We start from the raw sequence: 135,753 nt of genomic DNA on the forward strand, positions 1-135,753 counted from the left end.
ATGGCCTCAGAGCTGCTAGGGCTGGGAGGGAGCATTCCCCGCACAGGGAATCTTCCGGAAGAGGGTGGGGGATGCCCTGTGTGAAGGTCGGATGCTCTGTGGAGCTGGCCCAATGCTTCCTAAAGCTGCTGAGCCACCAGAGCTCCCCAGGTCACCCAGCCCTGGCAAAGAGACGCTGGGCTCCCCCCTCCCGCAGAGGGGAGAGCGGTCCTGGGGGTCCGTTAGCACAGGTGAGCATCCCCTTCCACCAGCATGATCTCCTTGTCAACCCATCCTCGCTTTTGAGCTCATTGGAGACTGGTTATGGTGTGGTCCACGGAGACTCTTGTCAGCAACCACCAACCCACTTTCTGGGTCCCCGCCCGCCCGTTGTGGACCCTGCGTATGAATGAGAACCTGCACTACGTGGGCCTCTGATCCGGTCTCTTTACTTGCGAGGAGTTTCCAAGACTCACATCGTGGGCGCACCAGGGCTTCAGCTCCTTTTGCACATGGCGTTTATGGCTTTGGGATGCCCCGTTTTATTTTTCTGCTTGGGTTGGTCACAGGGCGTCCCCCACAGGGCGTCGAGAACGTGAGCTCCTGAATTGCTCTGGTCAATTCCCCGGCTCTGGAAGGAGACTGGTCTGTGCCCGCCCGGGCGCCTCCTGCCGCCGCCCAAGCCCTCCCGCAAGGTCTTCCCCAGGGCAGCGGCCCCCGGCTGTGAGCCGTGAGCAGACGCTCGGCCACCGCGGATCCGGGAGACGCAGAGTCCGGGGAGGCGCTGGTGTGCTCGCCTCCCGGGCAGGGCCTCACGCCCGCCCCTGGGGTCCTCCTCAGGAACGCGGCGCCCGCTGCACTCGTCCTGCGGAGCACCTGTTCGCACCTGCTCGCTCCCGGGAGCCGCGCGCGCTCGGGCGGCGCGGCCCTGCCCCGCCCCTCGCCCGGCTCCGTAGGCCTTTAGTCCGCGCCCGGCCGCCGTCGGGCGCGCGTTCCACTTCCGCCTTCGCCCACGTGGTCCGGCTCCGGCTCAGTCCGCGGCGCCGTGAGTGGGGTCGGGTGGGAGCGCGTCGCTCTAGTTCCGGGAGAGTGGCCGGAGGCTCCCGGACCCCCGAGGGGGAAGCCGGCCGGGCGGGGCGGGAGGGCCGGGAAGGACAGGCGCCGCCGGGGAGGTCGGCCGCCGGCCGCGGGAGCGCCCCGGGGGGAGGGGGCCGGGCCCGTGCCACCCCCGCCCCCGCCCCCCAGCTCCCCGCCGCGCATGGCGGCGCCCAGTCTGCGGGCGGCGGCCGGGGCCCTGCGGAGAGCCTGCGGAGCGTGGAGTCCGCGCCTGGGACGGCGTCTGCTCTGGTAACCGCGGCGCGGCGCCCGGGCCCCCGCTGTCCAGGCCGCGCGCCCCGGCCGCACGCTCACTCGGGCCGTGTCCTTGCAGCTCGCCCCCCATGGCCGGGAACGTGCAGGCCCCCGCCCCCGTGGGCGCCGCGCGGGAGCAGGACCGGAAGGCCCGGAGCAGCTGGCAGGGCGGGGCGCGGGTCTGGGAGGACGCGGAGCAGCAGGCCAAGAAGCTCAGGAGCAGTCCGGACGGGGAGCTGCAGAGGAAGCTGCCCAAGCGGAAGATCGTGCTGCTCATGGCCTATTCCGGGAAGGGCTACCACGGCATGCAGGTGAGGGCGCGCGCGGGGCTCCCTTCTCCGACCGGCCTCAGGCTGGGACCTCGCGGTGACAGCTGTTCAGCTAGGGCAGCGCAGGACACGGGGGCCTCGCTCTTCAGCGTCGTGGTGAGTCTCCTGGGCGGGGTTTCTGCTGGAGCCCTAGCGGCCGAGCCCTGCTGTGGCCCCGGGAGGTGCCCCGCTGGGACTGTGGCCCAACAGCCTGTGGCTCCAGGCCCTGATGGAGGCTCTCCCTGCTCCTCTCTCCTGGAGGCCGAGGCTGCTGGTGTCGGTCAGAGGCTGTGCGGAGGTAGAATTCTCAGAATTCCTGGAAGTCGGGGTGCGGGTACTGCACACGTGCATGATGGCTCTCCTTGGTCCCGCAGCGTGGGTCCCGTGTTCCGTAAGCTTGCTGAAGCTTGACTCGGGCATGGAGTTGAGTGCCGTGCCCAGAGCATCCAACACAACCGTCCTGGGCCCTCCAGGTGTTGTAATGGTTCTCACCACGCACAGTGGGAGACCTGGGGTTCTTCGGGTCTTGTTTTAGGTAAAAGCGTGGGTGGCACCGGGGACACTGACGTGGCATGAGGTCACCTGTGCCAGCGGGTCGGTGACTGCCTCAGGAACAGAGGCACCACCCCTGCTGCTCCGTGTGGGCCGTGAAATGCTTTTGCGACTGTGATTTTGACGTGCATTTTTGCCGTAGGCACCGTCTTGAGAGCTTTGTTGAGGCTCACTGGCTTCTGCTTGCCTCAGTTTCCCCGTTAGGGAAATGCGGGGGGTTGGAGAGCGACAGTGGCTCGCCGTGCTGATGGAAGGACATTCTGAGAGCCTGGCACTTGGCCGCCTTCCCCACCGCGGCATCTCCGTCCCCCACGTGGGTGTTTGAGCACCATTTGTGACTTGATTGTCTCAGGGAGGGCTGTAAGGTAGACCTTGGGAAGAACTTCGCCTGTGGTGATCGTGGCAGACTGCTCGTAGACCCTCGTGTGCCTGGTGTGCGGGAGGCTTTCTCTGAGGGGCATCCTCGTGGTGGTGTGACCTCATGGATGTGCAGGGACCTGCAGGCACTGGATTGTGGCTGGGGCACGCTGAGAGGGTAGCGTTAGGGGGTTCTAGAAGCAGTGGCTGTCCTCTTTCCCTTGCATACAGTCGTTCCAAGAAGTTGTATAGGCTGGTTATGTGAGCTGAAGGGGTGTCAGGATGCCAAGGCTGGGTTTCTTGCTTTGAGTCAAGGGGTCTGCCTCCCTGTGGTCATAAGGGGGCAGTGTTCCTCTGTGGCCTGCTGCTGCTGCTGACCAGTGGGTCTCGGGTAGGAGGGGTGCTGGTTTCAGATCCGACCAGTGGGAGGCAGCGGTGTCTCGGGTGACACCCTCTTGGGCTGTTTGACCCGGCTGCCCAGGGTGGGAAGTTTCTAGAGACTGGGTATGCTTAGGTAACTCTCTCACTCACTATGGAACAAGGAGGTGCCGCGGTGTGTCCCCAGGGCCACAGGTGTGGGCCCAGCACCCAGGCGCCCTACAGGGAGCAGCGTAGGCTCAGGGTTCCCATCTGTGGGCAGTGACTGAATGAAGAAAACTCGTTTTCTCCTCTTTCCTTCAGAGGAATGTTGGGTCGTCACAGTTCAAGACCATCGAAGATGACTTGGTATCTGCTCTGGTCCGGTCGGGTTGTATTCCTGAAAATCACGGCGAAGACATGAGGAAGATGTCCTTCCAGCGGTGTGCCCGGACAGATAAGGTAGGCACTCCCTGCCCCTCCCCTGCAGGTTTGAGCAGCAGCACCTGAAGGGGCCACTCTGTGCAACACACCACAGGTCAGTGTCTGTTCGTCAAGACTGTTGTCTGTGAACGATAGACGCATAGACCAAACTGGCCAACGTGGAAAGAAAGCCCTCGCCGGGACGCCTGGGTGGCTCAGTGGGTTAAGCAGCTGCCTTCGGCTCAGGTCATGATCCCAGGGTCCTGGGATCGAGTCCCACATCGGGCTCCTTGCTTGGCAGGGAGCCTGCTTCTCCCTCTGCCTCTGCCTGCCTCTCTGTCTGCCTGTGCTTGCTCTCTCTCTCTCCGTCTCTGACAAATAAATAAATAAAATCTTAAAAAAAAAAAAAAAAAGAAAGAAAGCTCTCGCTTTGTGTCACTAAGTTCTCTAAGCATTTCCAGGCTGTGTGTGGCAGGATCTGGAGGCTCAGTGCTGCCCAGACTTCGTGTCTGTGTGGTTCTTTGTGGCTCCCGCAGGTGGCCACATGGTGGTCACAGTGTCCCCGTGACTCAGGCTTGATGGTACGCATAGGATCGAGTGTCCTGTTTTCCAAGAGGGGAAAGGAAACAGATGACCCTGGTGTGAGTAATCTGTTTTATTTAACTTAGTTTATCCGAGATAGTCTTTTTTTCCCTGTGTAATCAGCAGGAATACAATTGGCAGATCACAGTTCCCATTCTATGTGGGTGCGAGTGTGCGTGCGTGTCATGGCTTTGTAGCCCACTACGTACTCCACGCTCATGGTGCGTCACTGCTGCTCTGGCCACGTCTTGGGGACTGGGGGGCTTCAGTGGCTGTGGCCCTGTGCTGTCCATTCGGCCCTAAGATTGGGCCCCACTGCAGGGACTCACTGCCTCACACATCTGTCCTGGGCTCAGTCCTGGGCGGCATGGCAGCCATGCTGAGTGGTCTCGTGTTCCTGGATGTGGGTCTGGCGTGGGCAGGAGGTCCCCAAGGGAGAGTGGAGGGGAGCCAGGCAGGCGGGTGGGGCAGAGGCTCTAACCTCACGCTCCTCTCCAGTAGACAGGAAGTGCAGAGTGCACCGCATGCCCTCTGTCCTGCTCTGCATCCCACCTCTGAGCGGCTTCTGTGGTCACCTGAGGTCCCTCGGGGGTGTGACCCAGACATGGGTAGGTCAGAGTCCTGAGCAGCCGAACCACGGCCACGTCTGCAGGTACGAGATCCCCTGGGTCCAGATGCCGGGCGGAGACCGCAGAAGAGGCGGGGGACAAACACGGGGCTGCCGGTTTGCATCTTGTAGATGATGCAGTAATGTTTCTCACGGCTCAGGCTAGGGTGCTGTGGTTCCTTACAGTCTCCCTTTTCTCTTTAATTGTTCCAGTGACAGCTTTCTGGGAGTTTTCTAGGCCAGAGAAAAGCAGATGTTTGCCTGAGCTAACGGTGGGGCTTAATCTGCTGTTGTTAGGATTGCGTTTGGATGCGTTTTCCTCTCCTTGTCCGGGGAACCTGAAGAAACCTGAAACTACCCATACCCGCGTCCTAGCTTGTCTCTCCACTTAATGCATCTGGCCCGATGGAGGAAGAAATGATAGCACTTTCTTATTTATTTATTTATTTTAAAAAGATTTTATTTATCTGACAGACCGAGATCACAAGGAGGCAGAGAGGCAGGTAGAGATGGGGCAGGGGGGGGGTGGGAAGCAGGCTCCCTGCCAAGCGGAGAACCCAATGCAGGACTCGATTCCAGGACCTTGGGATCATGACCTGAGCTGAAAGCAGAAGCTTTGACCCGTTGAGCCTCCCAGGCGCCCCTATTTTTTTAGTTTTTATTTCAGGTTTTTTAAGAAGTAGCTTTGTTGAGATACAGTCCGCTCCTTAGAGTTTGCCCACCCAGAACATGTGGGTCAGTGGGTTCAGGCGTGTTCAGAGCTCTGCGACCATGCCTGCGGCTGTTCTGGGGACACTTCCAGCTCCCCGGGAAGGACCCCAGATCCATTAGCTGTCTCCTGCGCCAGCAGCACGTCCAGAATGTTCTCATTTACACACGCGATTGATAAAGAAATAGCCATGCTATCTTCGTTCCCTTTTTTTTTTTTAAAAGATTTTTTTTTTTTTTTTAAAGATTTTATTTATGTATTTGTCAGCGAGAGTGAGCACAGGCAGACAGAGAGGGAGGCAGAGGCAGAGGGAGAAGCAGGCTTCCTGCTGAGCAAGGAGCCCGACGTGGGACTCGATCCCAGGATGCTGGGATCATGACCTGAGCCTAAGGCAGAGGCTTAACCAACTGAGCCACCCAGGTGTCCCAGATTTTTTTTTTTTTTTTTAAATTTATTTGACAGAGAGAGAGAGATCACAAGTAGGCAGAGAGGCAGGCAGAGAGAGAGGGAGAAGCAGGCTCCCCATTGAGCAGAGAGCCCGATGTGGGGCTCGATCCCAGGACCCTGAGATCACGACCTGAGCCGAAGGCAGAGGCTTAACCCACTGAGCCACCCAGGCGCCCTCAGATTTTGTTTTTTTTTTTAAGTCATCTCTACATCCAACATGGGACTTGAACCCACAACCCCGAGATCAAGACTTGCACGCTTCACTGAGCCAGCCAGGCGCCCCTTCTCGTTCCTTTTTTTGATCTAAGTGTTTGAAATCCATTGTGTATTTTTAGCTACTGGAATGGCTGGGATGCTCTGTATTGCAGGACGTGGATCTGGGGGCAGTAGATTTAGTCTGGGTAACATTGTCAGTGTTCATTTTTTGTTTCTTTTCTTAAATTTCCAGTTGTTTTTTAGAGAGGGAGAGGGAGAAGCAGACTCCCTGCTGGGTGTGGAGCCCAGTGCGGGGCTCGATCCCAGGGCCCTGGGACCATGACCTGAGCCGAAGCCAGATGCTTCACTGGCTGAGCCTCCCAGACGCCTCCCCCGTCTGTCTCGCCAGGTTTTTATTGGGCAGAATGCAGCCCTGCAGGCACGTGGCGGTGCCGCGGTGGTTGCCGGACTGGCTCGCTCCTCAATTCTGCCATGATGCCATTTTGTCACGTTTCTCTTTCCGTCCTTTCTTCCCCTGAAACTGTTTGACAGTTTGAGAGTCTGTCGTGGACCTCATTACCTCCGGAAAGCCGCAGGCCTGAACGTGCAGGGACGGTGGCGCCCCGGGAAGCCTCCCCTTGGACAGTCCAGCGCTGATGGATGGACCACCACTGCTCGTGCGCCCCGGCTCGTTACTGACCCGGTCTCTTAGCCGCAGTCCATGTGTGCACACACGCTCCTGTCCTTTTAGCTCCCTTTAATCTAGACGAAGGTTCGGCATTGGGTTGGGAAGCGTGCTCACCCTGATGGGCATTGCCTGTGTAACCAGCCCCCTTTCCCTGTCCACGTCGTGCCCCGTTCCTGTTCACAGGATAATTGCTCTCCTGACTTAGGTGGCACAGTGGTCCTCCCCCCAGTTTGCGGGGATGCGTTGCAGGCCCCCTGGTGGGTGCCTGGCCTGTTGATGGAGCTGAAGTCCCGTTAAGCAGTGTGCTCATAGAGGTGCCCAGGGACAGGCGAGCAGCGGTCCCTCAGGGCAAGCCGGGGTGATTATAGCTGTGTGCTGGCCTGGAGGTCATACGAGGAGGGGCTCTCGGAAGGCCTCTGGGTCGTACCTGCTGTCCCTGTGACGAGGGCAGACAAGATGAGCCTCCGCGATGAGATGGGGGGTGCAGATGGCACGGACTTGTGCTGGAGCTGGAGGCTCATCCTGGAGGTGCCTGGAGAGGGGATGGCGGTGCCGTGGGCGGGGCTGGGCGAGCTCTTCCTTGCTGGGCCTCCCATTCTCCTGACCAAATCGCTTGCTCTTCTTCCCCGTCGTGCAGCATTCGGTCCAAAGGGGCCTTCGTTTTCTGCCTGCATGATGTGTGTTTTGCTGGGCTCTGAAGCCGTCCGTGATCCTCTCCTGGGTGTGCTCGCCTGGCTTCTTGCGGGGCCGAGCGCTGTCCTCAGGTCTCCCCAGCCTCTCAGATGCGTTTCTAAAGCTGAACTTGTACTGGAAAGGGCCTAGTGTTGGCGTGGTCCTTCTTCTAGGAACCACCTTATGGAGGGGTGTGTCTGACCCTTCTGCTTCCTTTGCAGGGTGTGTCGGCGGCTGGCCAGGTCGTGTCCCTGAAGGTGTGGCTGATAGACGACATTTTAGAAAAGATCAACAGCCACCTTCCGCCTCACATCCGGATCCTGGGTAAGCGCAGCAGGGCATGGCCCTGTGCCCCGTGGCGGCGGGTCTTGCTGGGATGTGAGGCCGCACCAGATTTCTCTGGTGTGGAATTAGGATTCTGAGCGGTTGCTTAGCGGTTGGTAAGAGCGGTTGTGAGTCATTTCAGAGGTCGTCATCCCCTCCTCCTGAAGGATGTGCCCTTCATGGCAGTGCCTTGTTTCAACCAAACCCCGGACACAGGAGTCCAGATTTGGTTGAGTTAAAACGGGTGACGACTCTCCTTTGTAACAAGGCTGGTAAGCGGGGTTTTTAGGTCTTTGTTAAACCAACCCCATCTGGCCCTGCTTTTGAGTGGCGCTTCTGGGCGGTTTACGTTTCCAGGCTGTTGGGCTCGTCGCTGTAGACCTCGTGTCTGTCGCTCTTCGCCTCTGGCGCTCTGTGCTCTCCTTTTGTTCTGTTTCCTCTTTTGGATGAATGAATTTTTTCATAGTTCCATTTCATTATCACGTGGTTGCCTTCTTAGGTAACTTCTTAGGTAACTCACTGTGGTTTTTTAGCGATTGCTTTGGGGACTAAAACAGGGGGTTGAAGACCCTCTCTAGCGGGCCAGGCTGTGTGGCCGCCATGTGTCCCTTGACTGTCACTGCCCCCGCTGTCCGCGTCTTTATACACGGGCTGTTTGGTGGCCTTGGTGGCCGTCTCTGTTAGAGCGTTCTTCTCACCTTGCTTTTTGTAACGTCTGAGGACGACAGCCACATCCCTGCCTCCGTCCCCCAGCCTCGCAGCTGATGGGTATGGTACGACCCTGTGTGGTGCCCACCCACACTGCCTCGTTTTCCTTCTAAGCTGCGAATTCGAGCCATGAGTGACGTATAACGAAGCCTGTATTTAAGCGCACAGTTCTGACATGCGTGAGTCCCTGCGCCCACACCTGCGGAGCATCCTGGCTACTACCGTGAGCCCTCCGCCCCCACCCCTCCTCACCGGTCACCACCGACCGGCGGTCCAGCGCCGCGGGTTAGTTCGTGCTCTTGGCGTTTTACGTGAACAAAGTCAGGCCCCGGGTGTGGCTCCTTCCACGGTACCAGGTGCTATGTGGACCTGACACGTGGGTGTGCTGCACGTGGTTTCTCCATGGGCCGCCCGAGGGTGCTGGGCTTGCGTGCCGCCGCGGACACAGCTCCCACAGGCACTGGGTGCCGGCGAACGGAGGCCTCGTGTGAGGTCAGCGATGCTTCCTGTGACTCTGTCCGCACCGGATGTCTGTGTTTGCTCTGTTGCAGAGTTTCTCTGCCTCTAGGGGGGGGGTCCCCCCCCAGGACACTCCTCATCGAGTAAACCCTCGTGAAGGCCAGTTGACGTGCTTGCATGGGAAGGTCTTCTGTGTGGTCCGTAGATAGGGCCCTGGTTTTGCTAAAGCAGCAGCGAATCCTGTACAGTTACCGCCGTTGTCAGCGCTCCTTGTGCAGTGTGACACGCAGCGTAGTTTTCCTGATTGTGGCCCCGGAGCGTGGCCGTCCGGCAGCCCGGGGACAGATCCTGGCAGGCAGTCGCCGGCACGACGCGTCTAGTTGATGCTTGGTGCGGGTGAAAGCGTTTAATGCCGGGCAAAGAAGAAAACCTGAAATTACCCCCAATTGAGGCCTGATAGTAGAGCGAGAGTGGGCCTGGGCCGGCTGGAGGTGTAGGTAGGAGCCCTGGGGCTGGGCCGGCTGGAGGTGCAGGCCCAGACCCACCCCTGTAGGCCCGTGGGGCCCTGGTGCAGCTCAGGCCGCGCGCACAGTCCTCGCCAGAACTTTCGTGTCCTTGGGGGAAATTCTTTATGCACACAGACATGTCTGCTTCACACAAGTGGTGCCCTGTGTGCTTTGTCCTGTCTTCGTTCTTTCCCTTCCTGGTTAGCGCGTCTGTCGGGCACCTGCTGGGCTGTCAGCGCTCAGAGTGCAGGTCTCTGCAGGCCTGCTTCCTGGTGCTCGGGGGCTGCCTGCTGCTTTGTTCTGCGGACGTGCTAGAATGTGTGTGATCGCTTCTCTTGCCGGTCTTCTAAGTTGTCTTGAGTTCTTTCGGTTGTCGCTGAGCCGGTGGTTGTTGCTGCCTGGTGGCCTCGCGGAGGACAGTTTGTAGAGTGTGGTTTCAGGTCCGCAGCACATGCCGTGGAGAGCTGCACAGAGCTAGAGCACGTGCTGCCCTGCCCCTCCGTGAACCTGGATTTGATGCGTGTAGTTTTGATGAGTTGGTTTGTGTAGCTCTGCCGTGGAGCGTCTGGCGTGGGCGGGTTCGGGGCGCGGAGGCTGGGCCCACGTCTGGTCCAGGGGCGCACGTTGGCCCAGAAGCATTGTCTTCACTTGTCTCCTCTCCCCCCAAGGACTGAAGAGGGTCACGGGTGGCTTCAATTCCAAGAACAAGTGTGACGCCAGGACCTACTTCTACATGTTGCCCACATTTGCCTTTGCCCACAAGGACTACGACGTGCAGGATGAGAGCTACCGGCTGAGCGCGGAGACGCTGCTGCGTGTGAACAGGCTCCTCGCCTGCTACAAGGGCACACACAACTTTCACAATTTCACCTCGCAGAAGGGGCCCCGTGAGGCCAGCGCTCGGCGCTACGTCTTGGACATGTTCTGTGAGGAGCCTTTCTTGCGGGACGGCATGGAGTTCGCGGTGATCAAGGTGAAGGGGCAGAGCTTCATGACGCATCAGATCAGGAAAATGGTCGGCCTGGTGGTGGCCATCGTCAAGGGCTATGCCCCCGAGAGCGTGCTGGAGCGCAGCTGGGGGGAGGCGAAGGTGGACGTGCCCAAGGCGCCAGGGCTCGGCCTCGTCCTGGAGCGCGTGCACTTCGAGAAGTACAACCAGCGTTTTGGCAATGATGGGCTCCACGAGCCGCTGGACTGGTCGCGGGAGGAGGCGGGGGTCACGGCGTTCAAGGAACAGCACATCTACCCCACCATCATCAGCACTGAGCGCCACGAGCGGTCCATGGCCCAGTGGCTGAGCACCCTGCCCGTGCATGACTTCAACGCCACCGCCCACGCCGCAGCCTGCCCAGATGCCAAGGTGGGGGCTGGGGCCATGGGGCTGGAGGCTGGGGCTCCGGGGAGGCCGCAGGGCCTCTCTTCCAGGCGCTCGGGTGAGCTTGTTACCTGCTGCACTCGGGCGTCCTCGTGTCTGTTGTGCAGACGAGCAGGCTGAGGCGCAGGGAGGTGTGTCAGCCTTTCGGGGTCACACAGCCGGGGGTGAGCAGGGGCAGGGCATGGGACCAAGTGGCTGGTGGCCCCATGGTGCTGCTTTGTGTGTGCTTCCTGCTCTGTGCCTCGTGACCTTGGACAGAGGCTGGGCTGGGTGGTCTGCATTTCTGTTTGTGGGACGGTGCTGTGAGGATGAACACTGGGGTCCTCGTGTGTCTGTTGTCACACTTGCTCTGGAATGTGGGCGCCCTTAAGAGAGGCATGCGGGATGCTTGGCGGCCACCCCAGGAGGCTGCTCTCTGACGCGCCCTCCTGCTGGGGCTGCGGCTCCGGGTGGGTCGTCCCTGCCGGTGGTAGTGTTAGGAGGAGGGCATGTTTGCGAGGCGCTGGAGCTCAGCGTAGTCTGCGGCGGGAGGTCTTTCCCGGGGCCGGGGTTCTCTGCTGGCCCAGCAGCTCTCCACGGGCGCAGTCCCACCTGGAGTGCTGGGACGGTGCTTCCTGTCGTCTACATGCCCGGAAACGTGTGCTTCCTCCTGCACGCCTGGGTTGTAAACTCACGCACGCAGGTGAGGCGAGCCAGCCAGATGGGCCAGGTGTGGAAGAGCAGGTGTGCAGGCGGGATGATGGGCAGCGGTATGGGGGCGTTGGGGATCGGACAGTGGAGACGGGAGTGCTCCTGCTCTTTCTCAGGGCCATGGTGGGGGTGGCGGTGGGGACAGCCGCACTGAGAGAACTGAAGCTCTTCCAGGGGAGATGGGCCTGCCGGGAGCTTGCGTGAGCTCTTCTGCTCTGGGTGTTGGTGGGGACTAGTTCTCCCAGGCACTGAGGCCGGATGGCGTGTGTGTGCAGGTTCGAGCTGGGGGCCCGGCGTGCCTCTACTGGGCTCCCGCCAGGACAGGCTCTTGCTGCCTGCGCTTGTCCAGTTTGGAGGATCCTCGTTTTCCGTCCTCTGGGGGGATCTGACGGAGCCCCGTGAAGACTCCCTTGTCCCCAGCTTTGACTTTCCCTGAGCAGGTCAGGGGTCCGAACTGTTGGTGTGGAGACCAGGTGTTGGGCAGAGACCGGGCGCTTGTGCGTGTCCCTGATGCCAGGCCAGGCGGCCGTGGTGCTGAGCCCCCCGCGGACAGCCCACCTCAGGGAGGAAGCACCCACACTTTTGCTCTTGTCCTGCAGGTCCCCAGCCCCCAAGGAGACAGTGATTGAGGTGGCGGCCGCCCGCTGGAGCGCCTTCAGGTTGGCCCAGTGTATGTCGGGAACCGCTGCCGCCACCGCTGCCGCTGCGGGCCGTCCTCAGCGACACAGGAGAGCCATGCCGCGGCCCCGCAACCTCAGGGTCTTGAGACCTGCATCACGTTGGGCTTCATCCCAGGGAGGACCTGCTGTGAGTCTGTTCTCAGCTCATGCATTAACCGTATACACCTCAGCATGTAAAGGCACTATTTTTTTAAAGAACCAATTTTTCTTATTAAATAAGTACAAACTTTGCTTAAGTCATGCTGTTTTTTATTTTTCATTTGGTCTTTGGGAGGGAGTGGTGTGTGCTGTTAGGAGCAAAGTGGCATCGGTGGGTGGGGGCCGGAGCAGGTGGGCACGAGAGGCTCTAAGGCCCTCAGGACCAGGCGGTGTAGTAGAAGGCGGCACGAGCAGGGCGGGCCCTTCCCCGGTCACCTCCACCCCAGCCCTGCCCACATCTCAGATGGGAAGAGTGGGACAGACAAGGGGACGAATGTGCCCCTCGGTGAGGCACATTCTTTCCCAACAGAAGATCCACCAGTAGCTTCTTCCTCTCGTGGTCAAGGGCACGTCACGCCATCTAGTCCAGCTGCAAGGGACGCTGGGAGATTCCCTTTATCAAGTGGCAGGAGCTGCTGCACAGCCCAGGAGTGACCTGTCAGTGAGGGAAGGGGCGTCAGGTGACGGGCAGGCTGCGGGCAAGTCTGCGGAAGGCACAGGCAGTCTCCGGTGGGGAAGCACCACACCGGAGTGTGTTGTGCGTGTGTGTGCTGGTGTCCGTGCATGGGTACGCAAGTACACATGTGATAATGCGTGCACGCATGAGATGTGTGGTGTCTGTCCCGTGGGTATGCATGTGTGCTCATGTGTCTCTGTGGGTGCCTCTGTGCGAACGTGTGTGCATGCATGTGGGGGCACGACCCTGTGTGCACAGAGCTGGGCAGATCTCTTTGAGAGCTTCTGGGTGCACAGACAGGCTGGCGTGAGTATCCTCAGGATACCAGCGCCAGGGACGCTGGTTGGCCAGGGTGGGGGTGTGAGGGCAGAAAAGCAGTTGGGCTTCCTGCTGCCACGGGGACGGGGGTGAGCACAGGAGAGAGGACCGAAGGCTGAGGCGGGCTTCGGGCTTGAGGGACTGATGAGCTGGGGCCATTCGCAGATGGGGCCATTGGGGAAGGGTGGTTTGGAGGAGGTAAGGAGGAGGTGGGCATTAGGTGTCTTAATGGGCTCGTGATAACAAAGTCTCTTTGCGAAGACATTTCCAAGTGTAGAATAAGCCTAGTAACTGCTGGACGACAGCTTCACCATGAAAGGCTACAAAGTCTCAATCTCTAGAGTAGGTATCTCCCAACTGTGACTCCAGGTAGCGAACAGAACGGAGGACCTGTTAGTCACCTCTGAGGATCCCTGGGTATGCGGTGTTTTAAAGTAACGAACGTGCTTGAAACAGTACAGAAGAGAGCAGCTCTCACCCCTCGTTCCAGGGCTGCTCCCAGAGAGCTCTGTGCGGGGACGAGCCCATCTGATCGCCCTCTTCACACAGATGGCGATGCACAGTACACTTGACTCTTGCCTGGCTCAACGTAGCGTGGCTTTGTGGTCACGAAAGGCTGCACTGTTCTTGCTGGTGGCTCACTGTGTCCACGCCACCCAGCCTGCTGCCAGGCGTTTGTCCAGACCGTCCCTATACGTCCTTGTTCACAAGTGTGAGTAGCTGTGGATGCAGAATCAGTGGTCTGTTGGGTTTCACTCGACTTTAACGGCTCCGTCCATCCACAGAGCTCTGCAGATATCACACGATGGTAGCTGTTCCCCACTCTCCCCAGAAACTTAGGACAGCAAGTCTGACCTCGGGGCCAGCCTTTTCCTAGGTTGCATGATCCTTCCCTGAATATGGAAGGCACAGAAAGTTAGGGCCGGGATCTGTGTAGTCAGGGCGTCAGATGCCAGAATGCAGTGTTATCCCGAGGACAGAGGACAGCAAGAACCCGCACCTCCTTTCTTTGCCTGCTGGGTCCCCACATTGGCCGGCATGTAAGCTGGGCACAAGAGTCAGCACCTGGAGCCATGGGAAATCGCGTGAGCTGCTCTCACCTGTGTGTGTTGGGAGCACGAAGGTCTCTGAGAGGAAGACATCACTGGTTCTGTGCGTGGTTGGGAGATGTTTCCTTCAGGACATTTGGGGCCTACAGATGGCTGGGGGTAGGTGGCTCAAGGACTTGGTTTGGGACTGGACCCCAGATCCCCCGGAATGATTCCTGGAATAAGACATAACTGGCCCACTGAGGCACCTGCCTCTGGAGCTGGGGGGACCGGAGGACCCGGAGCCCCCCACACACGGCCACACACCTGGAGCTGCTGACAAGCTGCCCAGTGCTATGGCCCCGGGGGAAGTGTTCTTGTCAAGCCACCACTGTCCACAGCTCCACACTGATGGCCACCCAGCACTGGGCCACCCTTGCAGGAGGAACATGGGTCAGACCTGCTTTCGGGCAGCAGGTGCAGCCAGGAGCAGCAGGGAGTCTGGGGCCACCTCCTTCCACCTCTAGACTTGCACAAATGCGGCAAACAGAAGGGCCTCACTCAGCCAGGACTCTGGCAGACCGAGTTTTTAACTTCCCGGCTTCACCAAGTAGGAGGGTGGCATGAGGGTTCAAAGAGCCAGTCCCTACCCAGGCAGTTCAACAGGACGGAGAATGTTCTTTGACTGTGGTTCTGGAACGACTGGTAAGTGCAACTCCCTTCATAGCCAGGGTTTGTGTTTCTAAAATTTTCAGTTGAACACCAGAGGGCATTTGTACCTGCACTTTGCTGAGGCGTTTTTATCCTATTTGTCTTCTAATTCTTTTCTCAAATTTTTAAGATTTTATTTTTATTTATTTTTTTAAAAAAATTTTATTTATTTGAGAGAGACAGTGAGAAAGAACATTAGAGGGCAGAAGGTCAGAGGAAGAAGCAGACTCCCCATGCTGCTGGGAGCCTGATGTGGGACTCCATCCCAGGATCCTGGGATCATGACCTGAGCTGGAGGCAGTTGCCTAAGCAACTAAGTCACCCAGACGCCCAAGATTTTGTTTTTATTTATTTATTTAAAAGATTTTTAAAAATTTTATTTGACAGATAGAGATCACAAGTAGGCAGAGAGGCAGGCAGAGAGAGAGAGGAAGCAGGCGCCCCCCCCCCCACCACTTCCCCCTTCCGAGCAGAGAGCCAGATGCAGGGCTCCATCCCAGGACCCTGAGATCACGACCTGAGCCACTCAGGCGCCCCTTATTTTTATTTTTTAAGTAACCTTCACACCCAGGGTGGGCCTTGAACCCACAACCCTGAGATCAAGAATTGCACACTCCACTGGATGAGGCTGGCCAGGTGTCCCCAGCTTTCATTTTTTTTAAAATGACTTTTTTTTTTTTAAAAAGATTTTATTTATTTATTTGTCAGAGACAGAGGGAGAGAGAGCGAGTGAGCACAGGCAGACAGAGAGGCAGGCAGAGGCAGAGGGAGAAGCAGGCTCCCTGCCGAGCAAGGAGCCCGATGTGGGACTCGATCCTAGAACCCTGGGATCATGACCTGAGCGGAAGGCAGCGGCTTAACCCACTGAGCCACTCAGGCTTGAGATGTAATTCACATACCATAAACGCATCCTTTCAAAGTGCACAATTCAGTGTTTTTTGGTACATTCACGAACTTGTGCAACCATCGGCGCTACCTAATTTCACAACATTTTCATCAACCGCCCAAGGAAATCCCGGGTCCAGCTGCAGGCAGTCCCCCCCACCCCCCACCCCGGCCAGGGCTAGCTACTGTCCACCGCCCGGACCCGCGCATTCCTCACCCTTCATGGAAATGGACCCCTGCAGCGCGCGGTCTGCTGTCTGGCTTCCCGGGTTCATCTCTGTCGTGGCGGGTGTCCCCTGGGTTCGCCCCATTTCCCGGCCACCAGCCGATGGGGCTGCGTCCGCGGACAGCGCGTGCGAGCGAGCGGAGCCGGGGCGCGCCCACCGCACTTCGCCCCCCCGAAAGCTCCTCCGCACCCGGGAGCCCGGCCGCGGGGTGGACAACAGGCGGCGGAAGCCGGAGAGCTCCCGGGAGCGGAGCCCGAGGCCCCTCATCTGCTCTGCGGCCCGCCCCGGGGTCTGACTGGGTTTTCACCGTTCGGGGGCGTCTTCTCTCGGCCGTGTTCACTGCGCCAGCCCTCTCCAGTCTGCCGCCGTCCGCCGGTCCGCGCCCGCCCCACCGGCCCCCGCCGCCCCAGCCTTGCCCCAACGCACGACTCGGCGAGGCGGGTCGGCCGTCGGCCCGCCCGTCGCCCGGCCGCTCTATCCCGCTGCGCGTCTCGACGTCTCCCGCCGCGGGACGTCACTTCCGGCTCACCGTAGCGGGCGCGCCGCCGCTTCCTCCGCTCGCGGCCCCGGATGCGCCGAGCGAAGCGGCGCCGCCTCGACCCCCGCCCCCAGCCTTCGGCCGGACGCGGCAGGAGTGCGGTCCAGGCCCGGGTACGTGGGGCACGGCGTGGCCGGGAACGGCGGGGGTCAGGGCCCGGAGTCGTGTGGCCCGCGCCTCCAGCTCTTTTGGAGCCTTTCCCCCCGCCCCCGGGCTGTGTAGTTGGGGGCCCGCCGGAGTGGGCGGGCGCTGCCGGGAGTTGGGGGGTGGAGGGCCCGGGGGTGGAGGTGGCGCTGGTTTGGCGCGGAGACGCGGCCCGAGGAGACGGGAGCGCCGGGGTGGGGGGTGGCACGGGCGCCGGGAGGGAGGGTCGGCCGGGGCGGGTGGGGGGCGCTGGCGCGGCGCGGAGACGCGGCCCGCGGTGACAGAGCTCCGGCGCGGTGAGGGGCGGCCCTGCGGAAGCGCTGCCCGCCGGAACGGGGCGCCGGGGGCGGGTGTGCGGCGCCGGCGCGGAGACGCAGCCCGCGGTGACTGGGCGCCGGAGGTGGGTGGGGCGCTCTGGGGGTGCGGAGGCCCGGCGGGACGCGGGTGCCGCGTGGGGGCGGCCCTCCGCACCCCCACTGCGTGCCCGGCTTTTTGGTTTGGTTTGGTTTGGGTCTCGGGTCTGCGTGGCCGGCGCCTTCAGCAGCGCAGGCATCCCCACTGCACTGGTCCTCCGGCGCGCGGCGTGTCGCCTTCACGGGTGTGGGCACAGGTGCCGAGGACAGCGACTTGTCGAGGCCGTTCAGCGGGGGGACAGCGGGCCGAATTTAGGCCCCGCTCACGTTGACGCTGCTGCCGGCTGCGCGGCGGTGTCTTCACATGTCTTCCTGCGGAGCCCCCAGAGAAGGGTCAGCCCCTTACCGCCAGGCCGTTCCGCCCGCGGCTGCCTCTGCACTCAGCTCTGTGGCGCGGAGATCCGTGGCCCTCAGGGCTCTGCTCGGTGTCACCTTATCAGCGCAGAAGGTAGCGCTGCCCGATGCCAGTGGTGCTGCCCCTGCCCCTGTCCATGTTGGAGTCTTCGTGTATTTTCCGATGGGTTGTCGAAGTGGTGTTTGCGGGTGAAGTGGTTTTGGTAACTTTTTTTTCGTGGAACCAATAAAACAAGTAGGGCACCTGAATGGTTTCAAAAAATGGAAAAGTGTATTTTGAAACTGTCATCCTACCATCCAGAGATACGCACAATTGATGTTTTTATGGCCCGTCATTCTAGCCATGTTATTTTTCCTTTATAATTGAGATTGTATGACGGGATTTTATGGGACTTTAAAAAAATAGCGAGACGGCATTAAGCCGTGTTTGTCCACAGACCAGCATTAGGCTCTTGCATTGCATCCACCATTTCTTGCCGTCTGCGCTGTGGCTCTGACTTTCTGGTCTCCTCTTCAGTTTGTCTTCCCTTCAGGATAGTCTTGCCGACATTCAGATCCTCCATCGAACTCTTTCCAGGTCTTAGCTTCCTTTTCCACCACGATAGAAAAAGGATCATGTGTTCCCTGTCTCCATTTTCTCTTCCCATTTCTCTTGAACCGACTTCACTTAAGCTTTGGTTCCTCCTGTCCTACCTTCTCTAGCACCGCTCCTCTTGGGGTCGCCGGTGCTGTTGCATTGCCAAGCCCTCCTGTAGGCAGCCTTTCCCCAGGCTGCCCATGGCTTCCTTGGAACACTGTCTGCTTGTGGCACGGGGACGCCACTCTGTTGGTTCTCCTCTTACCTTGCTGGTTGCTTCTCATCTCCTTCCCCTGTAAATTTTCTAATGCCCCGGGGCAATCCCAGACCTCCTCTCTGGTGTGTGCACCCGGGTGATCTCACCTTGTGTCAGGACTGTAGGTCACGTGTCGTCAGGTCCTGAATGTGTATCTCCTGGCTGGATCTTCCTGCTCCAGGTTCCACACGTGCTTTCATTTGTGTGAGACCTGCCGCTTCCCTGCTGTTGCATTTCTCTTGCAGGCAGCCCCATGTTCGTAGTTGCTCAGATCGGAACTTTCCTGTAATCTCTGCTTCTCCTCCCCATCCTAAATCTGATCTGTCAGCACTTTTACAATCGAATCCAAACCTGGCTGCCCCTCATTGTCTTCCTGGCTACCACCGTTCTTCAGTCCCCTCGCCCCCCATCTCTTACCTAGGTTATTCCAGTGCCTCCTCCCTGCTCTGCCTGCTCCCTTGAGCCGCTCTGCTCTCGAATCTCAACACAGCAGCTGACTGATGTTTTTTTTTTTATTTTTAAGGATTTTATTTATTTATTTGACAGAGATCACAAGTAGGCAGAGAGGCAGGCAGAGAGAGAGGAGGAAGCAGGCTCCCGGCCGAGCAGAGAGCCCGACACGGGACTCGATCCCAGGACCCCGAGATCATGACCCGAGCCGAAGGCAGCGGCTTAACCCACTGAGCCACCCAGGCGCCCCTGAGTGATGTTTTTAAGACAGAAATCAGATTGTGCATGTCTTTTTTTTTTTTTAAGATTATTTACTTATTTATTTGACAGACAGAGATCACAAGTAGACAGAGAGGCAGGCAGGGAGAGAGAGAGAGAGAGGAAGCAGGCTCCCTGCAGAAAGCCTGACATGGTGCTCGATCCCAGGACCCCAAGATCATGATCTGAGCTGAAGGCAGGGGCTTTAACCCACTGCTTGTGATCTCTCTCTCTCTCTCTATCAAATAAATAAATAAATAAAAATCTTAAAAAAAAAAGATTTTATTTATTTATTTGACAGGCAAATCACAGGTAGGCAGAGAGGCAGGCAGAGAGAGAGGAGGAAGTAGGCTCCCCGCTGAGCAGAAAGCCCGATGCAGGGCTTGATCCCAGGACCCTGAGATCATGACTTGAGCCGAAGGCAGAGACTTTAACCCACTGAGCCACCCAGGCGCCCCTCTGCCATTCCTTCTTGTGTGCCACCTACTACTTTGTGTGTTGTTTAACTGTCTCCCTTCTGGGGGCAGGGACTATGCCGCGTTCACTCTCGGATCCCTAGTGTTTCAGAATAATGCCTGATGCAGTCAGCCTTCAGTAAATACTTACTGAGTAAATACAGTAACAGTCAAATTCTTCTCTAGAGCAGGTGGATTTGGTGGGAACCTCGGTGTACGGGGTAGCGAACGATTCTGGGAGATGCTGAGGAATGGAATTCACATGCTTAGAAGAGGGAAGCTGGCTCTTCCAAGAGGGACAGATGCATGCAGGGGGCAAGGTTGATGGGAGATGAATAATCGTCCATAGAGATGGAAGGGAGGTAGCTTGGAGGTGGGAGAGCGTGAGGCCATTCAAGGAAGGGGTCAGTCACCTGATCCCGCATTCAGTAGGAGGTTGGGCGTGGCATCTCCACAGGGACCATCTGTGGGGCCTGCCTTGAGGGCTGGCAGTGAATTCTCTGTCCCCCCGGCCCCCATTTTATGTCTCAGTGCTCCTCCTGCAGAGGACGGAAGCTCCCGTCCGTTTCTGTTAGGCGTTTGTGGCTGCCCAGCTTGGGCTCTGGGGTCCAGCCCTGGAACCAGGTCTTGCTGTCCCTGAGGTTCTCCAGTCCCACTATGGAAGTGTTCTGCATGGCTGATCTGCTCCTTTCCTTGGAGCCTAGGACAAGCTGATGGTTGAGCCTCTTTACAGGTGAAAGACCAGTGTCTTCTCAGGGAGCCTGGCTCTGCTCCTCCGCCGCTGGGAGGGAACCGTGTGCCCATTGCCTTCAGGAGTCGGGCCTGGCCCTCAGTGTTTTCTTCTGGACAGGGCCTCTGTCCTTTGTGCCTATATTCTCAGCCCCCCTGCGGCGCCCCCCTCCCGTTCCTGCTGTATTTGTAGTCATTGGGAATTATTACTTTGTTTTGGTGCATTATTGTAGAAATAAACTTAAAAATGTACTGAGTGAAGGAAAGGACTTTGCATAACCTCACGTTCCTATTTTACTTAGTTTTTTTTTTTTTTTTTAAGTTTTCTGTCTTTTAATTTTTTTTAAAGATTTTATTTATTTGTCAGAGAGAGAGCGCAAGCAGGCGGAGTGGCAGGCAGAGGGAGAAGCAGGCTCCCTGGGAGCCCGGTGTGGGACTCAATCCCAAGACCCTGGTATCATGACCTGAGCTGAAGGCAAACGCTTAACAACTGAGCCACCCAGACGTGCCCTTTACACATCATAGTATTCACTTTTGTTGAAGTAGATTATGAGAATTTTGATAGATGTGTAATTTCCAGGACAGTCATGATTCAGGACAGTTTTGGGGGCACCTGGGTGGCTCAGTAGAGCGTCTGACTCTTGTTTTCAGATCGGGTCATGATCTTAGCATCATGAGATCAAGCCTCGTGTTGGGCTCTGCACGCTGTATGGAATCTGCCTGAGATCCTGTCTCCCCCACTGCCCCTCTTCCTGCTGGTGCCCGCATACGTGTGCTTTCTCTCTCTAAAGTAAATAAATAAATCTAAAAAAACTCAAAAAAGTTTTGTCACCCTAAGAATTCCCTAGCAGTGCTGCTGTCCCGAGCTCCTTTTCCTCAGCAGCCGCTGATCTCTGTCACTGTGTTTTCTGTCCTTTCTGGGATGTCTTTTTTTTTTAAAGATTTTATTTATTTACTTGACAGAGATCACAGATAGGCAGAGAGGCCGGCAGAGAGAGAGAGAGAGGAGGAAGCCAGCTCCCCTCTAAGCAGAGAGCCTGATGCAGGGCTCGATCCCAGGACCCCGGGACCATGACCCGAGCCCAGTGCAGAGGCTTTAACCCACTGAGCCACCCAGGTACCCCTCTGGGATGTCATTTAAAGGAACTCCGGGGTGAGCCTCTTGAGTCTGGCTTCTTTCCTTTTTTTTTTTTTTCCTTTAAAGATTTTGTTTATTTGGTAGAGACACAGTGGGAGAGGGACCACAAGCAAGGGCAGAGGCAGAGGGAGAAGGAGAAGCAGGCTTCCCAGTGAGCAGGGAGCCTGATGCAGGGCTCGATCCCAGGCCCCTGGGATCATGATCTGAGCCCCCCCAGGCACCCCGATCTGGCTTCTCTCATTGAGCATAGCGCATTTGAGGTTTACCAAGGTTACTGCTTGGACCAAGAGCTCGTGTCCTGCCGCTGGGTGGGCTGGACGCGTGGGTGTGCCCCACTTTGTCCAGTCCCCTGCTGTTGCTGGTCCCGTGATGAGAGCGCTGCCCGTGTGGCTCCTGTCTTGTGCTGTTCAGACGATACACAAGGGCCGCAACACGAGGGCCTCAGGAAGACAAGTTCCTCTTCTCTTTCTCCTGGCTCCTGCCCTCCTCCCCAGGGCCTGCTGGTTTGGTTCCACTCCTCCAGGTCGTTGTGCGTTAGAACTGTGTTCTCCATGGCGGTGCTGTTTCTCACACGGGGCTGGAAATTGGTTCTTGGGGGGAGGGTGAAAAAAATCTTAGCTATGACAGTGGTTTGTGGCCTCACAAAGAGTCACAGTGCATCCACAGATCTACGCTAGGGCTATGGCATTAAAATTTCACAGCGTGTCGGGAGGGATTAGGAGAGAAGGGTGGAAGCAGGCCCCTCGAGGGCTGTGGGTAAAACGTTGAGGAGCAGCAGCGAGTGGGACAGTCATTGGGGACTGCCGCTGTGTGGCTCGTGTCTGAGGAAGGACTTCCGTTTCTCTGGCCTCTTCCTCCCAAGCTGAGATCAATCCTGCCTCTGGGGAGCACGGGGCTCTCTGTCCCATCAGGTTAAGGACCTGCCCCTGCCGCCATGATCGTAAGCTCCTGGCATTGTGGCCTGTTAAGTTAGAAGGGGACACGGGGGCCTCAGTCGTGGTAGCACGGTGGCGTTGTGACATGGCATGTGGCACAGGGAAACTTGCAGAGCGGGGGCCTCAGTCGTGGTAGCACGGTGGCGTTGTGACATGGCATGTGGCACAGGGAAACTTGCAGAGCTGTAAGACTCCGTGTGGCCTAGTTTATGTCCCTTGGAGTGAGTGTGGCGCCTTGCTCATCTTCTCTGAGAGGGAGGAGTGATGTTTTGTTAGCATGGGACTTCTGTTACGGCCTTGACTTTGGGAGCACTGTGGGCGTTGCCGTCCCACGAGGAAGTCTCTTTCCTGTGATGCTCACTGCGGCCTTGTTTCTGTTCGTGGGCATTTTGGTGCGTCTGCCTTATCGCCCAGCCATCTCTCTGTCTTTTAAGGTTTTGGGAAGCATTTCAAGGTAAGTGAAAGCAATCCTCTTAACACATTCGAGCTTCACTCCCTCTTTTTTTCCTTCTCCCTCAGGCAGAGGCACTTCTGTGCTTTGGTGTTTGGCAGATTGCCTGGGGGGTGCGGGCCCTCCTAGAAAGCGTTGGGGCACAGGCTGACCAGGGCGGGGCACGTGGAGAGGGCGGAGAGTGGTCCCTGCTGAGGGAAGGTTGGGAGGGTGGCAGTGCTTTCCCAGGAAAGGAGGGAGGTTTCGTGGGGCTCGGCTTGGGTGTTTGGGGTAAGATCCTTGTGTAGCCGGGGTGGGCCTCAGTGTGCATCCCAGCACTGGCACTGCCCAAGCTGCTTCCTCCCAGAACCGAAACATGGTGTGGGCCAGACCTCGCAGGCCTCAGACTCGACCTGGCCGACACCGAACATGTTCTAGCTGCATGCAGGACGCCTCAGCAGCGTCCCTCCCCTGGTCTGGGTGGCCCGCCTGTGGCCATTTCCTGGGTCTGCTGGGCTTACCTATTGGCTGGTTTACTGGAGTGTGAGTTGGATGTGCGGCAGCATGTCTGTAGAGAGCCCGAGCTGAGGGGAGAAGCTTTGCTTTAGTCTTACTGCTTCGACTTTTTTTAGTTTCAACATTAACTTCAGGTTGGAATTCAAAGAACGTTAAGTGACAGTATAAGTGTCTTTTCAGAGATAGATAAGGTTAAAACAGCTGGGAGCCACTGTCCGCAAATCCCGCAGCCGCCTTTCCCTGTGTCCTCTGCTGAGGCAAGGCTGCCTGCTTTGCTGTTTGTCATCGTGCCTTGGCCCCAGTGACCCTAGGGTTCTCCATTCTGCTAGGATGTCACTGCTTGTAGGCCATTTCCGCAGGTAGAACGAGGAGATGTGTTTTTTTCTCCCCCCAAAGATTTTTATTGATTTGACAGAGAGAGAAATCACAAGTAGGCAAAAGTAGGCAGAGAGGCAGGCAGATAGAGAGGGAGAGCAGGCTCCCCGCTGAGCAGAGAGCTCAACGTGGGGCTCTGTCCCAGGACCCCGGGATCATGACCCAAGCGGAAGGCAAAGGCTCAACCCACTGAGCCCCCCAGGCGCCCTGAGGAGATGTGTTTTAAGGGAAGAACCCGAAAGTGCACACTGAGTGCTGGTTCTTCTCTAGCTGCATGGAGTTGTTCCGCTGTCCCTTCCTGCCCTGTCCCACGGGTGACTCTGTTGTCTTGCCTAGAGTTTGAGGATTTGCTTCTGTGCACGTCGGTTTTAGGGAGTTCTTTGTCCTTATTGATGTAGTTGTTTTTCGAATATGTGACTCTCTAACACGGTTCTGAAGCTCAGAGTGTTACAAGATGGTGTGCTCAGGAGTGCCACTGTCTTCCCTGCCCTGTCTGCTCGCACCACCCTGAGGAGGTCATCGGTCTCGTTCGTTTCTAACTCAGTCTTCGCGAGTTCCTTTTCTGCAGAGGAAACCGGTACTTGGGGGATGTCAGTGCTTGTAGACTGTTGCAGTGCATATAACTAGGAAATACATTTTTGAGAAAAAGTTATGTATATGCAGATATGTGGGTATATGCTTTCTTTGGTAGGAAAAAATGCAGGCACGATGTATCTCTGTGTTTATCTGTCTTGTCCTCCTATGTAGGGGTGGTGTCCCACATACAGTCTTCTGCGCTTTATTTGACTTAATGGTGGAGTTCTGGAAGTCACTTCGCACGGAGTTTGCAGAGAGCTTTCTCCCCCGTTTCTGCAGCTCGTGGTGCTCTGCCAAGGGCTGCACCGGATGGAGTCTCCGGTCTCTGAAACCTGCCATGTAGTGTATTTCCAGCGCTGTGTTTGCAGAGAATGCGTAGTGACTGACTTGGTGTTTCCGTGTTTCTTTCCTGGAGGGGGCTGTTGGGGAACTTGGGGGGGCACTAGCAGGTCCAGGGTGGGGAGAAGCACACTTGTGAGGTGCTGCAGGAGCCCTGGAGGGGTAGCGGGGGACAGCTCCCCCTGCAGAGCTGAGCGGAACATGTCCCCACCACCTCACCAGCACTGTGTTGTTGGGCTGCTGAGTTGTTTGGTCTGGGACATGAGAAATGGCATTTCAGATTAGTTTTAATCCAATTCTTTTATTAGGAGAGATGATTTACAAGTTAACATGCTTGAAAAATTCAGCTTCAAGCCTTGGAGTCCGACTTTGTTTTACTGATTTTTGTAACAGGAAATGTCATTTCGTAAGGGCTGGGAGTGAGTGAGTGAGTCAAACATTAGCTCGTGCCTTGTGAGCAGCCTTGTAGAGATACTCAGTGTTTTGATGGATCACGAGGGCCAAGTCTGGGCTCTGACTTATGCGTTTGGAGCCATGGACTGGTCTTTACTTTTATTCATTTTTTAAAAGATTTTATTTATGAATTTGACAGAGCACAAGTAGACAGAATGCCAGAGGGAGACGGAGAGATGGGCTCTCTGCTGAGTCGGGTGTCTGACATGGGGCTCAGTCCCAGGACCCCGAGATCATGACCTGAGCCAAAGGCAGATGCTTCACTGACTGAGCCAACGAGGCACCCCGTCCTTATTTTTAGCAAGCTGGACGTTCTCTGACCCCTCCGTGTCTGCAGCTGGGTGTTTGCTCACAGCTCGCAGCGGGCTCTTTGGTTCATGCTCTGTGTGCTGGACATAGTGGGTGTGTCACGGATGGGCAGAAGTATTTCCTTGCAGTAACAGCAGTGCTGCCTGCGTGATGAGCGGTGCCCGGGCCCTGGCTTTGGCCTAGGGGGTGCACCATGACCATGGTGACAGTATTGCAGAATTGCCTGAAGCAGGGGGGATTGCCTGGTTGCTCTGGGAAAACGTGGGGACAGAGAAAGAGGTGAGTTTGGGAAGGGAGCCAGGCTCATGGCCCGAGTTGCCTACTTGTTCAAGGGGAGGTCCAGCGGCCCGGACTCTGATGGCTCCCACACGGGAAGCTGGGAGTGGCAGATGGGCAGTGGGAGCAGTTCCAGGCTTCAGCAGGGGGCCCGGGAGCAGCTGCTCTAAGTACCCAGTCTCTCGGACTCTGTCATTGGTTCTGGCCTGGGGGCCCCTGCCCTACACTGACAACAGGGCCCAGGCAGTGTTCCTTAGAGTGGCGTTTTCCAGGTGTTTGCTTGTGCCTGTTTATGATGTCGTGGTCATCCTGACAGCAACAGCGGGCAGAGAGGGTGGGCCTGTGGCCAGCATCCTGCCAGCGGCACTGGCGAATGCTGCGTGCAGTGACGGAGGGGGTCGCGCCCTGCTTCTCGCCCGGCTGCGCACCTGCCTTGCCCTTGAGCTGCTGACTTCCGCCTGGTCCAGAGCAGCACCCGTGCGGGGCGGCGAGCTGAACTTGGCTCCACCTCCTCCCAATGGACCTCCAAAGTAGAAACAGCTACTACAAACAGAAGTTGTTTTGCCATTGGTGGTAGCTTTCCCCTCCATTGGGGTAACTGTGGCACATTTTTGGGGAACGCTGCTTTAGATAAGTAGTGTCTTGGGGCACCTGGGTGGCTCAGTGGGTTAAAGCCTCTGTCTTCGTCTCAGGTCATGATCCCAGGGTCCAGCTGGGATCGAGCCCCACATTGGGCTCTCTGCTCAGTAGGGAGCCTGCTTCCTCCTCTCTCTCTCTCTGCCTCTCTGCTGCTTGTGATCTCTGTCACAAGTAAAATCTTAAAAAAAAAAATTAAATGAAGCTTAACTAAAAAAAAAAAAAGATAAGTAGTGTCTTTATATCGTTGTCGAATGCGCTTGTTTTTCTAACTTGGCTATAAGCTTAATGAGGTCAGGATCCATTTTTTTACAAGGTTGAGGTATAGTTTCTATGTAGCAAAGTTCACGCTTTAGTGTGTGGCTCCTTGCCGTTGGACAAACACTTGTAACCATCCTCAGGAACCAGTTGGAGAAGCGAGTGCACACCCTCAGCTTCCCTCCTGCTCCTCTCGAGTCCGCCCCTCGCCCACCTTCAGCCCTGGGATCTGTCTGATCTTTGTCCCTGTCGCCTGTTGCAGAATATCATGTCACGTCCGTGACCGGCGCTGCCTGTCCCTTGGGTCTGTTTCTGCCCCCGGCATCTCAAGACTCGTCGTGGTGTGGGTCTGTCAGTTCCGTCCATCCATCGCTGAGGCTGCTCCAGTGTTGTGTCCCGTCGCCGGGTGAAGGTCAGTATTCACGTTTTCTTATGTTTCACTGGGTAGCTCTTGAATGCACGTCGTTAACGCAGTAGAGGTTATGTCCCATAATTGGTATCCTTCTTTTTCCACTTAATTTGTCTGTACATGTTTCATTTTTATTAGAACCTGGACACTGGATGTTTCTGGTTACTTTTACTTTAACTGTATTCTGCAATGCATGTTTTTATGCACAATTTAAAAAAATACGTGGGTGAATTTCCTCAGGAGAGATTTCCAGAGAGAGTAGGAGTAGGTCAAAGGTCATGGGTGAGATGGGGTCACTTCTGCTTTTCCAGCCCTGTCGCCCACCCTGCCAGGCATGTTCCGGGCTCTGAGCCCTTGGAGATCTCTGCTCCGTGTCCCTGTCTGCCTCCCACACCCCCTTAGCGGGGTTGGCAGGACGCCAGCTGCATGATGCAGTGTCTTGGCAAAGCAGGTCTGGGAGAGTCTCACTTGGTCTGTGTGGCGCTTGTTAGCAGTGAGGTTGGACGCTTTCCTTCACGCTGGTTCAGTAGATGCTTTCTTCCCGGGAAACTGTCTCTCACTTCGCTTTTCTGTGGGCCTGCAGTGATGCTCAGCCTGCGTGAGTGCTTTCTCCGGTGCCCTTGCTCGCCCTGTCCCGACTGCCCCACATGCTCGTGAGCTTGATGAGTTACTATCAAGTCTTAAACGTTGTTAAATTTTTTTTTTTTAATGTTTTAAAAAAAATTTTTTTTTTTAAAATTTATTTATTTGACAGAGAGAGATCACAGGTAGGTAGAGAGGCTGGCAGAGAGAGAGAGAGAGAGAGAGAGAGACGGAAGCAGGCTCCCCGCTAAGCAGAGAGCCCAACGCGGGACTCGATCCCAGGACCCCGAGACCATGACCCGAGCCGAAGGCAGCGGCTTAACCCACTAAGCCACCCAGGCGCCCCAAACGTTGTTAAATTTTGCGTGTCTTCAAATCCATCTGTCTTTTCAGATACAGCTTTACTGTTTTAAGTTTAGGAACTTGAATTCCCTTCAGAGCTTTAGTAAGTATTCATTTTTGTATTCATTACCTGTTTCTGTTTTGACATTTCTATAATTGGTATAAAGCTTGGATGTCACCTTGTAAGATGCTGCTTTATTTTGGTGAATGATTTGTGGTGGGAATTTAAATAGGATTTTCACTCTGTGTCAGTGGTTGTGACATATTTATCCCAAGTCTTACCTTCTGATTTTGTGAATTGTTTTAAATGGGAGAGCTGGTTTCTGGCCTTCGTTCTCTCTCCTTGCTCACCTTTGATGTTCTGGGAATGTATCCAAGGAAATAACCCGAAATGCGCCCTCGCGTATCTGTCATGTGCGTTCTGTTTTTGTGCCAGTTCCACACACGTCTCCTCTTGGCGCTTGTGCACAAGACCCAGGAGCAGAAACGTATTTGAAGGCAGTGGGCAGGCGTGCCTGGGCCTGAGCCACCCACCGCGGGGGGCTGCTGCTCGGGCGTGAGGCCGTGCTGCGCTGGGGGCTGCTCAGGGCGGCTGTTCCTCCCGACTTCCTGCTGTGATGTGTGTGCTATAGCTTCCCTGGGATCTTGGGACTCTGTCTTCAGAGCCAAAAGCCCCTTTCCTGCTGCTTAATTAGGCACCGATTTTTGTGTTTCCCCAGGCTTTACTGGGGAAGCTACGTTCTGTAGCTTCTGGTTCTGTGTATCCATCTAGTTCAGCCAGGGGCCCGGGTGTCTGTCCATGTGTTTATGTATTTTTGCATTGTAATGTTGGGAACTTCTGGTTTCTGATGTTTTTAATCCCTGATTCTGTGAGATAGATGCCCCGAGGATGACAGGGCCGGCCCTCTTGCTTGTTTTGGGGGCAGGGTGGGAGGAACAACAAGACATGGGGAGCTAGGTGTGTCAGAATGGACTTGAGAATTTCCAGTGGTGGATATTTCTGTCCCTTTGATCCTGCCTCAGTGGGGAGCAGACAGCCAGAGGGGACTGTAGGAGACATCGTGTCCCCAGTGGGTCATCTCCTTCACAGACATTGAGATTCTAGCTAGGTCTGACCTGGGAATGTTCTAGGGTCCCACCTCAGAGCTGGCTTCCTCCTGCTTAGCCCTCTTCTCAGGGCTGACCCCCAGTGCATGTCTTCCACTCCCCCAGCACTTGCGTAGTCCTCTGCACAAAGCAGTGTTTGGGCTAGGAGCCTCTGGAAGCTATGGTACCCACTCGGGGAGTTTGCAGACCTCGGAGGGAGCCTCTCCGAGCCCGAGTCCTGGCCGTGTTCCTTCTCTCTCTCTGAAGTCAAGGTGCCTTCCTGTTTGGTTCTGGCTCCTACTGCGGGTTTAGGCGAGGCTTTGGTGCCCAGGCCGGGCCCTCTCCCTCAGGAGCTTTGGGTCTGACATGCACTGGTTTCTCTGTGTGTTTTCAGTTGCTGTAGCCCCAGGCTCGGTGGGGTGTTCTGCCCTGGTGATGGGTGATGGCAGCATGCAGCCTGGGCCTGCGTTGGGCAGCGGTCACTGACTGCCTCCTGGGTGGCGAGCAGGGTGCTGTCCCTTCCCTGGGGCAGACAGGCAGACAGCCCCACTGCCCGTGGGAATGGAGAGGGGCCACTAGGCTGGGAGAAGGCTTCTAGGAAGAAACATGCCAGTCACGAGTGCCAGTGCTGAGTTCAGGTCGTGCTTGGCCTTGAGCTAGCAATGCTGGATACCTTCCACAGTAGCTGGCTGGGATGACCCACCTCTGGGTCCCAGCAGTGACCCGGAAGGACTGTCCCTCATCAGTGTCGAGGGGCATCATCTCCAGTGCTGTCTCTTCCATGGCTCGATGAGAATTCATAGGACTCACTGGCGTCAGGCGCCAGCCGGCACGGACCTTCACGCTCTACCCAGTGCTGCTGAATGGCCCTCGCGCCAAGTGCTGATCGGATGCTTACGTTTGTCTTCCAGTAACTTGATTTTAACTTTCATTTTTCAGGAGAACATTAAATTGGATTAAAAAGAGGGGCGATAATGCACCATGGCAGCGGCCCGCAGAGTGTCCAGCACCAGCTGCAGCGGTCCAGGGCCTTCGCCCCCAGCGAAGGCGAGGAACAGCAGGCCCACCCAAACCCGCCCCAGTCCCCTGCCACGCCCTTCGCGCCTTCGGCCAGCCCTTCCGCACCACAGTCTCCCGGGTACCAAGTTCAGCAGCTGATGAATAGGAGCCCTGTGACGGGACAGAACGTGAACATCGCCCTGCAGAGTGTCGGCCCGGTGGTGGGAGGAAACCCGCAGATCACGCTCGCTCCTCTGCCGCTCCCCAGCCCCGCTTCTCCAGGCTTCCAGTTTGGCACCCAGCAGAGGCGCTTTGAGCATGGGTCTCCGTCGTACATCCAGGTCACCTCACCACTGTCCCAGGGGGTGCAGACTCAGAGTCCCACCCAGCCCAGTGCCGGGCCGGGGCCGGGCCTGCAGAGCGTGCGGGCCGGCACCCCTGGCCCTGGTCTGGGCCTCTGCAGCAGCAGTCCTACTGGGGGCTTCGTGGACGCCAGCGTGTTAGTGAGGCAGATGAGCTTGAGCCCATCTAGTAGCGGGCACTTTGTGTTTCAGGAGAGCCCTGGCCTCGCCCAGATGGCCCCGGGCACCCAGGTGCAGCTGCAGCACGCGGGGGCTCCCATTGCCGTCCGAGAGCGGAGACTGTCGCAGCCCCACGCGCAGTCCGGGGGCACCGTCCACCACCTGGGGCCCCAGAGCCCCGCGGCCGCGGGTGCCGCTGGCCTGCAGCCCCTGGCCAGCCCCGGCCACATCGCCACAGCGAGCTTGCCGCCCCAGATCAGCAGTCTCATCCAGGGCCAGCTGGTCCAGCAGCAGCAGGTGCTGCAGGGGCCGCCGCTGACCAGACCCCTGCTCCCCGGGGTTGGGCTTGGGGGGGCTTCGGCCTTCGGGATGACCTCCCCGCCGCCCCCCACCAGCCCCTCCAGGACTGCAGTGCCCCCGGGCCTCTCCAGCCTTCCTCTCACATCTGCGGGGAGTGCAGGCGTGAGGAAGGCCCCCAAGAAGTTGGAGGAGATTCCCCCGGCCTCTCAGGAGCTGGCCCAGATGAGGAAGCAGTGCCTGGACTACCACTACCGGGAAATGGAGGCGCTGAAGGAGGCCTTCAAGGAGTACCTGATCGAATTGTTCTTCTTGCAACACCTTCAAGGGAACATGATGGACTTCTTGGCTTTCAAGAAGAAGCATTATGCCCCGTTGCAAGCTTATCTTAGGCAGAATGATTTGGACCTGGAGGAGGAGGAGGAGGATGAGGAGGAGGAGGAGGAGGAGGAGGAAGAAAAGTCTGAGGTTATCAACGATGAGGTGAGAAACAGCAGTTTCATAATGAGAGTACCATGCTTTGCAGATTTGATTCTAGGCAACTGTAAATGAGACCTAACCTACGAGGCTGGGGTGTTTCTAGCACGTGGTTTCATAAGGTTTTGATCTAGGAGTGAAACTGAAGACGTGTTTTGCTCTTTTCCGGCCTGGAGGGGAGGAGCTGCTCTGGATGTTGGGAGGAAGATGCAGGACAGCTGTGTGAGCAGTGCTGGGCCAGGCCCGAGCATCCAGAACAAGGTTGTCCGGTGTCCTGAGGCTGGTCCGGCACGACCCGGCCCTGCCCCGTGGTCAGCTGGGGCGGGGGGGTCTCCTCTAGCACTGAGGCTTGAGTTGCGGACCCCTTCTGGCTGCTCGTGTGGATTTCGCATTTCACTGCCACTGGTTCACTGTTAAAAACACCGCAGATGTGGTTTTTAAACAGGCATTTCAGGCCCTAGCTTTTTACCGTGTATCAGTCATGATTCCACATCATGAGGTACGTCTGTGTGGTGTTTTCATGATGAAAATACAGTTGTTGTGGCAAAAACTCTGAGAATTTTTCAATTTTTAGATGTAGTCTCTGGTTTGAGGTATTTTAAACTCACGTGTACAAATACCTACTGAGTGATATTTGACATAGGATCTTTTTTAGATAGTGACATTTTGGGGTGTCTGAAATGGGTGCTTTATACACCCCCGGGTGGGGTTTTTCAGTACCATAGGGATTCCCGAGGTCCTTCCACTTGTATTTCCTGAAAAAGGAGTGAATCAAACCAGGGCAATAGTGAGGGACGCTGTAGCGCACTGTATTTTGTGCCTTTGTGTTGTGTAGTGTACAGTATGTTGGTGCAGCTCATTTTGTTTTATGATACAGCTAAAGTAATTTGACTCTGTCAGCTCTTCTCCTGCAAAGAAATCAGCCTTTGCTGAGCAAAAGCTGGTCTCTTTGCTCTGCCGTCCTCATTGAGATTTATGGACATATCTGTGTGGCTTTGCCATTTTGTGTTTTCTTTAACACCCTTTCCAGAAAGGAACATTTTTATTTTTCAAAAGGTTTATGTTATTTTGAGGGTTACACCTCTGTTGCCATGAAATAGTGAAATTCAGTTTTCTCTCTGTTTGTACACACTGTTTTCTGGAGGCTCAGTCCCCCTCCTCTGTGCTAACGAGGAGACCTGACTCCCCTTTTTTGCACCTTCCTGCTCAGAGAGACCCACACACAGCAGGCAGGGGGGTGGCTGCCACGCCAATGGCGTGTGTGGGCGTGAGAGCCTTGCTCAGAGGCTGCCTGCCGTCGTCTTGATTGTAGTTGGAAGTCGCAGAACCTGAGCTCAAGTTGGAGTTCCCACATGATGTGCCCTGGAGTGAGGTCATTAGGTTGTAAATCCACCGTAAGTCAGTTCGGTGTCCTTTTACAGGATTTCATGCAAAAGCGTTCCATTTTTATACACCAGACATCACTGAGCTATCAGCAGTAAAATTCTGACAAAATTTTGAGCAGTCTTAAAAATTATGTTGCCTTTTTTTCTCAAAATATTTTCTCTCAGGTAAAGGTTGTGACAGGAAAGGATGGGCAGACTGGTACTCCCGTTGCTATAGCAACCCAGCTTCCGCCAAATGTTTCTGCTGCTTTTTCATCCCAGCAGCAACCGCTTCAGGTACTTTTCGATGGTTCTCAAATGTAGCCTCATCCCAAACTTTCCTTCATTCAGATATTTTAACCTTCAATTTTACTATTTGCTCTCCAGCATTTTTTTCCAGAGCCCATTCCTTATTTTTAAAAAATTTAAAAGACTTCCTGCATATGAAATGATAAAGTTAAGTTGCATGAGTAAATGACAACACGGATCTTAATGCATTCTTATTTTTTCTGTGTTGAGTGTGACGCGGTAGTAGCCTTCGCATGCATGTCACCTAATACAGTCCTGTTGAATGTGTGCTCAGGGTTCCTTGTGTGCTGTGTTTTAAATGTTGGTTCTTTCCTGTGTCTTCTATCTGTATCTTTAAGAACAGTGCAAAACAGAACAAGAAAAAAAAGATTTAAGCAGCTGGTAACTTGATGTTTTCTGCAGCTGGAAGAAACGCTGAAGTCAGGACCGTAGGCCCCCGGGGTGTCCACTGAGTACGGACTGAGTTAACATTAATTGTTTGGAAACAGAATTGTTCAGTGTTACGTCAGTGATGCCAAGACCCTGGAAGGACAGGCCACGGTCTCTCAGGAGGGAATGGATGGGTCTTGCTATCATCTCGTGGTGATACCTTTTTTTCCAATGTTTTTATTTTTAATTTTGCTGTAATTTCTAACACATGTGAAAGTTGCAAAAACAGTTTTCCAAAGAACTCCTTTGTGCCCTTTACCCGGGTTACTGGATGTGTCCTTTTTGCCCGCCTCTTTTGTTTTCAGTCTGGTGCATGTGTAGACACACGTGTCTCCACCGAATCGGCGACAGGCCGTTGCAGATCCCACTTCATGCACTTTTAAGCCTGATGCCCCTTAGGTGAGAATGTTCTCTTACCTGACACAGTCCGGGTCACACCAGGACCACGACTAAGCCAAAGCTCATATGTGGCTTTTGTGTCTTGACCTGTTGGTGTCCTTGACAGAGTGGACCCTTACACAGGGCAGGGGCACTGTCCCCGCACAGTGCAATGCCACATACAACTCTTGACTCCCCAAAAACTGAACAGCTGTTAGCCTGCTGTTGACTGGAAGCCTTACAGATAACATAGTTGATTAGCATGTATTTTGTCTGTTAATTTGTTTTATATATTGTATTCTTCTTGTAAAGTAAGCTGGAGAGAAGGAAATCACAAGGAAGAAGAGAAAATACATTTACTGTTCTGTATAGGGAAAAATCTGCGTGTGAGTGGACCTGTGCAGTTCAAACCCGGCTTGTTCAAGGCTTGGCCGTGGTGGTTTTACCCTAGGCTGGGGTCGCCTGTTGGGCGTTGGGTGTAGTTGTCATGCCTCCTTGGTCGTCTTTTTTTTTTTAAGATTTTATTTATTTATGTGACAGGCAGAGATTACAAGTAGGCAGAGAGGCAGGCACGGAGAGAGAGGAGGAAGCAGGCTCTCCACGGAGCAGAGAGCCCAATGCGGGGCTTGATCCCAGAACCCTGGGATCATGACCTGAGCCGAAAGCAGAGGATTAACCCACTGAGCCACCCAGGCGCCCCCTCCTTGGTCTTCTTTAATCTGGCCTGGCTCCTCAGTCTTTCATGACCTTTACATTTTTGAGTTGAGGCTACTTGTTTGGTAGAATGCCCGTTGATACTGGATTGCCTGCTGTTCCCTTGTGTCTGACTTGGGTCATGTATCTTTGAGAGGAATACCCAGAAGTGACGCTGTGTGCAGCTCGTGCTCCCGTGTTAGGAGGCCATGAGGTTGGCAGTCTTAGGACTGGTGACTTGCACTCTGACCACTCAGTGAGGCTGGTGTCCGTCAGGCTTTTGCAATGGAAGGTTCTTAGTTTTTCTTTGGTAAATGATAAATAATCTGGGGAAGATACTTTGAGACTCAGTTAAATATCCTGTATCTCATTAAACTTTCAGCCACTAATTCTGCCATCTGGCCAGAATCCGTTTTCACCTTCAGGATTGCAGAACGGATTTTCTAGCTTCATTGTCCCTAATGCATCGATCAGTTGGCATTCTGCTGTGAACGGTGCACTTTCCTTTTTCTTCCATTTACATATTCATATGTGGGTTTTTATTTCAGTCATTGGGTTATGTCACTAATAGTATTTATTTATTTAGACTTACTGAATTCGGTAAAACTCACTCTTTTTTTGTTTGTGGTTCTGTTGAGTTGTGCCAAACTCACAGAGTTGTGTAGCCACCGTGGTGGTCCAGAAGCAGAGCTCCATCACCCTCCCAGAATCTGTGCCCCTGCCTCTGTGATTTTGCCTTTTCCAGAATGAATGAAACCTGGATGGAGTCAGACTGCCCGTGGCTTCTGTCGCTGAGTGGCCACGCTGTGCCATTTACCAGTCATCTGTGTCTGGGGGCAGGGGTGTCCCTGCTTTGTCTCTTCACTCACCCGTTGAAGGGCAGTTGGATTGTTTACTTAGGAATAAAGCTGCCTCGGTGCTCACAGAGAGAGTTTTGTGTGTGTGAACCTAGGCCTTTGTTTCGTTCGGGTTGCAGCAGATTGCGGGCTTGTATAGGTTCGAGTTTTCTTTTCTTTTCTTATTTATTTATTTATCTATTTGACATGGAGATCACAAGTAGGCGGAGAGGCAGAGAGAGAGGAAGGGAAGCAGGCTCCCTGCTGAGCAGAGAGCCCGATGCAGGACTCGATCCCAGGACCCTGAGATCATGACCTGAGCCGAAGGCAGAGGCTTAACCCGCTGAGCCACCCAGGCACCCCCGAGTTTTCTACAAAACTGGCAAAGACTCCCTGGCTGTGCCCTTCTGCGCTCTGCTGCCCCCAGTGGTGGGGAGGCCCTGGTGCGTCCTGCCTGCTCCTCTCCCGTCGTGGCCACACGCCTGCAGGGTTGTCTGCGAATCGTCTTGGGGAAAGTCGGACTCCTGCGTGTCGCTGTTCGATTTGAGAATTCTTTGTATGATGTGAATGCAGGTTCCCTGTCAGAGATTTGCAGATGTTTTTCTGCCATTCTGAAGCTTATCTTTCTCTTTTATACTGTTTTCCAGAGCAGAAGTTGTAGGTTTTGATGCAGTCTGTTTTATCATTTTGTTGGTTTTATAGATTGCGCTTTTGTCATCCTAAGAACTCCTGGCTCAGCCCGAGGTCACAGAAACCTGTATTTTTTCCTGGAAGTTGTATGGTTCTGAGTTTCACACTTATGTCCACGATCCCCTTTGAGGCAGGTTCTGTATTACATGGCAGACATAAACGTGAAAGTTCGCTCTTCTGCTTGTTGATTTCCACTTGTTCCAGCAATGTGTCTTGAAAAGGCCACTCTGTTTCCGTACACTGACCTTGCCTCGCTGCTGAAAATGAGCGGATTCCTGGCTTGTGGGTCTCTTTCTAGACTCTGGAATTCCCTTCATCTTTGTGTCTTGCTAATGCCACATGGTCTGGGCCATGGTAGCTTTGTAGTAAGTCTTGAAATCAGTGTGAGTTCAACGTTTTTCTTTTCTTCTTCTTCTTAAATGATTTTGGTCACTCTAGTTCCTTTCCATTTTCATAGAGATTTTAGAATCTGCTCTGTGGATAGCTGCAGAATTTGGATTTGGATTATGTTGAATCTGTTGACCACTGTGGGAAGGAGTGATACCTTGACAGTACTGAGTCTTCCCGTCCAGGAATATGCCATATCTCTCCCTTTGTTTTGGTCATTTTTGATTTGTTTCATCAGCGTTATATGTAGTTTTCAGCATGCCCATTCTGTACATATTTTGTTAGATTTATACTCAGGTGTTTCCAGTGTTTCTGTGGTATTGTATGTGGTTGTTAAAAAAAATTGAGATGTTCATTGCAGATGTGTAGGAATGCGGGTGATTATTTGAACCTGTACTGCAGCCTTGCTAAACTTGTCTGTCAGTTTTAGGAGCTTTTTTGTAGATTCCCTGGGATTTTCTACATAGGGAGTAATGTCTGCCAAGAAAAGCAAGATTTATTATTTTTTTTCCTGTTTATATGCCTTTTATGTGTTTTTATTTTTTTGCCTTATTGTCCTGGCGAGGACTTCCAGATTTGCTCAGCAGAGTGGTCCATCAGGCTTTTGCAGTGAATAAGAATACTTATTCTTACCTTCTTCCTGATGTTTTGGGGAAAATATTTAGTGTTTTGCCACCAGGTGTGATAGTAGCTGTAGATTCTGTGGATGTCCATTACCAGGTGAAGGAGATTTCTTTATTTCTAGTATTGATCACGGATGGATATTGAATTTTGTCAAGTGGTATTTTTATATCTATTTGCATGATCATGTGGTTTTTTTTCTTCCTGGGTCTGTAAAGAAGGTGAGTTCGATCACATTGAGGTGTAATTTATTGGCGGGGAAGGCACAGATCTGTGTTTCGGCTTGTGGAATTTGTCAGGTGCTGGTCTAACCACTCCGCTCAGGTCTCTTGTGCCCTCCGTCATCTGCTGCCCAGGGCCCTTCTGTTACCATGTGTTTTGACCTGATGGAGCCCTTCATGCTCGGCCTCCTGCATGGTTGACGTGTCCTGGTCACTCTCTGAGCCCTTCCTTGCTGGCACACACTAAGGTTCATCTTGTGTTTTCCTTCCTCTGGCCTAGAATCAGTCCTTTCTGCAAGGGGCCCATCCACTTTGGTGGGGAGGCGTAATTTGAACCTGATCTTTAGGTGCTTCTCGGGATGAGTTTGACGCGACTGAAGCTAAGACCTGTGGCATTTGAGATTGTGAGAACCTGTATTAGCCAGGCGTCTTTCTTGTTAATGCTTCGTGGAGTGTCACACGTTACTGTGTTTCTAGAGCACATCCGTAAGTATTTGCCTAAGGACAGTGGGACAGCAGAAGGCAAGAAGTACCTGTCAGATTATGAAACGTGTGGCCTCCATGGTGACACAGGTTAAACCACTGTGACTTGACGTCATGCTCACCAGATCACCAGAAATTAAACCGGACAGAATCTGCTGTTGTGGGTCAGTGGGATTCTCATCTACTTTTGACAAGAGGGTAGCACGGATGTTTGGAAACATTTTGCCTGACCTGGAAGAGGTGAGCACAGGGAGACCATTTGTCCTAGAAGCGTGCTGTAAGAAATTCTTGAGGGTATCTGCCAGAATCCAGGTATAATAGTGTTCCTAGTGGCCCTGGTTGTAAGAGTGTCCTGCTGGTAAGAACCGAGTATCCGCTGGCAGGGAGGACAGGTCAGTGCATCGTGCACGTTCGTACAGAGCACAGAGCAACGTCAGTGGGAGCCGTCAGTAGGGAAGGAGGTGGTGCCTCAGTGCTGGCAAGCGTGGCTGCCTGTGGGGCTTGGCCACACCTTGTGGGGCAGAAGGGTGTGGGGGGAGTTGTCTCGGAAGCAGAGGCAGAGGACACGGTGTGAGGAGCTGAGTGTGCAGGTCAGCACAGTGCAGATGCTCACGCGCAGCCTGGGCTCTGTGAGGCACGAGCCTGAGCAGCACAAACTTTGCTCTGATTGTGTTTTTATTGTGTTCAACGATTTGAGAGCGAGAGTACTAGTGGGAGGGCCAGGGGAGAGAGAATCTCCAGCAGACTCCCTGCTGAGCGTGGAGCCTGACTTAGGCTCCATCCCAGGAGAGAGTGCAACCGCGGGGTGGGCGCGGTACAAAGAGAGGGGGAAGCAGGCTCCCGATCCCAGGACCCCAGGGTCATGACCTGAGCCAAAGGCAGCCGCTTAATGACCGAGCCACCCTGGTGTCCCCTTATTATTTAGATTTTAAACAGCCATCCTCATTGGAGATGATTTCTCTGTAGTTATGATGTTAGAGGAAATGGATAATGGTAGCTCTGTGACCTTACCCCACTATTGCTATCTTTTTTTTTTTTTTTTAAGATTTTATTTATTTGAGAGAGAGAGAGAGAGAAGTAGCAGTGGAGAAGGTCAGAGGGAGATGCAGGCTCTCATCTGAGCAGAGAGCCGGACGTGGGCTATGACCCCAGCACCCCGAGATCATGGCCTGAGCCGAAGGCAGAGGCTTCGCCGAGCTACCAGACACCCCTGCTGCTGCTGTCTTGCTCCTACATGTGTGTCCTTGTTTTATGTGTATAGTTGCAAGCTTGAGGGTGTGGACCGGGTGGAGGTCGGCAGCTTGGTTTGTTGTAGTAGGCGTGCTGTCAGGGCAAGTGCTTGTTCTGTTTGTGCTGTCCTCAGTTTCCCTGCCAAGGGGAGCCTAGGGAGACCGCTGGTAGAACCTGGAGCTGAGATGTGGTGAGGCCTACGTGCCAGAGCTCTCCCCACCTGCGAGTCCTGTCCCGCTCCGACCGCACGCCCAGACTTGGGACCACAGGCCCAGTTAGTTCATAGTTGGGTTTATTTAAATTGGGCTGAGATTTACTCCCAGCTGACTGCCCACTGTTGTGACTGTTCTCAATTTCCTCATCCCGAGTAACTTCGGTTTGTTCCTCATTCCGGGCAGACCGTCTGTCTTGTGAGCGGCACCCCCAGTGCCCTCACCCATTCTTTCTCTGGTGGAGCTTCTCCACTCCCCGGAAATGACGCTGTCTTTTATGGATAAGGTCTGTTTTGCTGCTCTCTTAAAATGGGCATTCAGAGTTCAGTTCCCATCAGAGAATCTCTGTTTTCTCTCTCTTTTTTAAGATCTCTAATAGATGATTGCTAATTGAAATCAAGTTCATTTTTTTTTTTAAAGATTTTATTTGTATATTTGACAGACAGAGATCACAAGTAGAGAGGCAGGCAGAGAGAGAGAGGGAAGCAGGCTCCCCGCTGAGCGGAGAGCCCGATGCGGGACTCGATCCCAGGACCCCGAGATCATGACCTGAGCCGAAGGCAGCGGCTTAACCCACTAAGCCACCCAGGCGCCCGTGAAATCAAGTTCATTTTTAAAAGAATTATTTATTTATTTTTGCAATTGAGAGAGCAGGAGCAGGGGGAGTGGGAGAGGGAGTAGCAGGCTCCCCACGGAGCAGGGAGTCTGATGCGGGGCTCGATCCCAGGACTCCGGGATCATGACCTGAGCCGAAGGCAGACATTTGATGACTGAGCCACCCAGGCGCCCTCAGGTTTTATTTTAAACACTGCAGTATCTTTCCCAGTAGAATAGTCAGCCAGACAGTGTAAGAGAAAGCAGAGTCATTCTGACGGCAAGAGTAGGGGCAGCCCGGAAGCCAGGGGGAGGGAGGTTGGCCCTACCTGCCCGTGGCTGTGATGAGCTCAAGTTCTTTATTTCAGTAACGTCCAGTGTTTTAGCCTTTTCCTGTGGATACCTCGTTCCGCAGCACCGTTTTGGAGAAGACTTTGCATCCCCTTTGGGGGCTGTGCAGCCCTGAGGGGGTGACCGGGCCGCGTGGGCGTGCGTCCCCTGGGCTTGGCCTGGCTGTTGTCCTCCCAGCACCCGGCCGGGCCGCACCTGGGCGCACCGGGCCTGCGGCTCCGCTTCTCCCAGCACCTTGCCTGCAGCGCGGGGCCTCCGCTGCCCGCTCCTCCGTCCAGTGATCTTGTCTTCCAGAGAGCTTGTTCAGTTCGGGCACTTCCGTCTGGTTCTCTTTCTTAAGAGTTCCTTCTCTGTGGTCACGGTTTTCCTGTGTTCTTCGTTGCAGTATGTTTTCTTTACGTCCTTGGGCTTCTTGAAGTCGCTGGGGTCCCTGCTGCTGAGCCCGGCGTTCACGTGGCGTGGGGTTTGTGCCTGTGTGCTGTGCTGTGAGCGTGGCTCGGGTTTTCCTGCATCTTTGTGTCTGGGAGAGACTCCAGACGCTGTGAACGAGGCGTTGCAGACACTGGGTTCGGTTATAGTCTTCGAGTAGTATTGCCCGCTTCGGCTTCAGGAGCGAGGCGCTTGAGTTGGAACTCTCCCAAGTGAGGGCACCTGAGAGCTCGGCGTGCTTTCCTTGGCCTGTGATTGGAGTCTGTGTGTGCCTGCTGTAGGAGGCAGCTGGACACGAGGGCAGGAACTCGGGGCCGCCCCGTGTGCAGTCATCTCCCGGGCCGACTCCGCCTTCCCTGCTGCGGTGCTGTGCGCTCCGTCCTTGTGGTCTTCTGGCCAGTGAGGCTGCGTGTGTCTGGTTCTGGGCTGGCCGCATGGCGCGGGCTGGGGCCTGCCCTCAGGCCAAGTGCTAGGGAGCTGTAAACCTCTCCTCGTTCCTGTCCTTCCTCGCAGGCGTCCGGTTCCGTCCTCCAGAGTTCGTGTTCGTCTGATAGGATTCACTTGGCCACTTCTGGACGTAGAACCTTTTGTCAGTTTCTGTTATTTAAAAAAAGGGCTTCTTTTGATATAAAAGTATATGTTCATTGTAGGATGTTTGGAAGATCTAGAAAAGTGCACAAATTAGGAATTACTTCTAATCCTGTCCCCAGAGATCACCGCTGTCACATACCATGTGTTTTTCAAATCCTTCTTTTCTTTCACCCCTCCTTTCCCCTTCCTCTCTTCCTTCCTTCCCATCTTCACTAAACGTAGATAGGAGTGCTCACTTTGCCCTCAGTCGGTCACTGCATCTGTCCCCAGGGGAGGCCCCGACCTGTAGCGTGGCTGGCGCTGGCAGGGTGCCCCCCCACCCCGGGGCAACTGCCTTGTGTAGGCGTGCGTGACTTCGGCATCCAGCGTGCTGGGCTCAGCACGGCGGACCCCGTGGGACTGTGAACACAGTGTTCATGACTAGGGCTCGTCTTTAGCAAGCAGCAGCCCTGCGGGGACAGTATACAGATGTGAAGGCGTGGGGCGCCCCCCGACTTGGCCACTTCCCGTCTGTGCCAGAAGCTCCCCGTGTCAACAGTGGACATCACCTGTACGCGCGTTACCCGGCGTCTCCAGCTGTATAGGGAGCCCGCTGGCCGCAGTGCCATTGAGGAGACCCAAGTTTATCAGAGTGTTGTCTGTCAGGCAGGGTTTTAGTGTCATTTTCCAGGAGGAAGAGAGTTTCAGCTTTTGTGTTTTGGGGGTTAAGTGATGACAGGCAGCGTGGCCGACGGAGGCGCAGGTGTCGGACTGAGGACCTGTGTTTGCTGACACTGGCTTGTCCTTTGCCGTTTCTGTTCATTTCTGAGGGAACGTAGGTCTGCACTGATAGGAAACTCCATTTAAAACCAGAATAAGATCTAACACACATCCTTTTTTTTCCCTTCCAGAGGTAAGTTAGAACTTTAAATTCCATGTTATATAAGAATGTACATTACACGTGCTGCGCAGCTAACATTTCTCTAGTTAGAGAGTAGGGAGGCCAGTGTGTGGTGTAGTCACGATAGTTTAGTTCATACCCATGCTTGTAAGGCACCGACACGATCAGCCTCTCACGTGCTCGTTTTCTCTTTCAGCAGCAAGCTCTGGCGGGGGCCCTTGTGGCGGGGGCTGCAAGTGTGGCAGAGACGGACCCCTTTAAGAGGCAGCAGGCGGGGACCCCAGCAGGTACGTCCCAGAGCACCGGCCCGAGTGGCCCGAGGGGGTGTACACCGTAGTGGCTGCATGAATGATGATGTGCTTAGTTTTTCTTTCTACTTTGAGAGTAATTTGTTTGTGCTGATTGGCTGAAGAGAACATCTGTGTGGCTGCATGGGTGTGTACTGAACTTAGGAGTCTGCCCACTGAGTTCGGTAGGTTCCATTTCGGGTTTTTGTGCGCTGGCGGGCTCTTAGTCCTCATGATAGGATTGAGGGTAAAACTGCCTTCTTTTTCAAGTTGTCAGTCGCTTCTTTGTAAACTAAATTTTTTTTCGAATTATAAAAACACACGTTTTTTGTGAAAGATTTGGGCAGTCAAGGAAGTTGTGAGTCAGGTGTCCCTCTGCTTTGGCGTTCCTTCCCTATGCCTCAGCACAGAGCTCACTGCTGCCAACGTCTGTGTGCATGCGGGACCTGCTGCCCGCACGCTCGCGTTGTCGCCTGTGGTCGTTCTGAGGGGGTGTGGGTGCGCTCGCTGTGCCCTTTTGGTCGCCAGCAGTTACTTCCCAGGCCGCCTCGCCCACCCCGGACCACACTCTTTCTGATGGCCGCGCCTTCCTCCAGCGTGTGGGGCTCCGGCCCTCTTCACGTCCTTGGTAGTGTTCCTCTTGATAGCCTCCTTTCTCTGAACATTGAACCCAGATTTTATTTATTGTTTTACACGTTTGTCACTGTATCTAAGGGAGAAGCTCCTAGGAATGGAAGTGCTTGGTCAGACCACACGGGAATGCACGTGGTCCTCAGAAGGGCCGGCCCTTCTGCAGTCCCGGCTCCAGTGTCTGGTGCTCTCACGTCGTGGCCCGTGGGTGGAGCACGATCACTCCTCTGGTCTTTGTTGCTTTGCGGGGGGAGCACGGCTCGTCTGGTGTGCCGTGGAGCTCTTCAGTTTTGATGCAGCTGCTTGGTCCTTGCCGTGTTGTTAACCTTTTGTGACTCTGCCTCTGCTGAGCCTTTTTTGCTCTTCACCTGTTCTGTGTGTCTGGTCGCTGGCCCCTCTCCCGTGAACGTGGAAGAGCTTTCTGCATGGTGGCCCTGCCAGCCTCTTGCGCACGCGCGTGCCGCACACACCGTGGTCTCCTGGGTGCCATCCGCCCTTGCTTTTGTATGAGGCTGCTTCTTACATTTGTGAAGTTTTAATGGAAAGAACCTATATTCATTGACCTTAGCTGGCTTGTGTATTTTGGTTCACATATGGAAGGGCCAAAGGGCCTCCCTGTTCAAAGATTATTAAAAAAAACACTGACACATGTTTTTTCTACGTCTGTTGTGCTGATTTTACATCGAATCACACCTTTTCTGAAACTTATTCTAGAGCCGTCTAAGCGGCCTCGGCTTGAAGTGGGCCACCAGGGGCCAGTTTTCCAGCACCCGGGGGCGAACGCAGGGGTTCCTCTTCAGCAGCTCATGCCCACGGCTCAAGGTAAGGCCCGGTGGCCGCACTGGCTATTCCCGCTCAGAGTGCGTGCAGCGAAGAGGCCTCGTGGCCCTGCGTCTGGTGGGACTCATGCGGTCGCAGCCGTGCAGAGGACGTGGTTTCTGGGGCTGGGACACGGCTCTGAGCTCTGGTGCGGGCGAGGGCAAGGGCCAGTGCAGGCATGCCATCTCCCTGAGGGAGCCATGCCTCTCTTCCTCCTTGGGATCCTACCCCTCGCACGCCAGCACACTCCTTGGTTGCTTCTGTGGTCGGGGTACTGGTTACTGTGCCTGCTCGGCTTGGGGCTAGCTTGCAGGGCTCAAGCACCTTTCTTTCCTTCTTTGTGTGCTCGTTTATGACACTAGAAGTATGTAACAGACGTTTGTACCAGTGGCATTTCCCGTTGGGAGTGTGCGGTGGCTCCAGCGGGTCTGTGATGAGCACCATGGTGGGAGACCTGCCACGCGCGGAGAGGCTGGGGGCTACAGACTCAGCGCTGCTGGGGCTCTTCCTCTCTTACAGGAGGAATGCCTCCGGCCCCTCAAGCTGCCCAGCTCGCCGGACAGAAGCAAAGCCAGCAGCAGTACGACCCATCCACTGGGCCCCCAGTGCAGAATGCCGCCAGCCTGCACACTCCGCCGCCGCAGCTCCCTGGCAGGCTGCCCCCCGCCGGCCTTCCCGCCGCGCCCCTCCCGCCAGCGCTGCACTTTCCTCAGCAGCCTCCGGCAGTGGAGCCTCACGTGCAGCTCCAGGTCCCTGCGAAGACGCCCCAGTCGAATGCCTCTATCCCCGTGCTCCCACCCAGCCAGCTGCCGGTGCCGCCGCCGCAGCCCGTGCCGCAGTCCCTGCATGCCCCGATGCCTGGGAAGGCTCAGATGCAGGCCGCCCAGCTCCCTTCCCAGCCACAGGTACTCGGTGGGTGCCTGTGCTGTTGCTTAGAAGTGAAAGGTGAACTGAGACATGCGCTGCGTGGGTGTGTGTGCTGTCATGCTCTCCTGGCGGCTTGCTGTTCCGTGGAGCCAGTACGTTGCCCAGCGTCCCTTTATCTGCCTCTGTGGCCCCAGTTACGCTGTGGGAACACCAATGAGCAGTACAGGCTAGTTGGTGCTGGTGGTTTGGTGGCCACGCAGAGGGCGTCCTGGCTATCATCCCGGCTGATGTGTCCAGTGACGCAGGCGGATGGCAGGCGCCCTCCCACCAGTGCACGACAGGGGTGGCGCGAACGCGGGGCTCCTGTAGGCTGCGTGGCTACAGCGAGCTCCTGGTGAGGCCTGTCCACGCCCAGCCGGCTGCTGGGCCCCCCACGGGCACCTCCCTCTTCTGGGTGCTCTGCGCTCTGCGAAGGCACAAAGCCTGCCTTCCCTGGGTTTGTAGCATGATGCGCCTCGTCCCCTACTGATCGTCATTGGCCCAGACCCTTTTTTTGAGACGCGTGCGGGCTTTGCCCCCTTCTGGAGACGGGTGACGGCGGTCCTATCTGCTTCGTGCTCACCACCTGTTCGGCTTTGGGCGCCGTGGAGAGACTTTACTGGCATTACTTTTTCTGCCTGGCAGCTCCAGGATGTAGTCTTTGTTACCCCTGTTTTACCGTAAAAAGACTCGAGAGACTGAAATAACTTGGCATGATCACCCGGTTGGTGACTGGAGTAGCTGTGATCTGTGCCCCAGTGGATTCTGGATCCTTTTGTGCAGGTCTGCGTGGGCGCGCAGTGGCCACGCTCTGCGTGTCTTGGGGACCCAGCACCGTTTTTGTTAGATTTTTGTGGAAACCGGTCTCTCTGGTTCTAGTACTTTGTTTTATTGAGGTACACGGCTAACTTCAGGCCACACTGGGGTTTTGCTTGGATTCCTTTACCTGCCCCTGTTGTTGAGAGGCTCGGCTCCTTAGAAAACCCATGGAAACATGTCCCTTCTAGATTGGGTCGGGCTGATAGACTTCTGTGAAGGGCCACAAAGCGGGGACATGAAAACACGTCAGGACCGTGGGCCACACGGTCTCCGCTATAGTCTCTGAGCCCTGTCGTTGATGGCGAGCAGTCCCCGAGCACAGAGACGAGGGCCGTGGCGGGTGCTGCTAGAGCTTTCTCTCCAAGAGCACGGCCAGCCACAGTCGGAGACTGGGTGAGATGGAGACAGGAGTCGCACACTTCCTGGGTGCAGAGAGTTTCTGTCAGTGTCTTCCCCAGGTTCCAGGCTCTAGACGTGCCTCTTACATTGTGGGGGCCACCTTGCCTTCTCTGCTTTCTGCTTCCCCACAGAATTCCTGTGGGAGCTCAGCTTTTGTCTCAGCCCGGGTGGGAGGGGTTCCTCTGGCTTGACCTGCTCTGATGGACAGAGATGGAATCTTTACCTGACAGATTGCCTGCCGGGAGAGGGGCATGTGGAGTTGGTGTTCACTTTTGAAAGAAAAGGTATAAGATGAACATTTGGTACTTTTCAGTTAAGAAGCTTGTATAGGCGCACCACAGGGTGGCTCTGTCTTAAGCGTCTGCCTTTGGCTCAGGTCATGATCCTGGGGTCCTGGGCTCGAGCGCTGCATCGGGCTCCCTGCTCAGTGGAGAGCCTGCTTCTCCCGTTTCCACTCTTGTGTTCCCTCTCTCGCTTGTGTCTCTTTATCTTTCAAATGAATGAATAAAATCTTAAAAAAAAAAAAGAAACTTATACAATTATAAATTCTGAAAAATAATTTGAACAGGAGAAACAGCTACAAAAAGCAAAAAACAGAGGAAGAGGCTACCCTGGGATAAGACGGCCATGAAAGCTGAGTTTGAGATGTGTTCTTGGTGCAGCATTGTGGAGTGCAGGGATGTGTCCCCACTGTGAGCGTGGTCGGGCGGGTGTGTCCGTGTGTCCGTGTGCCCACGACCTCTGTGCTCTACTGCGGAAGGCTCCCCTGTGTACACCTCTGGGGGTGACGCAGTCTCTGACATGTGGCTGCACCCATGGGAGGGTGAGGTCTCCTCTTCACCATTGGCCTGTTTTCTGCCTGCCAGACGGTGGCGTCGACGAGACCGCCCGTGGACCCTGCCCAGCCCTGTCAGCGACCCCCGCCGGCGGCCTCTTCTACCTCGTCCATAGCTCCTGCCAGCGGCTCGGGCCCGTCACCGGTACGGGTCTCTGCAGGGAATAGACCCTCCTTGGCAGCCAACAAGTCTCTGTCTCCGGTCACCTCCCGGTCCCTGGGGGCAGCTGTGTCAGCACCGCCCAAACCCCAGAGCCCAGCTCAGAATGCCGCCCCGCCCCAAGACAGCTCTCAGGACAAGCTGGCAGAACAGATAGCACTGGTAAGTGCACTGGGAATGTCAGGATGTCACACGTGTTCTAGTTTGTGAAGCTCGTCTGATCTCAGTATTTGCACAGGATGCATAGCTGTAGTGAGGAGGGTCAAACGTGGTTTCTGATCAGTTAGAAACCAAGGTTACCACTGGGAAACTGGACCTGTCCTGCTGGACGTGGGCTTGTGGGGGGGAACGTCCTTTCTTTACTGACCTCCCAGGCGGCGTTCCGTGCGGGTTGCGGGGCAGGGCCAGGAGGACTGCTGAGGCCAGCATGGCCGTGGCCTGGCCCCTCGTCAGTGCTTGCTGTTTATGGGGTGACTGAGCAGTTCAAACTTCCTGAGGGGAACTAAACATACCGAGGTCGGTAGGGTGTCCCAGCCCCAGTGTTGGCTGCTGTCTGGAGCTCACTCGGTACTGATGTATGGCCAGCCTCAGGTGATCCAGCTCTCCCCTTCGCAGTGGTTTTGAAGCAAGGGCCAGGCATATGTCATTTCCCTTGTCAGTGCTCTGGTGTGAACGTTGGCCCGTGCATTTGGTCTGTGTTTCAGAGACAGGGTGTCACCGTGCTTCCCCAGCTTCTGGGAGGGTGGCATGTCTGCTGACCTCTCTAGGATCCCTTTGGATCTTTGCATCCAGTCCTGTCTTTGTTACTGAGGCTTTGTGAATTCAGGGTGTGACTTAGTGGGGTGCACTTAATAATTATGTGCAATAATTACTTAATAATTACCTCGCCCCTGTACTCCTCACAGGAAAACCAGATCCATCAGCGGATAGCAGATTTGAGGAAAGAAGGCCTATGGTCCCTCAGGCGGTTGCCCAAACTGCAGGAGGCCCCACGCCCCAAGTCGCACTGGGACTATCTGCTGGAGGAGATGCAGTGGATGGCCACGGACTTTGCCCAGGAGAGGAGGTGGAAGGTGGCCGCGGCCAGGAAGGTAGGTGAGGCACAGGGGGCGGCGGCTCCCGGACAAATGTGTGTTCAGTGCTGTATGTGGGGTCCACAGACCGCCTCTCAGGGGTTTGCCTCCCAAACATGGCGCGTGTCCTGGCACTGTTGAGGAAGTAACCGTGCTGTGCAGTTTCCTGGCGAGGGGCTGTCTTCAGAGCCCTGGGCTGGACCGCGGGGGGCGGACGTGTCTGCCCCTGCTGCGGCTTCCACGTGCATTCAGCTGCTGCTTGTCAGCCCCTCCTGGCGGTCGGAAGGCCTGCAGCTCCCAGAACCCAGCTGGCGCCAGGGCTGGTGTGATGCGGGCGCCGAGAAGGCCCAGGGTTGGCAGGGGGCAGTGAGGCTGGTTGGCTTCCGGGTAGCCAGGGGGCCGTCCTGGGCCTTCAGGCTGCCCACTGCCCTGTACTGCCTGGTCTTCTGTTCAGCGCCCCCCCCAGTTCTGGCTGAGGATTTGTTTCCTTCTTACTGGTCCTAAAGCAGACACCCAGTCCTGGGGAGCCTTTAGCAGATGGCACCACCGTATATACTAGGAATGCAGAAGGGGACAGCGTTCCAGAAGCCTTAGGTCTCAGAGTACAAAGCAGCTGTCTTTGCCTACGTGTAAATGGCTCTGGGCCTTGCTTCTCTCACGTCACTGCACTGCCGTCCGTTCCTTGGGGCGCACCTGCTCTCTTCTTGGTTCCTGTGTTCTCAGGCCTGGGGAGTGATCCCGTGTGCCCTGCTGTCTACCCCTGTCCCCGAAGTCTGCTTTCCTTACGTAGGCTGGGGTCTTAAATCGGATTCATGGAATTCAGAAAAACCTGATTGCTCCTTAGGCACGGTTTTTTCATAAAGGACGATGGTCCTGAGCATGTGGGCACCAGGTGGGTAGGGCACCAGCAGCTAGGGCTACCCCTCTTCTGTGAGAGACTGCAGACCCTGAGCAGGAGGCTTTGTGCCAGGGCTGTGATTGGACCAGGACGCGGCCCCAAGGAGCCTGTGAGTGGGGGGGTCCGTCCGCGGTATCTAGCAGGCCTCCAGCAACTTCTCCCCGCAGTGTGTTGGCCTGCAGCCAGGCATGCCCAGGCTCACGAGGTGTCTGTTGCCAGGTTCCTTCTCAGCACCTTTTGGAGGACTGCTGGTAGGAGAGAGCCCAGATCCTGGAAGGCGGGTTGGGATTTAAAGGAAAAGCCGTGAAAATGATGAACTCCCCCCCACTTGTGGTACAAGTGATGTCTATTGAAGGTGTTCGTGTTAGATGGAAAGATGTTAATCGTACGTCACGCGGGGAAAGAGGATTGTGACGCAGTATGGTGTACCTCTTGGGGGAAAGTCAGTGTATTTAGTAAACTAGCACTTTGTAGAAAGCCAGGCAGGGTGTTGGCGGCGTTTTGTGCTGGTGTGGGCGCGGCCCGTGCACCCTCAGAGCAGGCGAAGGCACGTCCCCCTGCGCGTCTCTGTCGGCGGCCGGGGGCCCTGTGTGCCTGCCTGTGGCTGCATGGTGTCAGGTCCGCAACCCTTGCTTCTCCAGCTCATCAGGACAGTGGCACGTCACCATGAGGAGAAGAAGCTGCGTGAGGAGAGGGGAAGGAAGGAGGAGCAGAACCGACTGAGACGCATCGCTGCCTCCACCGCCCGAGAGATAGAGTGTTTTTGGTCAAATATTGAACAGGTAAATCCTGGAATTTAAATGGGGTCCTGAGGGGCGCCTGGGTGGCTCAGTGGGTTAAAGCCTCTGCCTTCAGCTCAGGTTATGATTCCAGGGTCCTGGGATCGAGCCCTGCTTTGGGCTCTCTGCTCAGCGGGGAGCCTGCTTTCTCCTCTCTCTCTGCCTGCCTCTACCTACTTGTGATCTCAGTCTGTCAAATAAATAAAATCTTAATAAATAAAAAAAATAAACGGGGTCCTAAAAACATAGACTGTGCTTTCTGAACATGCCTGACCGAGGGACACGGAAACCTGGGCAGTCATGCCCACGGCATCCCTTGGACAGGTGCGTGCACCCGCGCTGCTTCCTGGACTCCTGGCTGTGCACCACGGCCTTGGCTTCGTGCCGTTGGCGAGGGGCCATCTAGTGTTTCCGTCTGTGTAAGCGCCACTCACAGGAGGCAGCCCATTTCCCACGTGGCTTTGTGCGTTGCGCCGCGCATCCATTACAGAACACGTTACCCTGGCCCGGCCCGTGCGGCTCAGGCAGCGCGTGGCTGTGGAACAGCTGGCGGAGTGCCATATGGCTTCATCTTGACGGGATGGTGGGACGGCTGTGCTTTCTGACCCCGCGTGTGAGTTCTGACGTCCTGTGCTGAGCTCCTGTGACCTCCGTCCCTAACGGCCTGTTTATTCCACTCTTTGTACTCAGGTCGTGGAGATAAAATTACAAGTAGAATTGGAAGAGAAAAGGAAAAAAGCCTTAACTTTACAGAAGGTGCCCAGGAGAGGTAGGACACGTCTTAGAAGCCGTCATGTTGTTGTGGCACTTTCGTCCCCTGCTGTCCCGCAGCTGGTTGCCGTGGCGGCGCCGGGGGCACTGGCTCACCGGTTTGAGCCCGTGCTCTAGCTGCCATTACGCGGCCCCCCATGCAGCTGCTGTAGCTGTGAATGCCGCTCTGAGGTTTGCTGGCACAAGTCAGCGCCCTGGGCCCCTTGATCAGCTTCGGGCGCTCTCGGGGTTGAGGTTCTGGGCCTGTGCCCTGTGGCTGGTGCCAGACACTGAGATGATCTCCCCCGGGGGTTTGCACCTTGTGGGCGCCTATGTGGTTGGGGCATGGCCTCTGTGAGACCGCCCCTTCCCTGGACACTGTGATGTGGGCCAGGCACCAGCAGATGCAGAGATCACTGGCTGGGGTGGGTCGGGGGGTGTGATTCTCCTTTTGCTGGTGAGGAGTTGGAGGCAGAGCAGCGGGCTGTGCGTGGAGTCATGGAGCCGTGAGACGGTAGAGATTCTAGAAGACACACGTTGCCATTTAGTGCCCAGGTTCACCTCCCAGACCAGAGATGTGTGGGGAGCTGCCAGAGAACTTGGTAGGTCCAGGACTGCTGGCTGGTACTGTGTTGCGGCCCGGTTCCCAGAAGGAAGGAGGCGGAGCTGACACTTGCTGTCCTCCTGCGAGGAGGTACCAGTAGGGCACAGCCTACACACGTAGCTTCGGTGAAAGTAATCAGCTTCCTTGTCTTTAGGAAAAGAGTCGAGGCCTCAGGGGCTGGATGCACTGCCGGAAGCTTTCCTGGTAAGTTGAGGCTTGCTCCTTTACGAGGGGAGAGAGGGAGACCACAAAGAAGACGTGGCGTGGCGCCTGATAAAGCAGGTCCCTTTTTTGTCCGGAGAAACATGTCTATATCATCCGTAGTAGTCCCTCTGGGGAAGAAGCCTGGTTTTTAGTGTTCGGCTGTCACAGGGTGTTGATCTGGGGACAAGGGAGGACACAGTGCCCGGATGTAGTTCCACCTGCCTGCCGCCTAACACCTGTGCCTCATGGCAGTCCAGGCTGGCGTGCGCATCCCAGGCTCAGTGCGGTCTTCCTGGGAGCATGTGAAGTAGACATTTCTGCTTGCATTTCCCATTCTGTGTTTGCAGCTTTTATTCTCTGTTTCAGGAGTCGGGGTTGTCTGGAAGGAAGAGGAAAGCTAGCACATCTCTGACTGACGATGAAGGTCTGTCCCCTGGCACTCTCTCGCTGTCCGCATGGCGGGCTCTCTCAGACTGCAGGCGTAGCGCTTGCTCAGTGCTGTCAGGGTGCCTGGGGTCCCAGTGACTTGTGTCGTTGGGGGCCAGGCACCTTGGGGGGGTAGGTGGGTGTCTGCAGAAACAAGCCAGACTGTGGAGGAGGGAGAGTGCAGGAGTGCTTGGAGACGCGTTGTTTGCATGGAGGAGCCTGCAGGGAAGGGCGGAGGCTGGTGGGAGAGAAGGTGTAGCCTGCTGGCGGGGCTGGGGGGTGAGAGCTGTGCTCAGATCGGGGGCAAGGCCAGAGCTGGGCCAGTCCTGCCGTGGGCTGCCGGTGGGTTCTTCTCACCTAGTCACGTCTCTGTTGGACGTGCGGTGCGGGGTGTGGGACCACCCCGGTCTGAGGCGCTGGTTGCACAGGATGGGAGCTGAGCTGAGGGAACGGCGTGCCGAGCAGTGGCTGGGACCCTGGTGTGGGTGATGACACAGTCAGCAGGACCCCGGGCAGCCTGCTCCTGGGATTTTCTGCTGTGGGGTTAGCAGGGGGGTGAGAGGTTTGACAGCACTCCGTGTTCTGCTGGAGATGGTCTGTCGAGTAGCGAAGACCCAGGCCGTGTCTCACGCCCGGCCCACTCAGTACAGCCGCACTTCCAGACTTCACCTGGAAAACAGAAAGGCCCAGTTCAGCTCTCTCATAGCTGGCGAGACTGTGTTGGAGGCTGGTAGTGTTATGACATCCCTGACATCTCGTGGTGACTGTTTCAGTGGAAGATGAGGAGGAGACCATAGAAGAGGAAGAAGCAAACGAGGGGGCCGTGGACCACCAGGCAGAGCTGTCCAATTTAGCCAAAGAAGGTAGGCTGCGCGCGTCTTGCCACAGATGCTCTTAGGAAATGTTGAACACGTACAGAAGAATGTGTGAAAACCTGTGAGATCTAAAACCCAACACAGCCCTTGAGCGCCGGCGTCCAGGCCGCACTGCACAGCGTGGGGCAGAGTGCCTGAGCACCGCACGCTGGCCGGTGACCTGCCCTAGTGGCTCGTCGCCTCCTCTGTGGTTGCCCTGTTGCCCAACACGGCCCGGGGTGCTGCTGGGCTCGCTCGGAGGAGCGGCGTCTCAGTGGCGTCGTGCCCTGGCCTTAGCACGCTTTCCCTGGGCTCTCCCGTCCCTGAGCTTCATCTGGCCGTGGTGTGTCGCTGCGGCTTCCCTAGCTGTCATTGCTGAGCCGTGTTCCGGGCATGACCGTGTCATTGACTCCCTCGTGGGTTGCTGCTGAACATTCGGGTTGTCCCCTGGTCCACCCTCATCACGCCGCGGGAGTGCTTCTGTGGCTGGGGTCGGCACACACGTGTGTGCCAGAGTGGACGGGCCGGGCCAGTGCGCACACAGGCCGCTGGATGAGACTGGCCTGGCAGGGGCTGCAGGGCTTGCTCCAAGCCCCGCACGTTCGGGGTGCTGTTGCTGCCCTGGTGAGGGGAACACGACGTCTCCCGGTGCTTGTGGGTGGCACGTCACGGAGAACACTGAAGTGTGGCACCTTTTCACGGGTTCCTCTTTTCCACCGTGGGCTTGGGCTTGCTTTCCCGTGTCCGCGTGCCACAGCTGTGCGTTGTGATGTGGCCATTTCGTTGGTCATGTGCATCACCGCGGCCCCTCCCGGCTTGTGTCATGTTTCCGTCATCCTTATGGGGCTTTCTGATGCACGGGTGTTCTTGACTTTAGTGTAGTTGGATTTGTCAGTCTTCTTTAAAAAAAAACTCTCTTTTTTTAGGGATTTTATCTATTTGTCAGAGAGAGAGTGCACACAAGCAGGGGAGAGGCAGAGGGAGAAGCAGGCTCCTGCTGAGCCGGGACCCAGATAGGGGACCGGATCCTAGCCCTGGGATCATGACCCGGGCCGAAGGCAGATGCTCAACAGACTGAGACCCCCAAGGGCACAGGAAGCCTCATTTCACCTCGAGATCATGAGGCAGTTTTCCTGTTTGTCCACAGATTTTTTAATTTTACTCTCACATCCGTGTCTCTGATCCATTTAGAATAGCCTTTGCCTGTTGTGTGGAGTAAGAGTACAATTCTTTGGTTCCTTCCTTCCTTTTTTCCTTTCCCAAAACGGATCCCAGTCGTCTTGGCCCCATTTGAAAGGCTGGTCCCTGCTCCTGCTGGTCCTGGCCAGCTCAGACGTCAGGCTCTTCCCCGCCCGCTGTCGTGCTGTCACGCTGCTGGCCGGCGTGCCTTCCTTGGGCTCCGTGCTGGTTCTGAGAGCGGGCTGGGGGTCCTTCCCGCGTCCATCCTCTCAGGACGGCCTCGGCCACCTTCGGCCTCCTCCGGGCCTCCTCTGCCTCAGGACCTGCTCATTGGCTTCAGACATCCACGGGGCCTTGTGGCCTGGAGTCGGAGCGTGATAGTCGACACTTGCGTCTTGACGAGGCCAAGCTTTTCCAGTCCTGATCACGGTGTGCCTGCCCGTCCACTCACGCAGGTTGTTCTCGGGCGCCTGCAGGGACATTTTACGATTGCAGGTTTTTTGTGAGGTTTGTGTTTAGGTGCCTGGTCTGTTTCAGAGTTGTAGTAAGGGGTGTGTTCACTAAGGGCGGGAGTGCAGCAGCCCTGTGAAGCTCACACACACCCCATGGGCACGGCCTCCCCTCCACCCCCAAGAGCGTCCACTCTGCCTGTCGCATCAGCGCTGGCTTGCTGCGCTCCTTCCTGCGCTCCTTCCTGGGAGGGGTGCGCTTGGGCGAGGTCTGGAAGGGAGCACCTCCTCCCCCAGGGGTGCTGTGTGGTGGCCTGGCGGCTGCTCCCTCCACCACTCTGGCGCTCCTCATGCCTCCTCCATGCCCTGCTGTGTTCCTGTTGCTGTGGCTTCCCCTGGACGGGGTGCGCCTTGGGCAGGTTGGACTCTGCCAGCGTCTCTGCTGCGCTCCGTAGGCGGACACGGAACAGCCCTGCTGGCCATCTGCTAGGGCAAGCTCTTGGTGCGGGAGGAATCACAACTTTTTTATGTGCTTTTTACAGCATTTTTCTGCTTAATTTTTGTTTTGACTTTTATTTGGTGTTTCTTTTTTTCATATCATCAATTATTTTCCATCAGCAGTGTTTTTATTATTACGTTTATTAGGCTGTAGCTTTTCGTCTTCATTTATGAGGTTATTTTAGAAATTTTAAGAATTCCTTTATGAGTAAAAATTGAATTTTTCATGTCATGTCGAAGATTCTTATGTTTATAAAGAATGTGCCTCAAAGACGGTATCAGTAATGGGCAATAGTTAATTTTTGGAAAAAACTAATTGCAGGAGGGCTGCAGCTGTGTTTTCTTGTGCTATAAACTATCCCCCTTTTTCCCGTTATCCTTTGCAGCTGAATTGCCCTTAATTGACTTGATGAAGTTGTATGAAGGAGCTTTTCTGCCCAGTTTCCAGTGGCCGCAACCGAAGCCCGACAGTGAGGAGGCGAGCGAAGAAGAAGGTCTGTGTTGACGTCTTTAAAGGTCTCACCCCCGGCAAAAGCCAGATCACATGGAGGAGGGTACTTATGACAGGGTTTAAGTCACCTTCCTTTCCTTCTAGACTGATGGGAGAGAAGGATGCGAGCGGTTACGTGGGGGCACCTGGGTGGCTCAGTTGGGTGAGATCTGACTCGATCTTGGCTCAGGTCTTGATCTTGGGTTGTGAGATTGAGCCCTGACTGGGGCTCCATGTTCGGCGTGGAGCCTGCTTAAAAACACAAAAACAAAAAATAAATAAAAATAAAGTAAAAAGATGCAAGTATGTTTAATGTGTAATTTTGCATTGAGAGGGTTTTATTAAATTCTGTGCTTTTAATTTTCATTTATTAACTTGGCACAATTATTAGAGTACTTGTGAACAACATGGAAATGTTTTTGTCCATGTTTATGAAAGTCATTGTTTTCATAGACTTGGATTTGTATCGTGTATATTCAGGGTGGGCTTTGTTTGTTTAATGTGCTCGTTTTGAGTTTATTTTACTTTCATTAGATGATCTAAACAAACAGCCTATTTTTCCTTGTTTCCATTCCACTTGTCCTGATCACTAGATGCAGATTCCTGTGAGCAGAGAAGCTCGGGGCTGACAGGGCCAGAGGGTGGGCTGGTGGCCTCCTTGCTTGCTAGTCCTTGGAGACGATTGTGACTTTCCCTTTTCTGGTGGTGGAGGGGCGGCCACTAAGCCCTTCGGTGCCCATACATCTGCGGGTGGCGCCGGCTCCTGGTTCAGTACAGGTCCTCCGTCTTTGCCTGAGGGCTCTTCAGAGCGCTCCTGTGTGTGATGGTTTTATAGGAGTTTATACCCATTCATCTGGAGAGTGTTAGGTATATAAAGTGGGTTAAAAACAGATTAAAAAAATAGTGCATTTGAAATATTTGGACTCTGACAACTTTTTTCCTTGTATTTCTTTTTATAAACAGTAAGGAGGCGCATAAAAGTGTCGCAGCCACTGCAGATCTGTCCTCTTGTTCACAGATGTGGAAGGTGCCCCGGGCGACCGGGAGGGCCGGAAGGATGTGGTTCTCATAGACTCACTGTTCATCATGGACCAGTTCAAAGCTGCGGAGAGAATGACTCTTGGGAGCCCTCACACAAAGGACATCGCGGAGGTGACTGCCGTGGCTGAAGCTGTCCTGCCGAAGGGCAGTGCCCGGGTCAGCCCCACGGTGAGGCGCCGAGCTGCCACGTGGGGGGTGGTGTCTTCGCGAGGCCGGGAAAAGGCTTGGTCTTTCCCCACAGCTTTGTGCCAGCTGCGGAGGTTGTCAGGAAAAGCGAGTACTGTCTTCCTTCTCCTGTCACCTCTAGATCTTTTCTGTGGGCTCTAGTGGGCTCACCATGTGGCTGATTTGGCTTCACGTTGCACAAAACTTTCTGAGCATTATTTTGAGAAGGGCGCATTCGGCCCGTGTGTCGCTGCAGGTGAAGTTGAACGCGCCATCTCTGTTGTACGGCGCGCTCAGGGACTACCAGAAGATTGGCCTGGACTGGCTGGCCAAACTCTACCGGAAGAACCTCAACGGCATCCTGGCGGACGAAGCTGGGCTGGGCAAGACGGTGCAGGTCATTGCTTTCTTTGCCCACCTAGCTTGCAACGAAGGTAAGAAGAGTGTCCTTGCTAAGGCTGACTGTGGGGAGGGCACCTGGCATGAGGATGGAGTTGCTTGCAGTTAACCCTAGAGTGAGCAGCTCACTGTGACTCAGAATCTAGCACACTGTGAGGCCTACCAGGCTGCAGCAGGGCTGACTCCCGTGTCCCCTTTCGGCCAGGACCGGTGTGCACGGCAGCTCTCCCCACGTGCCCGCCTTCCTTGTCGCAGTGGTATGCACCACCTTGCCTCCGGGCGGGCCCCACCACCTGGGACTGCTTCTCCACTGCCGGGCTTCCGCAGGGGCTGGTGTGTGGGCATTGCTAGGGCGCTAGGGCCCACAGCTACACCGCGGCAGAGACAGGGTGCCTGCCTCCCTGTAAGGGGCTGCCCACTCCCGCTGCTTCCTCACCTCTAGACTTCATACGACGTTGGTCCAGGCCCTGTGGCCTCTGTATTGGCATGTTTAGGGTTCCGCCTCCCCTCACTCGTTGCTCTCCGCTCGGCCTCTGGGGCAGGTGTTTGTGTTGTCCCCTGCTCTGGGCCTTGGAGGGCTGTAGAGGGACACATGCCTGTGTCTCTGACACATGACAGGGTCTTGCATACACATGACCCTTGAACAGTGTGTGGTGGCCATGAGCACTGACTCCCACGTAGAGGTCAGTGCACATAGAGCTTTTGCCTTCCCCGTAACTTAACCGCTGATAGTTCACGGTTGACTGGAAGTCATCCTGATAACACCAGTAGGTGACTAACACGGATTTGGTATGTTCTGTGTGTTACGTAGTGTGTTCTTATAACAGCGTCAGCCAGGGAGAAGGAAACGTCATTAGGAATACCGTAAGAAAGAGAACATAAGGTACTGTGTATACTGAAAAGAATCCGCGCGTGCTTACGTGGACCCGCGTGGTTCATTCCCATGTTGTCCATGGGTCATCTGTAATGTTTCTCTTGCAAAGGGAGTGTTCCAGATGCAGACTGAGTGGACTCGTAGCTGACCAGAAGAGCTGACACATTGTCCTCTTTGTGGAGTTTCAGAAGCTGGGAGGGGACTCTTGAAATTAGGGTGGGGGCATCCTACTGAGGAGCATGGGGCAACCGCCGGCGTTTAGCAGACCTGAGAGAGGCGGGTGTGCAGAGGGTGATGGTTGCCCAACCTTCCCCCAACCCCTACCCCGCCTCGGGAAGGCTGCTGCTTCCTTCTCCCTGGGCTTGCTGCGCTCTTGCCTCATCATTGCTAGCAATGCCTTTTGTTGGCCCTCTCTGAGAAAAGCTTCATCAATCTCAGTTTTATTTTCCTTTAATTTTTTTTTATTTTTTTAAAATTTTTTATTTTTTTTTAAGATTTTTAAATCTTTTTTTATTTCTTATTTTTTAATTTTTTTTAAAAGATTTTATTTATTTGAGAAAGAGGGCACAAGTGGCAGGCAGAGGGAGAAGCACGCTTCCCATGGAACAGAGAGCCCGACGCAGGGCTCGATCCCAGGACCCTGGGATCATGACCTGAGCTGAAGGCAGATGCTTAACCCACTGAGCCCCCCAGGCGCCCCTCAGTTTTTCGGTACAAATGGATTGATATCAGGACTTATTTTCTTGATTAACTTGTTTCTGTTTTCTAACCTGGTGTCCTGCAGTTTTCAGTGTGGTACTTTAAAATGAGTTTTAGACACAGTTACTTTAGACTATCACCTTGCCTCACTATCTTACTCTTTAGCTAGAAAAATTTTCGTTACTACATTTAGAAGAGTGAGAAATGGAAGCAGCCTACAGTTCCAAAACTAGGGCCTCTTACTAGTTCATCGTTTGAACAAGTGAATATGTGAGTCCCTCAAACTCCGGGTACGCGCCTGGTGCCTGTGCTGCCCCAAGCACTGGTCCTGGCGTCAGGCTGGGACTGTGAGCAGAGCAGAGCCCCTCCGTCAGGAGGCCCAGCCTGGGCCCCAGCAGTGCGTCTGGTGTGAGGGGTTTTGCAGAAAACCGATCGCGGAGCAATGTTCTAAATGCTGGCTTATACGAAGTTGTGGTTCTCCTTGGTAGGGGAGAGGGCACCTGGGGCTGGTGTGCATCTGTCTTCCCCCCGGGGGGTACCTTCTAGAGAGATTTGTCTTCTTGTGTCTGTTTACGTCCTTGTTCACGTCCCTCTTGGGTGGGTCCTCTGGAGCACAGGACACGGTACTCTGCACATGAAGCCGTGTCTCCTGCGCGCAGCCTTTTCAAGCTGCCATTTCTGTCTCAATGTGGTGTACGTCTTGTTTATAGCACAGAAGTGGAACTTTGTCTTGTGTGTATTCTCATAACTGAGGACACTATTTTTCGGAGGACTGAAGCTGAAACTGTTTTGGGTGGTGGGTTCTGGCTGGACGCAGGGAGTGGGCTCTGCATCCGAGCCCAAGCCTCAGTTGGCGGCCGCCACAGGAGGGCTCCAGGCTGGGGCCGAGCGCTGTTCCTCAGAGATGCATGTTCTTGCCTGTGCTTGCAGTGGGGTCAGCGTGTCTTTGAGGAAATACTCACTTTCTTCAGTCCCCACTCAGTGGCTCTTTGTTGCGTGCCCCCTGTGGGTCAGGCCCCTGCCCTTCCTCCGCAGGTCTGTCGGTGGCACGGGAGGTAGGACGTGTCTGCATCATGCCCCGGGGAATTCCCACGTGTACTTGCCCTGTGTCTTGGGTCAGCACAGCGCACAGTGTCCAGACCTGACAGATGGTCTTGGTTAAAGGGAAAGTTCTGTCTCTTCTCCTTTGTAGGCAACTGGGGCCCTCATCTCGTGGTTGTGAGAGGCTGTAACATCCTTAAGTGGGAGCTCGAGCTGAAGCGGTGGTGCCCCGGGCTCAAAACCCTCCTGTATGTTGGCAGCCACAGAGAACTGAAAGCCAAGAGACAGGTATTTGATTTTAAACATGAAATAAAACCGGACAGAATCGATCCCCATTTGTATAGAAGACAGATTTGAGGATGTGCAGACGGACGTGTGTACTTGTCTGAATCCCTGGTTTGTGAGACCTTCGGAATTGGAGCCCCTGGAAAGCACAGCCTGCCCATGGCAAGGAGAGCCCTGTGCCGATGGCCCTGCCCATGCCTGGCCGTGGCCGCTTTCCTTCCAGAATCATCCCTTCCACCCGTGGGCCAGTGAGCGCCACAAGCCCGAACAGGAACTTGTAGTATACTCTGAGTTCTGAGCTGTGAACTTGTGAGGTGACCCCGGGGACGCACTCCGTAGGGCTACAGGGGACGCGCTGGCCAGGGTTTCTGCCCTGTTCCCATCTAGCACCTGGTTCTGAGTGAAAGCGTACCGGAGGCCACAGTTTTTCCCGAAGATGAAAGTTTGCTTCATCATTAGACTTTTGTGTTGAGTAGCATTTAGTGGAAAAGTGAGTACGTTGAGATGTGTCTTCTGTTTCCCCGTTTCTCGTTATTTCTGTGGGTCTCAAAGCATACAGAGCAGTCCGCTGTGGTGCGGACGCTGCTTCTTGCGTACGCGGGTTGCACCTGTGGAAGCTGCTTTCCCTCATGACGCTCTCTGGTGATGTCCTGAAATGGTGGTTAATGCCCAGAGTGGCTTCTTGGTTAGTCTGAGCACCGTAAACCCCTGCAGGAGCGGTCCCGGAGACTAGCTCCACCATGCTGTGCGCGGCGGGCGGCAGCGGGCTGAGCCCCCGCCGGGGTGTGGGGAGACGCCGCAGGTGAGGCCTCTTCCGTGTGCTGCAGGAGTGGACGGAGCCCAACAGCTTCAATGTGTGCATCGCGCCCTACAAGCACTTCTTCAGGGGCTATGCAGCCTTCACGCGTGTGCGGTGGCGCTGCCTGGTCATCGACGAGATGCAGCGTGTCCGCGGCATGACCGAGAGGCACTGGGAGGCCGTGTTCACCCTGAGGAGGTCTGACCCGCGTGGCCCACTCGGGGTTCTGGGGGTGGCGGATGGAGGGGTGTGTGTGGTCCTGGGCACACTGAGCTGCTGCTTGGCTGCCCGCTTCCCTTCCCTTGGGTCAGTGCACGGGGGCTGCGGGTCCCTCTCCCGGAGGCTCTGTGAGCCCGTTGTCCCTGTCCATGAACCTCTGCGGAGGAAGCACACCTGCGGCCAGCTTCCCGGGGTGCAGCGTCTGCGTTTGCTATGCTCTCCCTCAGCCAACAGCGCCTGCTGCTGATCGACGCGCCCCTGCACAACACCTTCCTGGAGCTCTGGACCATGGTACACTTCCTCATCCCCGGCATCTCCAGGCCTTACCTGCACCTGCCCCTGAAGGCCCCGAACGACGAGAATCAGGACTACTACCACAAAGTGGTCATACGGCTGCACCGGGTACGTGTGGGGGGTATGTGTGCGGCGGCCACGGCGCTGAGCCTTGCACCGGGTGTGGTGACAGGGATTCAGCACGGGGCGACGCAACGCACACTCGTCTCCTTCGCAGGTGACGCAGCCCTTCATCTTGAGGAGAACTAAGAGAGACGTGGAGAAGCAGCTGACGAAGAAGTACGAGCACGTGCTGAAGTGCCGCCTGTCGAGTCGGCAGAAGGCCTTGTACGAGGACGTGATCCTGCAGCCTGGGTAAGCCGGCGTTGCTCCTGCGGGTCCCGCCCAGCGGGAGGGTGCTGGGCCGCTGTCCTCGGCGTCCAGACCCCGCACTTGCTCTGGGCTTCCTGTGTGCCCACCTGCCTTCCCAGGGCTCTGCCCCTGTGCAGTTGAGCCGGCACTGGCCTGGCTCCCGCCCGACTCCCTGAGTTCACGGGCGAGGCTCACGCCAGCCACACGTCCTGCCTCCTGCCCGAGCGGCTCCGTCTCTTACAGCCTGAGGGGCCGCCTGCCTTCCTCCAGGGGAGCTGCCCTGCGGCTGCATGTGCTGGGCTTGCTGAGGCTCTCTCGGGCCCTCCAGCAGCCTGCTGGGTCCCCGGGCACTGTTCCCTCGTGAGACGAGGGCCGGCACTGTGCCTCTGTGGGCCTCGTGTCATCGCACTCACGCTGTCAGGATTGTGTCTGTGCATGATTAGTTTTCAGGAGGAGGTTTTGCTATTGACATTTGTTTTTTCGGGTTAGGTTTGGAAAATTTTAGAACACAACCTTAGTGGGCACTCATACTCCCTGGTCTGGAGTCTTAGTCCCTGACGGACGGCATCGTTGACGCTGTGCTGGTCAGGTGCTTCAGTGGCCAGTTGGAGCCGCGACATCCACCTGCCCCGGCAGCGCCCTTGTCGGCTCCGGGCTAGCGTGAGGTGCGAGCAGGCGGCAGCACGGGCAGGGCGGGGGCGGGGCGGGCCGTCAGGCAGCCCTTCCTCCACATGCGGACTTCAGGTTGTGAAGGGCGGAGTCCGTGGAGGGCGCTGCTGCTCCTGGGCCAGGAGGCCTGCGCTCGTCTCGTCTGTCAGGCTCCCCTCCCGGTCCTTCGGCAGGCGTGTGCTGTGCTCTCAGCAACTCTGGGCCCTGCTTGGGACTGGGCCGGTGGTGCGCTGCGCTTGCCCTGGGAGTGGGAGAGCGCCAGCGTCTGTCCTGCTGGGGGAGGAGGGATGCTGGCGACTACACGCCTGGGCTGTTGTCGGGTTTCGTGACTGTCCCCCTTCGCTTCGTGTCTGTGGGCTCTTCTCCCCTGAACCTGTCAAGTGAAACCGGAAGCACCCAGCATGCCGGTAGCCGAGTGCACCTCCGCTCTCTTAATGGCGCTCGATGCGTGTTTATGTGATGGTCTCGGGTCCCCAGGGGCCTCCGAGCTTCAATTTAGCCACTGTGCAGAGTGCTGCAGACCTGCTCTCACGAGAGTGTCTCCAGAGCACTTACTCTCTAGGCCATCTGCCCTCAAGCGCAGTAGCCGTTACCCTGCTGCTCATTTGGAAGCCTGGCCATTCTCTCTGCCACCGCCTGTCCGTCTACCCCACTGCCTCTGCTCCTGGGTCTCTGTGGACCAGCCTGTCCGTACGGCTCCTTCCTTAACCTGGAGACACTGTGCTCTCCTCACCTGGAAACCCTGGAGGTCTCCACTTGGACTGTTTCCTGCCATGTGTTTCCTCTGTGGTCTGGCCTGCATGGGGTTGGCCTCAGTGTCTGCCGCTTTTGTGGCCACAGAGCCAGGGCTGGTGTCCCACCCGAGGGGCCTCTCCACTCCCCGGACTGGGTGCCCTCACTCTGCTGCCCACCCCTGCCTCACAGCGCTCCTCACTGTGGGGCAGAAATCCGTCCCTGTCCCCACTAGGTGTCCTCCTCCGCTGGGAAGGGAGGCTTGGAGAGTCATGTGCCGGTCTGACCTCATTCCTGTCAGTCTGGCCTCCCAGCCTGCTTCGGGGGGACAGCAAGTGAGGCCGAGAGTCAGAATCCCTGGAGGGCTAGTGGGAATGGACGTTAGGGAGGGAACCGATCACTCAGCGGAGCTGGGGGGTGTGGCTGGTGCGATCTGGAGCCCGTGGCACAGCATTGGCTGTGCCCGTGACGGTGTGTCTTCCCGCGAGCAGGACCCAGGAGGCGCTGAAGAGTGGCCACTTCGTGGACGTGCTGAGCATCCTGCTGCGGCTGCAGAGGATCTGCAACCATCCCGGGCTGGTGGAGCCCCGGCTCCCGGAGTCGTCGTACACAGCGGGGCCTCTGCAGTACCGCTCGGCCTCCCTTGTCCTCAGGGCGCTCGACGGGGACTCCTGGAAGGTAGGTGCCTGCCTGGCGTCGCGCAGACGCACCGTGGCTCCCGCTCCTCCGGAGACTGCTGTCTGCACTCCTTGTGCTCCCCAGCCCTCGCCCTGGCTGAGGGGTTTTGGGCCGAGTGCCCTTAGGACACAAATAATCGTGTACTTCCCCCGCCTTGTGTGTGTGTCGACTCCATGAGAAGAGCCTGGCGTGTACCTGGCTTCTGTGAGCTTGTTGTGTGCGATACTGTGGTGTTTTCATCATTTGCTCCACAAGCCTTGAGGCAGGCTAGTTGACTGGTAGTTTTGTTTTTTAAAAGATTTTATTTATTTGACAGCAAGAGAGGAACATAAGCAGGGGAGCGAGAGAGGGAGAAGCAGCCTTCCTGCCAAGCAGGGAGCCCATGCAGGGCTCAATCCCAGAACCCTGGGATCATGATCTGAGCTGAAGGCAGACCCTTGACGACTGAGCCACAGGCATCTCTGTCTGGTAGTGTTTTAGCGACTAGGATGGCAGTGAGATAGCTGGAAATGCCTGCAATCGTCATCACTGATTCTGGAATATTTCGTCCTTGCCGAGAGAGCCCACAGACACCAGCCGTCCCTCCCGTTCCCTCCCTTCCCCAGGCAACCCCTGTCTGACCTGCCTCGCGAGTCCACCTGTTGCGGGCTTTGTGCACAGATGGGATCCCGCACCCGTGGTCCTCATGTCTGGCTTAATTCCCGGAGCGTAGTGTTTTCAGAGTTCGTCTGGGCTGTGACGTGTGGCCCAGTCTCCTTCTTCCGTACGGCGGAGTCGTGTTCCCCAGTGTGAGGGACCGTGTTGATCTGGCCGTCAGTTAACGACTTGGGTTGCTTCCTCGTTTCGGCTGCTGTGAGCCGTGTTAGCGCTCACACTGACAGAGCAGCTTCGTGTGGACGTAGGTTTCAGGTTTTCACACACGTGTCTAGGTGTGGAATTGCAGGGTCATGTGCCTACTCCATGGCCGGCGGATTTCACATCCCTATGTGTGCAGGAGTCAGCTCACCAGCAGCTGCTGTCGTTGCCTTCGATGCTTGACGTCGCGGTGGGAGAGCGGCTGTGCTTTCTCGCTAGAGAAGTACACGGGTGCTGGGCACGCGGGGCGTCTGCCCCAGCTGGGGACCCAGGCAGCACTTCCGCCCATGGAACGTGTGTCCCCAGGGCTCTGGACCCAGTGATATGTCACCTGCCTCCTTCTGCTTCCCCAGTACACATGGGTCTCTCCCCTCAAGTGCCCCTTGTCCATGCGCCCTGGCACTCATCCTGTCTGGGCCCTCTCCCTGTCGAGGCCAGCCTCTCTCCAAGCATTGTCTTTTCCATTCGTGCTTCTATGTGGGGTGCTCTTAACGATGGGGATGCTGAGGCAAGCTGAGATACAGCAGCCTGCCTGAGCCCTGGGCTTCAGGCCGCGTCCTGGGCACTGAGGCTGTGTGGGGCCTGGCTGTCCAGTTAGAGATGTGCTTGGGTTCCCAGCCATTTTCCTCTGGTCTTCCAGAGCAACACTTTGCTCTTTTTATTCTTAGGAAACGGATCTCTCTATATTTGATCTTATCGGCTTAGAGAACAAAATGACTCGCCACGAAGCAGAATTGCTGTGTAAGAAGAAGGTGACACGGAAGCTCATGGACGAGCTGTACACCGCGCCGCCCCCGTCGGGCAGGCCAGCGACCCTCAGACTGAAGCCCAGCAGGTGCGTGGCCTGGAATGGTGGCTCCTGCTCACCGAAATCCCCGGCTGGGTCCTGCCTGGCCTCGAATCAGCCGTTGGGGCATGATGTCCCCCTCCCCGGAAGGACCCAGACCACAGCCCATCAGGGAGACCTGGGATGTGTGGCGGGAGTTCACACGAGGACCCGTCTGTGGTTGTGGCCAGGGGGAGAAATGGCTGACCCTCTCACTGGGTCTCCTGCTTCTGGAGTCTGTGCTGGTGTCCTCAGTGTCGGTGGGGCAGCTCACTGCATGTGGCCTGTGTGGGCAGTCTGCAGCCCTGGGAGGGACGGCGCGGCCCCTTGCTCTCCTAAGGACAGCCTGGTGGTGGCGGTGGAGCAGCCCTGGGCAGCGGGAGGGGTCTGTGAGGGGAGGAGGTCAGGCTGCTGGGCCTGCTGCGTGCTCCGGTGGCTGCTGTGGTGGGGAGAGGGTGCACGGTGGGTGGTGGGCAGAGCTCCCCCTCCCCCAGGGACTTCCGAAGGACGTCACCGACTTCGAGGGTGCCGCGGGGCTGGGAGGGGCAGAGCACATTCAGTGAGTGGAAGGAAATGACTTAATAAGACAGATTAATTCAGCAAGTTGGAGTACACAGAATCGCAGGGTTGGGTTAAAAAGGAGAAAGAAATGAGAAAATAAAAGTTTAGAAAGAAAGGTGCCTGCTCCCGTTGCCTGTTCTACCTGTGGCCTCCCCAGGGCCTTGGGAGCCCACTGTCCTCTGCCTGGTGCTCGCCAGAGCCCGCAGGCCTCTGTTAGACCTGCACGTGGGCCAGCAGAGCGTCGGTGTTCTGAGGGGGCCTGGCTTCAGGTCCTTGGTTTTCTCCTCGCTGCCCCTAGCTGCTGCCCTGCGTAGGGGATTTGAGAATCTAGAATTCCTGCCATGATGGTTTTCCTTGTAAAAGCGTGATGAAAGAGTGTGTTGTGGTGTGGCGATACTGGAAACAGTGGCCACTGTTGCTTTCGGGGCTCCAGTACCGCTTCTGGCCAGCGTGCCTGGTGCTGTCGCGCTGCCTGATGGCCGGTTGTGGCCCCCGCCCCCTCTCCTTGCACTCGGCGCGGTAGCGCTGTGGCCTCAGAGCGTCCCATGCGCACGTTCAGCCCGGGTCCCACAGGCTCGGAGTAGGCGTGTATGTCCCTAGGGTGCGCAGCCCCTCCCCAGACCCATGCTGAGCTTCTCAGTGGTGTGTTTTGGAACCCCAACCCCTCTTGGAGCAGCACCAGGAGTAGGGACCTTCCCCGTCCCTGGGTGGCCCGAGCCCCATGTCTCAGTGGTGCTCACGCCTTCTTGCCAGGTTGTTTCAGCCCGTGCAGTATGGCCAGAAGCCCGAGGGTCGCACCGTGGCTTTCCCCAGCACACACCCGCCCCGGACGGCGGCCTCTGCTGCAGCCACGGCCACTCCTCAGGGCCACGTGAGAGGACGGCCACCGGTTGCCACGTTCTCTGCCAATCCAGATGCAAAAGGTATGCCTCCCGTGCTGGCGCGCCCTCAGGATTGCCGTGGGTCTTCGTGGCCGGAGTTCCTGGTACTGCCCCCGCCCCTCTGGATGGGCAGCCATTGCTCTGGTTGGAAGCCTGCTCTGGCTCTGCCGAACACAACTCACGTGGCTTGCCCTTTCCATGTCTTGAAAGTGGAGTTTTTCCTTGAACCAGACACCGTGGTCTTGGTCTAGTTGCAATTGGCGTGCTTCTGAAGATTCGCCTCGGCGGGGGCTCTTAGACCAAGGACATGCGGGTCACACTGCGGACATGAGCTCAGGAAGGCTCGCTCCAGTTGAGGCCGCCGCTGGCCCGGAGCCGGCTGTCGCTGTGAAGGAGGGTAGGGCTGACTGGCCGCAGGTCACGGCCAGAGTTCCAGCCTCCATTGCGGGGTCCTCCGTGTCTGGCCCGCGTGCACATGCGGCGCGGCCCCGTCGGAGCCCGGCTGGCGGCCGAGGCTCCGTGCCATGTGGGAGTGCGCACTTGGCCACGGTGCGGCGGGCGGATGGCTCTGTTTCACCGGATGCCTCACCCCCTCCCTGTTTTCTAGAGAGGGTTTCTAATCCGAGAGACTTTACTGAAATGTTTGTTTTGTTTCTTTGAGTTCGGGTTTAAATACTGCATCTGGTGAAGAACCTCTAACAGCTTTGCACAAACACACCTTATCGATTGCAGTGGCGGCAGCCCCGTTTCAGAGCTCCCAGGCCTCCGCCGGCGCGCCCGCTCCGAGACAGCCGCCCGCCTCGACCTCCGGCGCAGCACCTGCCCCGGCCCATCCTGCGAAACCGCGGGCCCCGCCCCCGACCCCGCCCCCGGGCCCCCCGCACCCGGCGGGGCCGAGCGCGCTGCCTCAGGGGCTGGTGCTCACCTCGCAGGCTCAGGCGCGCCTGCCCAGTAAGTGGCCTCGCTCCTCCCAGTTCTGCCACGTCTTTGCCACGGGAAGTTGTGTTCCGATCAGCGTGTGTGAAGAGCCTTGCTGTCCACTCCCTTTGTCTCCCTAACCCCACGCCCGGGTGCTGCCTTTCGCCACGCTGTCATTTCTGGCCCTAAGTGTGCAGAGGGACGCCCTCTGCAGAGCCAGCGTCCAGGGCCCTATCCTCCTCTGTCCTTTCTCCCGATCCCCAGACGTCAGCTCTGCTTTCTTCCCGCGCATGCTCTGCTGGTGTACTGACGGCCTTACCTCTCCTTAGCATCAGCTGGAGGCTTGCCCCGTGGGCAGTGGGGCCCAGCCCGGGGAGCAGGTTGCACTCAGGCGAGAGCAGGGGACGCCTTTGCCAGCTAGGGATCCAGAGCTGGTTGTTAAAAACCATGATTTTGATTCTCTTGCTTACCACCATCATGTTTAAGCCTGGAGTGACTTCCTGCTCAGCTGAGGCTCTCATAATAACTTCGTGATGAAAACATCACAGTGTTACTACGTGTTCTTAGACCTCTTTACCGTGACCAGTGTCGTTAGCACATTCCCACATCTCTCACGGGCCCCTGGTGACTGTGCCATAGGAAGTGTCCTGACGGAGACGGTCATAGGCACCACTGTTTCTTAGACGCCCCCTCGAGCACTTCGTACCTCGGCGTGACCAGTGTGTGGAGGTCTCCTTGAGAAGCTGGGGGGCAGGTGTCACGAGACCCCGAGTTCAGGCTAGTCCCTCATGATGAAGCCTCACTTCCACTGTCATTTAGTGCAGAGTTACAGTCCTGGCTAGCTGCCGGGGGGAGAGCACAGGTGACATTTCTGTTTGCCAGGGACAGGTGTTGCGGGGACCCTGCCACGGGAGCTGAGCCTTCACTCTGTGTGGGTGGGGCAGGGCCAGGGCTGTCCTGTCCACACACACTTCTCTGCGCCTCCTCCTGTCCTTCCCTTCTGTTCACAGCCTCTGTGGGCAGGACCTCTGGGCATTTTCCTGGTCTTCCGCTAACTGTTCTCTGTATGGTGTCACTGATCATTCTGGCATGGATTTCCTGGGGGGGTAGCGTTAACGTTTCATGATCAACCACTGGGGGACAGAACCCTGTGCCCTTGGCATTCGCTCAGAGCCTGTAGGGCGTACGTTTCTGAGTCGGGTGCGCAGGACTCTGTCCGAGTTACGGTTTCACAAACCATGTGTTAGGTGATGTCGAGTCTGGCATTTTTTCAGTCAGCGTTCTAGATTGAATCCCACAGTGTAGTCCAAGTTAGTGGGAACCTTTGTATCTCACGGCTACGTTTGTGTGGCGGATGTGTGCTAGTGACCCGCTCTCTTACACTCGGAGGGGTGTAATCGCTCCCGTACGTCTGTGCACTCAATCGGGCACGTGCTCTTCACGTTCTGAGAGGTTCTGAAGAGGTTGATATTAGAGTTCCAAAGCGTATGAGAAATAGATTTCTGCTATATTTGATGTTTGCTGCTTTTTCATTGGTTGGAGAGAAAAGTACAATGTTTGTTGGTAGTTTGGTTAATTATATTAAGATTTGATACCTAAAATCTTCAGCAGTTATAAGTAAATAAATCAACCGTTAAGATCCAATGTTAATTTTAATTTTCTCTTTTCTATTAGAGTTATTTTCTGAAAGCGTTAGGAAGCGATGCCTAAGAAACATTTGTGTGACTCGTCAGTTTGCCACAGACGCTCATGCTGGACGACAGATGGTCGTCAGCAGAACAGTTGCAGGCTTCTTCCAGACGTTTTAATCCCGTCTTCCTCTGCGTTTCCACAGGTGGGGAGGTGGTCAAAATAGCCCAGCTGGCTTCCCTGGCAGGGCCGCAGAGCCGGGTCGCCCAGCCAGAGACCCCGGTGACGCTGCAGTTTCAGGGGAACAAGTTCACCTTGTCACATAGCCAGCTGCGGCAGCTCACCGCTGGCCAGCCCCTGCAGCTGCAAGGTAAGGGCCTGCCGCTGCTGCCCCACTGTCGTCCCCACCCCTCTCCTGCTGCTGGACTTGGGCACGTTGGGTGGCCCCAGGAGCGCGGGTGCTTTATCTGGAGACGGCCTTGGGGGGTGTTGAGAACGCTGGACTGCTGGCCTGTGATGGATGCGTGCCGTGTAGCTGATACTGTTTCTCAATGAAATATGCTCTTTGGAAATGTGCCCATTTTGAAATTTTCTTGCTTTTATTCTCTTTTGAGTAAGTTCTATGCTCAGTGTGGGGCTTGAACTCACAACCTCAAGATCAGGAGTCACCTGCACCCTGACTGAGCTGGCCAGGTGCCCCAAATGTTCCCTGTTTTAAAAATGAAATAGAAATATTTGCTGCTCTTTTAACTTTAGCGTGAAATAAAGTGTCCTAAAAACACCCCACAGATTTTACAGCGTTGGCTCCGAGACGAAAGCCTCTTAGACCTTTGTCTGAGCACGATGTACTCCTATGGTAACTGCTTTGTGTAGAGGACGAGTGGTCGGAGAGGCGTGCTGGGATTAGCCCAAGGAACCAGTGGCAGTGGCTCAGCGCTTGAGTCCCCCTTGGCTGTGGTCCTAGATCACACGTAGCCTCCCTGGGACGAGTTATGTGCAGCGCCTGTGAGCCAGGGCTGGGACACTCTGTACGGGCGCTGGGAGGTCACACACAGCTTAGCGGAGTGGAGGCCCCAGGACACCTACAGCAAAGACAGCTGTTAATTTGGCTTAATTCCCTATTCCTTCAGTTTTCTGGCCGAAAGGGCAAGGCCATCTGTCAGTACCTCTGGCGGGCTCTCCTTTGCGTGAAGCCCATCAGATACCTCTGGCTGGCCCCCCTTGGCGCGGAGCCCAGCGTGGGGACACTCCTCCAGAGTAAGCGATGTCAGGCTTTCTCACACTGAGGGCTGTATGTGGCGAGCACCGTGAACTGAGTGCAGTGAGAGCTACAGCTTTTGGGTAGAGAGTGGACGTGTTTCTTCGTTGACTTTACAGGTCGGCCAGCACCCATGTGTGGTCCGGAGCTGGGACCTCGGCTCTGGGAATGGCGTGGGGCCTCGGGCAGGCACAACAGACCGGTCCTGGTGCCCACCGCATTGCCCGAAGTCAGAAATGGCAAAGAATAGTTGAGCATTTTCTTTTTCTTTTTTTTTTTTTTAAAGATTTTATTTATTTATTTGACAGAAATCACAAGTAGACAGAGAAGCAGGCAGAGAGAGAGGGGGAAGCAGGTTCCCTGCTGAGCAGAGACCCCGATTCGGGGCTCGATCCCAGGACCCTGAGATCATGACCTGAGCTGAAGGCAGAGGCTTTAACCCACTGAGCCACCCAGGTGCCCCAGTTGAGCGTTTTCTTGAATTTAAGTAAAAGTGACCGTATTCTTAGTTTTTCATTAGCTGTAAGTGAAATAGTCATTTTTTCCCAAGTTACTGAACTCTGCACTGCCTTGTTGGAGTAAATCTAAATTCGGATTTTCGGTCTGTTGCTTCATTTGTCCTGCACGTCTGGAGGTGCGCGTGGCAGGTCGGAGGAGGTGCCTGCAGCCCGTGAGTGACGCCTCTCGGGTCCTGTGATTGCAGGCAGCGTTCTTCAGATCGTGTCCGCTCCGGGGCAGTCCTACCTGCGACCGCCAGGCCCCGTGGTGATGCAGACCATGTCTCAGGCGGGCGCCCTCAACGCCCTGGGAAGCAAGCCCCCGGCCGGTGGCCCGGGCCCAGCCCCCGTGACTGCGCCAGGTAGAGTGCTCCGATGGGGTCACTACATGTGGAAGCTTCTTTCTGTGTGACGTTGCTTCGAAGGGGACGGGGAGCTAGTTGCTGCTGATTCGTTCCCGTGGTCTCAGAACCCGAACATCCTGCTGCGGCGGTCTCTGCTTTCTGCAGATGGGCTGCTGTCAGCCTGGCTTGTTTTCTCCCTCCTTCCACTCGGAGGTATTTTGAATATGACTAGTCTGCTCACCTAGATTTTTGTTTTCTTCTTGTTCTGACAAGACATTTAGAATCATGAGAATTTGGCTTGCTAAGGTCACAAATACATTTAGCGAGCATGCTAGAATTCCCCCCCGGGACAGGTACCGGAGCAGGATCTGGGCCCTTCTGCATCTGGCCTGACCGTGGCCTGCTTCTCACCAGGGTCTTGCCTTTCCTGCCATGCCCAGCCGTGTGTGGTCTGCTGAGGAGGCTGAGTGGGTGGTCAGATGGGGCTCGTGGGTGGACGCAGAGGGGGTTCCCCTCCCAACCTGAAGCCCTTGTCCCTGATCAGCCCTGGTCTCTGTCTTGTCTGCAGTGAGACTGGGTGGGGCCCTGCCATGGGGTCCAGGGAGCAGCATTTCTGTGTCCCAGCCATGGCCCGTGTTCCCACCTGTGGCTGATTCTGTTTTCCAGGCCTCCTCCCACCCCACCAGAACCCGCTGCCAGCACCCATCCCCCAAGGCAGGAGACATTCCCCACCCTCCCTGTGGCCTGCTGAAGTGGCTGTCTTACCCCAGGCCCCTCTTAGTCCTTGGTGCCTCCTGTGTGGTCTCCGTCAGGATGTGCGGTGTGGCCTGGCAGATGGGGGTGGACCACTGGGGTGCAGCGACCGCTCTGTCCTGCTTCGGAGGACAAGGACAGTGCTGGCTCCCTGCTGTGGGTGGGCACGCGGGTGACGTCCCAGGGAATGTGTGTGGCCACATGATGGCGGTGAGGATGACCCTGGGCCTCAGGTGTGGGTGCTTTCTCTGAGCACACTGAGCTTTCACCAGAGGAGAGAGACACCCACGGTTCAGACGACGGCTGGCAAGTGGGTGCTTTGCGGGCAGTCCTGAGGGGTGTGGGCAGCGTGTTGCTAGAGCGAGCTGCCGGAGGAGGTCTGCGGAGCCCGCAGATGTGCACTCAGCTCTTCCCTCTTGCTCTGCAGTTGGTGTGCCAGGGCGAGTGGCAGTCAACCCCCTGCCTGCTGGAGAACCCGGAATGGCCTCCAAACCAGCCTCTCCTGTCGGAGGGCCAACCCAGGTACGGCGCCTCCCTCACCGACCCTGCGTGGGGCCCCCGGGCCGCTTGTTCACCCTATGAAGTTGTTTCTCAGAAGCTGCTTGTTGGGGGGACGGTTGTGATATTTAATGGAGTTGTCGGCATGTGGGCCTTGAAAGCACGTCATCACTCTGAATCCCAGAATTTGACTCTAAAAACGCATTTCATAAAGGAAACTGGGCTTCGTGATTGCAGATATCTTCCACGTTTTTTGTTTTCGAAGCTGTCTTCCGGGTGTTAGAAATCTCACCTCGTCTGGAGAAAGATTTTTCAGTCAGAGACGCACAGTGTGTTGTCCGCCTCCTTTCTGTCGTGTACCACCGTATTGGGATGGGGGTGTCTCAGGGTCTCCGTGCATGAGGGACACTGTGGGGCTCGGCGAGGCTGTGTCCCTCAGTGACCGTTTATCACGCTGTTTCCCACGAAGGAGGAGAAGAGCAGACTTCTGAAGGAGCGACTGGACCACATCTACTCTGTCAACGAGCGGCGCTGCTCGCGGGCCCCCGTCTACGGCCGAGATCTGCTGCGGATTTGTTCCGTGGTCGGCCGAGAACAGACGCCTTGGCCCAGGGTTTCTGACAGCAGCCAGCGGAAGGGGGCCGGGACAGCGGGTGGGTACATGCCATCCTCCCACGGTCAGAAGGACCTGATTTTGACGCTGACCCAGCGGCAAGCCTGCCTGCAGGATGTCATCGACAGGTAGGGCGGCCTGCGTGGGAGCCCGCACCTCACTCTCCTCCATGGGCCCCCGCGGGCCTCCGGCCCCGCTTGTCCTGCCGGAAGCCTGTTCTGTCAGTTCCTCGCTGAGCGGTTCTCAGACGTCGGTCGTGAATTATTTCCTGCATCTTTGGCTCTGGCACCAGCTTGTCTTCTCCGGGAAGGCTGTGTATCCTCGGTGGCTTCTTTTCCCCTGGGCCCTGGCCCCACTTGGGTGCACATTGGCTGGCCTGGGCGCAGGGCCACAGCAGCCGTGTGCGTTCCAGGTGCTGGAACAGACCGCTGTGTGCTTGATGAGTTTCTCTATGTTTTTCTTAAAGTAATATTTTATTGGAAAACCACATGAAAAAGTTAACGTTGCATAGTGAGGAATGTGTATTTAAGTGTTAAACTCAGAAACGAGCTTTAGGAGAGAAAATGAAAACGCAGATGCTGTCGGGTGGGTGGGGGTGGGTGGGTGGGGCCAGCGCAGCCCCCCCACCCTGCCCACCGAGCTGTGCTTCCTCTGGGCCCTGCCTAGAGCGGCCACCCTGTTTGTGCTCCATTCCCTGCATTGAGCGCTGGCCAGGTCCGGCCTGAGGATGGGTCTTCTCTCCCTTCTCTGCTGTGTGCCTGCGGCTGAGTGTTCACGGTGGGGACTCGGCCATGCTCCTGTGGACTGGCTTGTGTCCACCGCCTTGCCACGGTCTGGGAGCTGCCATAAAGACCCGTGCCCCGCCTGCTCGTGCCTCCCCACGAAACCCGGGCAGCCAGCGACCTCTTTACTGTTTCCGTAGCTTGCCTTTCCCAGAATCGTACGGGGTGCGGACTCCAGATGGGCTGCTGCGGTGAGGGCTCCCCGTCAGCGCTCCGTGGCTCGACGGCCATTTCTCTTAGCTCCCAGTGATGCTCCCTTGTCTCGTGGGCCCGTTTATCCATCACCTGCTGGAGAACAGCTTGGCTGCTTTCAGGTTTCAGCAGTCATAGACAAAGCTGCTGTAAAGGTCCACGTGCAGGGGTTTGCGTGAACGTACATTTCAGTGCATTTGAATGAGAACCGGAAGCACGATTGGCAGGTCATCTGGTGGGAGCACGAGTCACCCAGTAGAAAAGGCCCAGCAGACTAGCCGAGTGGCTGCCCCGTTCTGCGTTCCCAGCAGCAGTGAGCGAGAGCCCCTGTGGCCCCTCATCCTCGTCCCGCTTCTGTGGTCCGTGCTGTGGGTTCTGGCCACTCTGACGTGTGTCGCGGTGTCTCAGGGCTAATGTCATCCACACTTCCCTGAGGACACGCCACGTGGAGCCTGTTTCCGTAGCTTTTCGCCGTGTGCATCTCTTCTTTGGAGAGGTGTCTGTTGGGGTCTTCGGCCCGTTGTTTAATGTTTGTTTTCTCGCTGTTGGGCTTTCAGAGTGCTTGTCCTTTATCGGCGGTGTCTCTTGTGCCCTCCCCTGGCCTGTGGCTTATCTCCTTACAACATTTGCTTTCACGGGGCGGCCGCTGTGTTTAGGGTTAGTGAGGTCCAGCTGTCCCTCCTCTCAGTGGCCTTGCCTTTGGGTCTGGGCCTGGAAAGTCATCGCTAGGCCCTGCTCACCTGGGCTTGCCCTCTTCCAGGGCCCCCTTGTCGGCCTTTCACTGCGGATCTGCGGTCCATTTGGAGTTGATGTTTGTGAAGGAACTAGGTCTGTGTCTAGATTCATTTTTCCCCATTTGAAGAATCTCACATTTCAGAAAATCTTTAAGCCCATACAAGCAGACTACCGCAGTGAACCCGAGTGTACCCGGAGCCCGCCTGCAGCCGGGGACTGGCTCCTGCCCAGCTCTGCGTCAGTGTTTACTGCCCGGAAGCACAGACTGGTTGCAGCTAGCTCCGGACAGACAGGAGTTCCTGTGTAAGATTTCGCTGTGCTCTGTAAGCAGTGCAGGCACCGTACCATTATCCTAGCTAAGAAAAGAGCAGTTCTCGATACCGTTAAGTGTCTCTTCTGCACACAGTTGTGATTCTCTCCTAAGCGTTTTTATGGTTCGAATCAGAATGGCAGTGATGTAGAGACGCAGCAGTTGGGGATACGTGTCGTGTAGCTCCGAATCTGTAGGTTGTGCTTCTGGCTTGCGTTTTTTTTTCCTCTTGCAGTTTATTTGTCGAGGAAAACTGGTGTTTTTTTCTGTAGAATTTCCCACAATGTGGATTTGCTGAATTGGTTCCTGGAGGTGTAATCTGGTGTGTAGCTTTGTTGCCTGTATCGTCTGTAAATAGATTCAGAGGCTCAATCAAATTCATGTGGGTTGCTAGTTATTTGGGGTTTCTTTGTTTGCAGGAGTGGGGCTTACTGGGTACTGCCGCGAGAAAGCCGGGACGTCTGGTCGAGTCTTTCACGTTCACATATTTGCGTGTGGGTGCCTACTTGTCGAGCACCATTTGTTGAGAGACGCGCTCTGCTCCGTTGGCAGAGAGAGGTGACTGCCTTGGGCCTCTCCCTGGGCCCTCCTCAGCTGGGTGTTGTCTGTTCCCTCCGCGAGCCCCGGTGCTGGGCTGTGTGCCTCCGGCTCTGTTCTCGCCAGATCCTGTGTGGCCCTTCTGGTGTGGTAGCCTTTGTCTCACTGTGTCGGTGATCTACAGAGTAACGGCCGGGGTTTGACTTAGGGCCACGCCAGATCTTCAGGGCGGGTGGGCAGAACGGGCGGATCGGCCACGTGGACTCCAGGTTAGTGAGCGTGAACTTGCTGTCCACTTATTTAGTGGTTTGATTTTGTCACCTGTGGTTTTGGGCATAGATGGCCTTTTTATTCGCATGCATTTGGTAGCAAATCAGGGAGACGCAGTTTGAGCTGACGTCCCGAGTGAGGCTGTCCTGGTGTGGGGGGCACGTGTCCTCTGCTGTAACGGCCCGCCGGAGCCCTTCTCATGGTGCTCTCAGCAGGCCTTCTCCTGCTAAGTCTGACTCCGCTCCTGGCGGCACATGGCTCCCCCAGCTCTGGGGTGCAGTTCTCCCCCAGACCATCCTGGGGACACAGGACCCGCACCCCGAGATTCCCACCAGAATGTGAGTTTCACAGGGAATGGGGCGTCTCTGTGCCCTTTCCTGCAGGGGCCAGGACTGGCGGGACTCGCTCCCACGGATGCTGATGGATGGTGCTGTGACACGGCGAGCAGCTTTGTCACCCCGTGTGACTGTGATTAAGCACCCTGGTTTTCTTAGCCACACCAGTAGAAGGTTCCGCCCGCTTCCTTCTTGGCCCTCTGCTTCCTGAGACGGAGGAGCTGCTGGTGGAGACGCCGTGGGCAGCGTGTCTGACCCACGTGCTTTCTGCTTCTCAGGGTGGTGTGCGTGATCCCTCCGGTGGTGGCCGCGCCCCCGTCCCTGTGGGTGGCGAGGCCGCCGTCCCTCTACAGCCACAGGATGAGGCTCCTGAGGCACCGCCTTCGAGAGCACACAGCTCCCTACGCGCAGCAGCTGCGGCGGATGACGGCGCTGTGCTCCCTCCGGTTTCCGGAGCTCCGATTGGTGCAGTTCGACTCAGGTACGGAGGGGACTCCCATCTGCGCTGGCCTCAAGGTCGGCCCTCTGGGCCCTCTGCGCCCGGACTCAGGAGACACTCGATGTCGTTCGTTCTGTAGGAAAGCTCGAAGCTTTAGCCATCTTGCTTCAGAAGTTGAAGTCTGAGGGACGTCGAGTGCTAATCTTGTCGCAAATGGTTCTCATGTTGGACATTTTAGAAATGTTCTTGAACTTCCATTATCTCACCTACGTCAGGATCGATGAGAACGCGAACAGCGAGCAGCGGCAGGTAAGGAAGGAAGGGGCCGCCGTGCTGCGAGGCGGGGGCTGCTTCACGTCCCTGGCCCCAGCAGGCCCGCAGCTCGTGCATCCTGTTACGGGACTTGCGCGGCTGCTGGGGCGTGGCGGCCTGTGCCATGAGGAGCGGGCTGGTGCACTTCAGATGCGGCTGGGGTGAGAGCCTGGGCACGGTCCCCACGAGGCACCCCGCAGGAAGTGCAGGTCGTGCTGCGTGCCCTTCTGTCGCTTGTCAGATCTGCTAAGGCCATGTCCCATGGGTCGGCGCAGCCAGACGGGCTATCTCTCGAGCTCGCGGCTGGCGCGGAGCTGCATGGCTTCCTAGAAGTCAGGCTGATGGTGCAGGGCGTGCGCCAGCCCAAGTGATTCTGTGCCAAGGGCTAAGTGCGCCTCTGGCACCTCTGCTCCTCCCTGGAGCGACGCACACGTCCGGCAGCATGATGGGTCCGTAGGTCATGCATGTGCCGTGCTGCTCGGTAGCCCCGTGCTGAGTGTCCATGGGCTGGACTGCAAGCTGGTCATCAAAGCATTTGGAGTGGCATGGAGTAGCCCTGCAGAATGCTTCCGCTGGGAGCAGGTTCCCAGACTCTGTGATCCCGCACACCTGGGCCTTTCCACCCGCATGCGCACACGTGGACAAGAGCCTGGGAGGGGACGCAGCGCCGGGTTTATGAGCGAGCTTTGTCGGGAGTGTTTTCACAGACCACACGTGGACTCTCCTGGAAGGAAGGAAGGGGTCCCTGTGACGGTCGGGTTTGGTGCTGAGCTCACTGTGGAGGCTGACAGCCCTTCTGGCCTGTTTCTCTGCTCCCTCAGCCTTACTCCTGGGTCTTCTGCTGTGAAGGCCCAGGCATTGCCTGAGGGTACAGGACCGAGCACACGTCCCTCCCCAGGAAGACTCTGTGTTCTCCTGGGGCCTACGGCTTGAGCTGACAGTCCATGTCAGGTGGAGGCGGACGTTTTCCTTTGGTCGGTGAGGCCTGGCCTCTGCAGAGCACGTGGGGGTGTCTGTGCACAGTCAGCGGGAGATGGCTGGACATTCGTTCCTGGGGGTGCCGAGCTGTGCCAGCACTGGCCAGGGGAGCTAACCCAAGGGCTTTACTTCATCTCAGGAGCTGATGAGGAGTTTCAACAGGGACAGGAGGATCTTCTGTGCCATTCTGTCAACCCACAGCCGCGCCACAGGCGTGAGCCTGGTGGAAGCCGACGCAGTGGTGTTCTATGATAACGACCTGAACCCCGTGATGGACGCCAAGGCCCAGGAGTGGTGTGAGCGGATCGGGAGGCGCAAGGACGTCCATATCTACAGGTGAGGGTGGCGGGCGCGGCACGGGGTATGGAGGTGTGGGGGCAGCAGGTGCTGGACCAGAAGCACCCCATGGAGCTCAAGTGTACGTTACAACTTGTTCCAGAAGTTTCCACAGCTTTATTTTTTCTGAGGCAGACTTCTGTGTTTGCTGCTTCGCGTGTTCTTTCTTTAGGCCCAACATTTGCTCAGTTTATAATTAGTTTGCTTGAAACTGCAGTCGAATTATCTTGCTTGCACACAACTTGATGTGCATTCGACGCGTATCTGTTGCTTGTCTTCTAGAGCCCTGTCCGATGCCCCTTGTCTGTCAGTAAAATGACTGGAAGAGCTCAGACCCGTGTGTGCCACCTCCGCTGGCCCTGCACGTGGCTGAGGAAAGTGGAGCAGGCTCTCCCGTGCGTGTCTGAACTCGCAGAAGCGTTTAGTGCAGTAGTGCGACAGCAGCGGGTCTGTGTTATGTACTGGCACTGGGTGTGCGGGCAGGTGCGCGGTGCTGGCACCGTGTGCGAGGCCCTGGACTGTGCCTGTGACCACTCACTCCTGCCACCGAGGCAGAGTCCTCCGAAGGCTGAGTTTGAGCAGCTGTGTCACTGCCTGTCTGAGGTCCGTGGAGAAGTGTCCTTCAGAGATGGCAATTAGTAACAGTTTGCCGCGTGTCTTTCCTGGCGTCTTTCTCGTTGTGTAGACGGCTGATGCCCACGGCCTTGTTAACCCCTCTTCCTTCAGCGGCGCATTGCGGGCTGTCTCCGCGTGCTGGTAAACTGCAGCCTGGCGCACCGTGTGTGTTGTGTACGCAACATTTTCCCATGTGATTGCTCTCCGCGGTTACGGAGGCTGTGACCCTTCAGTGCTTACCAGCCGGAAACGGGAAAGCTTTTCTTCTCAGTCACCGTAACCATGCATCAGGAATAGTCTTGGCAGTAAAGATGCAAGTTGTGTAGGAAATGAGAACCAAATTGTGCAAAACGTGGTAAGATGTGAGTTGGAGACTGAGCCGTGTTCATGCACAGGAAGACGTGGTGTGTAAAATGTGCTTTCCCCAAAGCCATGTCAAACGCAGAACAGTGTTTAGGAAAGTTGTCGTCATGGGGGTTTGTGTATATGCATGTGTGTGTAGCCGTGAGTGGATAAAGTGGGGTTTATTTGCTTTTGTTTATTTTTAAAGATTTTCTTTATTTGAGAGGGAGCGAGAGAGCACATGCATACATGAGGGGGAGCAAGGACAGAGGGAGGAGGAGAAGCAGACTCCTCACTGAGTAGGGAGCCCAATGTGGGCTGATTCTGGGACCCTGGAATTGTGACCCGAGCTGACAATTAACCGACCAAGAAACCCAGGCACCCCTGGATAAAGTGTTTTTTTAAGTGTATCTGGGGGCGCCTGGGTGGCTCAGTTGTTAAGTGTCTGCCTTTGGTTTGGGTTATGATCCTGGGTCCTGGGATTGAGCCCCACATTGGGCTCCCGCTCAGCCCTGCAGGGGGCCAGCTTCTCCCTCTCCCACTTCCCCTGATTATGGTCCTTCTCTCTCTGTGTCTCTGTCAAATAAACAAAGTCTTTATAAAAAAAAAAAAAAAGTGTATTTGGAGTGAAGGGTAGCCGACAGCAGCCAGTGGAAATGCTGACAAGGGCTGTAGCAGAGGGGCACGGGGGAAGGCACATCATGGGAGGGGAAGCAATGAACAGCCGGGTATGAACCAGCGGGGTGGGGTTCCAGCTTTGTTGGGGTGCAGGTCGTTTAGCACTTGCTGCTGACGCTGTGGACCGTGAGGAAGAGCTGGGGCGGGAGTGCTGTGCCCACTTGATGGCCAGAACACCACCCCCAGGCTTAGGCGCGCCGCTGTAGAAAGAAAGCGGGGGTCTTAGCATAGTACCAAAGAGGTGGTACCTGTGGCTTGAAGGGATCAATTTAGCCAGACAGAAAGCTTGGAGGGAAGGAAAGGCAGACATATCTGACTGCAGTTAAAATGAAAGCTGAAGTTTGGCTTTTGCAAGAAGATTGCATGAACACAACTAATGCACAAATAATAGATTGGGACAATGATTTGCAATCCTCACAGCAGACGGAGGGTTAGATTGCTCATGCAAATTAAGGAAAAAAAGGTAAATGAGCCCTTCTTTAAGAAAGGTGGGACGAACCCAAGCATCGGAACGGGCCATTCCAGCTGCGCACACACGTGTGGGAGGCACAGGCTCGCGGGTGGAGGGTAGGTGCTGCACGTGTGATGGTCTTTGTTACACGCTCTGACGGGACGGCGGTGGGCATAGCTGCTAGTGGTGTTGGCCGGGGACCGCCTGCCCTGACTGGGGACGCATGGTTGCTGCACTGTGTGGACATCAGGTTAGCAGGGTTTGCTGGACAGGAGATGGTGCGCACCCATTGTGCCCAGCATTTCCTTCCCGGGAGCCGGCCTGTGGCGTCGCTGCCTTCTGGAGCTTGTTATAGCACATAGCGGGGACAGAGGGTGCCTGTGCTTGGGGTACAGCCATGCCCTGGGCGTCGAGCAGCTGCTGGAAGTGTTTGGGCACGGGGTGGGAGGGATCTCTGCAGCACACCGCTTGGTGAGAGAGCGCCGAATCCTAACCACTAGACCACCAGGGAAGTTACATCGCTTGGTGAGAACACAAAACGCAGATATGTGTGCGGTGAAGCAGATTCTGCCCACCATTGCGTGTAACCGTGACCCCTTGAAAATGCAGGCTGTGTCGTGTAAGCGGGCTTGCCAGGCTGTCCACACTGGAGGTCTTCACGGGGGACCTAGGAGGGCATTTCTAGGTGTGGCAGGGGAGGTAGGGGTGGTTAGAGGTGGGGTGGGAGAGGTGGCCCTGACTGCCATAGGGGATGCCCTGAGCACCTGCAGAGCTGTGCAGCTCCTGCCCGAGTGCCCGGGTGCTGTGCCACCAGCCTCCCCACCCTCGCACCCCGACTGCTCGTGGCGGCGTGCTTCCAAACGCCCAGCTGTCATCGTACACGGGTCTGTGTTTTGTAGGCTCGTGAGTGGTAATTCCATTGAAGAGAAGCTTTTGAAAAACGGAACCAAAGACTTGATCCGGGAAGTAGCCGCTCAGGGCAATGACTACTCCATGGCTTTCCTGACGCAGGTGCCATCATGGGCGCGCCGTCCTCGGGGTTGCTACCTGGTGTTTGGGGTTGGGGGCGGGGGCAGGCAACGCAGTTCAGCGCATGGGTGAGGAGTCGCTGGGCGGTTTCCCTGGTGACGCAGTCTGACACTCAGGTCAGGCGCCGACCTGCTTCTGGCCGGACGCTAACATGTGTCTTGTGTGCAGCGGACCATCCAGGAGCTGTTTGAGGTGTGCTCTCCCACTGACGATGCCGGCTTCCCAGTGAAGGCGGAGGAGTTCGTGGTCCTTTCTCAGGAGCCTTCTGCCACAGAAATCATCGCCCCCAAAATTGCAAGACCTTTCATTGAGGTGAGGGCGGATGGCCTGCCCTGGGGGTCCCCGAGGATGTGCTGCACATGCCGTGGGCCTCGAGTGTGCTGCCCGCTCTGCAGGCCCCCCTCGCTCAGCCCTGGTACACCCCTCCCACCTGCTTCCTTTCTCTCCTGGGCGTTTTCATCTGGAAAAGCAGGTAAAAAGCAGTGTAAAGTCTGGGGGTCTCAGGCGCCTGCTGCCCAGCTCGGCAGCCGTCCCCGTCCTCATCAGCTCTCCCCGAGCCACGGGCCACCACGCTGCCTCCCCTGAGCCATAGCGGGCAACTGACAGTGCGGCGTGCCTCACCTGTCCTGCTTTGTCTGCTGTGCCCATGCCCGTGCCCGTGGCCTGCTTTGTCTGCTGTGCCCGTGCCCGTGCCCATGCCCGTGGCCTGCTGTCTTCACTCCTGTCTGATAGGAGCCCTGTATGTGAGTGCAAGGTGCACAGCTGATCGTCAGGACAGTACAAAGGAGGACATAAATGATCTCGTTAATACTTTCTTACGTTGGTTATTTGTTGAAGTAATATTTGGGTGTATTGGGTTAAGTAGAATACTGCCTTTTTACACATGTAATGCTTGAGCTGCTGAAGTTAAATCACACGCGTGGCTTGTGTGCTGTGTTTTTGGGCAGTGCTGTCTGTGTAGACACACCGTAGACCTGCTCTTGGGGCCACATCCCCTCCTGCCCTGCCTCGTGGAGTAGCCTGGCTGCAGCTCCCCCCAGACTCCCCTTCCCCTTGGCCTGCTTGCGGGGGTCGCTCCCTCCTCTCCCTCCTTTCTGGGTGTCAGTTTCTGGGCTCTTGGCCTTGGAGGTACCCCCATGTCCTGGGCCTCTTCCCACTCTCTTGCCCGTGGTAGATGGCTGCCCTGGCTCCCCTGTGGTGCCCCTCTACCCCCATCCCTGTGCCCTTGGTGAGGAGGACTTGCCACAGCCTTGGCTATTTTAAAGGTCCTCGTTCGGTTGAAAAGTAATACATACGTGGAAAAGCTTCAGGGATTTATCATGAAAAGTAGGTGTCCCGCACCAGACCCTCCCCCTGGCTCAGAGATGACCACTTGGTGCGGATCCTCCTGACTACTTCCTGGAGTTGCCGTGTATGATGACCCCATCCCCTGTTCTTTTAAAAACAGGTGTTACGTGCATGAAGTTAAAAAGAAAAAGTGAGGGACGCCTGGGGGGCTCAGTGGGTTAAGCGGCTGCCTTCCGCTCAGGTCGTGATCCCAGCGTCCTGGGATCGAGTCCCACATCGGGCTCCTTGCTCAGCAGGAAGCCTGCTTCTCCCTCTGCCTCTGCCTGCCTCTCTGTCTGCCTGTGCTCGCTCTCTCTGACAAAAAAAAGAAAGAAAGAAAAGGTCAGTTCACGCCCAGAAATACTGACCTTTCTGTTGAAAGTGTCGACGTGTCCTGGGAGAGAAACTAGAGGCAGGAGGGCGTGTGAGGAACGTGGCGTGCTGTGCGCAGTTGTCTCAGGGACAGGTGCTGTTCTAGCGAGTGTGTTGAATGTCTGGCTGCGCGTCGGGCACGTTCGAGGCAGGAGGGACCTAGCGTTGACTGAATGGCGTGGTGTGCCGCCGCCCCCCGTGCAGCGTACGGTCCGGTAAGAGGAAAGACTGTAAGCCAGCAGACGGCTAGAATACGGACTCCCTGCTGCGGCCAGGAGCGATGTTCAGGGAGGGGCGGTGTGGGCAGAGGGACCGTCTGGGCAGCTGGGGGTCAGCAGGGGAGGAGGGGTGAGGGTGGTGGGGCCTGGCTGTGTTCTTCCAAATGGCCCTCTGGCTCTGTGCTGAGTCTGGGTCTTGGGGGCTGGTGCAGAGGCCAGTGGCAAGGGCACGGTCGGAGCAGCCGCACACAGAGCAGCGGTGCCAGGCAACATCCTTGCCTGACTAGTCCGGGACTTCTCCAGCAGGGGCGACGCTCTTCAGGTGCTTCATGCAGGGAAACAGCCTCCGGGGAAGGTGTCGTTGATACGCAAGAACCCCCTGGGAGCACCGCATCACAGAGAGGAGCTGGAGAGGGTGTTCTAGGGAGGGCTCCCCAGAAACCACTGCCCCCCCATCCCCGAGCACAGCTCTCTGCCACACGGCTGCCGTGTGTCCGGCTTCTGGTTCAGGTCGTGGTGGTTCTCGCGGCTCTGCGACACTGTGCTGTGGGTCGCTGTGACGTCCTTCTCCGGCCCACCGTCTGTTCTGAGCTGTACATCTGTGAATATCTTCTCCGTGTCTCTTGGCAGATGCGTATGTGTGTTTCCGCTGACTTCTGGGGAATGCACCTTGGGGTGGGGCCCCTGGTTTGTCGGGGAGTGTGCGTGGGACCCACAGGGGCTGGCCAGGCTGATCTGCGCTCCGGCAGCAGCATCGGAGGCAGGGCCTGGCGTGTCCTTCCTGGCAGCGTGTGGCAGATGTGCCCGTGTCTCTGGTGGGTTTTGCCTTTGCTGTCGGCCTGTGAATTTGGGCGTCTCTGCGCAATCCCTGAAGTGTCCGCTCACGTCGTTTCCCTGTGTTTTGGTTGACTGGGTGGTTTCTTTTTCTCAGTGTTCGGTGTCTGTGTTCTGTATGGATACACATGGAATACCTTCCTGCATTTTGGGGATGCCTTTGGAGATGCGGTCATGAGCGGGGACCATGCGTTCCAAAGCCACATAGTGGCCCTTCGTATCGTGGCTGTTGCTCTCGTGTGCTGCTTGAGAGACATTCTGCTGACCCCGGGTCGTCAGGACGTCCCCCTCGCTTTTCCCTGGGCTCTTCAGTGTGTGTTCTGCATGTAGTGTGAGGTCAGATTACGTTGTAAGCCACAGATTTTTCCAAATTGCCAAGGAAAGAGGTCATACAGGTCCTAATCGACACCCAGGAACCAGAGACTGTTGGGTTGCGCCTGCTGCGCGCGTGTGCGTGTCCACAACTGCCGGCGCGCGTTAGGCCTGAGCTGCTGGTGGTGGGAAGGCACCTCCTTCCTCCTGCTGCTGTTTCTCTGTGGGGCCACTGCCCGTCTTACATGCCTGATGTGTGTGGGCTTGATTTTGGCAGCCATGGCGTCGGGTCATTTTTCTCCTGTTCATGCCATGGACAGAGGCCTGTGTCTCGTGCACCATGTGGAATCGTTCTCGTGGGTCAGAGCCGTGGCCATGGCGCATGTCGGGCGTGAGGTTAAACGAGGTTCCCCGTCCTGCTCTGTTCTTGGGGTTGGCAGCTTGGTAGTGTGGCAGCACGCAGCTCTTCCCTGGGCCTCGCCGTCCAGTGTGAGCCCCTCACATTCATTCTCTGCCTCCCTCGGGGCTTCGTTCCTGGGCCCGAGCGGGAGCGTGTGACCAGGGGGAGGCTCCACATGCGTTGTAGGTGTGTCTCGTCGGTGTGACGCAGGGCAGCTCCTTCTCCAAACCCTGGAATTTAAAAAATACGTGAAAGTAAGACAAGCACGTAACTTCTTTAGGCCCTTAAGAGCATTGAGTACCTGGAGGAAGACGCCCAGAAACCCGAGGAGGAAGCCGTGCCGGGGGCGTCTACCTCTGACAGCCTGATGCGGAAGGAGGAGCCGTCACAGCTGGAGGAGTTAGCGGACTTCATGGAACAGGTTCGGGAATATGCTTTCTTCTACTTCAGCCTAAATTTTCTCCATACACTTCGGTGTTTTGGACGTTTTTTTCCTTTGGTTGCTTAGAGTAAGAACGATCACTTTCTTGATTCAAGTGTCAGTGGGGTCGTCTGAGGACCTCAGCCTTTGTTAACTTGCTGTTCACCCTGTCAAATGATTTTTGAAACAGCTTACGCCTATTGAGAAGTACGCGCTGAATTACCTGGAGTTGTTCCACACGCCGGCTGGCCCCGAGAAAGAGGGAGACAGCGAGGTAAGGGGGTGGGCTCAGCCTTCAGAGTAAAATTTGGCCTGAAGTCAGCGTGACTTGCGTGGGATGAAAGGAGTAAAAACCGGACCGAGCAGTGTGTAAACAGATGAAAGATCAAGTCTGGGAAAACCCCAAGGGACACTTCTCCCTGGGAGCAGCTCCGTGCTTGATGGAGAGTTACCTGTTGGGGCGGGAACGGGTCCAGAGCACGTGGACCCATGGTGGAGGGAGATGCCGGGCTCGGCTGGTGACCGCAAGAGCAGGGGGGGCAGTGTGGCGGGGGTGGAGCCTGCGGGGCGGATCTCAGGGCTCCTCTTTGTGGTCTTCTGCCAGGACGCGGTGCTGACCGCTGTGAGGGAGTGGGAGGCCCAGAACGCGAGGGCCCTGCGGGAGAGGGAGGCGCGAGTGCTGCAGGAGCAGGAGCAGGAGCAGCTTCTCACCTACACCAGGGAGGACGCCTACAACGCGGTACGTGCGGCGCGGCCGGCGCGGTGCCCTCAGCGGGGACAGCCGGCGTGTGCTGCTACACGCGTGGCTGCAGATCTCTGCTTCTGCTTGGGCTTTCCCCGAGTGTAGTCAGACGGTGTCGCAGGTACTTGGAGACCTGCTGGGCTCGCAGGTAGAGAGCCGGTGGCTCACGGCGCGCATCTGATACTGCGTCGTGCTGACGCGCTGCCCTCCCCCGTAGGAGTACGTGTGCGAAGGTGCCGACGGGCAGGTGGAGGTCATGCCGGTGAGTACGGTGTCCCTGAGTGCCGGGGTGGCCGCTGGCCCCGGGGCGCACTGCTCATGGCGCGCCCTTCTCCGCACAGCTCTGGACGCCGCCCACGCCACCCCAGGATGACAACGACATTTACGTGGACCCGGTCCTGTGTCTCACGTACGAAACCACGCCCATCCCAGAGTCCAAGCTGCCCCCTGTGTACGTGAGGAAGGAGCGCCGGCGGCACCGCACGGATCCCTCAGGTGCACCCTCGCGGCCGGGCCGGCAGGGGGTGGCGTGGGGGAAGCGGCGCGCCTGCGGCCTGCGCAGTGTCTGGGCAGGAGAGCCGGTGGTCGGCCCCAAGACGCCTCCTCAGTTGCCCTTCTTGTCCCTGCTTGCTTGCCCGCGAGGGCAGAGTCTGCTCGCCCAGGGCTGCGCTAGAAGGGCTCTCTGTCCAGTTGCAGGCCGGAAGAAGAAGCAGCGCCACGGGGAGCCGGTCGTCCCCCCTCGCTCGCTGTTTGACCGCGCCACGCCCGGCATGTTGAAAATGCGCCGGGAAGGAAAGGAGCAGAAAAAGAATATTCTGTTGAAGCAGCAGACACAGTTCGCCAAGCCGCTGCCGACTTTTGCCAAACCAACAGCCGAGTCGGGCCCAGACAACCCCGAGTGGCTCATCAGTGAAGATTGGGCGCTGCTGCAGGTGAGCGTGGCCCACAGGCCGCGTCCTGTCCCCTCCCGTCCGCATCCCAGGGTCATAGCCCTGGGACAAGCGTGTGCACCCGCGGATGCGGCTCGCTGACTGATGCCGCCTGGAACCCGGTCCTGCAGGCCGTGAAGCAGCTGCTGGAGCTGCCTCTGAACCTGACCATCGTGTCCCCGGCCCACACGCCCAACTGGGACCTCGTCAGCGACGTCGTCAACTCCTGCAGCCGCATCTACCGCTCTTCCAAGCAGTGCCGGAGCCGCTACGAGAACGTGCTCATTCCCAGGGAGGAAGGCAAGGTGAGAGCGGACCCCTTCCACTCGGCGACCGCGGAACTCCAGCCCCCGGGCTTGGGGGAGGCCAGTGAGGCAGGAGGCCTGTGCCGCGCCTGGCATGTGCCGCGCACAGCTGTCCTGGCTGCAGGCAATGCGGGACTTGGCCCCGGGCCTGAGAGCTTGCCCAACGTGCTTGGAAAATTCCAGATGCTGTCTAGAGGCTCCTATACCACTGAGAGCTTGCTTCTACCTTCATTTCTTTCTTCTTCTGTTTTTAATTTTTTTAAAGATTCTGTTTATTTCACAGAGAGAGACATAATGAGAGGGAACACAAGCAGGGGGAGTGGGAGAGGGAGAAGCAGGCTTCCAACAGAGCAGGAAGCCCGACGCAGGGCTTGATCCCAGGACCCTGAGATCATGACCCGAGCTGAAGGCAGAGGCTTAACCCACTGAGCCACCCAGGCGCCCCTTCTTTTTATTTTTTGAAAAGGCGTCGGGTAAATGAAGGGGACTTTGGCTCTGTTGGCTTATTTGGCGAGAAGTCTGTTGGTGCCTCACGTGCTGTTGCTCCAGGTTCCCACCGGCTGTGCCGGCTGCCACAGTGGTGGGACCAGCTCTGGACCCTGGTCCCAGCTGACGGTGCGCCTACGCACAGGCTGAGCGCATGGAGGCTGGGTCGGTGTCTTTCCTGTGGTGGCGACAGCCTGACCCCTGAGAGCCAGCCCCTCAGACAAGCGTGTCTGTGGTGTGGTTCCCGTGCATGCCTCTTGTTGCTCTTGGGCCGAGAGGGTCTCTTTCTGTTCGTCCGTCTGCTGTCTTCCCCATTCCCCCTTCTCGCTGCTCACCTGGTGGGCTGCCGGCGTTGACCGGGGTCCCCTGGAGCCCACCGGATGGCATGGGGCAGATGCGGCAGAGGCGCACACGTGGGGCCCAGATGTGGTATGCAAATCATGGCTTCAACCGTCCTCTGTTTTCGTGTTCCTGGAAACATTTTGTCTTAAGGCCTAGATTTGCTTGTCGCTTAAAAACAAGAAAGCAAGTGTTCCTCACAATACCACTTGTGGCGCCTTCGCCAGCAAGACTTTGTGGAATCTCGTGTTTGGTCTCTTCTGTGTTGGAAACCCTCCTCGCGACAGCTGTGACATTAACGTGGAGACGTGTAAAGTTGAAGCTCTGTCTTCCATTCTAGGTCATGGGAGAAGCAAATCTAGAGCAAAGGCAGAAGTGTGTTTTTTAGCTCCGAGGGGACAGTGTGGGTAAATGGGCCGGCAGCTGTGCAGAAGGCCAGGTGATAGGGTCAGAAGCAGCCGGGAGGTTGGTGTCCTCAGCCGCCCGCTGGTGGCAGCCTGTGGGGTGGGCTCAGGCAGGAGCACCCTCCCGCTGGTTGCGACCTGGGCTCACCATGACTTCCCTGATTTTATTCTTGCTCTGCCTTTTCTCTTTCACTTTGCTGGGACATGGGAGTGCTCACAGATGCGGTCCCCTGTTCAGGAGCCTCCTGTGCTGGTCTTGTTCTTCTGAGTTTCGTCTGATGTGGGTCTCCTTGAAATAAAGCCTTTGCTTAGCACAGATGACATGGGAAGGCGGTGTGCGCGGCCCTCCAGGGTGCGGTTCTTACCGTGTAGCAGTTTCCCTCCAGCACGCCGTGTTTGAGTCCTGGTTATGGGGCAGTGAGAGCCTGGGACATGGTTGGGGGGGGGTGTCCCAGGGTGCCCTGTGGCCCAGCTGTGAGACCTGGTTGCCAACAAGCACGCTGGCTTTACACACACATGGTGTCAGGAGACTGGTTTTTCTCTCCAGCATGAGGGTCGTTCGGAAGTTGTGCGGGACGCTGAGGTGTCTTGGAAATGAGCAGGTGCTTGGCTTAACAGCAGGCCATCGGCCGGTAGTACCGTGAAGCCCCCGAGAGCGCTTTCACGCCTCCTATACCTCTCCCCTTCGCTGTGCATGTGGGTGGAGGCCTGTGCCTGGGCGGAGGCCTGTGCCTGGGCAGCTGCTGCTTGCTTCCCAGGGTCTGTCACTGACGGAGGTGCGCTGGCTCTGCCGCAGTTGTCGTGTAACCTCGGGCACTTTGCCCAGCAGTCACGTTTCCCTGCGAAGGCAGGGAGTCCTGTGCTGGGTGATTGCGGGTTCACGCGAGATGAAGTGCGGAGGGGAACAGTGTTCACAGGCAGTGGGCGGTGGTGTTGAGCCTCGGGAAGAAGGAACCGTGTTCGGGAGGTTTGAGGTCGGGCCTCCAGATGAGCCACTGGCTGACTGACGTGCTGCCGTGGGTTTCGCCTCAGAGTAAGAACAACCGGCCCCTGCGCACAGGCCAGATGTACGCCCAGGACGAGAATGCCACGCACACGCAGCTGTACACGAGCCACTTCGACCTGATGAAGATGACGGCCGGCAAGAGGAGCCCCCCCATCAAGCCTCTGTATGCTCCCTGCGCCCTTCCCGCCCCGCCCCCAGGTCGAGCCAGGGCTGGGACGCTGGCCTGCAGAGTGTGCCGGCCACACTGCCTTCTTGGGCACTCTTTCTTGTTTGGTAACCATTGTCTCCTTTTCCGCGCTGCAGGCTTGGCATGAATCCCTTTCAGAAAAACCCCAAGCACGCCTCCGTGTTGGCAGAAAGGTATTTCTGTATTTTCTACACTTGGAAATGATTTCATTTTAGTGTGGTCAGCGAATCGTGCAATCTGTGTGTCCAGGCAGGCCGGTGGGGGGCTGGTGAGTGCCCTGTGGTGCTGCCGTGACGAGGGTGTGTCCTTGCCTGCAGGCTGCAGGGGACACACATGGGAGAGGCTTTCTCCTTTCTCGGCCATGCCCGCCTCTCACCTGGCGTGTGTGTTACTGGTTCTACCTTGAAAGTATAGCCCGCATAGGGGAGGGCGTGCTTGCTTTGAAACTGAGTGAGCGAGAAGAGGACCGACAGCAGGATGGGCAGGGAGATGCTGGGTGTGCGGGCTGCCTTGGGAGCTGAGCGCAGGGTGTGCAGGTGTTTGCTGCCCATTCCCCTTGCTTTCGGCTGTTTGCTTTACATTGAGGTGGTGGGAACCGCATGTCTACATGAAGCCTAGGTGCTCGTCTGGTTCGAGCCTTCGTGGTTGCCTGGGGGAGGGTGTACAGGACACCAGAGGCCCCGCTTTCTTTTTACGTATTCTCAGTGAGGTCCCCAGTAGCACACATCTCTGCTGAGACCCCCGATGGCTCTTCCTGGCAGCTCTGAGGCAGCCCAAGGCCTGTGCTACCCATCCTACTCTGCAGGCCTGCCTCACGGCCGTGCCCTACTACTCACGCCTGGGATGGCCTTCCGGGACACATGCAGGGCTCAGGCCCAGGACCCCCTCACACATCCCTTACCCACCTTGTCGACAGTTGCAGCTTGGCCTTCTGTTTTCTCTCAGAGCACGAATCATCTTCGCGTTCTTTACCTGAGTTACATGGTGTCTCCACGCTGTGGATGTAAGGTTCTGGATCCTGGAGTACAGAGCAGGTGTTAGCGTGGGTTTGTGACGTTACTGGATGGTTTCACCCAACTAGTATCTGTGGGCGGGCGGCATGCCTAGTGTCTGCTGGGCCCAGCAGTCGAGTAGCAAGCAGAAGACCACGTTCTTATTTCCATAAGTGCAAGCTGCAACTCGGAGTGATCTTACAGAGCTCAAGGACCCGTCCTGCAGGTAGACGGAGCAGCCTGGCAGAGCCGAGGGCGAGCGGGGTCTGGGGGCGAGACAAGGGCGTGTTCTGCTGGCGTGAGGGGGTCTTAGGTTGACCATGATGGGTTTGCGGTGTGTGGGGCCAACAGGTCCACAGGACGAGCACAGGGGGCCCCTGGTTGTACCTCTGAGGTGTGGGGGGGCAGGCAAGCAGGGAGGCAAGTGGACTGGGGGCACCAGTGGGAATAGGTTCAGTGCGAAGCCCAACCGGGGTGAGGTGGTTGGAGGCTGAGAGGTGAGCGCAGGCCTGTGGCATCCTGGGGGCCCGGGTTTGTTTCTGTGTTTGGCTCATGTCAGAGGGATGGATCCCACGCGGGCCGGAGGACACGACTAGAAGGTGGAGAGGAGAGAGGACGAGAACTGAGCATGTAGGCCTCTAGCTGGGTGGGGACTCAGCCCTCTGTGCTCTGGGTGTCCTCTGGGATCTGGAGGTGGCAGCCAAGGGCAAGGGTCCATGAGGGGTCAGGGGCCAGGCTGTGCACCAAGGAGGAGTCAGTGACGCCGGTTGGTGTAGCTGGGGGGCCTTGCTGTGCATAGGGTGGTTTCTGTCTCATCAGTGAAGGCGCCTGGCCCCACCCGGAACGGACAGACCAGGGGAGCCCGGCATGGGTATATGTTTGCCAAGTGTGATGGGGGGAGTGTTGGTGGAGGAAGGCGTGGCTGTGGATGTGAGAGTGGGGCGTGGTGGGGGGATCAGGGCAGACGGATGTGGTTGAGGTCAGAGGATGGGTGAGAAGCCAGCAGGTCGGCTGCGGTGAGCGATGGGGATGGGAGGTTGATGCACGGCAGCACCAGACCGCTGTGGTGCGGCCCGGGCCCTGCAGGGCAGGGGAGGCCCGAAAATGGGGAGGGTGTGCCCAGGGTTTCAAGCACAGCCAGGCTGTCTGTGGTGGGAGGAGCCAGAGGTGGGTCGCTCACAGTTGGGTGGGGTTGGGGGAGGCCCTGGGAGTGAGGGTTCCGTGAGAGGGTGGGGGTCCTGCGGGGACTTTGTGGCACCGGACTGTGAGGGGCCTGCCCGCCCTCTGGGCTTTGCTGGTCAGCCTTTGCGCCCGGGAAGCCTGGTGCCACGGGAGGTAGCCTGGGCCCTGGCATCAGTCTTAAAGACCTGGGGCATCTGCAGGCCAGAGTGGGACCTGGGGATACAGGGCTGCAGGCAGCTTCTTGGAAGGGACTGATGCTCTGCCGGGGAAGGTAGGCCCAGCTTGGGGCCGGTGGTCAGTTTGGTGGGCTGGGTGGGAGGGAAAGGCTGTTTGCCGTGAGGTGCACCCACCACCTTTCAGGGCATCTGGTATCCTGGGCGCTGTACTGTGTGTTGCTGTGGGGGACCAGGCCAAGGCCTGCCTTCTGGAAGGTTTTGTGTTGAAGGGAAACGGGAGACGGGGTCTTGGACGACATGGGCAGTTTTCTTCTTTGAGGAGGGGTTGATGGGACTTGTTTCCTAGCACCTGGCAGCTTGGGCGCCGAGAGCTCTGCTCTGGGTTTCTGGAGTGCTCCTCTCTCTCCTAGCATGGCCGCTTATTTTCAGTCTCTGCTGCTGTCTTTCAGCGGGATCAACTACGACAAGCCGCTGCCTCCCATTCAGGTCGCGTCTCTCCGAGCAGAGCGAATTGCCAAAGAGAAGAAGGTGTGGGGGCCGGGCCGCCAGTGCGGGGCTGGGGTGGTGGGCGTGCTGGGCTCCTGACCACAGGTCGTCTTCTCTCCGTTCCCATAGGCTCTGGCTGATCAGCAGAAGGCGCAGCAGCCGCCCGTGGCGCAGCCCCCGCCGCCTCCGCCGCAGCCGCAGCCCCCACCGCCACAGCAGCCACCCCCGCCTCTGCCCCAGCCCCAGGCGGCCGGCAGCCAGCAGCCTGCGGGCCCGCCGGCCGTCCAGCAGCAGGCCCCGGCGCAGCCCCAGGCGCCACCCGCACAGCCCCCGCCGAAGGTGCCCCCGGCGATCACCACTGTGGGCAGCGCTGCTGTGCTGGTGAGAAGGCGCTGCTCTCTGGCGCGGGTGCCCCTGAGGATGCAAGGCAGGGTGGTCTGTGTAGACGCTAGCACTTGCTCTTCTCAGAGGCAGCAGCAGGCCCCACGGTCCCTGGTGGGAGGGATCATGCGGAGGCCGCCCTCACTCCCACTTGGCTCGCTCCCGGCTCTGGCCGGCTGGGGAGGTGGGGGCACTGGGAAGTCTGGAGTTCAGTGGGGTTTGGGAGGTGTCAGTGTGACGTCACCTGGCAGGGCTAATGCTGCTTGTGCCACGCACGAGCTTCTCTTCAGAGCTGGCGCATGCGCACTCTTGCACACGCGAGCACTTGAATCCTTGCTGCCTGTTAGAGGAAGGGGTAGACGAATGCACAGAGAAGGCATAGAAAGGCAGACTGTGCTTCTGCCAGGGGGCCCTGATCTGCTGCTTTGCTGCGTGTGCCCGTGTCCACGTATCTCGGACGCTGGAGTCCCATATGGGGAGAATGCCTGGGCCTGCGTAGGGAAGCCCGTGGCCTTGCTCTGCCAGCCGGGCATGGGCACGGTCCGGGCTCATTTGTGGTTCTGTCTGCTGTGGCAGGCTTGCCATGGGGCATTCTGGCCCAGCTCTGGGGTCAGAAAGCCGCGCACTCAGCCCCTGCTTCCGTGGCCCCAGGGCACGGTGGCCATGGAGGGACTCTGCCGGGCTGCGGCCTGAGTGACAGGAGTTGGTGGGCAGAGTGGGCCACAGCAAGGTCGTAGGGGTGCGTGCAGGAGAGCCCGTGCAGGGCACGGGGGCAGGGAGCCGGGGGGTTGGCCCGTGAGGCTGCATCACCAGGTAGGAGTGTGTATAGGGTTCTCAGGAAGTGGAAACATTTGGAGGTCTCGTGAAGGGGAGAGCCTGCGCTCCAATTCAAGTGGTTTTCTGTGTTCAGCAGGCGGGAGCCATGAAAACGTCCGTCACGGGGACGAGTATGCCAACGGGTAAGAAACCCGAGATGCCCCCATCAGAAGTTGGTGCTTCCCCCTCATGGTGCTCCTGCCTCACTGGTCTCTCCCCACAGGCACGGTGAGCGGAAACGTCATCGTGAACACCATCGCGGGGGTCCCTGCCGCCACCTTCCAGTCCATTAACAAGCGTCTTGCTTCACCTGTGGCGCCAGGAGCCTTGACCGTGAGTTGTCCCTGCTCCTGGGCACTTTCCGTAGCATCTGTGACCTAGGACCCCATAAGGGTTGTTTGTCTGGGTGTTGGGATTTTTTTTTGTCTTCAGTTTTTTTAAAGCAGTCTTGACACCTAGCACGGGACTTGGACTCATGACCAGGAGTCGTGTGCTCTCCTGACTGAGCCTGCCTGGTGCCCAGAAAGTTGTTTGCTTTGTAAAGAGATATCCCAGCAGTGCCAAGAGTCCTGACACAGCTTGAATTTCCCAGGATCCTGTAAGCGTTCGGGAGTTGGGCAGATGGCTCTCGTGGTGTGCTTGCTGACGGGGTGCGTGTGGAGGGCACTGCCGGCGCTGGTGGGCTCTGCCTGTGCCACAGTACAGATGGCTCGTGGGGGACACGGGGATGTGGGGATGGGCGCTCTTGGGGGAACCGTATGGGGGGGTGGCATGGCGTCTCACAAGGGTGGGGGTGCTGTCGCTTATGGTGCCAGAGCTCATGGGGGTCGGGTGGAGCACATGCAGACCTGTGTGCGGGAGGCAGGGAGGCACCAGGCCCGGGCAGAGCCGTCAGACCCTCTGAGCACAGAATCAGAGGGGACCTTGCACTCACCAAAAGACAAGCCGCATGTCCAGCCACCTCCGCAACTTTGGTGTTTGCCATAAATGACCAAAGTAAATAGCCGAGGTTAAGGAGGTGAAGTTCCCATGTGTTTTCCCAGTTTAGTTATATTGGAAGGCAGCACGTGCCCTGCACAAGCAGCGCCCTCCTGTCCCTGTTGGGCTCAGAGATGTGTCTTTTCTTCAAAGGTCTTCCTGTGGTAGTTGAGACAGGGTGGCGCTGGCAGGAGGTTGGGCACGGCTCGGTGGAGTGGGATGCAGGGTCCAGAAGGGACGGCCGGGTCTGCGGCTCGCGGACCCTCAGTAAGAGCGCCGGAGGAGCGCCAGGAGGAGAAAGGTGGGCTTCCCACGCAGTGCTGGAAGAACTGTGGTGCCGCACACAGGCTTGGGCCGTGGTTTCTAACTGCACTGGGTATGAAGAGTCCCTCCGGGGACATCGTCGACCCGAGTGTGAGAACCGGAACTGTAAGGCTCTTGGGCGAAAGTCACAGAACATCTGTGCTTCCTTGGTTTAGGCAAAGATTTCCTGGGATCATGAATCATTAAAGAAAAATTAGTAAGTTGGTTTTTATCAAAATCTAACATCTACTGTTCGAGAAATAGAAATGGAAAACATGGAAAGTACTTGTAGGATACACACGATGAAGTCCCGGTCTGCCGAGTCAGTGGGGACTCTCCGGTGATAAGAAAACACTGTGACACCTGGACAAGATCTGAGCAGTTGCTTCACCAGAGAAGCAACAGGGATAGCAGCCAGATGTAGAGAGGCGCTCAGCGTCATTAGTCCTCGGGGTCCCGTGCAGACCACCATGCTCAGTCGTTCGAGTACCCAACTCTCGGCTTTGGCTCAGGTTGTGATCTCAGGGTTGTGGAAAGGGGCTCTGTGCTGGGCGTGGTGCCTGCATAGGATTCTCTCCCCCTTCCCCTGCCCCCACTTTAAAAAAAAAAGAAAAGACCACAGGGAGATGCCACCACGTGTCTCTGGGAGCAGCTTTAGAAACTGAAATCTGGCGGCGGCGGATGCAACAAGGCTGCCCAGCTAGAGCCCGTCCGTGCTGCTGATGGCTCATGGAATCTTAGAGTCACGTGCGAAGTTGGCCACTTCTGACAAATGTACATTTACTGGGCAACTTAGCACTTCCACGCCTGGGTTTTCCCACAAGGGAAGTAAAATCATAGATGTGCACACCTATGTGTCATAGATGTGCACATCTAGGACATGAGTGTGGCTGGTGGCTTTGTCTGTAATTACTGAGAAAGGAGACAATGCTGAGGGCCTTCCACGGAGATGGGGGCACCATCCAGGACTGCCCAGCAACATGGGATTGAGCTGCCCGGCCGGACAACAGGATGTGTGACTCTCCCTTTTTTAAAAAAGAGATTTATTTATTTATTTATTTATTTGGCAGAGAGAGCGCAGGTCACAAGCAAGTAGAGAGGCAGGCGCTGGGCAGGGGGAAGCAGGCTCCGCGCCGAGCCCCGATGTGGGGCTCGATGCCAGGACCCTGAGATCATGACCAGAGCCGAAGGCAGAGGCTTAACCCACTGAGCCATCCAGGTGCCCCAGGGTGTGCAACTCTGTGCAACTCTTAAACACAGTTTGCTGTGGTGAGAGTTTCGAAGGCCTCGCATGCTGCGTGATTCCGTTTACTGGGGAGAAGGCAATGGAGTCTGTTCTGTGTCTGGACTGTGGTGTCTGCCTGGCGGTCTGCGTTCAGGAGCATTCCTAAGTCCATGTACCTGAATTGGGGGGTTGTACGGTATGTAAATTGTACTTTAGTAAATCCTGCTTTAAAAATTTGCATATTTTCTAGGTGGCACAGCATATATGAAAAGGTTTTCTAGTTGTGTGATTTAGGATTATTTATTTTTCTTCATACTTGGCAGTAAGTCACTTTTGATTCGGCCGTGTTAACATACACCGAGCTGTAAGGTGGGCCTGTGACGTCACAGCATTCTCTCTGAGCGACACCGTTCCTCATGTGAGAGTGCAACGCCCAGATCATTGCACTTGACGTTTCGTTTCGCAAAAGGCTGATTTCTACGTATAATATTTTGGAAGATAAGTAACTCACCCATGTTGTGTTTTCTGAGGAACTCTCACAGACCGGATACTCTTGCTGGAGATGTGGGAAGGGTAACTATTAGGCAGTCTGCTTTCCAGTTCCGTGCCTGGACTGGGAAAGAGCTGCCGATGACTGGGCGGGCTTCCTGGGCTTCCGATGGGCGGGCTTCCTGGGCTTCCGATGGACAGGACGACGTCACCCCCCACCCCCCTAGCTCTTCAGCGCTGGGAAGGTGTGTGGGGTGTACAAGGCACAGCGAGTAGGTCTGTCTAGGGGGGCACAGGCATGAGCAGAGTGGCGGGGATTCCTGTACCCGCCAGGAGGCTCCGCACAGCTGTGTGCGCTCGGCACCGGGAGATCCCAGGTTGGCTGCTCGCAGAGTTTGGGTAGCCAGCAAGAGTAGGGATTTTGAGCCCTTGCTAGTGCCTGAGCACAGGTACAATGCTGTGTGTAATAGAGCAGATTTGAGCAGAAAGGGGCAGAGTGGAAACTGTTTCGGAAGTCCAGGAACAGATTTCTGTTTCTGATGACAAGGGGAGGTGAGTTATACTGTTCTCTCAGTGAAACAAAAATTATTGGATAAAAAAATTTTGAATCTTTTTTAAAGTTTTAAGAGAGCTGACCAAAGAATACATAATGATTAGGGCAAAATCTCAGGGAAGAAACCCAGAGAGAAAAACAGTGCCCTGAAGCAGGGTCTGCCGTGGACATTTTACCTGATCTGGTGAGAGGCTCCAGCACAAGCCCCGGGCTCTCCTGCTCGCCCCGGAGGAGACAGAGGTGCTGACCCCCAAAATGGGAGTCCCGTGATTGAGCCCTTGGGGAAGGGTTGAAGCAGAAGGAAAACCCGCCTGCCCTCTATGCTGTCGCTGAGTGGAGGGGCCGGACGGGGATCCGCTCCACCTGCAAATCTGTAGCCACTCTTTGGCCTTTCAGCTTGCAGCTCGAGCGGATGTGGCCTCAGTCGGGTAGGGTTCCCAGCTGGGCGGCCAAGAACTGGTGCAGGTGCCCTGGGAGAGTTCGCCTGGGACCTGGGCTCCTTAGACCCTCCACGAGTGACTTGGCAGCGTAGCGAGTGGTGCACGGTGGAAGGTAACCCAACACAGGATGGAAGGGTGGCACCTGTGGAAACAGCGGGCAGCCGCCCCCACATGGGATAGTGCACCTGTGGAAACAGCGGGCAGCCGCCCCCACATGGGATAGTGCAGTTCGAGGGTGTGGATCATAAAGCACCTATGCTTCTGTTTCTGTTTATTTTTCAGAAGGCTCCATGCCCAGTGTGGAGCCCAACATGGGGCTTGAACTCGCGGCCCCAAGACTGGAGCTACACACCCCTCTGAGTGCCGGGTGCTATCCTTATTTTGTTTGTTTGTTTCTTTTTTTTTTTTAAGATTGTATTTATTTATTTGCCAGAGAGAGAGAGACACAGCGAGAGAGGGAACCGAAGCAGGGGGAGTGGGAGAGGGAGAAGCAGGCTCCCCACTGAGCAGGGAGCCCGATGCAGGACTCGATCCTAGGACCCTGAGATCATGATCTGGGCTGGAGGCAGATGCTTAATGCCTGAGACACTCAGGTGCCCTTCTGCGGTTTTCTTAATCTTTTTTTTTTTTTTTGTCTAGCTGAACTTAACGTAAGGATGCAGTGTACAAAGCACGTAACCTACAGAGTAGGTGTTCACCGGCTGTGCTATCAAGAGGGCCTCCGGCCAGCAGTCAGCTGTTAGCAGTAAGGCTCTGGTCAGAAAACTTGTACGTGGATTTCCAACTGTGTGGGGGCTTTCATGCCCATAACCCCCACACTCTTCAAGGGCAACTGTAGAGAACTTCTGGAAATGAAAACTATGGTCATCAGAATTGGAAGAGGTCCCTGGTGATGGGCTGTTCACACACTGCTGAGGAGAGACTTAGGGAACCGGATGAGAAGTCAGGAGGCGTTTTCCCAAATGCAGTGCAGGATGACGGCAGGGTCGGCGTGTGAGAGTGCTGTGAGGTCACGGGAGGCCGACTGGGAGGGTGGAGAGTGTGGTTCCCCAGAGTTCAAGATGGGGAGGAGGGCAAGCAAGGGCAGTGCTGGAAGATGGGAATGTTCCAGATCGGAGTAGTGGCACTGAGCCATGTATGCAGCTGTCCCATCGGAGCCCGGTCTGGGATGGTGCCGACAGCAGAGCGGTTCGATTCAGCCAGGGGCACGGTGCAGTCGTCGGGGGTGGTGAAACCAGGAGCCTCCAGAGTGACATCTGTGCTCCAAGAACAGCAAATCACTGCCTACCCTGCCCAGCCGGTTTTGGAAATAGCTTGAAGAACACGGGTTCAGTGACACTTGTGAGCAGACACTGGGTGGGCTAGCCGCAGGTGGTCCATATGAAAGGACACACTTGAGGCAGAAGGGCTGAGAAGTGAGCACAGAGGTGGTGACAGCAGACAGGCGAGGCGCAGACTGACCCCCCAGCAGCCGTGACCCCCTATGGGGCTGACAGCAGGGGTGCGCTGCGTGGGGTCGGGCGTGTAAGCGGTCAAGGGCCGAGGTGCTGAGATGCTCTGGACTCCCGTTCAGGAAAAGTGTGAGACTGTCGATGAGACGTTGGCAAGTCCCCAGGGTATAATTTTTTAAAATTTCATTTATTTACTTATTTATTTGAGAGAGAGAGAGCGCAAACACAAGCTGGGCGGGGTAGGGGGTGGAGCAGAGGGAGAAGCAGGCTCCCGCTGAACAGGAAACCCGATCTGGGGCTCGATCTGCAGACCTTGGGGTCATGACCTGAGCTGAGGGCAGATGCTTAACAATTGAGCCCCCCAGGCGCCCCTCATAGTACAGTTTTAGATGAGCCACCAAGAGCATAAAAGGACTGTAACTTCCAGACTTGGGGAGGGGAAAGTGAGAGTAAATGCTGTGAGCAAAGGCAGGAGACACAGTTGAGGACACGCGAAGCTGGATGGCTTGAACAGAAAGCGCTGCGTCCGACGCTGAAGTCGCTCACGCGGGAGGAGTGGGGCCGTGCAGAAGGGCTGGGGGCGAACCGCGCAGTCTGGAGGAACGTCCCGGTCGCCCACACGGAGGGGCCAGCGGAGGCAGGTGGCACGTGCGCCGGCTATCTCAGAGCTGGAGCCCGTGGGCTCTGTCCCCGGCGGGTGGTAGGACTGGGCGGCTGTAGCCGTGCGGGTCCGTGTGGGGTGGGGGGGGCAGCGAGGTGGCTCTGTGCCGCCACGAGAGTGCGCAGGCAGGAGTGGGGCGGTGGTGGAGAGTAGGACCCTACACCGTGTGTTGGGGAGCAAGCACAGGTGTCCGGAGGGTAGTCAGAACCTCACAGTGTCCTGGGGGACCAGACCGTCTATCCAGTGCGGATAGAGGGACGGGGTAGCGTCAGAACGGGAGTGGGAGTCTTGCCGCCTGAAACGGCTTTTTTCTGGGGTGACTTGCCCACTTTGAAACTCAAGGCCCAGGTGAAGGATATTCCTTCCGGCACTCCGATTGCCAAACCACCGAGCTCTGGCAAGTGCTTCCTTCTCTCAGGTTCAGAGACGGATGTCTTCTTGTCTTCTCCAGTGCACGGGGAAGCTTTGTATAGCGCGGAGGTGCCTGACGACTCCCCCATTGCCTCTTACAGACCTCCGGAGGCTCTGCTCCAGCCCAGGTGGTCCACACCCAGCCTCGCGCCGTCGGTTCCCCGGCCACGGCCACGTCCGACCTTGTGTCTCTGGCACCAACCCAGGGTGTTCGCGCGGTTACCTCTGTGACAGCCTCAGCCGTGGTCACTACCAGCCTGACCCCAGTGCAGACTCCGACCCGGTCTTTGGTGACTCAGGTGTCCCAAGGTAAGGGCAGGTGGGGTTTCGTGGTGAGCACATGTGCGTGCCTCTGTCGTGGGAGGAGAGGCGGGCAGTACGTGTGCGCAGCGTGACGGCGTCCCCTCTCCCAGCCACAGGGGTGCAGCTGCCCGGGAAGGCCATCACCCCCGCACACTTCCAGCTGCTCCGGCAGCAGCAGCAGCAGCCGCCGCCCCCGCCCCCGCCCTCTCAGGTGCAGGTCCCGCAGATCCAGGGCCAGGCCCCATCGCCAGCACAGATCAAGGCTGTTGGCAAGTTGACTCCGGTGAGTATCTCCTAGGACACCGCACACCCGTTGTGGGGGGCCCCGTGTGTCCCTTAGCTGGAAGCACAGGTCTGCTGCTGTCCTTATGGGAGTGCGCTTGTGCTGCTCCTGAAGACAGCTCTCTGCATGGTGCCACGTCCGTGGCCGCGTGGCTGGCCTGTTGACAGCACTTGGGAGCCCTGTCTTCCTGCTTGCTGTCTGGGGCTCTGTGCAGCCGCTCGGGCTCTGGAGAAGTAGAAAGCCGCTCGGGTCCGTGCCCGACCAGAGAAGATGCTGGTGGGAAGTGCTCCTCCGGGCTCCAGGACGAGGTGCCAGGTGCTTGGTCTCCTCATGCGTGGTTCCTTTGCAGTGCTGAGCGCTGGGTTGGCTATCCTGTGCACTGCTGTGCAGCTGTGTGTGTAAATGCGTTCAGTTTGAAAGGAAGTACTGTCTTCCTGCCAAAACGGAGACGTGTTCTTGCTTGGCACGGAAAGTGAGTGGAGAAGCATATGTAATAGAAACAAGACAGTGTTTTAGAACTGCAGTTAGCTGCTGGGCCAGCTACAGTAAGTACCTGACCTTGGACCTGCCCCTTCTCGGTTACGGAGGGGACAGGCGGGCATGCTGGAGGGCCATGGAGCACGTACCAGCCCGAGCCGCGGGGTCCTGCTGCAGCCCAGGACGCAGGCCAGAGAGAGGAGATGCAGCTACGTAAACTGTTCAGCCCCTCAGTCACACCAGCCGCGTTCAGGGCGCAGCGGGTGTGCATGGCTGTGACTAGCCTGTTGGACAGGCCAGTTCTAGAATATGCCTGTCACTGTGGAAGTCTGGGGACAGCGCTTAATTAGAAAGTTGCTGCCCGCCCTCCTGGCCTGGCCTTCTCCCCTTCGTACCTCTCCCCAGGACATGATGGCCGGCCATGCCCCCGCCTTCCCTCCTTTGGTGGCCAGAGCCCCGCTTACCTGTTGGTTGGCCTGTGTCTGGATTCTCCACTTTTTCCTGTTCTGAGTCAATTCCAGAGTCACTGTCATTTTCAGATAGTTACGAACTACACACTAGAAGTTTTCTGAGAGAAAATTGATTCCTTAACGTATTTTTGGGCTGTTTTGACATGTTGATGCTGTCACTTTTTCTTCTTCTTCTTCTTTTTCTTTTTTTTTTTTTTTTAAAGATTTTATTTATTTATTTGACAGACTGAGATCACAAGTAGGCAGAGAGGCAGGCAGAGAGAGAGGAGGAAGCAGGCTCCCTGCCGAGCAGAGAACCCGATGCGGGGCTCGATCCCAGGACCCTGGGATCATGACCTGAGCCGAAGGCAGAGGCTTGATCAACCACTGAGCCCCCCAGGTGCCCCGATGCTGTCACTTCTTCTAAAGACTTGGGGTTTATTCATCAATTTAGTCATTTGGAAACAGTTGGAATAAAAAGTTGAGAGGTGATGCATGTAGTAAGTTTACAAAATTCAAGAAGGAGCATGGTTTTAAGACTTTCTAAAAATTTTATAGTACTACAGGTTTAAGTTGACATATTTGTGAATGAGAAGAAACAGGAATTTTGCTATGAATTTATTCATGTGTCAATCACCGTTTCTGGTTATCATAAGCAGTACATGAGTTTTTAATAAAGGGACACGGAAAAGCTGTCAGAATGCCCCTGGAGGGTGGTTTGCATATTGTGTGTTAGCCACTGTCTACCTTGGTGTTTGATGGATAGAACAACAGTAACTTAAACCGAGATTTATAAAAAATGGAATGCAGTTAATATTGATGAAAAGCTACTTTATCTGGGTTTTAGGAACATCTGATCAAAATGCAGAAGCAGAAACTGCAGCTGCCCCAGCAGGCCCCCCCACCGCAGGCCCCGCCAGGGCCCCCACAGCCCGCTACACAAGTGCAAGTGCAGGCCCCGCCACCCACGCCGCAGCAGAGCCCCCAGCTGGCCACAGTCACGGCCCCGCGGCCCGGAGCCCTGCTCACGGGCACCACCGTGGCCAACCTCCAGGTGGCCCGGCTCGTAAGTTCCAGTTGATACGTTTGTTTTTCCAAAGCTATGTCTTTTAACATTTAATTGAATTGTTACTGCTTGTTGAGGACCATGTCAGGTGTCTGGCGGACCTACAAGTCAACTAGAAGACCTGTGCCTTCCCCCAGGAGCTTAAGTTGTCCTCGGACAGGATAAAATACAAGTTGAGGCACTCACGTCGTCCTTCTTCCCAGGCCTGGAGCTTTGCAGAGCTCACGTGGGCTGGGCGATGCAGGGAGGGTGAGGTTTTTGCTGGGGACGAGGCCCACGTGGTTGGAGTAGAGGTTACGGGGGAAGGAGACCCATGTGGGTAGGTGGATGAGGCCAGAACACCAGGCTCTGGTGTCCCTGTGCTCTTTTTGCACAGAGACACGCAGGAGGTTTCTGAAGAGGAGCAGAATGTTGCAGTGAAAACAGTGGCAGGGAAGACCAGTTAAATTCAACAAGCGTCCATCAAATGTCCTGTGGGACAGACAGCGTCCCATGAGGCGAGCCGCTGCCCTCGGCTCTATACCTGTCCTGTGGTCAGTGCCAGGGTGGATGTTTGAACGTGAACTTCGGTGTGCAGGTGGCAGAAACTGAGGCCCTCGGCCGCAGTTAGTAATTTGTCTGAGTCCGAGAGCTCGTCACCTGCAGCTCACCTGGGCGCCTCACCCTGACCTCACGTCTCTAAGAGTTAGGGTAGACATGGACTGAAACTGGGAAAGGCAGTGTGGCCTCACTGTGTTCACAAGACACGCCAATCCAGAGAAGGGCAGCGAGCCCAGGGGCCAGCCAGAGCAGGGGGAGCCCACACTGCTCATGAGGGACTGGCCACACAGGTTGGCTTCCACTCTGGGAGGGCCTCCCATCCCTGAGCTGTGCAGCGTGCATCTAACCGGCGGTCCTGGTTCTCTTCTCGTGGGAAGCAGTAGTGGAGGGATCACAGTGGGACGGACGCGCAGTCCTGCTGTTTGAATCGCGTTAGAGGAGACAGGTCCCTGTTAACTGAACTGGGGAGTTTATGTCCCCATGTTGGGGTAGTCCGTGACTTTGGAAAGGGAGAGAAACAGTACAAATACTGCAGAGTATTCTAAGTTGTCCCATCTCACACACCTGCACAGTAGGTCACATGGGTAAGACCAGCATCTGATGGGCTCGGTACTGGCCTTCACATTTAGATGTGGGGAGTTTGAGGGTTAGGGGTGCTTTTTACTTCTTTATGTTTTCTCAGGTAGTCTGAGGGCTTGTACAGGTAAGATGGGTCTGTTTTCTGAAGATCTAAGTTTGGGACACAAGTGCTTGGTGGCAGCAGGAGACTGAGTAACAGGAGGTGTGTCTGTGGGAAGGGCTGGGGTGGTCGTGGGCTGGTGTTTGTGGGCTGCGGTGGTCGTGGGCTGGGGTGGTGGTTGACCTTCAGGCGTAGCCGGAGCAGTGGGAGACAGGAGTCTGTAGGCGACCCAGCGGGATGGGGCTCCTCGGAATTCAGAAGCTGGGAGGAGGCGCAGCAGAGCCCGGCTCCTGGGCTCCCCGTAGCAGGGTCTGAGCGTGAGAGCGGGCGAGCGGCTGTGGGCTCCCCACGCTGGTTGCTGATGGGTTAGGAAGCATAGCGTAGCCCTCTGCGAAGTGTGGCCCCTCAGCTGACGACCACTTCCCACCTTTGTGGATCCTCTTGATCCACTTGAGCTCTCGGGGGAAGTGCTTGCAAAGACACAGACATATGGCATCCCGAATATCTTTGGACTCTCCTGTTTTCACTGTTTAGACCCGGGTTCCCCCTTCGCAGCTGCAGGCGCAAGGGCAGATGCAGGCTCAGGCGCCCCAGCCCGCGCAGGTGGCACTGGCCAAGCCTCCCGTGGTGTCCGTGCCGGCGGCCGTGGTCTCCTCGCCAGGTGTGACGACCCTGCCCATGAACGTCGCCGGGATCAGCGTGGCCATCGGACAGCCACAGAAAGCCGCAGGTACCTCGTGGGCAGCCCCTCCCCCTCCACCTTTGTCCCGCCAAAGACAGCCGGAGTGGGGCGACGGGTCTCCTGCTGGCTTCTGTGCGGAAGCCCATTTCGAACATGTCTGGGCACCGTCTGGCCAGAGTGCCTCTCAGAGGTGCCCCAGGACAAACTGCAGCCCTTGCCCTAACCAGTTACCTTTCGGAACTCCCCACACCTTTATTTGAATGTCCTTGCGGGCCCACAGACATCTTCAGGATTGCCGCGGTCCGGCTGTCTTGTGTTGGCCTAGTTTCCGCGTGCGGCTTTTTGTACGGAAAGCTGTCATTGGGAGTAGCTCCGCGGTTCTGGGACATGGAGCTTCAGGGAGGTCGTGAGACCCTTGTCCCCATGGAGCACCGTGACTGAAGTCTTGGTCGCTGTTCACAGGACAGACCGTCGTGGCGCAGCCCGTGCACGTACAGCAGCTGCTGAAACTGAAGCAGCAGGCCGTGCAGCAGCAGAAAGCCATCCAGCCCCAGGCAGCCCCGGGCCCAGCGGCTGTCCAGCAGAAGGTACCGGCTCCCTGGGCGGGCTCCTGTCGTCCTGGCCGCGCGCTGGGCACGGAGCGCACGGACAGCAGGAAGGCCAGCAAGGGCCTCTCCTGGCTTCCCGGCAGCCACACACACAGAAGACCTGTGCCCAGAGGTCTCGGAGTGGGAGCTGCCACAAGGCCCTGCAAGGGGGCGGTGGTGACAGGAACCGGTGGGGAACTGTGAAGCCGGCCGTGGAATCGCGTGGCTGGGTTGGGCCCGAGGGGCCCAGGGGTGCGGGTGTAGCTCTTGGTGTGTGACTGCCGGGGCTCCTGGTGTGCAGAGCGATAGGACCGCGTCCTTGCCCCGTGTGTGCTTGCCGGGCGGAGGGGCCTGAAGGAGTGCTGTCAGCGTCTCCCTGACTCAGACATTTGGGAGTGGGCTCTGAGCAGAGGCAGAGCCAGGGTGGAGCTGTTGGTAGGCCAGCATGTCGAGGCTGTGCCCTGGGCGCTGTACTGACCTCCAGGAGCAGAGCCCCCCACTCTGCTCCGTGTGCTCTGGCAGCGTGCGGCCCCAGGTGCAGGTGTGCGTGTTCCGTGCTCACACCGGCCATTGTCCCTCCTTTCAGAACCGGGGTCGGGTGCCCAGGCTGAGGTGCTCCCCGTGTGAGCTCGCAGCTCTCTGGGCTGCTGGTGCCTGTGCTCAGAGCAGGGCTGCACGTCACTTTGAGGAAAGAAGATCAGAGACAGGAAGCAACTCACCTGGAGTCATGGAGCTGACCGGGTGTGGGGCCGTGCGCGTGTCCTGCTCCTCTGCGGGCGGCAGCCGAGCCCCGATCTGGCGGGGGCCGAGATCCTGCCCATCCCTGACGCTGCTGTGGTTTGTGGGGATAGCAGGGAATCGGAAATTGAGCGGTCCTCAGCAGCCCAGGGTGAGGTGACGAGCTAGGAGGACCCAGCAGCCGGGAGGGGCCACACCGGCAAGGAAGGTGGTGAGGCCGGCGAGGGCAGAGGCACTGGGACGTTGGTAGAGCAGTGTGGGCTGGGCCCCAGGAAGGAGCTGTTCCAGCAGCAGCCCACTGTGCTGGACGTGTGCCCTTCAGACAGCCTCCTCCTGCTTTCCGGGGAGAGCTGTGGCCTGGGGTCTTCTCTAATGGAGAGAGTCACCTGCTTCTGGACAGTTCCGGAAGGGACAGCACTCAGTCCCCTCCCCAGTCCTCTCCAGCTGTCCTTGGGCTCAGCTACAGGGCAGCTCTCACGTTGGGACCCGCCATGGGCACTGATGACAGGAGGACAGGGACACTGCCAGGTGGGCCAGGGTAATCCAGTGGGCTTAGCTCACCGCTGAGCGAGAGGTTGCTACAGCCTTGGTCTGATGTTCACGGGATTTGAAAGAAAAGTTCTGAGAAATTAGAAAAATAAGTGTGTATAACTGTGGCTTTGTAAAACACACGCCATGTGTATGCTTAGTCTTCGGAGTAGGAGTCCCGTTCTTCTGGCAGAGAAAACTTAGAAATTAATCATGCAGGGACGGTACTTATAGGTTTGTCATCCTTTGTGGTCAGTATTTTAGAGTATGTGCCCGAATATTCAAGTCAGATTCAGAAAAGAGACGTTCACTCACGTGATGAGCAGACAGAGGACGTGAAGATGAACCCCGGCCTGGTCTTGGAGGGGAACTTCCAGGCGGGGGGTGCTGGGCGTGCCGGCCAGGCAGCTGCAGGACTGGGTGGAGGGTAGGCATGCTGGGAGCGTGGAGTGGTCATACTGTGGCTCTTGGGGCAGTGGGGGCCCAGGGGAGGCCCTGGCACTCCAAGAAGAGGACACAGCCTGGCCTCGTTCTAACCTGGGCGGTCTTCTCTCCTTCAGATCGCCGCACAGCAGATTGCTGCTCAGGGCCAACCACAGAAGGTCACCTATGCCACCCAGCCAGCCCTTAAAACGCAGTTCCTTACCACACCCATCTCCCAGGCCCAGAAACTGGCTGGTACGCAGCAGGTGCAGACCCAGATCCAGGTGAGCACGAATCGAGCTCGAGGCGGCTCGCGGGACAGCAGCTGCCCTGGAAAGCGAGTGGTCGGCGTACGGGCTCTGGAGAGCGAGGACAGAGGTGGCTGGCCCCCGACATTCCTCGCTGGCTTTTCCATCTCTGGGATCATGGAGTATGGCTTGGGGGCCATGCTGGGGTCACACTCTGGGGTTGTTCTTCACGTCTTGGGGGGGTCCTCCCCAATTTAGTGAGTTGACATTCCATTGCTCGGCTGCCGATGGCTGAGGGGGATGCTCTGGGCCTCGCTCCTGGCCTGCGGACACTTACAGACGACCGACCTTTCAGCAGCAGTGACTCTTTCTTGAATGTGGGCACCGCACCTGGCTGCCTGGGGTGGGGGAGCTGTGCTGTGAGTGTGTGCGTGTCTGTCAGGCTTCTGCAGTTGTCCCAGCCCTGCGAGCCTCCGCTCAGCCTCACCCTGCTCCTGCATCTCCTGCCGAGCCCTGCAGTTCTGCCGTTCGTGAATCTTGATGGTCAGGGCTCCCTTCTGCCAAGTGCCAGCTATGTGTCGTCCTGGCGCTGTTCCCTTCCTCTGGGAGCCTTCAGGTCTCTGTCCCGCTCACTGGCTGCTCCCAGTTTGTGACTCATTTTCACACTTAACTCTGTGGTGTCTTTGCAGGAACAGGAGTTCTTAGTTTCAACGTGTTAGTGACCAGTTTTTCTGTTTCTGAGTGGTGCTTTTGTGTCCTAAGAAAGTCTTCCCAGAGGTCATGGTGTTGCTTTCCTATCATGTTCTAAAAACACTGTAATTTTTCTTTGATGCTGAGGTTTCTCATCTTCCTGGAATGGGCTTTTCCAGACAACATAAGACTAGGAATTCAGTTCACTTTTTCCATTAGAATACCTGTTGTTTTCAGCACCGTTTTCCTTCTGATCCATAGTGCGACTCCGGCATAGACTGTGCGTGGTTGTGCATGGAGCGATCTTCGGCGTTGCGGTCCCTGTGTGGCCGTCCCTGTGGCCACGTGGTGAGCCTTGGCCCCCAGCGGCAGACTGTGGCCTCCTATTGAGAACGTGCTGCTCTCCATGGCCCTCCTCACCTTCCTGGTAGTTCCAGGTCTGTGTGCTAAGCTCACGCAGCACAGGCAGAGCTCTTGCGACTCCAACGGGATTGAGCGTGCGCACGTTGCTGTGGCAGCACGTGTGCTAGTCTGCAAGGCGCGGAGCCACCTTCACTTTTTAGGTGACGTTAAGTGGGAAAGCGATGTCTTTGCCGTTTTGACCGTAGACTCACCCACACAATGCATATTTTGCTGTCTGGCCCTTTTAGTGCCCTTTGGGTTTTGTGAATTTTTTCCAGGACAGTCTAACCGCTTGGATTGGATTGTTCCTGGGTGACTGGTGTTTTCTGATGCTACTGTAATGGTGTGTTACTGGGTATCTGTTTTCCATCTGTGCCTTTCTTTTGGCACCTTGACTTTAGAATCTTGCTGCTTTGATCGAGCCCTGTTCTTGGACAGTCATCTGTGGCCTCTGGCACTTCCTTTGTCCCCGGGCAGGTGGCCCATGCCAAGTGGCGGTGGCATCTTCCTCTTCCCTGGCCCGGTTCTTCCGCTTTGCCATGCTGGCTAGGGCCACAGCCTCCCTAGCTGGTGGTATATAGGGAAGTTCAGCTGTGTCCCCGTTCATGTGATTATTTTGCAAGGTCTGAGCTTTGAAATCACCTTTCAGTAGAGTCAGAATTTTCACGTAGTTTGCTGAAAGTTTTCGTTCTTTTTTATGGTGGTTTTGTCTTCCCCAGTCTCAAGGCCTCAGTCTGTCTCTGGGCCTATGACCCCAGGTTCACAGCTGCGGCCAACGGCTAGCCCTGTTGCAGACTCTCAGTCCTCCCTGCCTTTGGGCAGGTCCCTGAAGCTGCGTGACCTCTTGGGTGCCTCATCCCACACCTGTGTGCACCTGAACTTCTCCAGCTCAGGGGCAGCAGCTCCCCACCCCCGTGCCAGGCCCACAGCGGCTGGACCCCGTCCCTCAGCGATTCTGTAACACAGTGGGAGGTGTGAGACTTGCTTTACGATGGTGCCTGGTGCCGTTGTCAGATCGTCTGGTTACTACTCGGTTACTTCCGTGACCTTCCATGTCTGTCACTGACAGGCATGCATTGACATCTCCCACTCTGCTTTTGCATTTATCTTTTTCTCCTATTTTTTTCCCATTTTTGCTTTTTTAAATAGATTCCCACCTATTAGCTACGTTTACATTAAGGAGTTTGGGTCTTTGCTGCTGTCTCAGGAACTGTGTTTATATTTGTAGTAGTTATTTTCTCGGGAACCAGTTCTCCTTGAAGCCTGTCTGAGGATTGCTTTGAGGTCTGGGTTGAAGGCTGACTCCTCCTGGGTGCCCGTGGGCACTACCAGGGCCACGTCGGCTGTGGCATGAGGGTTGGTGTGTCTCAGGCAGCGTCATTTCGGTTCTGAACCTGTGTCCCCTCCCACAGCAGCTCAGGGCAGCTGACTTCCTCACAGACCCCTCTGGGTGATGGGCACAGCTGCAGGGCTGGTGAGCAGTCCTGCCCGAGTTTGGACTTGGCCTCTGGTCTGCCGTGCCTCGGCTCCTTGCTCTGGATTCCTGCCTTCGCTTGGCTCTGGAACTGGGAGTTCCCTCTGTGGGTGGCTGTGCTGGCCCACCCTGTGCAGGGGCGTCCTGCTCCTGCTCCCCGAGTCTTGCTTTCCTACCAGGGCCGAGAGCTTCCAGGCAGGGGCTCTTTTTGTCTTAGCAGATCCTGTTTACAACTTTTATTTGAGTTATAGTGAACTAGAAAGTGCTTTCCGGTGGTTTCAGGTTTTACAGTGGGAGCTAGCACTGCCTCGGAGTCCGCCACAAGTATGTCATGTCATTCACATTTCCTGCAGAACTGTCTTGGACAGCCTTACTTTCACCCTGTCCTACCAGTTAGAGACCCCGTGGGGGTATCCGGCCCCCAGCAGCTGGCCGCTCAGGACCTGTTGTGCTTCTCTGGACTGACACCCCGACAGGGTAGACACGGGCCTGAATCGTCTCGCCGTGTTGAGGCAGCCATGCATGCGTGGGATGACGTGGGCACCAGGCGGCGTAGGGTAGAGAGGTTTGTAGGGAGCGAGGATCGCGTCATGCTGGAGGAAAACACCGCAAGGTGATACGCTAACTGCCCTGAGACATGGGCACGTGTCGAACGGGGCTGAACCCCGGTTGGTCCAGATCATTTCTCGGGGAGGGTGCCTTCCTGGAACGGTGCCCAGACTTGAAGAGGGGACTGTCGTGAGTCAGTCTGGGTCACTCCGTCCTCAGTGTAGTTCTCTTACATAAACCCGGAGCGGTTGCTGGTGAAAGAGAAGCCGTGACTGACGGATGAGAGCAGGCGAGCTGCCAGTCCCCGCTGCCTGCAGACGAGGGAGGCGGGCGCTCCTCTGCAGGAGCAGGCGCTGAGGGGCTCCGGCCACCAAACGGAGAATTGCTCTGGGGTGGCATCTGGCCCCTGCGTTTGTATTAAGAACTGAGAAGGAAGGAGAGGGGACAGTCTGCTTGTGCACATGTTCATGTAAATTCTACATTTGGCTTGTTTTGTTTCTCAAAGGTTGCCAAACTCCCTCAAGTGGTCCAGCAGCAGACACCTGTGGCCGGCATCCAGCAGGTGGCCTCTGCTTCCCAGCAGGTAGGACGTGCAGATGCACAGCCCTCCCGGGAGTCCCACACGGGCTTTTCGGTAACCTTCACGCTTCCCCTCAGGGGGGGTTTTGGTTTTCACTCTGAGAAAGTAGAAGACTAACTATCAGAGAGTCACTTTTGATGTTCATAATTCAGGAAAGATTAATTTGGGGACAGCACTTAGTCTTTAGGCTGGCAGGACACAAGCTGAGCAGCCAGTTCAAACTCAGTGCCAGGTGTCCGAAAGGAGCCCGTGGGGATCTGTGGGACCTCTCCTTCGGCTGGCGATTTCAGATGCGTCCTCTGAGCCGAAGTCCCCATGCCTTAGTTTTTTGTTTTTTGTTTTTTTTTTTATTAAAGATTTTATTTATTTATTTGACAGAGAGAGAGATCACAAGTAGGCAGAGAGGCAGGCAGAGAGAGAGAGAGGAGGAAGCAGGCTCCCTGCTGAGCAGAGAGCCCGATGCGGGACTCGATCCCAGGACCCTGAGATTATGACCTGAGCCGAAGGCAGCGGCTTAACCCACTGAGCCACCCAGGCGCCCCCCCGCCCATGCCTTAGTTTTAGGGAAACACAAAACAGTCTGTTTGCGGTGACTTTGGTCCTGGCAGTGTCAGTACTACTGGGGATAGCAGTGACCGTTGTTACCAAACCGTCAGGCGCCTGCCCTTTTATGTACTGCTGCAAAATGTAGCTGGGTAAAGCAGCACCTTTGAACAAAACACCGTTTTGTTCAAAGTCCTATGGCATGTAGATTCCAAGGCACCAAATGCACTAGAAGCCAAATGCCGCCCCCGGCCCCAACCTTCAGCCTTTGCCCAAAAGCAGCAGTGATTTCATTCAGTGGCTCTTTCATGCTTCTGTGTGGTCGGAAACCAGAGGTCGTACCGTGATACATCACGTGATTCCCCCATCTCACAGAAGGGTTTGTGCTGAGGAAGCTTCTGAACCCCCACCCCCACCCCCTAAGAATGTTTAGTCGGCTGTGTTACTAGGCCGTGTGTGTTTTCTGACCATTCGGCTCAGGCCTCCCCGCAGACTGTGACCCTGACTCAGGCGACGGCGGCCGGGCAGCAGGTGCAGATGATCCCCACGGTGACAGCGACCGCGCAGGTGGTGCAGCAGAAGCTCATGCAGCAGCAGGTGGTGCCGACGGCGGCGGGCCAGCTGCAGAACCCCGGCGTCGCCGCCCCCGCCCAGGTCCCGGCCAGCTCCGACAACCCCGGCCAGCAGCCCAAGCTGCAGATGCGAGTCCCTGCCGTCCGGCTGAAGACGCCCGCCAAGCCCCCGTGCCCCTAGTCGCAGCGGCGGGCGGGCCTCGGGGCAGGCCGCGGGGCACTCCGCCGCCAAGTCAGGAGCAGGCGCGTTATTTATTGTTGAACCGTGGAGCGGTGTCGTTGGAGGTGTTTGGCCCCGGGGAGGTTGTAACGGAAACAAAGTAGTGTCATTGTTTTACTATCCTGCATCCGACACTGCGGGGGCGGTGAGCCGTGGCCCATGCCCCCGTGCCCATGTCCGGTGACCAACGGCGGAGGTGCTGCTGGCGCCTTCAGCTTCCCGTCTCTGCAGAGCGGTAGTGCCAGGTCTCGTGTGTGTGCGCTGTTCTGCACGGGGCCATGTGGAGGGGCAGTGAGTCATAGAGGAGAGCTCTTGAACCTGAAACCTGGTCTTGGACAGCATCCGCCTCTGCTTGGTTCTGTACTCCTACCTGAACGTGCGTTCTGGTCCTTGGAGAGGAGAGAGGTCGGCTGAGGAGATCATCTCCGGTCCGAGGCGGCCAGTGTGGTTTTCTCTTTCCCTCCTCTGAGGTGTTTCCAGGCCCATTCATGACCTCTTCCGGCCATGTGAAGGCTCACTGTCCCCGACTGAATTTTCATTCCAAAGAGCAGCCAGTGGGGCTCACGTCGGGCCCGCGGTGCCACGGGTGTCCTTACAGCACATCCAGGACACTCGCGGCTGGTGGATGAAGCGCGTGTGTGGACGGAACCCGGGAGCGGCTCCGGCGAACTCCATGAGGCTCCCGTATGGGCTGTGGGGCCTGGACTGCTGTGTGAGGGTCGGACGCCCACCCCATTGCTCTCCCGCCCAGCCCAGGCGGGACCTGCGGACAGTGAGCAGCCTCCGCGGACTGTGCAGGGTCCCCAACAGACATGGGTGTCATGAGTGCTTCCTCGCGGGCTGGTGAGCCAGACTTCTGTTTCTCGTGACGCCAGCATCGCGCCCGGGAGCAGATGCACTCCCTTGTGGGTCCGTGCAAAGCAGAGGACCTTCTATGCAGTATTTGGGGACGCACTTGAGGGACAAAGAGGAGGCCCCGTGTTTGCTTCTGTTTTATTTTTTCACTGCAGTGAGCTAGTGTAAGTGTTTGCAGTGGGCGCGTTTGGCCGATGACTTCTGCTTACCTGGACGCTGTCTCCCAGGCCCACGTGCGCATCGGGCTCCCCGCTCTGTGCGCTGGCTCTGTGGCTCTCTCCTGCTGTGGGTCCAGAAAATCAGGTCATGTTGGGTGTGTGTGGGCATTCTGAGGGAGTCTCCCTGCTCGTTTTCTCTGTCCTCCCCCGTGTACCACTTTTGAGTGGCACGAAGGAACGCGGACCATAGTTTTGGTTTCCCATCGATTTACGTGGATGGTAACATGGCAGCATCTATTGAAGCAACTGGGCAGCTCATTACTGAGCTCTGGGTGAGAAATTTGGAGAAAGGTAAAAATCAAGTGTTGAAAAAAATGGAAGGGACTTAACATGATAGTTCGCTGCACTGTGTGGAGGCAGTGCTGCGACATGTGTTCTCACCACCACCCTCTGGCGTGGCCCGTGCTGCCAGGAGAGGATAGCGTGCCGGGGACTTCTGCTCTCCTACCCTGATGTGCAGCGGTGCGGCGTGATTTGTGTGCCCAGTGCACCTGGCCCCCCACTTCTGGGGCCGTTGGCCTGGAAGAGGAAGAGGATCTGTTTGCACCCGCTTTGGCACACCCTGCCCGGGCTGCCCGCTGGGACAGAAGTGAGCCGGCGCGCCAGCATTTGTGGCCTGGGCCCCTGCCTGCCTCAGTGCGTGAATGAGCGGCCCTCGTGTGCGAGGCCGTGTCCTTCCCTGGCTGCTTACGTGGGACCCAGGGCAGATGGTTGGCTTTTGTCCGACTTAGGTGCACCAGGGGCCCCCGGCTTCACCAGCTGCTCCAGGAAACCTCCTCCTCCTCCCCGGGTGTGGTTCTCTCCATCTTCTGCTGTCAGGGGTCCACTGTCCTTTCTGAGCTCCACGCGAGTGTGGGGTGGTTCTGCCTGCAAACTCCCGCATGGCCCAAGAACCAGCGCCCCGGCCAGGACAGCATGCGGGGTCGGCGGTTAGGCACACCGCGGGAGCGTTGTCCGGCTCCCTCCTCCGGCGCTGCGTGGGCAGCTGCCGGCTCTGACTGCTCTTCCTGCGTGATGCCCCGGAGGCGGGGCTCGCCTGCAGGCAGTCTTCACCACTTTCTGTCCCCTGTGTCACCATACGGCTGGCACGTTTCAAATATAAAGGAAGAAGACTGAAATTGTAAATACTTTGTAAACATACCCATTTGTACTTGAATAGTAGGGTTTTAAAAAGGGCACTGATATCCCACCAAACAAAAGGTATAATAAAATGACCTTTTTCTATGCTTTTTCATGTTCTCTTTTGTACAAAACTAGTATTCAGGTTAAAATAAGATGCTAGTTTTGTTTGATTTGTGTGAAGAAAACACAGCGGGAAGGCATGCAGGGTTGGAGGCCGGGGCTTGATTCTCCTGACTGCCCCCCCCCCCCGTGGGAGGAGTGGAGCGCGTGGGTCGGTTCTCAGGGAAAGCCGCATGCTCCCTGTGGAGACGGAGGATTACCTGGTATGTGTGGACACCGCTGCACCCGCCACCCTGTCCTCCTGTGACCTGGTGCTCCCTGTCGGGTGGAGGGTCAGGTGGGGCCTCACACACGCTCTACCCAACACTGCTCTGAGCAGGCGGCCTGCTTTATCATCTCTTTTGCTTTTGAGTACTTTTTGTTAAAAAGAGTTTCTGGGGGCACCTCAGTGGCTCAGATGGTTGGGTGTCTGCCTTCAGCTCAGGTCATGCTCTCTGGGTCCTGAGATCAAGCCCCACATTGGGCTTCCTGCTCCATGGGGAGCATGCTTCTCCCTTTCCCTCCCTCTCAAATAAATAAAACCTTAAAAAAAAAAAAAGTTTCTGGGGGCGCCTGGGTGGCTCAGTCAGTTGAACGTCCGAATCTTGGTTTGGGCTCGGGTCATGATCTCTGCATTCTGGGATCCAGCCCCACGTCGGGCTCTGTGCGCAGCGCAGTCTACTGGAGCTTGTCTCTCCCTCTCCCTCTGCTCCTCCCCTGCCCACTCCCTCGCTTGCTCTTAAATAAAATCTTTTTTAAAATAAAGTTGAGAGTAACAAAACATATCTACTTTTTATTTTTTTTTTAAAGATTTTATTTATTTGACAGAAACACAAGTAGGCAGAGAGGCAGGCAGAGAGAGAGGAAGAAGCAGGCTCCCCGCTGAGCAGGGAGCCTGATGTGGGGCTCGATCCCAGCACCCCGGGATCATGACCTGAGCCGAAGGCAGAGGCTTTAACCCACTGAGCCACCCAGGTGCCCCCAAAACATACACACATTTTAATTAAAAATGCACAACTTCATACACTGCTAAGAAGCACCCCGGGAAATCTGGTTATTTTTGTCTTCCACTGCAGCGATGGGGGCCTGGAAGCCATGTGGGCCTGTGGCCCCAGGCTCCCATTTCTTGTCCCCTTACCTCAAAGCCAAGCGTGCGAGCTCCTCTGTGCGTTTCCTGCATCCACAGACGGTGGGGGAAGTCAAGGGCAGCTCACTTAGGACCCTTTGTTTGCCAAGTCCCTGCCAGGTGCTTGGTGTGGAGAGGATGGGGTTCTTGGGACCCTGTGCTCCGTGGATGTGTTGCTCTGCACTCTGGGGCCAGTGACTGCTCCTCGGGGCCCTGCTTTCCTCCTGTGTGCCCCTCTCCCAAGGCAGTTGTGACATTTGCAAATCTCTTAGCCTCTACCACCTGTGCTCAGTAGATTATTCCCAGTGGAGAAGATCGTGATTTCTGAAACTTTCCGTCACCATGACTCTATGTATGATCACGTTCTTGCCGGCTGTACGTATGCCAGGAGGCCTAGGATGTGCTTCTCTGGCCCCAGGCTGTATTTCTGTGGGCATTGGAGGTGGGGCTGCAGCTGCTTAGTGCTGTGGTTCTGCTACCTGGCTGCTGTGGGGTCCGTATCTGAGCCCAGGGGTCCGTTTCCCTCCACCTCCAGCGCATAGGGGCATCTCAGTTCGGTTTAAAATGAAACGTGCCCAGCAGGCTCACCCGCAGGCCCCTTGACCACAGCCAGCTCTAGAGGTCTCACTTAGGTCTGTTGACCACCTGGTCTCTGCTGCTCAGATCCCGGTCAGCCTCTGCCAACGTGCTTTCCACGGCCCAGATTAGGGGCTGTGGTTCTGGGGAGAAAAGAGGGGGGACTTCTGCCATAGGTTCTGGGCAGCGGTTCTTCCCTTCTCTGTCCTTGGCTCGCATCGCCCATACCCTCAAATAATCTTCCAAACATCTCATCTTACTGGATAACTTATGGTATGTACATTCAGAGAAACAATGTAGCTATTTTTTTTTAAGATTAAAAAAAAATATTTGACAGAGATCACAAGTAGGCAGAGAGAGAGGGGCAAGCAGGCTTCCCGTTGAGCAGAGAGCCTGATGTGGGGCTCGAGCCCTGAACCCTGAGATCATGACCTGAACCGAAGGCAGAGGCTTAACCCACTGAGCCACCCAAGCGGCCCTTAAAAAAAGATTTTTATTCATTTGAGGGAGCCAGAGAGGAGCAGTGGGGAAGGGCAGAGGGAGAAGCAGGCTCTCTGCTGAGCAGGGAGCCTGACATGGATGGGGTTCCATCCCAGGACCCCGGAGCTCATGACCTGACCCGAGCTGAAGGCAGACTGTGCTTGACCAGTTGAGCCACGCAGGCGCCCTAGAGCGTAGCCATCAAGAACAGGGTAACTGTGGAAGAAGGGTCCTGTCAAGGTTCAGTAAATAGGAAAGTGCAGAATCGTGTGGGATGCTCTCCGAAGGGGGCTATGGCCTATATGCCTGGATATGCACAGAAAATCCTAGAAAGGGGTGTCTGCCTCTGGGGAGAGGGCTGAGCAAGGGAGACGGGATCCACGCCCCGCGACGCCGCTTCCCTGGTCAGGGAGCAGCACCTGCGCTTGGGGGCTCCCTATCCCAGGCGAAGACCTTCTGCCCCCTCCCCAGTCTGCGGGGGCCCTGGACCCTTCTCCCCGCGCGGCCGCCGCCGCCTCTCACTGGGCGCCTGGGTCCTGCTCCGCGTCTGGTCCCCGCCACGTCCACGGCGCGCGCGCTCCGCGTGGCAGATGGTACCGGCGTGGGGCACGCGGTGACGGGCACGAGGACGCGAGGACTCAACGGAAGCGGGAGGTCAGAAGCGCGGAGACCTGCGGAGTGCGCAGGCGCCGGCAGTGAGCCGCGCAGGCCCCGGCCCTTCTTCCGGGGCCTCCGGGTTCGCCGCGCAGCGCCTGCGCACTAGGTCGTGCGCGGTCCTGCCGTCCGCCCCTGCGCGCTGCGGGGACGCCGCTCCGGGCTGCCGGGACGGTGTGGGCTCCTCTGGGCTCCGGAAAAGACCTTCCGCGGTGGCCGCGAGGGTAAGCTAAAGGCCGTCACGAGGCCGCTTTGAGGACGTGCAGCGCAGACACGGCTGCTGCGCCCCCAGCGTCGCCCCGCTGTGACACGCGACCCCGATAGGCCCTCACGCGTCTGCGGCGCGCGTCCGGCTGCAGCCCTGTCCCCACGGAGGGTCGGCCCCGGCCCCGCTCCGGGCGGGAGGGCTCCGCGGACCTTGTCCAGCCGGGGCCCCCCGCGTGCGTCCTTCGGCCCTCATACGGCCGCGGCTCCGCGTGCTCACTGCCCGGCCGTCGCGGGGCCGCTGTCGGGACGCCCGCTGGAGGGCAGGGGCCGCCCCGGGGCCGCGCGGCCGAGGTGCAGCCCGGGGAGCCGTGGGCTCCCTCCGCGTGAGCAGCGGCCCCTGTCGTGCGGGCAGGACCCGGCCGGCCGGCGCTCCAGACGGAAGCGGAGCCCGCAGCAGTGCGGCCGGGCCGGGGCCGGGCAGCCCCGCGAGTGCTCCGTGGGCTCCCTCCGCGGGTCAGGCCAGCCCTCCCCAGGCCCGGCCGCTCTCTGGTCGCCGCCCGCACACACGCGGGCAGCCAGAGGGGCAGGTCGCGCTTCTGAGAAGTTTCTTCCCCACTGAGCACGTGCTCCGTTCCGGCCGAAGGTCCGCGCGAGGCGGGAGAGACCGTGAGCCCAGCGGCAGTCTGCGGTCACCAGCTCTTCCCGGACAGGCCACCGCCGCCCGCCACGATGCTGCCCTGCGGCCTTCCGCACGGTCTCCAGCAGCCTCGGCACCCCGTCCGTGTGTCCTGTGCGGACAGCGGCGCGTGCCCCACGGCCAGCGACGCGCCGGCATCCCTTCGGAGGCCAGCCTGTGGGCCAGGAGGGCATCCCTGCGCAGAGCTCCCCTCGGCGGGGCCCAACGGGCCAGGCCTGCAGAGCAAGTAAGGCTGGTAAGATTCTGCCTCAGGGCCATGAGGACCGGGGACAGTGGCGCCGTTTAGAGAGGATCGGAAATGGAAGCATTTACTGTACTTGTCAGGACAGCAGACTGAGATGAGAGGGGTCTTGGGAGCCGCCGTCTGGTCTGTGTCACAGACCGCTCAGGGTCCGGAGCAGGGAGGTAGCTCTTCCTGTCCTCCTGTCTGTCCAGCTCCTCGGGGGCTTGGCTGTCGGCCTCCCTTCCGGTCTTGGCTGCTTTCCCTCCGTTTACCTCTGTTCAGTGTTTCTGTGGGTGCCACACCCCTGCTGGCAGCTGTGCTGTCTTTAAGCCTGGGAGCAGGGGTGAGGGGACACAGAGGCTTCACAGGCTCGGGATGGTCCCTTTGGTGCTTGGACAGAAATGGTATTCTTAGTTTTCCTTGGGGGTGTGTTCCCTTAATTCGAGTAAATACAGGCGCAGAGGTGAGTCAGCTTGGTTAGCGGGCAGTCGCTCACGTGGGGAGGACCTTGCACTGCAGGGCAAGTGGGGGCCGGGCTAGTGGAGGGGGGAGATCTACTTAGTCCCAAGGGAGGTACCATGTGGCTCATCGCAGAGGGTACACATCGCAGAGGGTACAATGTGGCATCTTGCATGGGGGTGGCCACACCTCTCCGGCGGGAGGGGAGCCCAGCAGTGGGTTCCTGAGGCCAGAGACAGGGCACAGTCACCAAATAGATTTAGTCAGAGAAGAGCAGTGGGGTGGTTAAAATCTTAGAAATGTTGAAATAATGAAATAATGTTAAACAATTAAGATTGTGTTTCTGAGTTCCTTATTTGGACAAATTGAAAACTATTTGTGGTTCTAAGCGTTTTATTCCAGGTTGTGTGGACCATTGGAGGAAAAGCCGGCATTTAAACCCAGCTATCAGCGCAGTCAGGGTCTGACCCTCAGTGTCAGCCAGGAAAGCCAGCTGCGGGAGCTCAGCACTGAGTCGACACTCAACAATGTTTTATTGCACCATCTGGATGCACTCACGTGCCCTCTCCTGTGTTTAGAAACACGGAGATACGTGCGCAGCAAAGGACGGCACGAACAAGTATGTGCCCTTCCCGAGGAGTGACAGAACGGTTGAGCTGGCCGGTGCCACAGATCGCGGTCACTTCCATCCAGATTTCAGGATGAGCAGAGACGTGTTCGGCCTCGTAGTCTGGGATTTGTGGTTCTGGGAGGTTTTGTGTGTCTCTTGAAGGTGTCGAACTACGTACGACTCTGGGCGGACACCGCTAGTGACTTTTTTTTTTTTTTCCCCGCTAGTGACTTTGTAGACAGTGCCCCTTACCCATTCTGTATGGAGATACATATGTCTAATGTGGAATTCCTGTCAAAGGCTTTACACTTTAAAGATTTTGTTTAATACTTATTTTCAAATATTTGGTTGCGTGCTAGATATCTGCTCCTTACAATCAAAACGTTTCTTGGGATTTTGAGCCTTAAAATTTTTCTTTGTTCGATGGCTTGGGATGTAGTCTACGATTGTCTGCGTGCTTTAGAAAAACCACAGGCTGGGGGGTGGGGGGTGGGCTGGGGCTCGTGGCCCCTGCAGGTTGTCTGGCAGAGTCTTCTGCATTTGTGTGATTGTCTGTCTTCCTCTGCCCAGTGTGGGGAGGGGTGTGGGTCCCTCTAGCCGGAGGGGCGGGCGGGGACCAAGGACAGCAGCCTGACCCTGGGGGGCACCCTCCTTTGAGGGCTGCGGCTCCTGGTGTCTTTTCGCCCACTCGGGAGGCTCGCCTGTGTCTGGTTGAACAGCAGCAGCCACGGAAGTGTGGACGGTCCCTGAGCCACGTGCTGCACGCCAGGCAGGCTGTAAGGGCTGCCGTCTTGGGGTTTGCATCATAGCCTGTGAGCACTCTCTGTTTTGTTCGGTTTTTGATGTTTGTCAACTTATTTATCTGAAAATTGGCTGGCCCCCGCCCTAAGAATTCGTAGCCTTAAGCAGAAATTTAAAATGCGTGGGAAGGCTAAACCAGCACAAAGGGGATCCCTCCGTGAAAGACAGCTGGGTACTAATGTGTCTTTAATTCTTGGTTAACCCTTCAGGGCTGCACCAGGTAATCAGGGGCATTTTGGTGGCTGGGCACAGGTCAACTCTCCAGAAGGGCGCGTGGAATTAAGCCGGCCAGGGAGAGTGTCGTGAGCCTGGGTTCCTGTGCGCAGTCCCAGTCTGAAGCCAGGGGCTGGGTGGGGCTGGGAGGTTGGGTAGGAATTGGTGGTACCTTCTGTGGAGGTGTGGCCCGGGCTGGAAGTCTCTGTGGGCTTCTGTGCCACAGACTGTAGAGCACTATTTGTTGTCCCTGGATTTGACCTGCTGTATTGAAGGATTTTAAAATTGAATTGAAGAAACACATTTGAGGAAATGTTTAACAGAAAAATATTTTTATACGTTTGTGGATGAGGAGGGTACAAGTAAGAAAAGAAATAAAATAAAAAATATCCTTTAGGTGAGTAACAAGTTGGGTTAAACCCAAAGAAAAGTATTGAAAGGCACCATGTTGAAACAAGTCCAGGAGCATTTATAAGTGTTTCCACTTGTGAGCCTATGCTGTAGGGACTTGGGGGTGGGGGGCGACAGGAAGACGGTGTGTTTTGGGAGACCTGCTCTGGGCATGTGCGCGCAGACTGGGTTTTCTAGTCCCGGGAGCATTCAGAGTTTGCGCTCAGAGGAGGTCCTCGTGGGGAGCCCGCAAGTGTCTCCTGAAATGTCACACATTTCCCGGACCACCGTGTTGGCGCAAAATGAGCAAGTCTTCCAGTGTCTTAAAAACAAGAATGAGCGTTTCTCCGAGGCCAGGCGAGGACCCTGCCCGGGACGGCGATCTGCACAGATGAGAGCGCACAGAAGGAACGTGGAACACGGAACCGCGTGTGCTTCCGTGGTGTCAGTGGTGACAGATCATGGTGACTGAGGATGTTCCAGAAAATGTCACACTCAATCTTGTGATTTTAGCGCCTGCAAGTTTGCCAGCTTCGGAGGGATGGGTACTCGGGGAGGTTTTTATTCTTGTTTGCCGAGCTTCTCGGCAGCTCTTTGCTCACCGTGCAGACGGACTGCGTGCGCCTGCTGCAGAAATGGAGCCCTGCTCGGAAGGTGGGGAGCCCTCCCGACCACAGCTGCAGTGTAGCCTCCCGGGGTGGGGGGCGCGCAGGCACGGGGCCCAGCAGCGGGGCCACAAGCAGCCCCCACAAATGCAAGCCCTGGGCAGATCATTAGCCTTTCACAAGGGGCTCCAGGGACGGGAAGCGTGGGCTCGCAGGAGAGCCACGGGGACGGGGAGACACTGCCAGCAGTGGCTGCCCCTAAAGTAAGGATCCAAAGGAGCATGTGCACCCCAGTGTTCATAGGAGCCATGTCCTCAATCGCCCAACTGCGGAAAGAGCCCAGATGTCCATCGACAGATGAATGGATAAAGATGTGGTTCATGTAGACAATGGAGTATCACTCAGCCGTCAGAAAGAACGAGCTCTCGCCATTTGCATCGGTGTGGATGGAGCTAGAGGGCATCGTGCTAAGTGAGATCAGTCCGAGAAAGACAAATGTCATGTGGTTTTACTTGAAGAAACAAAACAGGAACACAGAGGACGGGAAGGAAAAATAAAATCAGGGAGACGAACCGTGTGAGATTCTTAATCATAGGAAACACACTGAGGGTTGTTGGAGGGGTGGTGGGTGGGTGGGGTAACGGGGGGATGGCATGAAGGAGGGCTCGTGGCGGAACGAGCACTGGGTGTTGTATGCAACTGCTGAGTCACCGAGTTCTACCTCTGAAACTAACAATACGGTGTATGCTAACTTACTGAATTCAAATAAAAATACAGAATCTTACAATATTCCTGAAATGGCAAAATACGGAACAAAGGAGGGGCGCTTGGACGGCTTAGTTGATGACGTCTGCCTTTGGCCTGGGTCATGCTCTTGGGGTCCTGGGATGGATCCCCAGAACGGGCCTCCTGCTCGGCGGGAAGCCTGCTTCTCCCTCTCCCACTCACCCCTGCTTGTGTTCCTTTGCTCGCTCTCTGTCGAATGAGTAAAATTTTTAAAAAAAATACCTGTGTGTACGTACGTAAGACCAAGGAGAAGAGCGCATTAGCGATGGTCAGCATATGAAGGACCGACGCCAATTAGAGCCGTTACTGCCGCCAGACGTGAGAGGAGAGCAGGAGCAGCCGCAGTAGGACGGCTCAGGAAGCCGGGATCAGTGAGTGAGGCAGTGACCTTTCGCATGGGGTAGCTGAACAGTAACTGGAGACCAGCTGTCACAGAGTCCAGCAGTGGGGGCAGGCGTACAAGCTGTCCGCACGCACGCATCCATGTCCGGGATATGTGTTTCTGAGTCTGGAGCGTGTCGTATCCAAGTCTCCCCTTCCCGAATACAGATTCCACCAGCAGCCGTCACACGTGAGCGGACGTGACAGGTAACACACAGAACAGCAGGAAGCACACACCTTGCTGTGCCGGTGGGATGGGCCCTCCCGTCAGCCTAGCCTTGGGTTCCGAGTCCAGGGGACGTCTGCAAGGAAGCCCGGGATGAAGGCCGCCCTCTTTGAGCCTGGGTTCCTTGGGGAAGTGAGAGCTTGTCCCGCAAGCAGGCAGCTTGGTGCGTCTGTGGTGGCGGTGCCCCAGTGGTGGGTCCTGACCACAGCCCCCCCCCCCCCCCCCGATGCAGAGCCCGGTCAGGCTCCAGCAGACAGCAAGGCCCCAGCGAGGGGGGTGGGAGTGCATGGTGGTGGGTGGCTCGGGGCGGGTGGGCCGTGTGCAGCCCGTGTTTGGAGAGGTAAGCTGGTCTCACAAGAAGGCTGCTCTCCATCCAGAAGTCTGTGGCCGTTGAGTGTGAGGTTTCATGTGCCCTCCTACAGCCCCATGAGCAACCACATGGCTGTTTGCAAACCTTACCCTGCTGCAGCGAAGAGCATGCTTTCAGGACAGACCAGACACCACCGCCCCATCCTGGTTTCTTCAAGTTTGTTTTAATATCAGCACATAATTTTGGACAAAAATCCTTACACAAGTGCCGGGTCAGTGCTTCTGAAGCCTGTTTTCCAGGTCCCATCCCTGTGGGGAGGACCCCCAGCCGCGTGGTGTGCTGTGCCCCGCGTGGAAGCCGTGACAGCGCCGGGAATGGCTCATGGATGTGCGGCGTGGCAGACACCCTGAGGCCACCTGGGGTCCCAGATGCTGCCCTGTCAGTTCTGCAGTAACGTGAGCACGGTCATGAGATCCCCGCCCCGGGCAGAGGCTGCCCGGTGAGCGTCTCACCCAGGCCTGTGCTTGCCCAGCGCCAGGCCTGCTGTAGCGACCGTGTCTGGGGCCTGGCATGAGGAGGCAGCGCGCCAGGGGATGAAGGCCCTTTCCACTGGCTGCTCCCTCTGAAATCCAAGGAATCTGTCTTTTGCTCCGTATCCAGCAGCTGCTGTTCAGGATTTTTCCGGAAAGGAAGCGGCTGAGCCCAGCAGAGGGCACAGGGTGGAAGGGTTTGCTCTGCAGGGGGCTCAGCTCGCCTGTCCCCTGAGACCTTCAGGGCGCCTTCTGCCTTCGTTCTTCCTGCGGCAGGGAGAGGCAAAGGCCCTGTGGCACCACCTGTGCCCTGCCCCTGAGGCTCCCCACCGCCAAGCAGCAGCAGCAGCACGGCCCAGCACTCACTTGGGTGCAACTCTGGCCCCAGCCCTCCTCCCACGGCCAGGCACGCCTCCCCGCCCTCCCACCCTCTCCCCTTCCTGCACGCTGTTGTTCGGTCTTCCCAGACATGAGACATGGGTCAGGAACGCCTCGGCCCCTCACCTTGACAGCTCGCTCCAGCTGGGACAAGGCCTCCTCATACCGCGGGACCAGCGGCTGCAGAAGCTCGCTGGGGATGTCCTGCCGCGTCATGTCTGGCACCCCGGCTTCCGCTAGCATGCGCAGGAATCTCCTCTCCTGCAGGGCAATGAGCAAAAGGGGTCCCGTTTTCCACGAGCAGTGCTGCCAGCGGAGGCCCCTGCCCCCCGGTTAGACTGCAACAGACGGACCTGCACTTTGAGGAGCAGAGTGAAGGCCTGTCCAGTTCTCCCAGCGCGGGCGGTTCTTCCAACCCTGAAACCAAGCACAACTACCTCCAGGACGATGGCGCACGGGGGTCCGATGGGACGGGGCTTCCCTCCATGGATTCTCCCTCCAAAGGCATGGGACCCTTACCGGTGCACGTAGGTGCGCAGGTACTGGGGGGCGTCGTAGTTGACGACCAGCTGCACGCCCTGCACGTCGATGCCTCGAGCGGTGGCATCTGTGCTGATGAGGCTGGGGGACACCGGGGGCTGTGGGTGGGCCCTGCTGGAGGCCGGGAGCCCCCGACGCCCTGTGCCCATGACCCACCTGAGCCTGCTGGGGAGGCCTCCACGCTGAGGAGCCGAGTCTCCCGCAGGAAAGCCCCCTGCAGAGAGCCCAGGCTGCTACCCAGCTTGAGCCGTCCCCTCCCTTCTCTGCAGGTACTCACAGCTGAATCTTGCCCTGCTCAAACTGCTTCAAGACCACCTTCCTCTGGCCGGGCCCGCAGCGGGAGGAGAACTCAGCCACCGACACGCCTCCGAAAGCCTGGACTAGCAGGAAGAGTCTGGGTGGGAAGAGCCAGAAAGAACCAAGTGGGCAGGGCCTGGAGCCTGTCTCCCCTCTGCTCCCCTCTACCCCCTGGGGCCTCACCTGTGGGAGTTTTCTCGGGAGTTGGTAAAGCAGAGGACCCTTGAGAAATCCTTCTCCAGGATCAGGTGCAGGATGGCCAGTGGCTTAGTGCGGAGGCTGCAGGGCACGTAGTGGTGCTGTGGGGATGGCACAGGGTTGGCCAGGCCCCAAGCGCCTGAGCGGCTCCCCCTTCCTGCCCCTGCACAGCCCCCTCACCGAGAGTCCGGCTGGGAAGGCGTACTTCCCGCCTGAGTCCCTGTCTGCGTCGCTGTCTCCGGGGTCTCTGCGCACCAGCCCCGTGGAGAAGAGCCAGGGCTGGTGAAGGCCCAGCTGCTGCAGCTTCTCCGGATTCTGCGTCAGGGTGGCCGAGAAGAGCAGCTTCTGCAGAGGCATCTGAGGACAAGAGACACTGAAAGGGGAGCAGGTGGTGGGGCAGCAGTCTCAGCCCGGTCAGCTAAGCGACAGAGCCCGGGCCACCCCCCGGACACTGACCGACAGAGCCTGGGCCACCCCCCTGGACACTGACTGACAGAGCCCGGGCCACCCCCCGGATACTGACCGACAGAGCCCGGGCCACCTCCCTGGACACTGACCACCCCAGAACAAACCGGACCAGCCTGAGGCCAGGCGGGTCTCAGAGACAGAGGGGAAGCCTGACGGGGCTGTGCTCGGGCGGCCGCACTGAGAGCAGGGCAGGACTCAGCTTCAGGTACCTGGCAGCGGTGGGGGCCTGGGGCTGCCGCCTCTGGAGCAGGACAAAGGGGTCCTTGGCACCATCGCTCGGGAAGGCTGCCTCCACCACCCGGGGCAGCCAGGACTGGTGCATGCTGTCTATCATGCGGTCGGCCTCATCGATGACCTGGGGAAGCAGGAGGCCTGGTGTTGGGTGGCTGAGGCCAGCACCGGCTCCAAACCCCGGCCTTCCTCTGGGGTGCAGCATACCAGGAATCGGAGGTGCTGGAGGCTGAATCCTGGAGTCTGGTCGATGTGGTCCACCAGGCGGCCCGGGGTGGCCACCACCACATCAGCCAAGCAGCGGAAACCGTCTCCTCTGAGGAGCAGAGTGGCTCAGCCAAGGGCCCCACACCAACCCCCACAACACCACAGGGAGCCTGCTGACAGGGTTCAGACAGCCGCTCCCTGTTCCCTGAGGAGCCCCTAGCCCCCCAGGACCTACGTCTTCTGGATGAGACTCTCCTGCTCCTTGACCAGTGACTTCTGCCCAGTGATCAGAGCGACACGCAGAGGTGTGGCATCTGTGTAGATGTTGAACACTTTGCACACCTGGAGAAGAAGCGGCCGTTCACCACACTGGTCCGAAGCAGCACAGTGACACAGATCCCAGGTCTGGCCCAGAGGCGGAGGGTGCACGAACCTGCTGGGCCAGCTCCTTAGTGGGCAGCACAACCAAGGCACGGACCTGGCAGACAGCTCGACCGAGCAGGGCCTGGGGGGATGACAGCCACCCTGTCAGCAGAGCCGGCTCCCTGCCTGCAGAGCCCTCTCGGAGGCGGGGGGTTCTTATACTGACCTGTACCACAGGGATGACAAAGGCCAAAGTCTTCCCGCTGCCTGTCGGGGCGGAAACACAAAGGTCTCTGGGCCGGTAGCCACCTCTGGCCACCAGAAACCCGTTGGCTGTGCTCTCCAGGAGGGCAGGGATCACTGCTGCCTGGACTGGGCAAAGGAGGAGGAGACGCAGGTCACAACGTGCACCAATACTCAGAATCAACACAGGCGCCAAACCCACAAGTAGCCTTGCTTCTCCTCAACGATCTCTAGGCCGTTCGCAGTCCAAGACAGCACCAGAGCCTCTCGGAGCATCAGGCCCGGCGGCCAAAGATGCCAAAAACCTAGATGGCACTCGAAGCTGGACATGCCTAGAAGCCCACGTTCACAGCTGCTGCACTGTGGCCTTGTGCGGCTCTTGGTGCAGACGCTCTTCAAGGCATGCCTGTCCCGGCCCCCAGCACCTGGGAAGTAGGACGAGATGCCGTGTGCCCGCAGCTTCTTCTGCATATCGGGGTGCACTGCGGGGATGTGCTCGATAGGCACCGAGTCTTCAGTGACACTCCTTCCAACACAGCTGGGCTCAGCCAACCACGAAGGCAGGAAAGGCTGGACCTACCGTAAAGAGAAAGGGGCCGGGTGAATACTCCAGGATCCGAGGGGCTAGGGGAGTAAGACCTGCAGAAACCAAGCTCTGGGTCACTCAAGCTGACGAGGCCACAGCAAGGCAGGCCGACCACTCTAACTAGTTTCCCTACGGCTCCTCATCCCCAGCTTCCACACAGCCTTTAAGGGAATTTAGAAACGCACAAGAAAGTGCCACTCCCCTGAGCAAACCTCCCCGGGGGTGGGGGCTTCCTCTCACACTCAGGATAACGTCCACACCTGAGGTGTGCCTGCAAAGCTTTCCATGACATGAGACTCCCTTGCCCCCAACCTCATTTCCAATCACTGTGAGCCCTAGCCACACACACCTCTGTTCCTACACACTGAAGCTCACAGCTGCCTCAGGGCCTTGGTGCCACCCGCCTTCTGAGTGATACTCACCTCCGCTGTCCGTCTTACCCCGATTTATCCCAACTCAAAGTAGACGTCCACACAGGCACGGACATGAAGGTGCCCCCACGCACACTGGCAAGCCCACCGCTTCCTTCCCCGCAGTCACAGTCATCCCAGAACCCTTCTGTTCGGTACTTACTTACTGAAAATCTCCACCCCAATAAAAAGACTAACTTGAAAGGCAGCAGAAACTCATTTTCTTTTCCAAGTGGGTAAACATGGGATAGGAACTCCTTAGACATAGACACCAGGTAACTTGGGTTATTTTAAGACCCAACTGTGACAACCGCAAACCCGCTTAACTACACTCACAAAATCGAGCTTTCTTACAACTAAACGCGGAAGTACTGAGCTTGTGCAGGGCTTGAACAACCAAAAGGAAAATTACTGGCCACACAACTCGGGGGGAGACTCTTCATCTACTTAAGGACCCTCCCCGGTCGCAGGCGCGGGCCTACGGGCTACCCCCAACACGGGCAGGACTGGCGACAGCCACCCACACCCACCTCCGGGCTGAAGCAAAGTCGTCGAAAGCTTCCCTTCCCACCCTGGGCCGCTCACCTTGGGCGCCCTGCTTGTCCCAAAGGCCCCGAGGAGCAGGGCGTGGGCTGGACGCCCCGACGCCTCTCCCGGGGGCCGTCCGCCTGGGTGCTCCGGCGGCCCCGCGCCCTCGGCGTCCGCGCCGCTCTCGCCCGGCGCCTCCTCGCTGCTCCCTGCGCGGCAGAAGCGGGCCCGGGGGCGGCGCGTCAGCACCGCGCGGACCCCAGTCACACGGTCGCGCCCTCGTTCCCGCCCGGACCGTCCCCACCTGGGCCCACGTCCTCGCCGTCCACTTTCCGCCGCTTCCCTGGCGGCGCGTGCGGGCTCCCCGGCGCCCCGCTGCCTTCGCGCCTCCGCGGTCGGCGCGGTCGCCGCCGCCGCCGCCCCGCCGCCTCCGACGTCCGTGCGGCCTCCTGCTGTTGCGGCTGCTTTTGCTGCTGCCGCTCTCGGGCCCGGCACTGCAGCCGCTCCAGCAGCGCGCGCGCCCGGCCGCCCGCCTCGCTCTCCGCCCCGGCCGCCTCGGGGCCCGAGTACCGCGCGACGTGGAAGAGCGCCATGCCCGCCAGCCGCACGCCTCCCGGCCAGACGCGCCGCGATGACGGCAGCGGCGCGGAGCGGTGACGCTGCGGACCGGGCGGCGGCGGCCGCTCGCGGGACATCCCGGGCGCTGGGAGATGACGTCACAGCGGGGGCCGGGCGACGGCGGCCGCGTGCAGGAGGCCCCTTGCGCGGGGAGGTGACGTCAGCGGGGGGTGCTGGGTGCGGGCGCGCGAGTTCGGGTTCCTGTCGCGTGCGGCGGCGGAGGCGGCGGCATGGAGCGGGACTCCGGCCCTGAGGGCGTGCGCCGGGCGCTGGGCCGCCTGCTGGAGGCGGTGCTGGCGAGCCGCGGCGAGGCCAACGCGGTGTTCGACATCCTGGCGGTGCTGCAGGTGGGGACGCGCGGGTCGCGGCGGCCGGGGTCCCGGGGTCGGAGGCCGGGAACGGGGCCTCGGGGGGCGCGCGGGCCGGAGGCTCGGGTGGGCGGGGCCGAAGTGGGGGCCCCCCGCGACCGGCCTGTCCCTGCAGTCCGAGGATCACGAGGAGACCCAGGAGGCGGTGCGCGCGTGCAGCCGTCTTTTCGGGGCCCTGCTGGAGCGGGGAGAGCTGTTTGTGGGTCCGCTGCCCTCCGAGGACTCAGTCATGGCAGGTGAGCGTCCCAGGGTCCCGGGCTGGCTCAGGGCCCCGGGCTGGGGTCCGGCTGCGGGCCCACGCTCTGGGAGGGCCGGTGGAGACTTGTCCCCAAGCTGCGCCGCGGGCCCCGGGTGGGAGGAGGATGGTGCTGGGGGCCGCGGCGGAGACAGCCCTGCGGCTGGGTGACCACAGCGTCCGTCTTTATGGCCAGCATCTGGTGAAGCTGCGCCACACATTCCCATCCTGGGTCGTTTATGTCTTGGGGTCCAGTGAGGGGTGACAGACCGTGGCCTGGAGAGAGGAGGTTCTTTCTTCCCACCCCAGGTCAGTGTCCCTGGCCGGATGGAGTGGGCTGACCTGGGGCTCCCTGCAGGCTCTCAGGGAGCTACACGCAAGTACAAGGTTTGGATGCGGCATCGCTACCGCAGCTGCCTCAACCGCCTCCAGGAGCTCCTGGTTCACTCCTCCTTCGAGGTCAAGGTGAGTCCACTGACCTCCCCCGAGGTCCCTGCACCAGGCTGTCCACAGGCACGGACGCGGGGCTGAGGCTGCCTACACCTCCGTTCCTGGGCCCACCTGAGGCTGCGTTCACATCCCGTGTGGTTGGAGTTCTGGTGCCTGGTGTTATTCGTGTCCCGGTACTTGTGGGAATGCCGTGTCAGGCGTACTTGGGTTCACATGCTGGGGTCTTCTGTGGCTTGGCCGGCAGCGGGCGTGACCTGGGGTCGGGGCATCTTTGGCCACTCTGCTCCCCGCTGTCCGCAGGAGCTGGCTCTCAGCACACTCATGAAGTTTGTGCAGCTGGAAGGAGCTCACCCCCTGGAGAAACCGAAGTGGGACGGCTACTACCTGTTCCCTCGCCAGCTCTTCAAGGTGGGGAGCGTTGGGGCAGGAGGACGCAGAAACCTCCGGCCAGAGCTGGGATGGGGCAGGTGGTGGTGAGTGTGGTGCGTTTGCCAGACTCTCCCACGCAGCAGGGGGTGAGCCTGCCGGCTTGGTGGTCCCCTCGGGTGGTCGCTTGGCCGTGGGCTGACACACCGAGGGCCCCTTTCCCGTCCGGCATCTAGGCGGTGGTAGAAGGTCTGCTCTCTCTGGAGGATGACTGCTCACTGCTCCTGGCCCGGTTCCGGGAGTACCTGGAGCATGACGACATCCGCTACCACACGATGCAGGCCGCCACGGACACTGTGGGCCGTGTCACTGACAGGCACCCAGAGGTGAGCCGGCTGGGTCGTGTGGCTGGGGGAATGGGTAGGCGGTGGCTGGCCATGGCCGTGCTCAGGCCGGGCCTTCTGCAGGTGCCGCTCACATTCTGGAACAACGCCTTCACGCTGTTGTCGTCTGTGAGTCTCCCCAGCCAGGAGCGTGGGATCTCCAGCTTCTACGTGAAGCACGGGGGTGAGCATCCTCAGGCAGGTGGGCAGGCGCACGAGGTGGACTGCCCCTCTCCTGCCCGTCCGCTGACCGCTGCCTTCTTCACAGAGCTGCCGCGCACATGGAAGGTCGTTCATCTGAAGGTGAGATGCACCAGAGGGGTTGGGGGCCTCCCTGCGACAAAGGCTCTTTCCAGGCAGAGGCAGCGTGTGTGGGACAGGAAGAGGACTAGCTGCTCTTCCCCTGGCCTAGGCAGTTGCGGGGTTCCCTCACAGGGACCAGGGCCAAATCGGGGAGGCACACCGGTACCTGGTTTCCAGACTCTTTGCGGGCAGTCACAGATGGGATGCTTATTTGCTCCCGTAGGGGGAGGATCCAGGCGGGACATTTCTTGTGTCATTGGGAATTCTTGGATTTGGGGTTGTGAGTTTCTCCTACCACAGGGCAAGGGGGGAGGTAGTATGGGCAGTGTCCCTTCCGAGGGCAGGGGACCGGGGTGGGTGCCTTGTGTCTTTGTATGCGGGTCTGACCCCCCCCCCCCCCGCCCACTGTAGGAACACAGGAAGGCTTTCCAGGGGATGTGGCTCGGCTTTCTCAAACATAAGGTAGGGGCGGGAGGGGCGCCTTGGCTCACAGGGTTCTTGGAGTAGGGCAGGTGCACGCACACCTTCTGCTTTCCCGCCAGCTGCCCCTCAGTCTCTGCAAGAAGGTGCTGGTAGTCCTACACGACTCCATCCTGCCACACCTGGCCCAGCCCAGCCTCATGATCGACTTCCTTACCCGTGCCTACGACGTGGGTGAGTGCCCGGCTCCCGCGAGTCTGCTGCGGTCTGGGCTCCGGCAGCTCAGGACTCTGCCCTCCCTCCTGGGCTGGACTGGGGAAGCCGGGTCTGTGGGCTGGTGGCCTCCAGCTTTGATGGACTCCTGCCCTAGCTGGAGGGGTGCGGCGGGCTGGGGCTTCACAGCCGCACGTGTGTCCACAGGGGGAGCCATTAGTCTTTTGGCCTTGAATGGACTTTTCATCCTGATTCATCAGCACAACCTGTGAGTGCTCATCTGGGCTGGGCTGGCCCTGGGGGCGGTGGTGGGGGTCAGGCTGGAGAAGCCTGGGAGAGGGGACTGAGCCCCTGGAGGTCACTCTGTCTCCTCATTGCCTGCTGCTCACTTACACGCCCCCCCCCCAGCGAGTACCCCGATTTCTACCGGAAGCTCTACGGTCTCCTGGACCCGTCCGTCTTTCACGTGAAGTACCGGGCCCGGTTTTTCCACTTGGCCGATCTCTTCCTGTCGTCCTCGTGAGTGCTGGGGCGGGGCTGAGACCCAGAGTGGGGACCGGGGTGCTGGGCGAGGGGGTCTCACTCACACCCACCGTCCCGCCCAGCCATCTGCCCGCCTATCTGGTGGCTGCCTTCGCTAAGCGCTTGTCCCGCCTGGCCCTAACGGCGCCCCCTGAGGCCCTGCTCATGGTCCTGCCCTTCATCTGCAACCTGCTGCGCCGGCACCCTGCCTGCCGCGTCCTCGTGCACCGCCCCCTGGGCTCTGGTGAGTGCAGCGGGGGCTGGGGAGCCCGGGGGGGCCTGCCCCCAGCAGCTAGTACACGGGGCCAGTTGTGGAGCAGGGTCTGGTCTCGTTCCTAGAGCTGGATGCTGACCCCTATGACCCCGAAGAGGAGGACCCTGCCAAGAGCCAAGCTCTGGAGAGTTCGCTGTGGGAGCTGCAGGTGAGCACGGTGGGGCGTCACTCTCCCTGCTGCGCCCCCGCCCTACCTGAGCCTGGGCCGGTGTCCGGAGTGGGGAGAGTCACTCCCCGCTCTCCACATGCTTCACAGGCTCTCCAGCGGCATTACCACCCTGAGGTGTCCCAGGCTGCCAGCGTCATCAACCAGGCGCTGTCTGTGCCCGAGGTCAGCATTGCCCCGCTGCTGGAGCTCACAGCATTCGACGTAAGGGCTGGGGGGACGCTGGGGCCTGGGTGGCTGGGGTGCAGGGACCTCGCGGTACAGGCGTGTCATCTGCCTGTGCCTTGCAGGTGTTCGAGCGGGACCTGAAGAAGAAGGGCCAGGGGTCCGTACCGCTGGAGTTCATCCCCGCTCAGGGTCTGCTGGGCCGGCAGGACGACTTCTGCGCGCAGCACTTCACACTCAGCTGACCCCGTGGCCTCCCCACCCCCCGCCCCATCAGTGGTTTCGTGGGAGAGCCAACAGGGTGGACTGTGGGCAGTGAGGGGTCTGGGGAGGCGCTGAACCTGTCTCCTGGCTCCTGTGGCGGCCGTGTCCACGGGCCGATGTCGATGCCACAGTGCCGGCCTGCTGTGTGCCCCGGCAGCTCCCTCTCCCCGCTGCCACTGGAAGGTGTTGTCCAGGGGCCTCTCCCTTCACCAAAGCCTTTTGGGGGGCAGGCTGGGTGCTGGGGGGGGATGGGCCTACAGAAGTGGCTTCTGCCAGCCCTGCCAGCTTTCCTGGGCACCCCAGACTCCTTGGGACCCCTTGTATCCTGGAAGGGTCTGGGTCAGGAAAGGTCCTCTGCCTTTCCACTGGAGTTGGACTTTGTGACCCAGGAGCGACAGTGAGGGATCTCTGTCCTGCTTAGTCTTGGGGCGCACAGGGAGCGCTCATGCCCGTTCCTGGCCAGGTCCTGAGGAGGACCCCTTTGTCCCCTGATCCCCGGGTCCCAGGGTGTGTGTCCCCCATCAGAGGGAGTTACAGCTGAAGGCCGCTTACCGTTCCATCCTGTCCCCCAGCAGAGTGGGTGCCGGCAGCCATGGGCCAGCCAATTATTTTGGTCCGGTGTGTTCCTTTGAGGCCCCATTTTTGTCAGGCGAGCCTGTTTGAATGCAGGTTCCTCTGGAAAACCCGCTTGTCTGGGGACGGAGGAATTCCGGTGTGACAGCAGCTTGTGTGAGCTATGGGGCCTGGCGGAGGCACAGGTGGGGGTGGGAGACCCTGGTTGCCTGCAGCTTCCTGTCTGAGTTCCCGGCACAGCCCCTCCCCACAGGAGCGCCCTGGGGTCACAGTGGGCCATTGTTTGGCCGGGTTGGCCTCTAGGGAGCTGCTCCGGTGGCCGAGGACCTGGTGTGCCTGGTGTGGGCTTTGAGGGGGTGGTGAAGGGGTGCTTCACCTCTGTATAGGGTTGTGCAAGTTAGGGACGTTAGCACTCCTGTCTCCAGCTGTACTGCAGGGCTCCGTTCTAGGCTGGTTCCTGCCGCAGGGCCTTTGCTCTGCTGTTTTCACAGCTGTCCCTTGCATTGCCCCTGCTCTTCAGACCTCGGGCTGAGTGGGGCCTTGGGGAGGGTCCACTTTGTGTAATGGCTTTATGCGTCCCATGTAGCATGCACTGCATCGTCATGGCCCTACTGTCCTGCAGTAGTCCATGGACTGTCCCCGCCAGCCTGCACCAGGACTGAGGGAGGTTCGTTACTGACCTGCTCCTTGCCTTAGCCCTGGGGCCCAGGACTTGCCTGACACAGAGGAGGGGCTCATGCGCATTGTGGGGGACTGTCCTGAGGCTCCTGGCTACCAGATGTCCTGCCTGAGCTTCCATGTGCGGACACTAGGGGGGCGCTGAGGGCTCACTGATTAAGAAACGCCATGGACTTTTAAATTATAAAAGGCTTAAGCAGGTTTTCTTGTCTGTCCCCCCCCACACCCCCCAATTCAGCATCGTGTGTTCTGTGTAGACCACCTCGTTTTGGGAGGTTTGGGGACTCCCACCACCTGGACAAAAGCCGCTGTGCCCCTGACCGCTGGGGCTGGGCAGCTGCACTTGGGCACATTTGGTATTAGGCTGGTGTTTCTTTTTTATTTTACTTTAGCTTTTCAAAAGATTTTATTTGTCGAATGAGTGAGCAGGAGGGGGGAGGGGCAGAGAGAGAAAGAGAGGCCAGCAGACTCCTTGCTGAGCTTAGAGCCTGACCAGGGTTGCGGGGAGGGGTGGTGCTGGATCCCAAAACCCTGAGATCATGACCTGAGCTGAAACCGAGTCAGGTGCTCAACGCACCGAGCCATCCAGGCCCCCAGGCTGGCCTTTCTCCACCTCTAGCCCTGGGTGGTTGCCCCTGGGGAGCTTGGCTGAGTGGATGCAGGGCAGGGGCAGTTGCACCGGGGTGGCCAGGACAGCCTCTCAGGCTTCTGGGCTGGGACCCTGAGCACCTGACCGATGTCGGGGCTCTTGGTCCGGGGATGTTCGAGCTGGAATGGTCAGGGATCTGAGTGACAGTGCTGGACTGAGGCCTGGCGGTCACTGTCCTGGGAGTCTACACATCCTGAGGAGGTCAGGCGGCATTGTGTCTGCACGGAGGGCCCCTTCACTGGTCCCGGCAGCTCCTGGGCCGTGCCACCTGCTCTTCCAGGGCCTCCTTACTTTCCGGGGCAGCTTGTGGCCGTCCCTGCGGGGGCAGCTGCCCACCCCACATGCAGCGCGCATGTCAGTGGTCTGAGTACTACCTGTTTCTGCTGGGACCGTGTCGGCGCCCAGTGCCCAGGACGGTGCTGGTGTCCTGCAGCGGATCTCGGGCTGGCCTTCCGGGGCTGGTCTGAGTTGCTGTGGGTTCTCCTCTGGTGTGGAGGCCTCTCCCTGTTGGGGCTTGTACCATGCTGATCACGAGTCCATGAGCACCTTGGGGACCGAGAGGCCAGGGCCGGGCTGCTTCAGGCTGTGCCCTCAATAGCCCAACAAGGTTTTCCCGCAAACCAGTTGCTGGTTCGCTAATTAAAACATGGTTCTGGGTTCATTTATCACTTCAATTACAGAAGCAACATAAAGCTGATTTTAAGACTTTCAGTGGAAAGTGCACGGGAAGATGGGGAGGTGCCAACCCAGGGTCCAGCTGCTCTGGCGGGACCCGCGGTTCCCAGCCTTGGTGCCTGACTCTAACACCTGCTGCTCATCCCTTCCAGCGCCCACACTGCCGTCCTGGGTGGTCTGGAGCAGCCGCTCACACCCCACCCCACTGGCTCCTGGGAGTGCCCGCGGTGGGCCTGCACAGGCCGTGCTCTCTGGTGCCTCTACCTGGCCACCCAGCCCACAGCCCTACCTCACTGCCTGTCCCCGCTTCGTTTGCCGCTGGGGATGTTGTCACACCCTAGCTCGAGTGGGAGCTTTTAAGAAGCACGTTATATTTTCTAAGGTTTTGTTCATTTATAGCAGAGGGATAACAAGAGGGGACACAAGCACAGGGGAGCTGGAGAGGGAGGGGAGAAGCGGGCCCCCCGCCAAGCAGGGAGCCTAGCACAGGTCTCCCTCCCAGGACCCTGGGACCGTGACCTGAGCCGAAGCAGACACTTAATGACCGAGCCGCCCAGGCTGCCCAAAAGACCACCTTTTTTGGAGGGGCTCCTGAATGACTCTGGGCCCAGCGTCCCGCTCTCCGTCTCAGCTCAGGTTGTGAGATCGTGCTCTGCGGT

At 57.4% G+C, this 135,753-nt stretch overlaps 4 protein-coding genes and 1 non-coding gene across 12 annotated transcripts in view; 4 read left to right on the forward strand and 1 right to left on the reverse strand.

Annotated features, from left to right (window-relative positions):
• The first annotated feature begins 995 nt into the window (after positions 1 to 995).
• PUS1 (pseudouridine synthase 1) lies at positions 996 to 12,204 on the forward strand. Of its 2 annotated transcripts, none has more exons than XM_044243565.1 (6): positions 996 to 1,024; positions 1,409 to 1,640; positions 3,228 to 3,365; positions 7,448 to 7,550; positions 9,892 to 10,583; positions 11,888 to 12,204. In XM_044243565.1, exons 2-6 carry the CDS (start codon positions 1,419 to 1,421, stop codon positions 11,915 to 11,917), a joined length of 1,185 nt encoding a protein of 394 aa, XP_044099500.1. In that variant the 5' UTR covers positions 996 to 1,024; positions 1,409 to 1,418; the 3' UTR covers positions 11,918 to 12,204. The 2 variants fall into 2 exon arrangements, with proteins under 2 accessions (XP_044099500.1, XP_044099499.1); XM_044243564.1 differs by lacking the exon at positions 996 to 1,024 and adding an exon at positions 1,187 to 1,326.
• A 4,163-nt stretch (positions 12,205 to 16,367) lies between these two features.
• On the forward strand, positions 16,368 to 114,057 carry EP400 (E1A binding protein p400). Of its 7 annotated transcripts, none has more exons than XM_044243566.1 (55): positions 16,368 to 16,443; positions 26,470 to 26,619; positions 29,566 to 30,926; positions 32,471 to 32,581; positions 41,815 to 41,905; positions 43,250 to 43,357; positions 43,874 to 44,259; positions 46,345 to 46,635; positions 47,379 to 47,564; positions 49,086 to 49,226; positions 49,914 to 49,992; positions 50,732 to 50,781; positions 51,148 to 51,205; positions 51,981 to 52,070; positions 54,574 to 54,681; positions 55,696 to 55,886; positions 56,140 to 56,317; positions 59,048 to 59,184; positions 60,009 to 60,178; positions 60,427 to 60,601; positions 60,711 to 60,847; positions 62,737 to 62,923; positions 64,447 to 64,613; positions 65,919 to 66,088; positions 66,779 to 66,997; positions 68,799 to 68,963; positions 70,555 to 70,710; positions 71,873 to 71,967; positions 72,413 to 72,684; positions 75,996 to 76,198; positions 76,296 to 76,465; positions 77,586 to 77,782; positions 80,768 to 80,879; positions 81,066 to 81,209; positions 84,640 to 84,780; positions 84,971 to 85,054; positions 85,385 to 85,519; positions 85,740 to 85,784; positions 85,864 to 86,017; positions 86,213 to 86,454; positions 86,583 to 86,756; positions 89,018 to 89,154; positions 89,295 to 89,351; positions 91,978 to 92,056; positions 92,144 to 92,395; positions 93,309 to 93,354; positions 93,435 to 93,544; positions 99,824 to 100,031; positions 100,136 to 100,308; positions 102,082 to 102,300; positions 104,054 to 104,249; positions 104,664 to 104,788; positions 106,615 to 106,761; positions 110,346 to 110,423; positions 111,444 to 114,057. In XM_044243566.1, exons 3-55 carry the CDS (start codon positions 29,601 to 29,603, stop codon positions 111,714 to 111,716), a joined length of 9,345 nt encoding a protein of 3,114 aa, XP_044099501.1. In that variant the 5' UTR covers positions 16,368 to 16,443; positions 26,470 to 26,619; positions 29,566 to 29,600; the 3' UTR covers positions 111,717 to 114,057. The 7 variants fall into 7 exon arrangements, with proteins under 7 accessions (XP_044099501.1, XP_044099503.1, XP_044099502.1 ...); XM_044243568.1 differs by having other exon boundaries at positions 86,219 to 86,454; XM_044243567.1 differs by having other exon boundaries at positions 41,818 to 41,905.
• LOC122903896 lies at positions 77,281 to 77,410 on the forward strand. Its single transcript, XR_006384097.1, has one exon. It is a non-coding gene; the product is annotated as a small nucleolar RNA SNORA49 (small nucleolar RNA).
• Positions 114,058 to 122,994: 8,937 nt separating the features above from the next.
• DDX51 (DEAD-box helicase 51) lies at positions 122,995 to 128,370 on the reverse strand. Its single transcript, XM_044243574.1, has 15 exons — positions 128,077 to 128,370; positions 127,830 to 127,981; positions 126,674 to 126,824; positions 126,232 to 126,377; positions 126,076 to 126,147; positions 125,878 to 125,984; positions 125,643 to 125,751; positions 125,414 to 125,559; positions 124,917 to 125,109; positions 124,722 to 124,837; positions 124,519 to 124,635; positions 124,221 to 124,322; positions 124,055 to 124,118; positions 123,828 to 123,962; positions 122,995 to 123,590 (listed from the first exon to the last, which is right to left on the reverse strand). The coding sequence occupies exons 1-15, from the start codon at positions 128,363 to 128,365 to the stop codon at positions 123,564 to 123,566; spliced, it is 1,926 nt and encodes a 641-aa protein (XP_044099509.1). The 5' UTR covers positions 128,366 to 128,370; the 3' UTR covers positions 122,995 to 123,563.
• Positions 128,371 to 128,582: 212 nt separating this feature from the next.
• Positions 128,583 to 135,753, forward strand: part of NOC4L (nucleolar complex associated 4 homolog) — a 7,295-nt gene continuing 124 nt past the window's right edge. Inside the window, exons 1-15 of the mRNA XM_044243575.1 lie at positions 128,583 to 128,737; positions 128,874 to 128,994; positions 129,352 to 129,458; positions 129,744 to 129,851; positions 130,046 to 130,195; positions 130,277 to 130,376; positions 130,461 to 130,495; positions 130,907 to 130,957; positions 131,038 to 131,149; positions 131,336 to 131,396; positions 131,537 to 131,647; positions 131,734 to 131,894; positions 131,990 to 132,072; positions 132,181 to 132,294; positions 132,381 to 135,753. The exon at positions 132,381 to 135,753 is cut by the window's right edge and continues 124 nt beyond it. Coding sequence (XP_044099510.1) covers positions 128,621 to 128,737; positions 128,874 to 128,994; positions 129,352 to 129,458; positions 129,744 to 129,851; positions 130,046 to 130,195; positions 130,277 to 130,376; positions 130,461 to 130,495; positions 130,907 to 130,957; positions 131,038 to 131,149; positions 131,336 to 131,396; positions 131,537 to 131,647; positions 131,734 to 131,894; positions 131,990 to 132,072; positions 132,181 to 132,294; positions 132,381 to 132,500 — 1,551 coding nt within the window. The 5' untranslated portion in view covers positions 128,583 to 128,620 and the 3' untranslated portion in view covers positions 132,501 to 135,753. The remainder of the gene's footprint in view (positions 128,738 to 128,873; positions 128,995 to 129,351; positions 129,459 to 129,743; positions 129,852 to 130,045; positions 130,196 to 130,276; positions 130,377 to 130,460; positions 130,496 to 130,906; positions 130,958 to 131,037; positions 131,150 to 131,335; positions 131,397 to 131,536; positions 131,648 to 131,733; positions 131,895 to 131,989; positions 132,073 to 132,180; positions 132,295 to 132,380) is intronic.

Source organism: Neovison vison, chromosome 3, assembly GCF_020171115.1.
Source record: "Neovison vison isolate M4711 chromosome 3, ASM_NN_V1, whole genome shotgun sequence".
NCBI lineage: Eukaryota > Metazoa > Chordata > Mammalia > Carnivora > Mustelidae > Neogale > Neogale vison.

What these genes read in the sequence shown, in the direction of transcription:
- EP400 (XM_044243566.1), top strand. Translation starts at nt 29,601, where the DNA reads ATGCACCATGGCAGCGGCCCGCAGAGTGTCCAGCACCAGCTGCAGCGG. An exon ending in GCAGGCGGGGACCCCAGCAG is followed by an intron (nt 41,906 to 43,249) that starts GTACGTCCCAGA and finishes AACTTATTCTAG; the next exon opens with AGCCGTCTAAGCGGCCTCGG. An exon ending in CCATGGCTTTCCTGACGCAG is followed by an intron (nt 80,880 to 81,065) that starts GTGCCATCATGG and finishes TCTTGTGTGCAG; the next exon opens with CGGACCATCCAGGAGCTGTT.
- DDX51 (XM_044243574.1), bottom strand. Translation starts at nt 128,365, where the DNA reads ATGGCGCTCTTCCACGTCGCGCGGTACTCGGGCCCCGAGGCGGCCGGG. An exon ending in GAGAGTCTCATCCAGAAGAC is followed by an intron (nt 125,752 to 125,877) that starts GTAGGTCCTGGG and finishes TCTGCTCCTCAG; the next exon opens with AGGAGACGGTTTCCGCTGCT. An exon ending in TCCCGAGAAAACTCCCACAG is followed by an intron (nt 124,636 to 124,721) that starts GTGAGGCCCCAG and finishes CTTCCCACCCAG; the next exon opens with ACTCTTCCTGCTAGTCCAGG.
- PUS1 (XM_044243564.1), top strand. Translation starts at nt 1,238, where the DNA reads ATGGCGGCGCCCAGTCTGCGGGCGGCGGCCGGGGCCCTGCGGAGAGCC. An exon ending in GGTGTGCCCGGACAGATAAG is followed by an intron (nt 3,366 to 7,447) that starts GTAGGCACTCCC and finishes CTTCCTTTGCAG; the next exon opens with GGTGTGTCGGCGGCTGGCCA. An exon ending in GCCTCACATCCGGATCCTGG is followed by an intron (nt 7,551 to 9,891) that starts GTAAGCGCAGCA and finishes TCTCCCCCCAAG; the next exon opens with GACTGAAGAGGGTCACGGGT.